Genomic DNA, 102,974 nt, shown 5'->3' on the forward strand with positions numbered 1-102,974 from the left:
CATGCAGGTCGTGGCATGCACATTCTCCTACGCATTGTTCCTGCTGTGCCTTCCTCTTGGTGACGTATTTCCCTGTGTGGTTTTCATTTGTGACTCTAGATCTCCTTTTCCACTGGGGTTTGCTGTGGGAAGCCGGTTTGCTCCAGTTCAGACAGTTGATCCTCCAATGTGATTTTACCCTTGTCTCTGCTGAGGCCTCATACTGGACCAGTGCTTGTGTTAATTTCTTGGTTTGGAGTCGATGTGAACTAAGACCTCACATCCGTGTAAACACAGGCTCAGGGTCTTGCTATCTATGGGAAGATATCAATCATCCAGGCCATTTTCTGCAGGCCAGTGGGTAGAGCTTTTCTCATCTGCAGGTGGTGGCTGAGGCAGTCCTTCTTGACTCCCAGGATGGTTCCAGCCACGCCTCGACCCCGGACATCACACACAGGACCAGCCCTCAAAGCTCCAGAGCTCTGCTCTGAAGTCTGCATTTGGCTCAGAAAGTCCCTTAACCACAAGGCTTCAGTGCCCACTCACTGCTCTGATTTCGAGTTCTCTCTTTCAAGCACCTAAAGATTTCCCTTTCTTGGTTTGAGCTGGAATCTTTGTGTTTGCAGAAATGTGTCTGTGCCTGTGTGCGTATGGGGGAGGGGAGTATCCCATGGGTCAGCTCAACTGGCCAAATTCTCCCTTGTTTTTTTCTTTATATATATATTTCCCCTTCTCACCATTTGGAGAAGGCAGATCACCGGCATCCCTAGGACACAGTTTAAGAGCCACCAGTCTACATACAATTTCTATAGTTCCTTCCAGTTGAGGTGTAATAATAATGAGAAGAAGTAAAGTTTCCCCAGCCATAAGATTCATGACACAAAGCTGAAGTGGCATGATTTCCCTAAAAACAGGAAGTCAAAGCTGCCAAGCTGTGAAGCAAGGGATTTTTAGACCATACTGCATTCTTTCTAAGAGAAATTTTCACCTCCTTTTGGGTAAGTTGCTGACCGGCAACGGTCACTGTTGTGTAGACATGGAACAATTGCTGGGCTGGAAAGGAGTGCTTTCATTAGCCAGCTGTGAGTCATTTGCAAATTATTTCACCACTCAGGGCTTCCATTCTTTATTTGTGGAAAGAGGGGCGTGGAATAGACTAGTCACTAGGCTGTTACTTAACAGCTAAAAACATTCTGAGATACAGCAAATTTTTAATGTGCTCACAAAAGTTTATTGTGCAGGTACTGTGTGTCAGGGACCACTTACTCTGCCGTGGCAATTGTAGTCTAATGGGAAGACAGATGTTGAACAATGATGCATTATATGGAAAGGGAAATATTGTATGGAAAGGGAAATACAGGGTACTAAGTGACCATAGAGCAAGGTATCAAGTTGGACCAGGGGGTCAGGGTGGTCCTCCAAGGCAGAAAAAGATGGAGAGAGTCAGAGACACAGACACAGACAGATACAGAGAGAGAGAGACAGGGCCAGAGAGACAGAGACGAGAAAAGAGAAGCAGAGAGAAAGATACCGAGAGACTAAGAGAGAATGGGGAGAATGATGGAAAAGGAGTCTTGGATGACTACAGATTAAGGAGATAAGTGTGATCTGAGCAGAGGTTAGAGGTAGAGGTGGCCCAGAGAACCAACAGTAATTCACTTTCTAATGCAACAACCTGGTGGGTAAGGCAAACTCTATGCATCTTTATATTCTATTTTGCTGCAAAATGTTTCAGCAAGAAGCTTGCAGAGTTGTATAAAATATATACAATAACAGATTAAAAGAATTATGAAAGAAAAAAAAAAGAAATGCAGAGTAGAGTGCTCATCACAGTGACCCAAATTCTTGCTACAGATGAGTCACAAATTTTACTCAAAACTTCTTAGCAATCAATGTAGAAAGAGTTTATGTTTCCATGTTGAGTGATACAATTCAGAGTTAATAGGATGAATACAGGAAAACTGTTGATAAGAAAGCAGTGTTAGAGGGTAAAATTCTTCTGGAGTCCTTCCGTGTAAACAACTCGGTATGCTCGGTGATTCAATGTTGTCCGCTAAGCTCTTCTTATCTGGCTTAATCCAGAGGGAGGCTTCAAAGCATCAACCCCTCTTCCTTTATTTTCCCCGTGACCTTGGTATCCTGATACATTGCCACTGAACACTGTTTCCCTTCCCCAGAGCCTACAGCACAGTTGGTCATTTCTTTATCTGAATACAGAAACAGATGCTATAAATGGGGTTCGAACTTCATTATTATTGTTACTTTTGAAAAGCATTATTATTAAACTATTAGTTCAATTTGGGTTTTGTTTTAACATTTTGATTCCTTCTTGTTTCATGGTCACTTGGGAATAAAGCCATTTATAAAGTTGTTCCATTAACAAATCCATTTTTGAATAATGCTTTTTGAATGACTGGCTTAAATAAAGATTGTCGTGCCTGGTATATAACTTAAGTGACACTCTTATTGAAACTACTTCTATTTAACAGAAGTAAATCAGTTCTCATTTCTCTTTCTGCACTTGAATCATGCCTGACCTAACAAATTAGTCAGTTTCTTTTTCCTTCAGAATTTGTTTTAATATTTTCTTCATCTCTGGATGAGGCCAAGCATACATGTGAGAATATATATTTTCAATTAATGGCCTTGGTGTCATGTAGACGTGCACTTAGAATTTCCTTAACTTATTAGTGTGCCTTTGTGTATGTTATGTAGCCTCCTTTCCAAGCCCTACATACCTCATATCTTAAATAAACATGATCAAAACCCCTATTTCATCGTACAGTTTGAGAATTTTTTAAAAATTGTGTACATAGAGACTTTCTGTAGTATGTAATACATTGTATATAAATGAGGACAATAAACAATCTTATTTAATAGGGTCATTTCAAGGATTAAAAGAATACTTTTAAAGAGGCATCAAATAGGAAAAAAATAAGTTTCATAGTATCATCCTTTACTATGGGTGTAAGGAGATAGGAGTGTTGCTGACAGGAGCATCTTTGGTAGCCCTTCTAGAGGGAACTTGGCAGCATCTATTAAAATTTAAAAACATACATTGTCTATAAGCAGCAATTCAACTTCTCAGTTTCTACCATAACAAGTGCATATTAGTAGGAACAAACATGCCTATTGCAACACTATTTGTAATAAACTAGCAAAAACCTAGGAACTACCTAAATGTCCATCAGGGAGGAACAGGTACATGAATTTTGGTATATCAAGTCTATGAAACAATTAAAAAGATTGAGGTAGATTTATGTGTATAATGTGGAGAGAGGTCCAAGACATAATGATCGAATGTTTAAAAATCAAGGTATAGAATGATCATTCAATATGATTTCATTTATTTAAATACACACCAGAGCCACATAAAACAGCATTATATGTTTCTGATTGGTAACTATATGGATATTAGTAAGCAGAAAAAGTGTAAACTTACATGCAACATAAACAGTAGTTACCTTTTGGGGAGTACATTAAGGAACTGAAATCGAAGGTTATATTTTAAAAGAACATTCCTTTACCTAAGGTGTTCTTTTTTTGAATAAAGAATCTGTGCACATGTTATAGATTTGACATATAAGTTTTAAAAACTTCTGGGAACCAAGCCTGACATATAATAAGCATCTAATAAGTGTTACTTTCTTCCTTTGGCATAAAAATCTCTAAATCATCTGCCAAGTGAATCTGGATTTATTTATTCATTTACTAAACAAATATTTATTGACACAGAGTTTGTCCCAGTCATATCTTATGCTTTGGGAAAACAGCAGAGAGCAGTTTCAACAAGGATGTTAACGACTTGAGGAGAAGACAGATAACTAAACAAGGAAAAAATAGGGAAGTCTCAGTGGAGCTGATTTATGAGATAGAGGACGTTATGTGAACATATTGCAGTAACTCAACTTCATCTGGAGTCCAGGATCAACAAAGCCTTTACGAAGGAAACTGTGAAGTTGTAGCCCCTCCAGTTCATAAACTGCCAGTAATCCAAGTGGCCAGAGAACAGATCCAATACCAGCATGAACTGAAAGAAAGATTGAAGTATGAGAGCCACAGCCAACGTTGGCGTGACCTAGGAATGGCGGTCACGATTCACCAAGATTTATACACACAACCACTGAAGAAGGAGGACTTCATAAATGTTTGTCCTCTGCTCAAGAACCATCTTGTAAAACAGGATCAAAGACAAGTTAAAATCCACATTCAGTTCTGCTGCAAACTCACTGACTTAGTCGTCCTCCCTCAGATCGTGTCACAGAGTGGGGCCCCTTCTGAGACAACGCATGGAAATGAAAGCAGGGGTGTCAGAATCATGGAGCAGGCTGAGGTCAAATTCCAGACAGACAGCAGAACAGATAGAAGCTCTAGTACATGAAGTGGAAGTAAATTGGGGATGGGGTGAGGACAGAGAGTAAGTCAAATACACTTACAAGGCCGAGAATGAGAACTGGTCTAGGGAACAGATAATGGAGTAGAGCTGCCAGAGGAAGGCGCTCTTCTCCGACCCTGTTCCTCTGACCAGGTCCTCTCCATCGCTGGGTGGTTTCAGTCATGATAATTAGCCACACGGCACTCTACCCACCTTTAGGGCTTCTCACTTATCTTTATCTCTGGTCTTTGCTCACTGTGACATCACAATTTTGGATCTGCTGATTTAGGTCCGTCTTTCTGGCCCTAGGGACCTCATGCCCCCACAGATGTGACCTTGGCTCTTTTCTCACAGGGCTTAAAAGTGCCCTATTGCTTTGCTGGCTCTGAGTAGCCATTGCTGAACCCAGCTCAGCTAGGGTTTTCAGGTTCCTAATCCAGAGTCAGCCTTCCTGGTCAGTATCAGCCTTTGGGTAGGTAGACATCCAAGGCAAAGGGAACAAATAAATTGTCGCAAGTAGTGAATGGATTGGCATGAGCAGTGTTTTGTAAAGAGATCTCTAAAGAATGCTCATGGTCCTGGGGCCATGCCCCAGCTGGCTCTAAGGCATGGTAGCCTGGACACAGCACCCGATGCCATAAAGCTAAGAAATGTCACGAAAAAACATATTTATTTTCTGTTACAAATGACCAAAATTGAAACCCTATCAGCCCACCAGACAAGAAAAGTAAGAAGAAGAAAACAAACCTTTGCTGAGCCTAATTGTGCAGTAGACATGTAGGTTGGGGATCTTGTTTGAAATAGCTTCTTTAATTTATTACTCAGATTCTTACTATTACTACTAATAAATGAGCCACTTATTATTATGCCAATTTACATAGAGCAAAACTTAAGGTTTTTTTTTTTTAACTCAAAGAACTATAAGACACAGAGAGGGTGTCTGCTTCTTTCCTTGAGTTTTTCAATGCATCTTTGATATCCTTGTTTCTCAAACTATATATGATGGGGTTCAGCATGGGAATCACAGCTCCGTAGAACATGGACACCACCTTATCTTGGTCCAGTGAGTAGCCAGCACTAGAGTGAAGGTAGGAGGAGAGCCCAGAGCCATAGAAGAGAATCACTGTGGTCAGATGAGAGGCACAGGTGTTGAAAGCCTTTGTCTGCCCTTGGGTTGAAGGGATCTTCATGACAGCAGCAATGATGTAGCCATAGGAGACGAGGACAACAAGAGCTGATGTGCCCCCCACTGCACACACAACAAGAAAGTTCGCTACCTGGCTGAGGAAGGTACCAGAACAAGACAAGAGCAGCAGAGCTGGCAGGTCACAGAAAAAGTGGTTAATGACTCGTGGCCCACAGAAATGGAGCCGAAATACAGAGCTGGTCTGGATCAATCCAATGAGGAATCCTCCAGCGTATGCAGTAATGGCCATCCCCACACAGACGGTGGGTGTCATGAGGGCTGTGTAGAGCAGAGGGCTGGAGATGGCAGCATACCGGTCATAGGCCATGGCCGCCAGGAGGCAGCACTCAGTGCCTTCCATCCCAATGAAGAAGAAAAATTGAGCAGCAGAGCCCACAAAGGAGATGGTCTTCTGCTCCTTGAAGAAGTCACCCAGCATCCTAGGGGCAATGGATGAAGTATATGAAATATCAACAAAGGACATGTTACCAAGGAAGAAATACATGGGGGAGTGGAGGTGTGACTCCACGCCGATCAGGACAACGAGACCCAGGTTCCAAGCCAGAGTCATGAAGTACATCCCCAGAAACAACACAAAGAGGACAACCTGCAGCGCTGGATGTTCTGAAAATCCCAAGAGGACGAAATTGCTCATCGTGCTGATATTTCTTTCCAGCGCCACGTATCTTCTCTCTGCTGCCTTTAGAGCCTCAAAATGAGATTCCTGGGGCAATGAAAATCCAGGTGAAGAAACCATTTTGTTCTGTCATATGATCATACTCTCAGAACCAGAAGAGGCACTGGAAGGCAAATGCCCTACCTCTAACCAATGCAGAAATCCCCTCTTCATTGGGTCTTTCACAGATATAACTGTCATCCTGCTCTGATTCATTGTTTATGCAAAAGTGACAGGTCGCGGAATAGAATGGCATTTTGCATTATCTGGATCATCAATTTCACTGTCGATGCCGTGACTTTATTGAAAGATGTTATTAATAGTACTTGGATGAAACACCCTCTTTTTTTCCAGTTGCTCCAAGCATTGTGCTTAGATTATTGAGCCACTCAAATTTATACTAGATTTTTTTATAAGAAAATAAATATGTCAAAAGTTGAAATGCCCAGAGAGGCACTTCTGCATTTCTTACCACCATAGTCTGTTCTGACCAGATTTTATGGGGTCAAGGTGTTCTTTCTCTTTAAAACAGTAGAGTGAAGCACATAGAGATGTGAAAAGCTGGCACTCCCTTTAGAGATTAAAGAAAAGGGTAAGAAAAAAATTTCAATACTGTGAAATGCTAATGCTCTACTTGACACAAATATTATCAACTCACTTTGCACCATGTGTTTGATAGGGAAATATGATGTAGAAAGTAATAAAACATTATTATTAAGCTCACAGTATTCAACGTACTGCATGGAACAATCAGGAAACAGATAAATCACAGCACAGTGTGCAAGGTGCTCTAAGAGAAATATTTGTAACAGTGCTCCGTATCCTGGAACTAGCTGCTGGAGTTTTCCAAGAGGAGATGTATTTGAGGAGGAGTCCAACAATGAGTAAGGGGTTACCAGAATGAAAATTTCGTGTGTGAGGAGTTGGCAGGTGGTTGGTCCAAGAGCTTTATATTAAAAATGAGAAAAGCATTTGCAAGAGCACAGGGGAGCATATTGTTTGAGGAAACTTAAAAATGTTATCATGGCAGGAGTACAGGGTAAATAGTTGAGAGACAATAAGTCTCCTTTTGAGAGACAGTGGGAGGGGAACAAATTGTGACAGATGTCCAAAAGCAAAGATGGCAAGGGCATTTGTTGCAATGTTTCATAGATATAATCGCATGTTTTGTATATGTAGTTGCACACTATGTTTATAATTTCACATAGGTGTGTGCATATTCATATTTAATTTGAACCTCCTCTCCACTTTTGGACTTCTGTCCCCTTTGCCCTGCCCTGTCCTTTTGATAGGACTGACCACCTTCTACTGTTGCATATGATTCCTAGGTTTGTCTCCCTCCACAAGAATGTAACCTTAATGAAGACCAGGATTGTTAGTCATTTTTGTTTTGTTCATTCATTGAAGTACCCCAAGCACCTAGACGAGTGCTTGGCACATAGTAGATGCTCAGTTCATATTTATTGAATAAATATCATATTAAGGAGTTTGATCTTTCCCCTATGGGCAAAAGGGAAAATGTGAAAGTTTTTTTTTTTCAATTTCTTTGTAACGGGGAACTAGCTGTCAAACATATGTTTAACAATATAACTGAAAGCAGTGCAGAAGCATTGTAAACGAGGGAGGAGAGTGAAAGGAGGCTGAGAAGGAAGACTGGAAAGTTGCTTCAAGGCCAGGAGGAAAGCTAATAATGATTTGAATCAAAACAGGTAGATTCAGAAACACATGCTCCCCTGAGATGTAACAGCACCATTCATTGTGCGGTGCAGCAGGGAGGAGAAACCACATACGGCCAGACAACTAGTCCCTCCCCTCCATTTCTCACATTAACAGTTATTGTCAGAGGTATGTTTTAGCAAGATTCATCATGATTCTTGTTACTTCAACCTCAAGGTTCTACAATATCTAGTCTATTGCATTTTTATTGGGTGATAAAAGCTAATTGCCCATGATTTTATACGATTACTACATTGATAACCTGGTTATTTTGAACTGAATTATCTAAAGGTAAAGATATAAAAGTAGAGTAGGGGACATACATTAAATTTCCTTATAATAATAACTATATAAATATATATTATTAGTTTGCATGGTCTGAGAGCCACCACCACTTATTTTCACAGTGTTTCTAAGCATGTGTGGCATTTTCCCGTCCATCACGTTATTTGTGGTCACCCAGAGCAGGACCTTGACGTCAGACACAGCTGGCCGCCAGTCCTTACGTTGCTGCTCCCCAGCTGCGTGAGCTTGCTCAAACTGACACATCATTCTCAAATCTCCTCTTTCGATTTCCCTCTTTTGTGAAAGACAGGCAATGCTAGGACTATCTCATAGATTGTAAAGATTAAATGAAGTAACTTACATCAAGTTTTGGAGAGAAAAAGAAATATTTTTTATCACTTGATAATTGAGCAGCACTGTCGGGATCTGAACCCAGGTCTACTTCATCCTTAACCCAGCGTCTGCTCTCCACTGCACCTGTGGCTTAGCCCCAGGTGCACGGACTTGTATGTGGTAATAATGGCTAGCAGGAAGTAATAAAAATTATGTTATTGCCAACATTCATAGCAACATGTGGCTTATCTGATAACTCTTACCAGATTTCATATTTACTTTCATTTGCTGACTTGCTCTTTCTGTATCCTTAACTGTAAAGTCTGGGAGGGTGTTGTAACCTTGATGCCTTGTACTGTGCCTGGTACAGAGTGGATGTTAGATAATATTTGCTGAATGAGCTCAGTTTATACAATTCCAAAAGATATGTATTACAAACAAGAAGCTCATTGCCATTGTGACAGCTCAGGGAGATAGTGACTGAACCATGACTTAAACTCTTGATGCTTTCACTCCAGAGTCTGCTCTTTTCCCTGAATGCTGTGAAAGAATCTGGCCATGGGTCTGGGCAATCCATAGGACCCCAGTGTAGACGTAACTGCGATAGATATGATCCTTTCCCCATCCCGATTGACTGGACAAGATTGGTTATATGGAACTTGATTTCTGAAAATCGTTGTAAAGAGTCCTCTTCTCCTCAACCTGGGAAAGTCCGTTCACATTTTTTTAACAGAATTACACAACATACTGAGATAAAGAGGAATGAAGTTATAATATGGTAATTCCCAGATAAACGATATAATTGAGGTGCAGAGGGTACTTGTACTTCAGATGACTTTGTAGGGTACAATGAAGAAAATCTAGAAAGACTAACATGCTGAGAAAAAAAAATGTGATTTCTCCTTCCATTGATTATTTCTCCCCACCTATTACAGTGCTTAGCACATTATAGGTGCCCAACTAATTTGTCCGCTAGCTGAATAAGGGGTTATAAAATAGTCACTATATAGACACTGAAAACTTTCCCTAATCCCAAGACTACTGGGTCTGCCCTATTTTAAATACTCCACGGATATCCAGAAAGTTCAGCTGATATGCCTAAAATAGTAAAGTATCAAAGGAAGAAACCAGTTAACCTGGTCTTTACTTATTATGGGTAATAAAACTAAAGCCAAAGAGGGAGATTTATTGTCTATATAGTTGGCTGGTACCAGAGGTGAAATTAGGACCAAAAATCTCATTCTCCAGGAGTAGCTCTTTCTGCTTTATGTTTTTCTAAAACCTGGAGTTTCAGTGGGAACTAGAGATAATCCAAGGAAACCAGATGATTTTTAAAATTGTAGGCACACTCACAAATGCACATATTTATGAGCCTAGAAGGGCATAAAAAGCACTAGCCTAAAAGCTAAAAAAAAAAAATGCTGATTGAAGTCCTGTTTCTCAGGTACCTTTCTTTTGTGTGACCTTGGGAAAAAATATTTGTCTTTCTGAGTCTTAATCTTCTCATCTCCTGTCTGGACAAGATAAAAGTTAGCTTAGATCAATGTTTTCTAGTCCACTTTCTTACCTTCTTTCTTTCCTTCCTTATTTCCATTTGTAAATAGCAGACACTTTTTAAAAATGAGATCTTCTGCAGAATTCCAGAATATAAAATAGGTCAAGTCCAGCTGCCCTGATTAAAGTCAGAGCAGTGGGGAAGAAGGCCTCAACATCTTGCTTTCTCCACCCTCCCCATTTTCAAGTGTCTTTCTAATTCTTTCATTCTGTGATTACAGGATTCACCACAAACTATTCCTAAGGAAGGGCAAAGGGCAAACTTACCTACAACCCCTTAAACTCTGGGTTTCAGTCAGATGGCTAAGACCAGATGCTAGTAGCAAGAATGAAATTCATCTCTGCTAGCACCTGGAGCACTGGTGTTGATCAAAGAGATTTAAAACAAATTTTTTTGGATGTAGCTGCTTTAAGTTGGTCACCAAGGGGAAGACTTGGTGGGGCTTTAAGGCAAGGCCCATTCTCCCCTAGGTCTCTCTAGGCTGTGGGGTATGACATGTCCCAGAGAGAACCTATTGGCTGCCTGGCTGCCCTTCTGGGCTTGGAGGGAAAAAGGAAGCCAGCTTTGGCTGGATGGAGTTGATTTCCATTGGCCCTGCTTCCATTATATTCCTCATCCCTGGTCTGGTTCCAGTAAGGAGTCCCTAGAGGTAGTGAAAGCCAAGAGTGGCTTTTGGCTTCAAAATACGTAACTATGTTATCAACAGCAGTTACCTTTGTAAAGAACCAGATATTCTACAGAACCTCTTCAATGTAAAAATATCTTTTGAATGACTCCAAGTATTGGAGCTAGGACTGAATGGGTAAAACCGAGAGGGGAAAAAAGACAGAGACAGAAAGACGGAGATAGATTATAAGAAAACAATAGGACAGTCCAAAGGTACAGTGGATGTTCTGGAAAGGAGAAAGTTCTCCATCACTGGAGGTAAGTAAAGGGAGACAGTATACTTGGCAGTGATGATCTCACTTACATGTGGAATCTAAAGACAAAGAAACTCATAGAAACAGAGAACAGGTTGGTGGCTACCAGAGGCAGCAGGGGAGGTGGGGACAATAGGTGAAGGTGGCCAAAGGGTACAAACTTTCAGTTATAAGATAGACAGGTTCTAGAGAGGTAATGTACAGCATGGTGACTATAGGTAACAGTAGTGTTATCACATATTTAAGTTACTGAGAGAGTAGATCTTAAAAGTTTTCGTCACAAGAAAAAAATGTGTGACTGTGAGGCAATAGATGTTAACTGCATAAACCTATTGTGGCAATCATTTCACAGTATAGACATATGTCAAATCATTATGTTGTATGCCTTAAACAAATACAATGTTATATGTCATTTGTATCTTAATAAAACTGGGAAAAAGTAAAATAAATAGGCTATCCAAAAAAGGGATAGAGAGAGAGAGAGAGGAAAAGAGAGAGAGAGAGTCTGAATTAGCTGACCTTATGAATTCCTTAAAATTTTAAGATTGTAAGATTCTGTGCAATACAGAGAAAGAGGAAAGAAGACAGACAGGTACTACCATTTTTGGTTGTGTGGATGGGGCCTTTTGCATCCTTTAAATATTTTCACAGTAGCTTCCAGAGGAAAGTATTCTTAAATGCATTTTCAGATGAAAAAATGGAATTTTAGGGATGTGCTTGCCAAAAGTCATGCAGAGAGATTGTGGTACAGCTGGAATTTGTACTAAGGTCTTCCAGAATCCAAAGTCCATATTCAGTCCTCCATACCCTACTGTCCCCTGTAAAGAAGTGAAATATGGATGGCAACTGGGAAAAATCACTTGATAGACCTCATTTTTCAAAAAATCTATGGCGCAGAGAGTTGAAAAGAAAAATAACCTCTTGGTGTTTGACCAAGGCCGGATTTCCCTCCTGTAAATGATTTGTTTATGATTTATCAAATATCCAACTTGAAAAGACTTGAAGTCTGTTTGTGTGTCTGTGAAAGGACAGGCAAGAAACAGAAGAAAGCGCGGTATTGTGCAAACCACAGGGCCCTGTGGCTTCCTTCAAGGATTTGTGAAAGATGGCAGCCACACCCTGTTTATGTTGGCAGCTCTTCAGCCCACAACCAGATGAGAAAAATCTGCTGCCTTTCTCCTTCTCCTCTCCCAAACCCCACCCTCTTCTCTTCCACCAGGGCCATAGTCTCCTACTGGGAAGCTAGAAAAACTATGCTCCTTCCCCAAATTTCCAGTTCTTGGCCTTAGGCCTACATTCTTGGGGTCCCTCTAAGCCCTGATATTGGGGAAAGGATTACCCTGGTCAATGTGGTAGTTCGTATGTAATTCCTCTTTTCTAGATTAAAAAACACATGAATAAAAATCAAACAAGGGGACAGGGTATATATAGCTCAGTGGTAGAGTTCATGCTTAGCATGCACAAGGTCCTGGGTTCAATCCCCAGTACTTCCATTAAATAAACAAACAAACAAACAAATAAACAAACCTAATTATCACCCCCTCGAAAAAAGAAAATTTGCCATCTGTATTTAAAAACAAACAAACCTCCACTTTCTTATTCCTCATTGCAGAATGAAGGATATAAGGGTGGGATATACTGGAAGACTGTGATTTTTTTTAAAAATATTCTTGTCTATCTGCTTCCCTTCTCCCCAAGGCAAAATTTCAGAAATTTCTCTTTCTTTGATATTTTCAGAATAAAAACATAAAGACCTTCTGTCGTGACAGCTTCACCCCAGCCCCCTTTGGTCAGGCAGTTTTAACCTAATCGTTCATGATTTTCCACAATCTTCTAACTGGTCTTTCTGCCTTCAGACCCTCTCCAATTCAATTCTTCCTCCTTAACCTTCAGAAATAGCTCCCTAAATCACAGGCCCAATCATGTCATTCCTCACTCAAGAGCATTCACTGGTGGTGTTGTTCATTAATAGCCTGATGGCATCCAAATTTCTTGTCCTGATGTTCAAAGCCCTTGCCACTCAGTGATGCTTGATGAACATGGCACAGAAATCAAAGAGAGAAAAATATGAACAAAAGGCCTTTGGCTGCGGCAAGAAGGAAGGAAGTGATGATCTTCCCAGCACAGCTGCAATGGAAGCTCATCCATCCCAGATGGGTTATCTGGAGTGGGGTTCAGAGGGGATTTGAGCAAAGCCAGGTGCTGAAGAAAGTGAGACATCAGCTTAGCAGTAAAAGAAGAGAAGGAAATGGAAAAGTAGGTACAACTGGTGATGCCAAGTGAAAGAATTCACAAGACTAGAGGAACTGGAGAGGATATGGAGACTGAAGGAAAGGCCATGGAGGGGGATAGTCTGCTGCAGTGGCTCTCGGTCATAGCTGCTCACCAGGTCACAACCAGGCATTAGCAGAGCCAGATTCAAGCCTGTGCCTATAATCACAAGAGACACAGGAATGCTGGATGAGAACAGAGGCAATGGGTCATGGGAGGAACAAGGAACCCAGAATCAGGAAGGGAGAGGCTCACAAGGGGAGGATGTGGCACAGAGGACAAAACTACAGCACTTAATGCTTTTGCTTAAGGCAGGTCTCGTTTGCCTCTGCAAGTAGTTGTTTCAACTCGTTGAAAATAAAAATTTGTTTTTCTGGATGCAGGATAAATGGAGAAGGTGTTCTCTGAACTGTCTTCTCAGCCTTAAGTCTATAAACCAGCATGGGAAAACCTAGCGAACAGTTGCCCAGCTGCAAGTGTCAAGCAGATGTGTCCTTTCACACATGGTGTCTATTGTCTGGTCTTTAAGAGACTCTGATCCCTCAGTCCTGTTTGGAATGATGGGAAGGGCTGAGGTTCTTCTGGGAAGCCACGTTGCTGTGGTCTCCCCTGCTGAGATAGCCCACTCCAAGACTTTCCTGAAGAAGCCTTTCTGGGACATGGAACATGGACAAGAGTGGAGCCACTGGGAATTATGAACCCAATTAAGTGTGTATTGCAATACTGAGTTGTCCCTTAAAATAGACCTTAAAATGGCCCAGAGCTGATGTTATTTGGGACGTGTTCAACCACTCTGAGGTTGCTTGATCTTAGAAGTAGCATTTTGTCAGCGGGCTGAATTTCAAGCAGAAAAGACAGATGTGATTGGGTACAGGCAGTTAGGTTGATGAATGTTCTCCAGGGAGGACTATCCATCTGGGTTCCAGATGGTGGGAAAGGCCTTGTCTATGAGGCCGTGAAAGAGCCAGATGAATAAGGAACATTTTAGTGTATGTGGATATTGATGGTTTGGAGAGGCAAGAGGGGAAGAGAGGAGACAGCAGCTGTAGGTTATCAAGTATGTTTATTTTACTGAATCATGAACTAGTCTTGAAAATCTAAAATTACTCTTGAAATTCTATCAGATGTGGCAGATAAAAAGATAGGGGGGAAAAGCCAATCGTTTCCCTCTGCGTGCACTGCCTCTGTTATATCTTTGATTGAGGTCTCAAAACATCACTCTTCTCAACTTGATCACCAATGTGTTTGGGTGGTCAGCCTAAGAGCAAACATACATGGCTAGGAATGGCAAGAAGGGACCTATTGCCCATCTATTTGTTGCTCCTCCTCAAGTCCAAATTTCAAACTCAGTAATGCCAGAAATATTTCTAGATGGACTTCACCTCACTCTGATTATTTCATTCTGTATGCTCCCCAAGTCAACATATATTTAGCCCTCTGTGTTTAAGGGCAACCAGAAAGATAAATCAGGTTGTTTCAAGGTTGATGTCTTGAAATCCCCTAGCCACACACTGTCTTGACCTCTTTACCTCCACCAGCTTCAAACTCTATGCCGCATCAGTAACACAATGTGGCAACCCCATCTCAGACCTCCCTGGGAATGAAAGACTGCTGATTTTAAAATCTCAAACCCTAAAATTTCCCTTTATCAGAACTTCCTGTTTTTCTACTGTGCAACTTTCAGTGACTCTATTCTTGGTGACTTTTTGTTCCTCAAACTCTCCCAGGTTTATGAGTCCATCACTCTGGCTCTAACATCACCCGCCATGATTTCTTCTTTTTCCAGTATTATTCCCAGACTTGGGTTGCTGATGAGATCAGCTGTTTGAATGAGGTCTACAATCCCACAAAGACATTCGCTGCTGCAGGAAATCCTTCCCGGGCCTCCTGTTGGTTCCCTTTCACAGTGCCCACATCCATCCCAAGATGACCTTCCTTGACACTCTCCGCTGGGTAAGAATTCTCCCTGTTCTAAACTCTCATAGCTCGCACTTGTCATTCCCTCACAGCATCCATCCCTTTCTGACTCAGATCATAGTTATGTGCTTACTTGTGTGATTTCTCTTTGAGGTCTTACTAGGGTTTTAACTTCTGATTTACCTTTGTATTCCAATGTCTGGCATCAAGTAGATGTTCAGTGGCTGTTTCCTGAATTTAATAGGACAGCTTTTTTACAAAGAAGCTTTTTAAGCTTCATCAGAATATCAATTGCAAAGTTCAGAGGTGGGTAGTTTTACAGAGAAGCAAACTAAAGCGTAAATGAGGATATTCATTTCCTATTGTTGCATAATGAATTAACACAAATTTAGCAGCCATAAAGTTCTGTAGGTCAGAAGTCTGAACACAGTGTGGCTGGGTACTCTGCTTACTGTCTTCCTCCTGAACAGGGTAAGAGAAGATATTGGGGTATTTTTTTAGCTCCACCCACCTTTCAAGTGGAATGTCACCTTTTCCTGCATCTTATGAAGTAGGGAGGGAGGATATATTAACGTCTCTTTTGCAGATAAGAAGTAACAGCTCGAAGTTACTTGGAAAGACTTTATTGCTTAGTTCAAGGAAGAATTTTCTTATAAGTGAGGCTTTTCTTATCCTCATCCAAAGGTAAAATGAACTAAGAGGTTGTGAACCCTTGAGGGAAAGAGAAGTATTGAAGATAAGCATTCATATCTCCTACGCACAAAGACAGGTGGATGTATTTAGCCTCTCTCAGACGTGCATACCAAGATATTTGAGCAATTCTAGCTAAAGTGGCAACTATTGAGGGGAAAGAGAATCTTGTTTGGAGCACTGTGAAAGAGGTGCTAACATTCTGTCCCCATGAGGGATGCAGGTACACAGGCATGCCTTGTCCCTCATCTGCTGCTCGTTTGCTAGGTCACCTCTGCAACTGTGAGCTGAGGCTCTGCCTCCCCATCTGTAAGATGAGGGGCTCATAGCCAAGCTGTCGTGAAGACCAAATGTTTGTGGACACAAACTGTGAACAGTTACACAGAGTAAAGTCAGCATCATCATTACCACTAGTCAGATCCATCCACTTGCCCTCCTCATCTTAGGTCTCAGTTACTGTAGAGTCTTGCAATGGATCTCCCTCTGCTGGTTAATGAAAGTCTAACAGGATATCACATTTTGGTGTCTCATTGTAAGATGTGTATCATACTTATATAAGACTTTGTTTCATTTTACTTGCCTCTTCATAGTCATTGGTGAATTTGGTCATTTTTATAACCATACAATACATTCCTGACAATCTACATGTAAGTAAACTATACAAGTCGAGCCATATTTTAAATGCATATTATAGAGAAATGGCTATTGCAAGGAAACCTCTGGTGAATCTCTTCATTTCTACTTCTGACCAAAAAGGCTACCCCCTTCCTCCTCCTTAATTCTTCATTTGGCTCAGTTCTGCCCAAGAACATTGAGTTGTTCAGTATATGTCCCACTGGTGAATGATATATTTGGACCATGCCACAGCACAACGGGTGGGGGACTTGCTAGATCCTGGAAGCACTGATCAATCATTGTTCTTCCAGGGCCTGAGGTCTGAGACGGGGCAGGGCTGTGCAGGGATCAAACAAGGAATGGGGTTTGAACAGTTACTAGGTTGTTTAGTTTGTGTGTCCTCTTCTGCTGGTATAGAGAAGGGCTGTTTCATTTGTGTAGTGACTTTACTCAAGAACAGAGATGAGTCAGTATTCTGCTTGATTTTTAACATTTTCTTAGGACCTTTCATTTACCTGGCTCACTTCCTTTCGCTTTTTTATTACCAAATCTTCAAGGAATACCCACCACAGAAATGGTGCCTTCCCAAGAATGCCACCTTTGGTCTTGTGCACTTTCCATCCTCTTTTTTTAAAAAGCAAAAAAAAAAAGTTTTATTGAGATATGCTTCACGTATTATAAAATTCATCCATTTAAAGTGTGCCATTCAGTGACTTTTAGTTTATTCAGAGTTTTTCAGCCATTACCACAATCTAATTTTAGAATATTTTCATCAAATATTTTCATCCATACTCATTAGCATCTAGTCACTCCCCATTCCTCTCCACCCCCTTTCCTGCCCACATCCCTAGGCAACCACTGATCTACTTCCTGTCTGTATAGATCTGCCTATTCTGCTGATTTCATTAAAATGGAATCATACAATATGTGGTCCTTTGTGACTGCTTCTTTCACCTGGCATGGTGTTTTCAAGGTTCACCCATATTGGAGCACATGTCAGTACTTCACTCCTTTTTACAGCCAAATAATATTCCACTGCATGGATATTCCAAGTCTCTTCTCTTTGATTTTTTTGGGGGATATAATTGATATATAACATTATATTGTGCTAGTTTCAGCAGTACAACATAATGATTCAATATTTGTATATACTGTGAAGTGCTCACCACAAGTCTAGTTAACATGCATCACCACACATGGTTATAGATTTTTCTTCTTGTGATGAGAACTTTCAAGACTTATTCTCTGCAATACTTTCAAATGCACAGTGTGGTATTATCAAATATAGTTACATTATGTCACCATGACTTACTTATTTTATAACTGGAAGAATGTACCTTTTGATTCCCTTCACTCATTTGCCTACTTCCCACTCCTGTCTCTGGCAATCACTGATCTGTTCTCTGTATCTATGGGATTGATTTTAGATTCCACATAAAAGTGGGATCATATGTATCTGTCTTTCTCTGTCTGATTTACTTGCTTAGCACAGTGCCCTCATGTTCCATCCATGTTGTGGCAAGTGGCAAAGCCTCTTCCTTGTTTTTTTAAATGGAGGTACTGTGGATTGAACCCAGGACTTCATGCGTGGTAAGCATGCGCTCACCACTGAGCTACATCCTCCCCCCGGAAGCATCTTCCTTTTGATTCCCCAGTTTTCAGTGCTATGAGTCACCAGGTCTCTGACCTCCTCTCAGTCCCATTTCTCCCTTGAGGAAGGAGTATCTCTTTTGAGGGGAGATTAATCTGTGTTTCACCAAAGCTAGCCCTAACTGCATTATCCTCTTTACTGATAATTCCAATGTCTGAAGATTTTGCAAGTCTATTCACAGGGACTATGTTTCCCCCTGCTGGATCTCAGTTATGGGGGTTGGCTCTGTACAGAGGTTTGTGCTTTAAAAATTTTTTTTTTCACTATAAACTGCTCTTTTTGTTCTTGAACATCATACGTGGGAGTTCTTGCTAATATGCACTGGGGACATAGCCTTCCAGTTCACCGACAGAAGTCCTGAGTCTTGTCCTCTGAGGCTTCACCACCCATTCGGCCGACATAGCAGAAGCTCAGGGTCTCCAGCGTTCGCCAGGACTCTCCAAGTGAAAGCCATGTTTAGTGCTTGCTTACTTTTCACTTCATCTTAGGGTTTAGCTTCTTCCTCCTTTTCATTAAATTAACTGAAATTCTTTTAAAAGATGACTTTATTTCAGATTCAGCATTTCAGTTGCTTCAGTGATGGGGGTCATTCAGGTATAATACATACAACATCACTCTGCCAGACACAGAAATCTTCAGTAAACTTCATTCTCCTGATCTTTAAAGATATTTTCAATTCCCCTTCTTATTTTTGACCTTATCAGTCACACCTAATTTATGTTTGTATTAAGACAATTGTCATTCCTGTCTTTTTCTTTAGGTTTGACATGTCCATATCTTCCTGGCTTTTGCCCATAAGGTCTTCTTTTTGTGTGTGTTTGGAGATTGGTGTAACCTGGTTTTCTTTAGAAAGTTATTTGGGAGAATTATTTGAGCTTGGGTTTAAGATTTTCTCTTAAGAATCTAAAGAGAGGATTTGCATTTGCTTTTGGTTGGTGCTCAAGGGTACTACCAACCTCTGACTGCTTTAAAATTAATTTTCACCTAAGAGACCCTTAACTAAGCAGGTTGTGTGAATTCAGACCACAAACCTCCATTAGGGCGTATGGTTACAAATTTTCAGTTTACTTTTCCGCATACCCAGCATGAAGCCTGAAACAGTTAAGATTTCCTTTTTGTGAAATAGGATTTTTTCCCCTTAATTTCTTCTCACACCAAAGTCAAGTCCACTGGACTCTCATGTATATACATGTCTGGGTCTCCTGTCAAACTCTCAGGCAGCCCCAGTCTTTGTCTCCCTCTCCCTAAGATTCATGTGCTTGTTGAAATACAGGCACAATATTGCCAGAGTTCAGCAGATTTCCCTCAATGTGAAAGTCATCTTCAGAGCTGCCTTTACTCTCAGAATTCCTCATTTTTCTTTATATATATACATATTTTTGATGGAGATACTGAGGATTGAACCCAGGACCTCACATATGCTAAGTTTGCATCCTACCACTGAGCTATACCCACCCACTTTCTTTATAGTTGGATGTTGGAGATTTCTCTTCTTTTCTTGCCTGATCAGAAAGGTATTAAAAAAAATTCTCTAAAAAGTATGTTGTCCAATGTCTTTAGTTATTTTGCAGTGGTGAGTACATCTCTGCTTTTCAGTCTGTGAAAGCAAAATGTAATCTTTCTATTATATTTCAGAATCCAAAGGATCACTTCTTTCCTTTGTATTTTAGCTCTTCCTGGTCAAGGTAGTATCACAGAAACCCCCTGTTCATTCCATTCACCTGTTGATGTTGAGTTCCGAAAACAGAAACCTAGGAAACAAACTCTAGACCAGACTCCCTACAGCAGATTTCCTTGGCAAGGAAGTTATGTCAAAGTCTGAAGTTAGGCTTATCTCCACATCCCCACCTCAATCAACGAATATGCCTGGACACCCAGAGAATTTGAAGTCTGGGACAAAGTGGTCATTGTTCCTCTTGTGATGTTGTGTACGAGAAAGATCACTTACTGACCTTGTATTCAGTCTCATTCTCTCCAGCCTGCAGTCAGAAATTCTGAAAAGATACATAAGAGTCAAATACTGAAAAGTTGAAGGCTATGTTGATATAAATATTAATATATTAACTGCTTTGTGAAGTCATTGCTGGTGTAAGATAGGAGAGTCAACTGTCGAGACACAAAGAAGCCACTGGATTTGCATGGCACTGAGCCAGTCCTGGGTTTAGATGGACTGACTCACTTGCAATCCTGCCAGAGCATCAGATATGTTGAATAATGTTAAACGCATTTTCCTTGCAAAGTCTAGAAAATTCTAGTCAACAGGGTAACTAGCCTACCAGATCTTTAAGTAACTGTGACAATGGGAAAACATCCTCTTCTTACACCTCTTAAGGGCATCTTTGATTTCCTTGTTTCTCAGGCTGTAAATCAAAGGATTCAGCATGGGGATCACCACAGTGTAGAAGACTGATGTCATCTTGTCATAGCTCAGAGAATTATCAATGCTGGGGTGCATATAAACTAAGAGTCCTGATCCAAAGAAAAGGGTCACTGCTGTCAGGTGAGAAGCACAGGTGTTGAAGGCCTTGGACTGGCCTTCAACTGAGCTGATCTTCAAGATGGTGGCAATGATATAACCATAAGATATCATGATGATTAAGAGGGATGCCACACCAAAAACCACTGCTATCACAAACTTTATGACTTGTAGAAAAAAGGTGTCAGAGCAGGAGAGGACTAATAATTGAGGCAGGTCACAGAAGAAGTGGTTGATAACATTTGGTCCACAGAAGTCGAGCTGAAGTAAAGCACACAGTTGGATTAAGGAGCCAAAGATACCAGTTATATAGGCTCCAACCACCGTCTGCACACAGAGGGTGGGGGACATGATGGCTGTGTAGAGCAGAGGGTTACAAATGGCAGCATAGCGATCGTAGGCCATGGCTGCCAGGAGACAGCACTCAGTCAGACCCAGGCTAGAGAAAAAGAAGTATTGCATGGTGCACCCCATAAAGGAGATTGATTTATGCTTCTTGAAGAAGTCCAAGAGCATCCTGGGGGCTACAGTGGAAACATAGCAGATGTCCAGCAAAGACAGGTTACTGAGGAAAAAGTACATAGGTGTGTGCAAATGGGAGTCCATCCTAATAAGGGTGATGAGGCCCACGTTCCAGGACACCGTCATGAGGTAGATCCCTAGGAATACTGAAAAGACAACAGTGGTGAGCTTTGGAAATTCAGAGAATCCCAAGAGAATAAACTTTGTAATTGCTGTGCTGTTCCTTCCCCCAGCCATTGCATTGATGATCCTAGGGTTTGTAGGGAAAGAAGAGAATAAATCTCTAAGTCAATTGTTACCCCAATTTCTGTTAGAATAAATTGCTTTTACCCATGCTGAACACAGAATCAAGAGAGAGATTGAGCCATTTTAGAAGAAATAACTGGTTAACTTTGCCCCTAAACAATGGTTCTCCCTGTCAATTTTCCCACATATAAAAGAGGATAGTTAACACTTTTCATTGTTAACCCATCAACCTCTTACAAAGACAAAAGAAAGTAAAATAACATTTGGAAAGCCCTTCTTAAAAGGTACTTAAGGGGCAGGAGGGTATAGCTCAGTGGTAGAGCATGTGCTTAGCGTGCACGAGGTCCTGAGTTCAATCCCCAGTACCTCCATTCAAAATAAACAAATAAACTTAATCACCTCCACAAAAAAAAAAAAATAGAAAAAGATACTTGGGAAATTTTAGGACATTCTTAATGGGATTTTAACTCCTGCATATAGCTTAGTGACTAACAGCATGGCCTTAGATGCCACCTAGCTATTTTTGAATGTGGCTCTGCTATCTGTAAGCTTTATGAATCTAAAAAGGTTCTCTGTTATCTTTCTACCTACATTACTTCATCTGAAAAACAGAAAAATAATTATAATAGAATCTATCTCATAAGGTTTATTTAAAGTTAAATTAGGTCTGTTAAGTACAGTGCCTGCTGTGCATAAAGTATTATATGAAGTGGAGTGAGCAGGACATATCTTTCTAATATAGTTTTAAAGCATTCATTTGGTTTGTGATAAATTTTTAAAGTGTAGATTTTAAAGGGTTTGTCATGCAGATAACACTCTCTACAGTTTGATTAAATTTGAAATCGGTAACACATGGAGAAATATCACAACTAGAGACAAATTACATATTTCTAAACTATTCAGAAGTCAAATAACAAATTGTAATGAAAATTTTTAAATATTTGTAACTTAAATGTAATGAAAAATGCTATTTATCAAATCCTGTAGATTTTTTAATTGAAGTATAGTTGACATGTAACATTGTATAAGTTTAAGATATAGAATGTGTTGATTTGACACATTTATATATTGCAATATGATCACCATTATAGCTTTAGCCAGCATCTCTATCATATCATATAATTGCCATTTCTTTTTTTTGGTGAAGACATTTAACAAATCTTGTGGATTTAACTAAAGATGTGCTTAGAGAAATATAGGTGTCTTAAATGCATATAAAAGATGAAAAACTGAAAACAAATGGTCTGACCATAATTCTTAGACAGTTAGGAAAGAACAAAAATATTTTAATTAAGTATAAAAAATTTCAAAGTGATACAAGAAAATCAGAAAAATATCAAGTCACCTAGGGGGAAGATAACAGCCCAGCCTCATACTTGATAACAAGATTCAACAGTGGAAGAGAGAAAAGTGATGTTTGCAAAGTTTGGGGACAAAGAAAGTGTGATGCCCCAAATTTGGTGCCCACTCAACTGTCCTTCAAGAATGAAAGCAAATTTATACACATTTAAACATGAGAGAACTCAGAGGGCACCTGTGCCCATTAGCTCTTCTCAAAAAAAATCTATCGGAAGGTGAAGGTAAACAACCCAAAAAAAAGAATGGAGAAAATAATTTGATTGTAAATAACACTTTACTTAAAATCTTAGCCTTGTGTAGATACAGTAAGTAAATAAAAGAGAAAATGCAATAAATAAAATTCTTTTAAGTTTACATCTTCGTTCCTCAACCTACTACAAACCTATGCCCAGATCATAACTGAAAAATTCATGAGTAGTCCTATATGAGATACCCATTTCTACAGTTTGGGGGAGATGGAGAAAATGAAAAGTAGACAAATTAGTGATAGGAGCCCCTGCATTTTGCCTGTTGTCTTGAATCTGTGGAAGTTTCTGAAATTCATCCAACTAGACTCTTCAACATCTTGCCTTCCTATACTGTTGCAATATGGGAGCAGAGGAGGGAATTTCCTACACAGGTTTCTCTCTAGCCTTTCTGCAGCTCAGTCATCACAGCCCGAAAATTATCCCCCTATAGCAGAGCTTCTCAACCATGGCTGTATGTTAGAATGACCTGGTGCATTTTTTAAAGCAATAGTGATCAAACTGATTAAATCAGCCTCTCTGGGGCTGGGGGCCAGACATCAGTATTTGCTAAGACTCAACAAATGATTTCAACGTGTAGTCACAGTTCAGTGTCCATAAGAATTATCTTGAAGGCTTGTTAATACACAGGCTTCTGGGCTCTGTCTCCAAGAATTTCTGACATGGTTGGTCTGAGTGGCGTCTGACAGTTTGCATTTCTGACAACTTCTCGGGTGATTCTGATGGCACTGGTTCCAACAGCACACTTTGAGAACCACTGCTCTAAATAATAAACATGTTTAATGAGCTTTTGTTGCTAGAGTATAAACAATTGTTTTTAAAAAGTACGTAGAATTAAAGGTCACATTGGCCTAGTATCAAGTGTAGCTAAAGCAAGTCACCTCTCACATCAACTATTATAATGTTTAAAATCCTTCTGCAAAGACAGCAGGTCTGCAAAGATGGCAGCTGACAATTTTTAATATTTCATGAAGCTATTAAAACTGTCTTTTTATGTAAAATAACACCATTAAATTGCCTTGGAGTAAAATTACATCAACTCCTCCTGGCTATTCTATTTCAAACTAAGCAAAAGTTTCAACTATCTCTGTTGAATATAAATGAGAAATTAACTACTGAGAAGCAGAGTATGTTTGCTTCCACCATTTACCAACTTGATGATTTTTGACAAATCACTTCGTCTCTGTGTGCCTCCATTTCATCATCTGTAAGAGAAGAATTATCACTTAACAGGGCTTTTGTGAAGACTTATTTAAGTATAGTATATAAAGTATGTAATAGAGTACTGGTCACATAGTAAGCTCTCAAAATGTTATACTAATAATGAATAACAGTAACTATTATATGCTAAAGGTATTTGCTAACTAAAAATCTTTTACAGGGGAAAAATGGGATTATTTGGTAGTGAAAATCTGGGATTCCTGGGCCCAGATTGTGAGCTATCAGAAAACCTCCATGTCTTCCATTCCTCACTCTTTCTACTTGCTAATATCTGAAATTCCATGTTGGATGTTTTCCTTTAGGCTCAAATACCTTGATTTCTGTTAAAGTTCAAATAATTCCATTGGGACAGAGAAGAGGGAACATGGTTATTGTGAGAAAATTAAAAAGTAAAAATAGTCACTGAACCTAGATGTATGAGGTCCCTGAGCTGAGTGCATAGGGTTGCAAGAAGAAAAAGAAAGCCAAATTGTCCCATTCTTATTTTACTCACCCAGATTGTCTCATATATATTCTAACAGGTGTGTCTTGGTAAAATCCAAGAAGCGCTGCTGCCATGGCAGCCTTTTCCTGGACCTGTATCTGAACTCTGGATGTCCAGATGTGTGTAGGGTTCTTTCAGGAGTTAGAGGACACAAACATAATATGAGCATTAAGGATTAACTTCCCCTACACTCTGGGCTTTCAACCATGGATCCTGCTAGCCATCGCTGTACAAGAGGTGCTTCCAACACAAGATTTTCTCTTAAAAGTTTCCTTGGGGTCCAATGTAGGGAGAAAGGAGGCAATTAACAGAAGGCAACTTTTTGGTTAATTATTCTCTAGAGTGATGGATGGTGAAACAGAGAAATGTTCCCAGTTGATTCCATTTCTCCACATTATCATGTGAACCTCACAACCTTATTGAATCAATTTCCAATTTTCCCTTTCAGACTTTTAGAACCATGAGAACTGGGAGGGACTCTCAATGCAGAGTGATCATAGCATTTATTATCAAAACTGGATAATTTTGGTCATGAAAAGGAGTTATTAATAATGAGATCAGGACAACAAGCATAGACCAGGATTGTCCCAGGCAAACCAAGTCGTACGGTGAACCAGGTTGTATGGTCACCCAACATTTGAAGTCTTTATCAGAATAGTCATCCATTGTGGTTTTGGTGATTATGTGGTTTCAGTCTCTGGATGGACTTGCTTGGGTTGAATTCAAATTTAATTACTTACCAGCTCTGTGACCTTGATTCTTTTACTTAATCTCACTGTACTTCAATTACTTAATCAATAAAGTGGAAGAATATGAAAATGAATATATGTGTGCACTTGCATGACTGGAATATTGTGCTGTATACCAGAAATTGACACATTGTAACTGCCTATACTTCAATTTTAAAAAATAATAAAACAGATGTGATAATAAAACCACTACCTAAAAGAGTTGTAATGAACTTAAATAATATCTGTACAGTATTTGGAAGCACTCATCAAATGTTAGAAATTCTACTACTGCTAACATTATAATTGTTGTGATTCTGTTACCAAGTCCAAGCTCATACTCCTCCCAACACGACAAGCCAAGAAATTGAGAGATGAGTAGTTGGGGCAAGGAATAGTGACTTTATTTGGAAAGTCAGCAGACCAAGATGGCGACTAGTGATCCAAAGAACCATCATACCTGAGTTAGAATTCAGGATTCTTTTATAGTAAAAAGGGAGGGGGCATAACTAGCTGCTGCAAAGAGCTTAAGGAATTTCTGTAAACCTCCAAAATGTTATTCCCTGTTCTACAACTTTTTATCTGTATATGAATGAAAAGTGTCATACCTTCAGAGGTCAAGCCTGAGAGGCAGAGCTTTGAGAAGGGGCTATTATGTCTATTTCAGGCTAAAGGCAACATTCCTTTACAAAGGCGCAGAGTGAGTATGACTAAGCACAGGCAAGAGAGCACAATGGTTAGAGCTAAAGGACGTTATTTAATGTGGAGTCATATTTGTTCCTGTCTCTTACAATTTTTCCTTTTTCTTCTGTTCATACTTTTACAAAAACTGAGATCATGGTATATGTACAATTTCCTATTCAGCCTTTGTTATAAAATACTACTTTCATGTTTTTAAAACTTGGTAAATTCTATTTTAATGGTTGTATACTATACTATTAAAATTTTTAATTTAGTTAATGGTTTTCTTGCTATATTGGCTCTTTACCTTATATTTTGTTTTATTTATCTTTTATAATATAAATGCAACCCAGATAGTCCTGATCTCACTAATCTTAACTATAACATCATATTATACTTGCTTTTTATTTAAAAAATTAACCTTATTGTTAAAAATAATCAAATACAGAAAACAACATAAAGATAAACAGCTTAAGGAATTACATGAGAACACCCTTGTAGCTACCACCCATGTGAGAAGACAATGCTCTCACTACCTACCTCAAAAGTCCCCTGCATGCTCCATCCCAATCATACCCCCTTCCTTCCCACCTACAGATAGCCACTATTCTGATTTAGTAATCTCTTGATTTTTCTTTATAATTTTATCACTGAAGTGTACATACCTAAAGGTTAACACGAGTTTGGCCTTTTTTAATGTGCTCTGTGTGTGTGTGTGTGTGTGTGTGTCTGTGGTTCTGTCTCTGTAGCTTGCTCGCTCGCTCCCTCTCTCTCTCTCTCTCTGAAATTTATGTTTTTCCGTTGGAACTTCTCACAGTCTGCAGTTTGCTAATCGACTTCCCATAGTATGATTTAATGTGTTTTTCCATCTTCTGTATTTCATGTAAATTTGCAGTTGGATATAGGGTCTTCATATGACTCAGCTTTGATGGTTTCAGCAAGACTACCCCATAGGTAATATTGCCCATTTGTTTTTAATATCCAGATTTGGAAAGCACGAATATCCATCCTGTGTCGCTTCATACATCCAGTGCTTCACCTGGCTCCCATTTCTAAGTACTTATGGGAAGCCATGAGAAGTGGTCTTACAGATTCATCCTGGTTGTTACATGCCAGCTCAGTGGATTTTTAAAAGCCTTTCTCTGCTTCTATTTTCCTCTCCAGTAAGTAAATTTCACTGGAGTTAATTCTGATTATTTAAATATAACTTCTTGTTTTAAACTTGTGTAACTTTCATGTGAATGATGATTTTTCTCTCTCCTTACACTATCATTGCCCACTACAATGAGATGAGATGGCTCATGTTAGAGAATGTGTACCTACCTGTTCAAATAACAGAACAAGAAAACAGGAAATGAAAAGAGCAGGTGGCTTTTTCTTTCCTAGGTCAAAGACACAGTTAATATTTTGTGTGGAGGAGGGAGTGAGCATGAGGCAAGATACTATCAGTGCCCAAGTGAAATGGGTTAGAGGCCTTGCAGATTGGTTGTAACAACCACAACTGGGTCTATAACAAAAAGCTCCAGAAATGGGTGCAGCCAAGAGGATCTGAAGAAGTGAAATATCTAATAAGGATAACCCTTTGCACTGCTCAGCTTTGTTCATGCCTTATGATCGTACCCAGTTCCAATACTACAATATGGAGGCTCCATTTTTGCAGAAATTAGATGCCCTCATTTCCTCCCAAGAGGAGAGGTACAATCAATAGGGTTACTAAAGCAAGTTCTGTCCTTGCCAAAGCATTTAAATCTGAGGTCCCAGCTGATTAATCTCATCCCTCTATCGCTGATTTCAGATTTCCTTCACTCTTAGCCATTATTTCAGCTGGTCTAGGTTGCTTGTCTAGAGCGTTATCCCACACCTACATCCCTGAAGAGTCTGAGCTCTTCTGGTTGCCTTGCTCTTCATAGTTCTTGGTTGCTATAATTGCCTATTCACTGTTCTCCCAGGCATAGAAGATGCCCCAGTGAATCCCCCGAGTTCCAGGAATACTCCTTCCAGCCCCTGTTGTGAAGCAGAAACCTTAACTCCTCATGATATTCAGGTCAACTATCCCTACCATACAGTAAGTTCTTTCTTTGCCTGCTGGTCTACCAGCATCAGAGGAAAGTCTCAGTTCATTGGACTCCTTCTCTGTCCTCTGACGGAGATGTTTTCCCAACTTCCAACTTGGTAGGGAGGGCCTAAGTTTATGGGGGAAAAAAAGCACAAATCACAAAAGTGTCTCACTGGAAATGACAGTGAAGGGGTGAAATCCTGTTTTCATTCTTTGGTTCAGGAAGTCATTACAGTCAAGCCACTGGGAGAAGGCACCACATATTATGTGCTTGTGTGGTGGACATGCAGCTTCCAGGAAGATAGTGCCTCAACATGTCTTTTTCTCTGACACCTTAATTCAGCTATTAATCCAGATACTTCTACATAATTGCATACAATATAAAATCCATGGATCTCATGGTTATACTCCCATTGGCTCACCTCCTCTGCCACAAACTGGGTCCCTTGAGCCGGGTCAATTTCATATGGGATAAATTAGGTATTCTGTAAGTGTTCAGGTGGTGGTGCTGGCACAGACATTGCAGGCATGGAAGGCATACCTGTGTCAACAGTATGTGTCTCAAGGAAGTGTAAATCACTATCCCCTCCAGGGTGGTAGAGTTCGCTATAATACACCCACTACCACGTGGTTGGCTGTAATACTTGAGTCGTGGTACCCTTCAGAAGGCTCAGGTTTGACTTATCTGCTAGCACATTGAATACTCAGTCAGATCAGTAGTTTGGCCTTGATGAGAAGGAGCTTGAGCATTGCATTCAACCTTTCCATCATGGTCACTTTCTGCCCATGGTGGCCATGAATTGGAGTTTACAAGGAGAGAGGCTGGATGATATCTACGCCATTGTTGTCCATCGAAGTGTTGAGAACTTCCACTGCAATGGATGCTCTCTGGTGGGCATTAACATGTGAGACAAATATCCATGTGTTTGTATACATTTCCATAGGTCCATCCACATACTTCTTTGCTGGATGTTTTTGTCTCCATTCTTTCAGTCTTGCTCCTTCCAGGCTCCTAACCAGCCAGTCAAGCTACCTGGCACTGATTAGGAGTTCATGTATATCCTTAACTCAAATGCCTTCTCCCTCAGTGCAAATTGGACAACCAAGCATGCTTCTTGGAACTCTGACCACGGGGAGGATTTTCCTTTGCTACCATCATTGGCCCACTGTCTTTGGCCCACTGTATTTGTATACTGTATTTGTATCTGCTGTACAATGAAAAGCAACTTTTTAAAGTAGATATGCCAGTGTACACACTCATCAGCAGAAGATGAAGTCTGTATTACTACATGGTCAAGTCAACACTTGATATTGTCCTGCTTCTCAGTTTTTACCTAAATAGTGGGTGTGAAATTGTGTTGCTCTACTACTAATGAGGTTTAACAACTTTTAATATGTTTCAAGATCATTTGTATTTTCTCATGGAATTCCTATTGATTTATTTAGCCCATTTTAAGTAAGACATTTGCCACTTTTTGTTCCTAGGAGTTCATTAACATTCTAGATACTAACCTTGTCAGTCATACTTGTATTAGGATCTTTTCCAGCTGGGACTGGATCTTTGAGGGATTCCTAGAAGTCTCTTAATAATGAATATATTACTCTTCTTGATTTGGAAACATGTGGGCTAACCAACAAGTTATCTGTTTTCCACACACTTAGTGTTCAGTGGTGGAATATGGATAGGATAACGGCAGTAAACACACCTCTTTAGGAAGTAAAAGAAGGGAAGATATATGGCATGCATTGGTCCATAGCAATCCCAGAATCCTACTAGGCATGTCTTAGGAGAAATCCTCACACTGAGAATGTAGACTGTCCCATCATTAAGCATTGTTTCCATTCTGCTCCCATCCATTATTTTTCATGATACTTAGTTCCACCTTCTGCAAAGTCCTTACTTTGATGTTTATCCTCCTTGGTCACATTTGAATAGGAAGTCAAAGAATGTCTCTTCCTTGGGGGTCTTGTCAGTTGTCTCAGTCTGTTTCCTGGCCATTAAAGACTGATGTTCCAAGGATTCTTTTCAGTCTCAAATAAGCAAATTTCTTTTACTCTAGATTAATAGTTGACTTCTTATCTACTTATTCAAGTCAGTTCCACAGACCATAAGCTATATTCACATTCACAATTAGTTTCTAGATCTCTCTCTGTATATATTTTATATATATATCAAATATATATTTCAGATATCTCAGGTCTTTGGGGCTTCTCTGTGAAAGTCACACTCTAACTCCTTAAATTTCTTTAATAGGAACTATTTTGTCAAATTAAAAGATTTTCTGAGCATAACCTTCAATCATTTAGAATTTATAACCATGGGATGTGATGACCACTTCCTTGATTTGGTCCTTGATGCAAGGTTCAGTTTTATTCACCTTTTTTTCCCTCAGAGTTCTTTTCATTTTTATCTTTACAAGTTGGAGATAAAGCTTCTCGTCTAACTCTGCAAGTCCCCAAACTTCTTGTCTCTTTCATTTTTACTTGCAAACTGACTACTTGTTTTGTGAGCTTGTCTCATTTCTGTGGAACCTTGTTAAATGCATCTAACAGCAAACAACTCACGCTAGAAGCATTCTGTTTTCCCATATAATCTCTCTTTCGAGGATATGGTTCCTGCTGACTGTTTTCAGATCCCCAGATGGAAGCCCAGCCGGTACTTGCTGAGAGAACCTCACCCAAAGATCCCCTCATCTGGTCTGCAAGGAACACAACACCCTGAGTGCTAACCCCAAACCTCCACCAACTTTGTGCCAGCTCGTTGTGCATATTCCCAAATGTGGCAAGAGAGTGAGTTTCAGTAAACAGCAAATATGCTCAGAAAATCAGACCAAGGTCTATGGGCAAGGGAAAAACCACAACTTAAGCTATAATTGTTGCCAAATTCTTAAAAACAAAAGAGGTTACTGGCAGCCATCCTGGTAAGCTGTAAGAACCGGATGAAGACGTGCAAGCTTAAGAAATCAGTTGCAAGAGAAAGCAAGAAGTGTGGAGCAGATGTATTCATACAAAGCTGGAGAAAATCTCAGATATAAGCAAGAGCAATGAAAAATGTCTTTCATCCAAAGACAACTAGTAAAGATGTGAGGAGGTTTCTGCTACTTCATACACAAAAATAGCAACTCAAAACTCCAAGTAGCATGAAGAATCAAGGAAACATGTCATCACCAAAAGTTAACAATAATCCTCCAGAAACTGAACATAAAGACACAGAATTTTTCAAGCCATCTGATAAATATATCAAAATAGCTGCTTAGAGGAAACCCAAAGAAATACAAGAAAACACAGAAAGACAATTCAATGAAATCAGGGAACAATACATGAACAAAGGGAAAGATTTAACAAACAGGTAGAAATCATTCAAAAGAACCAAACAGAAATTCTGGAGCTGGAGAATTTAATAAATTAAATGCAAAATGAGATTGGGAGGACCTAAGATAGAATATGCCAAGTGAAAGAATCAGTGAGTTACAGGATAGGAACTTCGAAATAACACAGCCAGAAGACAAAGAAAAGAATGAAAAGAGCAAAGAAAGCCTGCGTGATCTATGGAACACTGTGAAACATACAAATATTAAAATAACTGGAGTTCCAGAAGGAGAAGAGATGGAGAAGGAGGCAGAAAGTCTATTTAAAAATGTAATAGCTGAGAACTTTCCAAATCTGAAAAGAGATATGAACAACCAAGTTCACAAACTGATAGATAACCCTGTTGTCTCAATGCAACATAATCTTTTCCAAAATATATTATAGTGAAACTGTCAAAAATCAAATACAAAGGGAGAATCTTAAAAGCAGAAAAGGGGGAAAAAAGAGTATAACCTACAATGGAATTCCCATTTGGTTTTCTGCAAATGTCTCAGCAAAAATCCTAACAGACCAGGGGAAAGTGGAGTAATATGTTCAAAGTGTTGACAGAAAAAAATTGCCAACCAGAATAATCTGGCCAGCAGTTATCCTTCAGATAGAAGAAAAAAATAAAGACTTTTCCAGACAACCAGGAGCTGAAGGGGTTTATCACCACTAGATCTTCTTTGCCAAATATGGTGAAATTAGCTCATCAAGCCGAAGTGAAACACATTAAATAGTAACATGAAAACATATTCAAATATACAACACAGGGATGAAAGGTAAATACACAGAATTACAGCACTCTAATTCTGCTAAGATGAAGGAAGAAGTAAAATTGTCATTATTTCCAGATGATACAATCTTACATATAAAAAATTCTACATGTAAAAAGCTATTGTAAGAAATCAACAAATTCAGTGAACTTCCAGGATATAAAATCGACATACAGAAATTAGTTGCATTTCCATACTAACGTCTAGCAAGAGTTCTATCTCCTAAGGAAGTTATTATGGCCCCTTAGGAGCAGACTTCTCTTGAAGTCAATGCTTCAGAAAACATAAATGTGCCTGAGTGAGAGGAGCAAATATCCTTTATTCATGTTACAGTTTCCTTGGCATAGGATAAGCCCGCCCATTCCCTCCCAGAGTTCCAACAATTTCCCTTTTCTAAATCTTGTACACGTGTAAACTCACGGAAGATTTGGCAAAGGCTCCAAATATGTCTGCACTTACAGTCCTTAATTAAACACAATTATCCATGCAACTCATTGAAATTGAGACCCCCAAAACATTCATTAAGACCCCAATGAATCTCTAAGGATAAAATGGAAATGTAACAACATCTGGTTTATATCAGTTTGTTCCAGTATAGACAATCTTTCAAATCGATAGTGAATGCTGTTATATATCTTGCTACTCTTTTTCATCAGACCACAATGACCAAAATCTTTACATCTTCCTTCAGAAAACAAAACTGGTCAGAACTGATAATGCTGCCTATCTCACTGTCTATTTCTTCTCTTGGTCCTTGAAGATTCTTGGAAGTAGTCAGCATTAAGCAACACTATAAATTCTTCTCTAAACTATGTATCACCCTATACAACCATAAATCTCTAGGACAGAAAACATGGAACACACACAATAAGAATAAAGGTATACCAGTTTTCCATATTCATTTTCAGTCTCTGCAATATTGAATATTCAGTAACTCTATTATTACAATAAATTGTCACACAAGTCCCCTCACATCAAACTTGAACAGATGGTTAGGATGTCAGAAATGAGTGGAGAGTGTGATCACCTGGCTACATCAAACAAAGGTAACTTTTCCGGATTAAATGGAGGAGAGAAAAAGAGGTTTGAGTCCCACAATGTCAGAAATAGCTATTGGCTGTGACATGGATTTCGAACACTATCTCCCATTGGAAACCCCCACTGGACACTAGATTCAAGAAATTACATCATCAGACCATGAGTAAGTAGTACTGAAGGAACCAGCTATTTCATTCCATTCCTTTTTATGATTCAAATTACCTCCTCCTTCCTTAGACTATAGCTAGTGGAAACTAGGATGTAACCAAAATTTTATTAGATAATTAGCACGGAAAGTGGCCTTACACAAACATTAGCTATCTTCAGAATGGTCTTCCCAGGAGGCACAGTCAGACCAACTGCATAGCTTTGTTTCTGTCCAAAAGGCACACATCCCCTCTCTGGGTTCATTCTCATTCTCATCAGACACACATAGTGGACATCAATGGCCACCATGTCTGGATTTTGCTACATCAGAATACTTGAGAGACAAGGTTTCTACATTCCTGAGGTTTATGTCAGGTATCTCTCCTTCAGAGTCAGAAGCCCAAGACTGAATAAGGCTCAATCAAAGAAGCAAAAAAGAAGCAACAAGGTTCTAAACCTTCATGTTTTACAAATACTTGTGAATATATTAATAAATGATGAGACCACTCCTCATGTAGGATGAAAATAATGAGCCCCTAGAACTTAAAAATATTGTGTTTTTGTGGCATCAAGTTGACTCTTGGTCCATTTTGGCATGTTATCCGTGTTAAATGAAACTTTCTTTGTCCCAAGGCAGTACGAATTTTGTTATAGGTCATTCATATGAATATTATTGTGTGTTAAGGTAATTCTAACAGGACAAATCTGTCAGAAATCTCAGTCTGTGACCTCAGCAACACCCTGTCTTCTTTTGCAACCTCTTCAAGGCATCTTTGATTTCTTTGTTCCTCAGACTGTATATCAAAGGATTTAACATGGGAATCACCACAGTGTAGAAGACCGATGCAAATCTATCAAAGCTGGAGGAACCACCAGAGCTGGAACTCAAATAGACAAACATACCTGAGGTATAGAAGAGGCTGACTGCTGTCAGGTGGGAAGCACAGGTGTTGAAAGCCTTGGACCTGCCTTTTGCTGAAGTGATCTTCATGATGGAGATGACAATGTAGACATAGGATATCATGATAACTAGGACATTTATTATCCCAAAGAGCATCGTTAATATAGCAGTCAGGAGTTGTACAAAGAAAGTGTCAGTGCAGGACAGGACTAACAGCTGGGGCATGTCACAGAAGAAGTGGTTGATGACATTAGGCCCACAGAAGTGGAGCTGAAGCATGGCACACAGTTGGGATATGGAAGCAGAGAGTCCAGCCATGTAGGATCCCAGCACCATCTGAACACAGAGAGTGGGTGACATGACTGATGAATAGAGAAGTGGATTACAAATGGCAGCATATCGGTCATAAGCCATGGCTGTCATGAGACAAGACTCACTCAGTCCCATGGTCGAAAATACAAAGTATTGAACAACACAACCCACAAAGGTGATAATTTTCTGCTCCTGGAAGAAGTCATAGAGCATCTTGGGTGCTGTGGAGGTCACATAGCAGATATCTATGAAGGACAGTTGACTGAGGAAGAAGTACATGGGTGTGTGGAGGTGAGAATCCATCCTTATTAAGATAATAAGGGACAGGTTCCAAATCAGAGTTGTAACATAAATTACCAGGAATACAGCAAAGAGAACTGCTATGATTCTGGGGAAGTCTGAGAACCCCAAGAGGATGAAATGGTTGATCTCTGTAATATTTCTCTCCAAAATCATTGGCTTGGTGCTCCTAAAATCAGAAAAAAGACAAGAGAATGCATTGCTGACTCAGGTGAAATAGTAGCATTACAAATTTTTATTCCACTGAGCACTGGAATAAAAGGAATCCTTCACTGTCCTGGGGGGAAGACCAGCTTTTCATCTTGAATTGTCAAGAAGTATCTTCTCTTTTTTAGATTCCACATATAGGTGATATCATATGGTACTTTCCTTTCTTTTTCTAGCTTACTTCACTTAGAATGATGATTTCCAGGTCCATCTGTGTTGCTACAAATGGCATTGTTTTATTTTTATGGCCATGTAGTATTCCATTGTATAAATATACCACAACTTCCTTATCCAGTCATCTGTCGATGGACATTTAGGTTGTTTCCATGTCTTGATTATTTTAAATACTGCTGCTATGAACATTGGGGTGTGTGTATCTTTTCAAATTAAAATTCCTTCTGGATATATACCCAGGAGTGGGATTGCTGGTAAGTCTACTTTTAATTTTTTGAGGAATCCCCATACTGTTTTCCATAATGGCTGCCCCAAAGCTGAGCTGACTAGGGAAGGACTATCTATGCCAAAGCAAACCTGTAAAGTCTAGAAATAGAGACAACTTACCCAAATGTGCAGATATCAACAAAAGAATCAAGGATCACAAAAAATCAGGTAAATATGACACCACCAAAGGAAACTAATAAAGCCTTAATAACTGACCCCCCAGAAATGGAGTTCTATAAACTGTCTGACAAAAGAATTCAGAATAACTCTCTTAAAGGAGCTTACTGAAATATGAAACCCAAAGATAGACAACAAAATAAAATTAAACAGACAATGCATTAATAAAATGAATAAAATGAGTTCAACAAAGAAAGAGAAACTATCAAAAAAGAAAACAAAAACAAAAATTCTGGAACGGGAGAAGACAATGACTGAACTAAAGAAATCAATAGAGTTTAAGAGCACACTCAACCAAGCAAGAAGAAGGAATCAGTGAACTAGAAAATAGGTCATTTAAAATTATCCAGTCAAATAATCCTCCCAGATTTCAGACAATATTACAGAGCTATGGTAATCAAAACAGTGTAATATTGGCACATAAACAGATATATGAATCAATGGACCTGAATAGAGAGCCCAGAAATACACACACACACACACACACACACACACAAACACACTTATGGTCAATTAATCTTTCATAAAGGAGTCAAGAATGTATACAATGGAGAAAAGACAGTCTGTCCAGCAAGTGATACTGGGAAAGTTGGACAGCCACATGTAAACCAATTAAGTTAGAACACTCCCTCTCACACCATACACAAAAATAAACTTAAAATGTCTTAAAGACTTAAACATAAGACAAGATACTATAAACCTCTTAGAAGAAAACACAAGCAAAACATTCTCTAGCATAAATCTTAGCAATGTTCTCCTAGGGCAGTCTACCCAGGCAATAGAAATAAAAGCAAAAATAAACAAATGGACTTAATTAAACTTACAAGCTTTTGCTCAGCAAACTGAACCATAAACAAAACAAAAAGACAACCTACAGAATGGGAGAAAATATTTGCAAACGGTGTGACGCACAAGGGCTTAATTTCCATTATATATAAACAGCACGTACAACTTAATAACAAAAAAACAAACAACCCAATCCGAAAATGGGCAGAAGACATAAACAAGCAATTATCCAATGAAGACAAACAAGTGGCCAATAGGCACATGAAAAAAAATGTTCAATATTGCTAATTATCAGAGAAATGCAAATCAAAACTACAATGAGGTATCACCTCACAGCAATCAGAATGGCCATCATTCAAAAGTTGACAAATGATAAATGCCAGGGAGGGTGTGGAGAAAAGCGAACCCTCCTATCTAGTTTTTGGTGGGAAAAAAACTTCTTGGTATGGGTCCTGGCAATGATTTTTTTGGCTATCCCACCTAAAACACAAGCAAAAAGTCAAAATCAACAAGTAGATTTGTATCAAATAAAAATTCTTCTTCACAGAAAAAGAAATGATCAAAAAGAAAAAAGAAAAAGTGACCTGTGGAACAGGAGAAAATATCTCAAACCACATATATAAGGAGTTAATACCCAAAATACATAAGTAATTTGTAGAACTCAATAGCAAAAGAAAAAATCCAATTAAAAATAGGCAAAGGGCCAAAACAGACCTTTTTCCAAAGAAGACATCCAAATGGCCAATAGGTACAAGAAAATGTGCTTAATATCGCTAATCCTCAGAAAAATGTAAATCAGAACCTTAACGAGATATCACCTTGCACATGTTAGAATGGCTGCCATCAAAAGGATGAGATAGCAAGTACCAGTGAGGATGTGGAGGGGAACCCTATGAATTGTTGTGGGAACGTAAACTGGTGCAGCCACTGTGCAAAACAGAGTGAAGTTTCCTCAGAACACTAAAAGTAGAACTACATATGACCCAGCAATTTCACTTCTGTGTATGTATCCAAAGGAAATGAAATCACTGTCCAGAAGAGATAGATGCACCTCCATGTTCACTGCAGCATTACTTGCAAGGGCCAAGATATTTGAATGGATAAAGAGATTATGATATATACATATTTCAGGCATAAAAAATACCTTGAGAGCATTGTGCTAAGCGACGTAAGTCAGATAGAGAAAGACAAATACTGTATGATTTCACTATATATTGGGGGAAAAAAGCTCATAAAAATGGAGACCAAATTTGTGGTTCTCAAAGGCAGGGGATGGGGAATGGGAGAATTGGAAGAATATGGTCAAAAGTGTAAACTTCCAGTTATAAGATAAATAAGTTCTAGGACTATAATATGCAACATACTATAGTTAACAATACTGTATTGTACATTTGAAAGCTCTAAGAGAGTACATTTTAAAAGTTCTCATCACAAGGAAAAAATTATATCTGAATAAGGTGATGGATGTTAACTAATTTTAATATGGTAATAATTTTGCAGTATGTACTTATATTAAATCATTATGTTGTACACCTGAAACTTATACAGTTATATGTCAATTATATCTCAGTAAAACTGAAAAAAAAAAGAGTTTTAGTTCTGATACCCTCTCACTCTATGAATTTGTCGCAGTACCTTAAACTCCCTTAGTCTGATTTACTCACAACAAAGTGAGGACAAGAGCCTCTGAATTATGGGGTTAATGGGATATGAGGAAATTCATGCAAATGCTCAGCACACAATCCAGTACCCAGTAATTGTTCAATAGCTGTTAGCCATGATTATCATTGATTGCTCAGGGATATCCTTGAATGACAGCTGCACCCATGAACAGGAATGTCAGGGTGCTAGAGTTTCATGGGTTAATTTGGGGAAATTCCTGAGACATCATCAGCCCTTAGACAGGCAGGCATCATTGCCTTTAGGCAGGTGTAGATTCAGACCTCATTTAGAGGCAAGTCAAACTACCTGGGGCCATGAAGATAAAACCACATAAATTATTTTCAATTTAGTTTGCTTGAGTTTGAGCACACTTGGGTCAGTTGAAAACCAGCATCAAGCTATCATGAGCCTCGATGTCAAGATTCAAAGTAAATACTTTAATGCCTTAATATTACAAAGATATATTTCTATTTTTTTGTTGGTACAGTCAGCATGTCACAACTCATTAGCAGATTTGTAACAGATTCCAACTATATGCTCTGTTCCATAACCCAAACTGTCCTTCCTTGAGATGAAAGAGTAAATCAATGCTAGCAGCCAAGGAAATCTTGGAAAAGATTAATAATTAAAAGGATTTGAACTTTGAGGTATCAAAAATATTATAAACATTGATAATTTATTGTTCTTATTAAAATAGATGTGTCAAAAGAACAAATAGAAATTTAAGAAATCAATTTAAATATTGGTAAGAATTTAATATTTGATAAAAGTATTTAAAGTTGATAGAGAAAGGATAAACTCTGCTATAAATGGTCTGTGAGACCTGGTCCACAGTAAGTAAAAAGCATTAGGGGAATAAATATATAGGCATTTATATAATCTTGGAATGGGAAATATTTCTGAAATACAACACCAAAACAGAAACTATAAGAGAAAAAATATAACAGCTCAAATTTTGGTTATAGCTGAAATTTCACTTACATAAAATAGTTTTGAAATATAAGTCACAAAATATTAAAAAGTGTGATAAAATGTTTAATATAAAAAGCATAAATGAATAAGGGGTGGGTACTCACATATACTGCTGATGAGTGCACAAAGTGGTTCTCTCTTACTGAGGAAATAATTGCGTTACCTAATTCTCTCTCACAAAGACACACAGACACACAGACACACCAAGGGAGCCAATCACAGAAGCTGAAAGTAATGAGTGGTATGACTGATTTTCTTCTTTACTTGCCAATTGTTTTTCAATTTTCTACAACTCCTATCTTTATAAAAATAAGTTATTAAGATATATAAAATCTTTAATCCTCAATAGCAAAGAAAGATGGGGGAGGGAGGAGCAGGAAAATGAGAGAGAGAGTGAAAGAGAGAATGACAGAGGATAGACTCAGGCTTCCCTACTTTTACCTACTGGCTGTGTGGCCCTCAGCCAGTTGCCTCATCTATAAATGGGACTAACAATACTTACTGCCTCATAGGGTTGTTGCAGGGAATGAATGACATAAAGGGCTTAAAACAGTAAGGGATCAAGAAATGTTAGCAATTATCATTCGCATGAATATTCCTCACCATGAAGAAAAAACATAAGGTGGAACTAACACTGAAATACTAAGGAATTCTTCATAAAACTATTTCCTAAATTGGATGGTCACTAAGCCTAGACTAAAGAACATTGTTAATAAATAATTGTACTTACTTCTTTATTGCATTATTTCGTTGTCTCCCACCCAGCAAAGCTGTAAACTCTAGATAACGCCACTTTTTATGCTCCACTACCACCAAGTATATCTGAGCTGATGATACTCACCATATACAGTATATGGACTAGTGGAGATGCTTTCCTATTTAGTAATAAGCATCTCATATACTAATGTTTATAAAACTCAAATATAAATGTATGTTGAATACATCAAGAAATGGTTCTTTCACCCACTTTTGGAAATGAAACAAAAAATCTTGTATTTGTTTCATTTTAATTTATGATTTTATGAACTTTGAAATCTTCCTGCTTACTCTTAGAACACAGTGCTACCGACATATTTCTCAGATATTTTGTCCAAGATGATAAGTAGGGTTCAGTGAAAATATTTTGAAAGTATAAACTCCCACACATAGCATCCCCCTAACACCAACATAAATTAATTAATTCAGTGAAAATCAGTTAAGCTTTTGATCAATGACTTGCAATTAAATTCTTCACTTTCTTAATACATTCTGGTAATAGACTCAGCCACAACTAAAGCATTTTGTGTAGCCCATCATCCCCAGAAAAGAGTGAGCAGTGCTGGGTTGTTCTACTTATTCATGGCAAATTTTATCTAAAAACTTGTAGTGTTAAAATTTGGTAACCTAGAGAAAAAAACAAATATATTCTGAGTATATTCACTCTTTTTGATTAATTTTTTGCATATGTTCACCATTTCTCAAGACATTTTGTAGAAGAAAAGGTGACTGATTAAATATTGGTTGGAGATTTTATTATGGAGATAAAGTAAATCAAAACCTTTTCTGAATCTGACCTACTAAGGACATGATTATTTGGGAAATTGTTCAGAGTACAAAATCAGGTTTAAAAAAAAGTTAGGAATGTTGCTGGATGAAGAACAATGTAAGTAAAAGAAGGTTAAAAGTGACAGGCAGCACTACTTGTACTTGGAGTGGAGCATCTCTGATATCTGTGTCACCCATGCTAGATGTCTCTAGACCCCCAGGGTCTCCATACTGACAGTGGAGAACTATTTGAAGTATTTCAAAAGGCCAACGGAATGGTCCATGTGTACTTTGTCGTATTATTATGAAGTGACCAGCTTGACTTTTGCTACACAGAGATTATGAGTCAAAGCTGTATATTGAAATGGAAATCAAATGATTATTTTTAAAAAGAGAATTCTCAGGAGAAATTAAATTTAAAGGGATGGGTAAAGTTGGGAAACACATGCAAGCATTTTTGATCTTAGGAAATTTCCCTGAAATTCTGTGAATTACAATTTCTGATTCAGCCCTCGATTACCTTGTACAACATATTAGGCTATGCTGGCATTACTTCACTTGATTCTAAATGATGCTATTACCTCTATTTTATGGGTGAAAAAACAGAAAGTAACAGAGTTCAAGATCATATCCTGGAGAAACTTCAGAACTCAGCATCTGTCCTCACCCTAGCATGAGACCTGAAATCTTAGGTTACAGATGACTCTTTTCACTGGAAGCCAGACAACTTGGATAAGGAGAAAGAGCCCTAAGTGGAGGATATGGACGTGACAAGAGGGAAGAGCTTAAGAATGAAAGAGACTGAGGACTATAAGCCTTGCATCGTGAAGGTCCTACTAAAAGAATCACATGGCTTACAGAGATAGGACAGAATCCAGCATTCTCTATAAATCTTGCCTTCTCACCGTGACCCAGATCCCCCTAGAAGACAGAGTTCTTGCCAAAGGTAGAGACTGTGTGTTTCTTTCCCAAAGAAATTTTTCAGCTGGGTCTTACTACGTGCACTCCAAGATGGGACCTTTTGTCCAGGAGCTGTCTGTCCCCTCACAGCCAGAGAGAAGCCCACACTGGGGATCCTTTTAAATGTGTTACTAAGGACAGAGGTGAAAGAAAAAGGAAAATTAGGGAGAGAAAACTCTCCAGGTACTTGTTCTCTGGAGTCACAGTTGTCATGGAGTTTTTATCCCTGCTAATTTCATGCTCCGTTTTGCCATGTCCCTTTTGGATCCATTCCCCACTTCCCCATAGTCCAATCATCATCATATGGTTATAACTTTTAACGAACTTGGAGCCATTAGAGCTGGAAAGGACCTAGGGATTATCTAGTTCAAAACCTTCCATTTCCAGGTGAGGACCTGAAGCCAGTGGAGCTAGCTAAGGGAGTTGCCCAAGAGGACATAGCTAGTTGGTAAAATAGCTTGAAAACAATAAATTAAAAATATGGGTTTCCTGTTTACAAAGCAGTTTCATTTTAGATATATACATACATACATTTTCTCAAATATCTGATCTGAATCAATCATCACACCTATAAGGCAGACGTGACTTTATTTTCTATGCATAAATGAGGAAGTTGAGGCAATGTGAGATACAATAAAACTGATTCATAATAGAGCCAAGAATTATTGTGGTTAAAACCATGGGCATTGGTATCAGCAAATATGGGTTACATTCTGGGTCTTCTACTTGATAGCTATGTGACCTTGAACAAATTAACCTCCCTAAGCCTCAGAATTATCACTTCAAGGTTATCATAAAATGGGACTGACAGTAGTAGCTACTTCATAGAGTAGCTCTTCATAGGGAAAATCAAATTCAATTGCCTATAAATCATTACTTAGAGTGTATAATTCACAACATGCTTTCTATTAATAGTAAGTATAAGCTTGTTCTCTGAATTCGACTTCTTTCCAGTGCATTATCCTGCATTAAAAATATTCATTAAAATATCTACTTAGGTAATTCTCCTAAACTTTTTTGTTGTTTTTTAATTTTTTTAAAAAATAGGGCTCATCTATCCTGTCATTACTAGGGCTATAGAGATGTTTTAGGAAGGTCTCATGCTTAATTTTATCTACTTTAGCTAACCTTACTTCCAGGAAAAATGGAGTGGGTAAATATATTATTCCACTCTTACTAATAGGTTAGTAGTTATGATAAAAAATAATAATTTAATTGTATAATCTGAACAGATTCTTAAGATAGATAGATCCAGAATAGATCATATATGTATAATTGAACATTATTCAGCCTTAAAAAGGAGGAAATTCTGCCATTTGAGACAACATGGATGGAAATTTCAACACTGGGGCATTATACTAAGTGAAATAGTTGATATGATTTCTACCCTATTAAATTTGTTGAGACTTGTCAGATGTCAAGAAACTTGCCCCTTAAGAGTTTTTCTAGGAGTTTTATGGTCTCAGTTCTTACATTCAAGTCTTTAATCTATTTTGAGTTGATTTTTGCATATGGTGTAACATAGTGGTCCAGTTTCATTCCTTTACAGGTGGCTAACTAGCTTTCCCATGACCAATTATTGAACAGACTATCCATTTCCCTATGGATATTCTTGGCTCCTTTCTCATGAGTGAATTGATCATGTACAAGTGGATTTATTTCTGGGCTCACTATTCTGTTCCATTGATCTATGTGTCTATTTTTATGCCAAACTATACTGGTTTGGTTACTATAGTTTTGTAATCGAGTTTGAAGTCAAAAACTGTGACTTTGACTTCTGAAGAGGGCTCTGGCTTGTGTGGACATTCATGGATGACAGAGACTTTGTGGAAGTCCAGATTCTTATGTAGAGATTTCAGCTCTCCACTGGAGTAAAAAATAAATACAAGTTGGTATGCATTGGAGAGGATTAACTAAAACATTGCCAGGACCACTCCCTGCCAAGGCAACACAGCACAGAAATGACCTAGCCAGCAGTGACTCCCACACAGGAAAAAGGAATGTGATGAATGAGTGTTTGGCTACCACAGCTGTGCTGAACATGCTGGTAAAACTCATTTCTCTCCAGCAGTACCAAGGATACTGAGGCAAGACCTTCTTAACTGAAAAGAGGGAGGATATCATGAAAGAAGTAGATAAGAATATCATTAAAGGGATGTAGTTCCTCCTGACTCTATTCAGAACCCCAGGAGGAAGGGCAACCACAAGCTGCTATACAAACTCAATCCAAAGTGTTGGGCTGGACCCTGCAAGCCCACAAGCCCTGTAATTGCCCAGCATCAAGGCTAAAGAAAGATCCTGGTGACAGCAACAGAGATTTCAATGGTTTATTAGGTAGGGGATCTTACATGTTGGAAGCAAGGTCCTAGAGTGATACCCCGTTGTGTATGGCAGACAGCAGGCAGGCACCAATCTTCACAACCAGGGGAGAGGGAGATTGCCAGTTGTAAGGGGAACTGATATGAGGTTGGCTTATCGGTTACCAGGGAAACCAGCAGATGGGCACATCCTTCATAGCCCCTTTGATTAACCAGTAGGGTGGAGCCATTCTGACCTAAAGATTAGAACAATCACTAACTGGGGCTGGGGGTAAGCAGGCAGTTATTGAATGGACTCTGTGATTAAGAGGGAAGGTAAATTATGTGTGTAGGGTGTAGGTGAAAGGGGGCTCATTCAGCAAGGATGCAGAGACTAAGAGAACTGCTGTCTTGAGTGATCTGATCATACACGAGGGTATCTTCACATGACCTGCAGGCAACCACAAACATCCCAAGTCTAAACTCAAACCTCCCCACAACCCACTGTGTGTGGTCTCAAGTGAGAGGTGAGAGTGAGCTCCAGTAAACAGTGAATATGTTAAGAAAATCAGGCCATCTTGTGGGAGAAACCACAAACTTGAGCTATAGCATCACCTTCTGGGAAACAAAAGAGAGATTTTTCAGGAGCCAGTCTCGTGAATTTTAAGAACCAGAGAACACATACATCCTTAAGAATTTAGCCATCAAGGGGAGCAAGAAGTGTGAAGCAGGTGTATCCATACTGAACTGGAGATATAAGCAAGATAAACAAAAAAAAAATTTACCACCTAAAGACAACTAGTAAAGACTTGAGAAGGTGTCTGATACTTAAAATGCAAGAGCAGATCTCAAAACTTCAGTGAACATCAGGAATCAAGAAATCATGTCATCATCAAAAAATTAAAATTATCCTCTAGTAACTAAATTCAAAAACACAGAAATTTGCAACCTAGCTGATAAAAATCAAAATAGAAATAAGTGATATAAAGATAAGAAAAGTGATTTTAAAAATCAATAAAAATAAAAGATGGTTTTTTGATGGGATAACAAATTGACAAAGCTTTAGCAAGACTAAGAAAACAAGAGAGATTAACCCTAACCATAACCCTAAACTTTATTTTACTGTGCCAGTATCACCCTAATATCAAAGACATACAAGAATACTACAAAAAAAGGAAAATTCTAGACCAATATCCCTGATGAATATAGATGCAAAATAATTCAAAAAATATTAGCAAATTGAATTCAACAACACATTAAAGGATTATACACTATAATTAAGTAGCTACTATCCCTGATATGCAAGGATGGCCAACATACACAAAATGATAAATATGATACTCCACATTAATAGAATGAAAGATAAAATTATACGATCATCTCAATAGATGCAGAAAAAGCATTTGACAAAATGCAACATCATTTCATGATTAAAATCCTCAAATTGGGTATAACCTCAACATATATGAAAAGCCTCAGCTACTCTCATACACAACAATGAAAGGTTGCAATCTTTTTCTCTAAGATCAAGAGAAAGAGTACCCACTCTCACCCCTCTTACTCAACAGAGTACTAGAGTCCTAGCTAGAACAATCAGGCAAGATAAAGGAACAAAAGACATTCAAAAAAAAAGAAAGAAAGAAGAAAAATTGCCATTTATGTAGACCAAATATTCTTGTATATAGAAAATCCTGAAGACTCAACCATAAATCAGTTGGAACTAATTTAAAAAGTCAGTGAAGCTGCATGATATAAAGTCAACATACAGAAGCCAGTTATATTTCTATACCCTAACAAAAACAACAACAAAATTTTTTAAGTAAAGAAGAATATCCCATTCAAAATAATGTTTAAAATAATAAAATACTTAGGAATAAATTAAACCAAGGAGGAGAATGATCTTTGCTATAAAAACTAGAACACACTGATGAAAGAAATTAAAGAAGACACAAACAAATGCAAAGATATTCCATGTTCATGAATCAATAATTAATAGTATTCAAATGTCCATACTACACAAAGTCATCTATGTATTTGATGCAATCCCTACCAAATTACTAATGACATTTTTCATAGAACTGGAACAAGTGTTTAAATTTCTATGGAAGCACAAAAGAACCCAAATAGCAAAAGCAATCTTGAGAAAAAAACAGAGCTAGAGGAATGACACTCCCTGACATCAGACTATACCACAAAGCTACAGTAATCAAAAAAGTATGGTACTGGCCCAAAAACAGACACATAGATTAAGGGAACAGGATGGAGAGCCCAGAAATAAACCCACGCACTTATGGTCAATTAATCTATGACAAAGGAGGTAAGAATATACAATGAAGAAAATATAGTCTCTTCAATAAGTAGTGCTGGGAAAGCTGGACAGCTACACATAAAAGAATAAAATTAGAACAATCTCTAACACCATATACAAAAATAAACTCAAAATGGAAGAAAGACCTAAATGTAAGGCCAGGCACTATAAAACTCATAGAGGAAAACATAGGCAGAACCCTCTCTCACATAAATCATGGTAATATTTTTTTGGATCCATCTCCTAGAGTAATGGAAACAAAAACAAAATAAACAAATGGGATGTAATTAAACCTAAAACCTTTACCTTGCAAAGGAAACCATAAACAAAATGAAAAAAAAACTACTGAATGGGAGAAAATATTTGCAAATGATGCAACCAACAAAGCATTAATTTCCAAAATATACAAGCAGCTCGCATAGCTCAACACCAAAAAACATACCACTCAGTAAAAAATGGGTGAAAGATCTAAATAGACAGTTCTCCAAAGAAGACATTCAGATGGCCAACAGGCACATGGAAAGATGCTCAACATTGCTAATTATTAGAGGAATGCAAATCAAAACTACAATGAGGTATCACTTCACACAGTCATAATGGCCATCATTAAAAAGCCTACAAATAATAAATCTGGAGAGCGTGTGGAGATAAAGGAAACTTCCTTCACCATTGGTGGGAATATAAATTGGTGCAACCATTATGGAGAACAGTATGGAGTTTCCTTAAAAAACTAAAAACAGAGTTACTATGTAATCCAGCAATTCCACTTCCAGGCACATATCCAAATAAAAATATAACTGTAAAAGATATATACACATTAATGTTCATAGCAGCACTATTTATAAAGGCCAATATATGAAAGCAACCTAAATGTCCATCTACAGATAAATGGATAAAAAAGATGTGATATGTATATATACAATGGAATATTACTCAGGCATAAAAAAGAATGAAATAATGCCATTTGCAGGAACCTGGATGGATCTAGAGATTATCATATTAAGTGAAATAAATCAGACAGAAAAAGATAAATATCACATGATATCACTTATATGTGAAATCTAAAAAGAAAGATACAAATGAACTTATTTACAAACCAGAAATAGACTCAACAAACATAGAAAAAAAAACTATGGTTACCAAAGGGGAAAGGGGTTGTAGGGGGGAAGGATAAATTAGGAATTAGGGATTAACATATACACAGTACTATATATAAAATAAACAAGGACCTACTGTATAGCACAGAGAACTATATTCAACATCTTGTAATAACCTCTAATGGAAAAGAATCTGAAGAAGAATATATATATAATTGGATCAATTTGCTGTACACCTGAAACTAACACAACATTATAAATAAACTATGCTTCAATTAAAAAAACCAGAGGAACTGAACTAAATAGATATTTTTTCCAAGAAACCATCCAGATGGTCAACAGGTACATGAAAAGGTTTTCTGCATCACAAATCATCAGGGAAATGAAAATCAGAACCAAAATGTGCTATCACCTCATACTTGTTAGAATGGCTATCATCAGGTTAAAAAGAGAAGCACAAATACTGGTGAGGGTGTGGAGTTAAGGCAACACTTTTATTTACACTGTTGGTGGGAATATAAATTGATTCAGCTACTACAGAAAACAGTATGGGGAGTCCTCAAAAAATTAAAAATAGATCAACCATATGATCCAGAAATTCCACTTACAAGTATATATCCAATGTAAGTAAAAACAGGATAACTAAATGATACGCATTTCCATGTTTATTACAGCACTAATCACAAAGCCAAGATATTGAAACAACCTTAGGGCCCATCAGTAGATGAACTGCATGAGGTATACAGATAATAGAATATTATTCAACCTTGTTAGTGAAGGAAATTTTGTCATTTCTGATGATATGGATGGAACTTGAGACCATTATGCTAAGTAAGATAAGCCAGACTGGAAAAGACAGTGTATAATATCACAAAACATGTGAAATCTAAAAAGTCAAACTCATATAAACAGAAATTAGAAGCATGGTTACCAGGGGATGGGGGCCAGGAGAACTGGGGAGATGAATCTAAAGGGCAGAAACTTGTATCTAGAAGATGAGGAAGTTCCGGAGGTCTCATGCACAGGATAGTGATTATAATCAACACCACCGTATTACAAACAACTAGCAGAGGTCTGCCTCCTACTGGAGCTCTCATAGCCCTTTAGAGAGAGATTTGTCACAAATCTTACACATTTTTAAAGAGCAATGCTTGAATAAATGACCTGCCTCTGGATGAGTTTGAGAGGAGACTTACATCTTTATTTATATTGCATGATTTACTTGATATGAGGTAATCCCTCACATACTCTCCCAGAGGTTCAACAATTACCCTTCTTTTAATCTTGTCCATGTGCAAACTCATAGAAAATTTGGCAAGTCTTCAAATACCTCTCCACTGATGGTTGTTAAACAGAGTAATTCATGTGACTGTTGAAACTGACACCCCAAAACATTAAGAATCCAATGAGTTTCCAAAGATAATATGTAAATTAATGATGTTTATTTTATATTGGTTTGTTGAGATATTGGAAATCTGGAAAATCAACAGTCAGTACATATCTTGTTCCTATTTTTAAACGAAACACAAGGACCACACCTTAAGTTCTCCTTCAGACAACAAAAATTTGCCAGAATTAAAACCCTACCTATACCACAGTCTGTTTCCTCTACTGCCCCTTGAGGTTTCCTGGAAAAAAAATCAGCTTTAAAGTAACTCTAACCATTCTACTCCAACCATTATATCAGCCCACACAGCATAAATTTCTAGGACAGAAAATGTTGAACCTAGACAATAGAAAAGAATGTATACAATTTTTTCAGTGCTTACTCTGCAATATTGGAAATTCAGTAACTTTATTATTACCATGAATTCTCACACAATTCTCATTAAACTAAATATGTTCAAATTCTTGAAATAGCAGAAATTATTCAGGATCATTAGCTATGCCAACCAAGGGGATATTTTCTAAATTTAATGGGAGAGAGGTTTGAATCCCATCATATCAAAAATTGCTATTAACTGTAACATAGATTTTGAATATCATCCCCATCAGAAATCCCCACTGAACACCAGATGAAAGAAACTACATCATCAGACTCATAAGTAAATGGCTCTGAAAAGACCACATGCTTCATTCTATTCCTCTTTATATTCAAACCACCTCCTCTTCTCTAGACTACAGCTGGTGGAAACTAGGATGTCACCCAAAACTTATTAGATAATTACCATTGAAAATGACTTACACAAATATAAGCTATCTTATTGGTCTGCATGGGAAGCACGGCCTGGCCAATTGTATAGCTTTTTTTCTGTGCAAAGATACATTCTCTTTTTGTTCATTCTCATTCTTGTTAGAAACACAAAATGAACATCAGTCACCACCATGTCTGGATTAAGCAGCAACACAATATTTGGGACACAAGATTTCCCTGTAAGATATCCCTCCTCTAGAGTCAGAAGCCTAAGATTGAACAGGGATCCATCTCAGAACCAAAAAACAAACAAACAAAAAAAGCAACAATGTTCTAAATCTTGATGTTTCACAAGTACTTGAAAATATATTAATATATGATGAGGATACATCTCATGTAGAATGAAAATAATATAACTCTAGGACTCAGAAACATTGTGTTTGTGTGGCTTGATTCAGCTGTGGGTCCGTCTTGGCATGTTATCTGTGTCGAATTAAGCCTTCATTGTCCAAAGGCATTTTGGATTTTATTATACTCCATTTGCATGAATATTGTTGTGTGTTAAGATGATTCTGAAAGGACAAATCTGTTAGAAATCTCAGAATCTGTTACCTCAACAATACCCTCTCTTCTTTTGCAACCTCTTCAAGGCATCTTTGATTTCTTTGTTCCTCAGACTGTATATCAAAGGATTTAACATGGGAATCACCACAGTGTAGAAGACCGATGCAAATCTATCAAAGCTGGAGGAACCACCAGTGCTAGAACTCAAATAGACAAATATGCTTGAGGTATAGAAGAGGGAAACTGCTATCAGGTGAGAAGCACAGGTGTTGAAAGCCTTGGACCTGCCTTTTGCTGAAGTGATCTTCATGATGGAGATGACAATGTAGACATAGGATATCATGATAACTAGGACATTTATTATCCCAAAGAGCATTGTTAATATAGCAGTTAAGAGCTGTAAAGAGAAAGTGTCAGTGCAGGACAGGACTAACAGCTGGGGCGTGTCACAGAAGAAGTGGTTGATGACATTAGGCCCACAGAAGCGGAGCTGAAGCATGGCACACAATTGGGATATGGAAGCAGAGAGTCCAGCTATATAGGATCCCAGCACCAACTGAACACAGAGAGTGGGTGACATGACTGATGAATAGAGAAGTGGATTACAAACGGCAGTATATCGGTCATAAGCCATGGCTGTCATGAGACAAGACTCACTCAGTCCCATGGTCGAAAATACAAAGTATTGAACAACACAACCCACAAAGGTGATAATTTTCTGCTCCTGGAAGAAGTCGTAGAGCATCTTGGGTGCTGTGGAGGTCACATAGCAGATATCTATGAAGGACAGATTACTGAGGAAGAAGTACATGGGTGTGTGGAGGTGGGAATCTATTCTTATTAAAATGATGAGGGACAGGTTCCAAGTCAGCGTCATAATGTAGATCACCAGGAATACAACAAAGAGTACTACTATGATTCTGGGAAAATCTGAGAATCCCAAGAGGACGAAATAGGTGATCTCTGTAATATTTCCTCCCCTAATCATTGGCTTGGTGCTCCTAAAATCAAAAAAGGAGATAAGAGAATGCATTGCTGACTCAGGTGAAATGGTAGCTTTAAAATTCTCATTAGTGCCATATTTCTCCTTCACTTAATACTGGGAAGGGGAAAATGCTTCACTGTCCTGATGAACAACCCCGGCTTTTGATCTCAAAGTGTCAGTTAGTGCCTTTTCAGTTATTTCATGAGGTATCATGAAAATTAAAAGATATATTTAAAAAGTTGATTGAAAACTTTGATATAAAGCAATAGTAATTCTGAGATTATTGTATCTAAAGGAAAATCATTGATTAAAATAATAGGTTTTTAAGAGACCTCTGATAATTGAATATAGAACTGCAGCTTTATAATAATAAAACATAAGTGATATCATTTCAGAATAAGTGTGATATAGTTATTCTCTCCCAGATGGCCATCTAGATGAATTTTTAAGTTTTCTTCTTTTACCCATAAGAAAAATTACTCTGTTTGTCATAACTTCTCAAATTTTTTTATAAATATATTCAATACAATATCTCCTAAATAGCCTGGAATTTTACCTCATGATTTACAATCCTGATAATGTTTTGGTGGGACACAGAATGTGTGCTTATTTGCAAAAACATGGATGGACATTGGTGGTATTACAACCAGTGAAATAAGTCAGACAAAGACAAATACTCTATAATATCACTCATGTGTGAAATCTAAAAATCAAATAAATAAATATAATTAGAGAACAGATTCACCGATATAGAGAACAAACTAGTGGTTACCAATGTGGAGAATGAAGAAAGGAGGGGCAAGGTAGAGGGAAAGAATTACAAACTACTATGTGTAAAATAAATAGGCTATAAGGATATTTTGTATAGCACAGGGAATATAGCAATATTTTATAATAATTATAAATGGATTATGACCTTTAAAAATCATGAATAACTATGTTGCACACCTGAAAATTATGTAACATTGTACATCAACTATACCTCATTTAAAAAACCCACTAGGTCAATGATAAAGTCAAAGAGGAAATCAGAAAATTCCTCTAGAAAAGTGAAAATGGAAGAACAACATTCCAAAATCAATGGGATGCATCTATGGAAGGGAAGTTAATAGCATTTCAGGCCTTCATTAGGAAACAAGAAAATCTCAAATAAACAACCTAACCCATCTCCTTAAATAATTAGAAAAACAAGAATATATAAAACCTAAAGTTAGCAGAAGGAAGGAAATAATAAAAATCACAGTGGATATAAATAAAGTAGTAATTAAAAAATAGAAAAGATCAGTGAAACCAAGATCTAATTTTTTTGAAAGATAAACAAAATTGGTCAACCAATAGCCAGGCTCATCATGAAGAAAAGAGAGAGCACTCAAATATACAAAATAAGAAGTGACAGAGGAGAAGTAACAGCCAATATCACAGACATACAAAAATGAAAATACTATGAAGTGTTTGAAATATGAAAGTACTATGAAGTTATATGCCAACAAATTGGATAACCAAGAAGAAATGTTTTGAGAAACATACAAACAGCCAACCCTGAATCAATAAGAAATAGGTAATTTGAACAGACTGATCACTAGAAGTAAAATTGAATTTGTAATAAACTTCAAACAAACAAAATTCCAGGGCCACATGGATTCACAGGGGAATTCTGCAAAACATGAAGAAAAGTTAATACCTATCCTTCCGAAACTGTTCAAAATAATTGAAAAGGAAGGAACATTCCCAAATTCACTCTACTAGGCCATTATCAACACGATACCAAAATCATAAAAAGGTACTACAAAAAAAGAAAATTACAGGCCGATATCTTCAATGAATATAGATGCAAAAAAATCTCAATATTAGCAAACCAAACCAACAATATATATAAAGGATCATACACCATGATCAAATTAGATTTATTACAGGGAAACAAAAATGGTCAACATTCAGAAATCAATCAATGTGATAAAACCACATTTTTAAAAGGAAGAATAAAAATTACATGATTATCTCAACAGGTGCAGGAAAAGCATTTGACAAAATACAATATCCATTCATGATTTTAAAAAAAATTTCATCAAACTGGGTATAGGGGGAATGTACTTCAATATAATAAAGGCCACTTATGACAAACCCAAAGCTAACATACACAGACGTGAAAAGGTGAAAGCATTTCCTCTAAATTCAGGAACAAGACGAGGATGCCCACTCTTGCCACTTTCATTTAACATAGTATTGGAAGTCCTTGCACAGTAATAAGACAAGAAAAAAATTTAAAAGGCATCAAAATTACAATGGAAGGGTTAAAACTGTCACTATTTGCAGGTGGCATAATACTTTATACAGAATACCCTGAAATGTCCACCCAAAAACTGTTAGAACTAATAAATGAATTTAGCAAAGTTGCAGGATATAAAATTAATATACAGAAATCTGTTGTTTCTCTATATGTTATTAATGGACTATCAGAGACAGAAAGTGAAAAAAATTCCATTTAAAATCACATTAAAAAGAATAAAATGCATTGGAATAAACATAACCAGGGAGGTGAAAAACTCTGAAAACTATAAAACATTGACTAAGGAAATGGAAGTTACAATGAAACAGAAAGATATTCAATGCTCTTGGACTGGAATAATTAATATTGTTTAAATGGCCATACCACCCAAAGCAATCTACAGATTTAATACATCCTTATCAAAATAGCCACAACATTTTTCACAGAACTAGAATAACCCTTAATTTTATATGCAACCATAAAAGACACCAATTTGCCAAAGCAATCTTGAGAAAAAAGAACAAAGCTGGAGATACTAAACTCTCAGACTTCAGACAATACTACAAAACTACAGTAGTCAAAGCAGTGTGGTACTAGCATGGAAATAGATACATTGGTCACTAGAATAGAATAGAGAGCCCAGAAATAAAAAAACACACATACAACTTGAAAAAATACATTGCTGGAAATATACACAAAATGTTATGATAAATCACAGAGAAAAAAATGTGACAATGAGTGTGTATATGTTCATGTATGACTGAAAAATTGTACTGAACACTGGAATTTGACACAACACTGTAAAATGATTATGAATCAATAAAAATGTAAAAAAGAAAAAAGAAAAAATACATTGCTGAATCACTCTGCTGTGCATCTAAAACTAACACAATATTATAAATGAACTATACTTCAATAATTTAAAAATCCAAACCATTAATTAAAAAAAAGAAAACAAACTATTGGTAACCAAAGGGGAGAGGGAAAGAGGGGACATATTAGGGGTAAAGGATTAAGAGACAATTACTATGTATAAAATAGATAAGCAGCAAGGATATATTATATATCACAGGGAATTACAGCCATTATCTTGTAATAATTCTTGATAAAGTATAATCTGTAAAAATACTGAATCACTATGATGTACACCTGAAACTAATACAACATTGTAAATCAACTACAAAAAAAAAAAAAAGACAAGAGATAGCAAACACTGGTAAGTATGTAGAGAAAAAAGAACCCTTGTGCACTGCTAAGCTGATGTAACTTGATAAAGCCACACTGGAAAGCAGAGTAGAATTTTTTCAAACAATTTAAAAAAGAACTACAAATGATTCAACAATTCCACTTCTTGGCATATACCCAAAGGAAATGAAATCACTGTCCCTAAGAGATACATATGCCCCATGTTCTCTGCAGCATTATTTACAATAGTCAAGACATTGAAACAACCTAATTGTTCATTGACAGATGAATGGATATATATAATGAACAACTCATAAAATAATGAGTATATATTATTCAAGCATAAAAAATAAGAAAATCTTGGCATTTGCAACAACCTAGATAGAGTTTGAGGGCATTATGCAGAGATCAGTCAGACAGAGAAAGATAATTACTGAATGATCTCACTATATGTGGAATCTAAAAAAACCCAAAAAACTCACAGAAACAAAGATCATATTGCGGTTGCCAGAGGCAGAAGGTGAGAGATGGAGAAATTGGGTGAAGGTGGTCAAAAGGCATAAACTTCCAGTTAGAAGATAAAAAAGTTCTGAGAATGTAATGTACAACATGATGGCTTCAGTTAACAATGTTGTATTGCATATTTGAAAGTTGCTAAGACAGTAGATCTAAAAAGTTCTGAGCACAAGGAAGAAAACTGTATCTATGTGAGAGATGATGGTTATTAACTAATCTTACGATGGTAATTATTTCGCCATGCATACATATATCAAATCATTAAGATTATATACCTTAAACATATACAATTTTATACGTCAATTAGATCTCAGTAAAACTGGAAAAACAGAGTTTTCGTTCCGATACACTCTCACTCTATGAACTTATCCCAGTGGCTTAAACACACTAGGTCAGATTTATTCATAACAAAGTGAGGACAAGAGCCCTTGAGCTATAAGGTTAAATGGAGGGTTATGAGGAAATTTATGCAAATTCTCACCACAAATTTAGCAATTGTTCAATAGCAGTTTACTATTACTATCACTAATTGCTTAGAGATAATCATGATTGACAGCTGTACCATGAACAGAAATGCTCAGGGTGCTAGGGTTTCACGGGTTAATCTGGAGAAATTTCTGAGACATCATTGGCCCTCTAGACAGTCAGGCATCATTTCTTCTAGACAGGTGTAGATTCATATCTCACTTAGGGGTACGTCAACCTCCTTGGAGCCATGAAGATACTAACTACATAAATTATTTTCACTTTAGTTAGCTTGCGTTCAAATATAGTTGGGTCAAATGATGAGCATAAAGCTGTGATGAGCCATGATGCTGAGAAAGAGTCAAAGTAACGGTTTCAACCCTTATATACTACAAAGATATATTCCCTATTTTTGATGATGCAGTCAGCATGTTAGAGCTCACTAACAGATTCATAATAGATAATACCTTTTGGCTATGCTGTATAACCAAACTGTCTTCCTTTGAGATAAAAGGGTAAATTAATCATAACAGCCAAGAAAATTTAGAAAATAATAACAATAATTAGGAAGGACTTGAACTTTCAGATATCAGAAAGTATTATAAACATTGATATTTTATTATTCTTGTAGAAAAGAGCATATATCAAGACAGCAAACAGAAATTTTAAATAAATTTAAATATTGGTAAGAATTTAATATATGACAAAGTTAGTTATTTTAACTTCATAGAAAGATCTTACACAAATGTTTTGTGAGACCTGGCTCACTGTAAGTAAAAAGCATGAGGGAAATTAATAGATATGAATTTATATGCTCTTGAGATGAAAAACAAATTTCCAAAATATAAGAATAAACCAAAAACTATAAGCAAAAAATAATTTAAAACTTGCTTATGGCTTAAAACCCACATATATAAAATAATTTTGAAATGCACTGGATGAAATGAGAAATAGTCACAAAATATTAAAAAAGACAATGTGGTAATGTCTTTAATATAAAAAGCATAAGTCAGTAAGGGATGGGCAAATATATATAGTGCTGATGAGTATACAAATGATTCATCCTTTCTGAAGGAAAGTTTTACTTTATATAATCTGTTCCTCTCTCTCTCTCTCTCTCTCACACACACACACACAAAACATGTGTGCCAATTATAAATGCCATAATAATGACTGATATGATTTTGATTTTCATCTTTATACTCATCTGTTGTTTTCCAATTTTCTTCAACTTCTATATCTATAATAAGAGCAAGTTAAGATGTATAAATCTCTAATCCTTAATAACACAGAGAGAGAAAAAGAGAGACAGGAAGAGGAAAAGTGACAGAGAGAATGACAAAGAGAATAACAGAGAATAGACTTTCAGGCTTTCCTGACCTTTACTTACTGGCAGTGTGACTGTTAGCAAGTTATTAACCTCTCTGTGCTTCAGTTGCCTCACTTATCAATGGGGCTAATGACACTTCCCAAGACATGGTTGAGGCATAAGAGTTTAGGAAAACCCTTTCGAAATCTGATCTACTAAGGACATTATCATTTGTAAGGGAATGCAGGGTACAAAATCAGGTTACAAAAAGCCAGGAATGTTGCTGGATGAAAAAGAACAATACAAGTAAAAGGTTAAAAGGGACAATTAGACAAACACTACCTGTGCTTGACTCAGTGCCACCCACCCTAGTGTCTCCAGACCCCCAGGTACTCCAGAGATGATAATGAAGAGCTATTTGAAGTATTTCCAAAGGCCAGAGGAATTGTACTTAAGTATTTTGTCATATCATAATGGAGAAATGAGGCTGGCCTTTGTTTCAGAAATTATTAACCAAAGTTATGTATTAAAATAGAAATCAAATTAATCAAAATAATCAAAATGAATACAGATCCTTAAGGAAACAAATTAAAAGTGTTCTTGGAAGGAATAAAGATAGGAAACAAGATAAACATATTTTGACAATAGTTAATTACCCTGAAATTTATTAAATTATTATTTTTGATTCAACATTCAATTAACTTTTATAATATGTTAGGCATTATATTATCTCATTTGATCTAGATAATCCTTCACCCTCATTTTACAGATGAAAAATCAGAAGGTAACAGATTTCAAGATCATATCCTTAAGAAACTGCAAACTTGAACCCAACTTCTATCCCTCACCCCAGAGTTATATCTGATATATATGTTACAGATTAGTGTTTTCCCTGAAATTCAGAGAATTGGGGTAAGGAGAAAGAGCCAAGGGAGAGCCCTAAGTGGAGGATGCAGACATAAGGGAGAGGAAAGAGTTGAAGAATGGGAGAGGAAAGAGTTGAAGAATGGAAGAGACTGAGCACCATGAATCTTGCTCCCTGAAAGTCTTACTGAAATGATCAGTGACCCTAGAGATAGCAGGGAATCCACTGTTCTTGGTAAATCTTGCCTTCTCACCTTGGCTCAGATCCCCAGAAAGACAAAGTTCTTAACAAAGCTCAAAATTGCTTATTTCTTTTCCAAAGGAATTTTCCAGTTGGGCCCTATTGCTCTCCAATGCGGGAACTTTTGACCATGAAATTGGCTGTGTACTTGCAGCCAGAGATGTCCACACCAGGGGTCCTCTTAGATGTGTTACTAAGGGCAGAGATTATTTAAAAAGACAATTAGAGGGAGAAAACTCTCCAGATACTTGCTCTGTGGAGTTATGGTTGTCACAGAGTTTTTGTTACTGCTAATTTCATGTTCTCTGCCATGTCCCTTCTGATCCAATTCTCACTTCCCCTTGGGCCTAACATGACCTCATGATTGTAGCTTTTCTTTTAATGAACTTGGAGTCATTTGAGCCAGAAGAGATATGGTGATAATCTAGCCTAATACCTTCAACTTCCAGATGAGCACCTGAAGGCAGCGGAACTAAGGGATTTGCCCAAAATGACACAGCTAGCTGTTAAAATAGCTTGATAACAATAAAATAGATATGGACACTTCACTTTTTACAAAGCACTTCCATTTAGATATATACATACATACATTCCCTCAAATATGTGACCTGAATCAATCATCACAGAATCCCTGTGAGGCACACATGGGATCATTTCCTATGCATAAGTGAGGAAATTGAGGTCATCAGGAACACAATAAAACTAATTCATGACAGGGCCATGATTTCCCCTGGTTATGCCACGGGCATTTGTATTACCCAATCTAGGCTGAGTTCCAGCTCTTCTGCTTGATGATTGTGTGACCTCAGACAGATTCACCTATCTAAGCTTTAGTAGTGTCACCTATAAAATGGAGCTGACGGTAGAATCAAATTAGATACTGCTTTAAATTATTCAGAGTGTGTATTACACAGCATGCTTTCCATTAATAGTAGGTGTAATTAATGTGTTCCTAATTGGAGTTCCTTCCAAAATATTACTCTGAACTACTAATATTTCATTTAAAATATCTACTTAAGATGATTCCTACAAACTTTTTTTTATACTCTCTATCTTAAAGCTACCATTAGAATAATTCTCAAAAATAAAGAGAATGTAAAATGTCATTCAAAACATGTTTAATGGTATGTTAGTTGTAATTATGAATAAATACTCATAGGGACAAAGCTATAATGTGCTGATTCAGCGCTCCCATTTCCAGGAACATTATCTCTAGTGCTAAAAAGGGCACAGTTGTTTGAAGTAGGAAATGTTGAGGACATGAGATAGGTAGTAGTGGGGACCTAAGCTGTGAGGATGCACATGGAGAAGTTAGAAAGTAGAGTCTGGAACACATGGGGAAAAGAGATGTAGAGTTTTTGGGTGATCTATCATGTCAAAGCCACAGTGATGATGAAAAAGATGAAAGGAAATGTTAAGCCATTGGTCTACTGAGATAGAACTCAGCAAATTGAAAGCCAGAGGTGAGACAACCTGGGAGATAGACAAATTGGTTCCTAGAGATTTTTTTGGTTCTTGACTGCGTGTCAGTTAATAGTTGTAATATTCTAAGACCTTATATATCCTTATGATAAGCACTATTTTTCTTTTTTCATTTTTCAGTTTTATTTGGTGAAATTGATACAATTTGAATGCATATATACAATATATTTCATGTAAATACAACACACTGCACCTATTTTAAATTTATATATATGTACTGTTCATTGTTTCTAAGAACAGTTTAGAGCTTTAGCTTTTTAAACTTACATAGTTATCAAAGGAATAAAGCCAACCACAAAATAAGAATCAACAGAATGTGGTAATCCAATCATAAAGGACAGTCAAATGTGCTTATGCATATTCAAGAAATCAACCGTCTAAGTTATAAATAATAAGTAGTTCATTTGTGTCCTTTTTTTAAGATTCCACATATATAAGCAATATCATATGCCATTTTTCTTTCTTTTTCTGGCTTACTTCACTTAGAATGATGATCTTCAGGTCCATATATGTTGCTGCAAATGGCATTATTTTATTTTTATGACTGAGTAGTATTCCATTGTATATATACACCACATCTTCTTTATCCAGTCAACTATCAATGGACATTTGGGTTGTTTCCATGTCTTGACTATTGTAAATAGTGCTGCTGTGAATATTGGGTGCATGTGTCTTTTTGAATTATATTTTTCTCTGGGTATACTCCCAGGAGTAGGATTGCTGGATCATGTGGTAAGACTATTTTCAGTTTTTTAAGGAACCTCCATACTGTCCTTCATAGTGGCTGCACCAATTTGCATTCCCACTAACAGTGTAGGAGAGTTACTGTTTCTCCACACCCTCTCCAGCACTTATTATTTGTAGACTTTTTAATGATCACCATTCTGACTAGTATGAGGTGATACCTTGTATAGTTTTGATATGCATTTCTCTAACAATTAGTGGTGTTGAACATCTTTTCATGTGCTTGTTGGCCTTCTATATATCTTCCTTGTAGAGAAGTATATTTAGGTCTTCTGCCCATTTTTGGATTGAGTTGCTTGTTGTTTTGGGGTTTTTTTTGATATTAAGCTGTATGAGCTACTTGCATATTTTGGAAATTAAGTGTTTGTCAGTTGCATCATTTGCAAATATTTTCTCCGATTCTGTAGGTTGTTTTTTCATTTTGTTGATGATATCCTTAGCTGTGCAAGAGTTTTTAAGTTTAATTAGATCTTATTTGTTTATTTTTGCTTTTATTTCCATTACTTCAGGAGCTGGTTCAAAAAATATATTGCTGTAATTTATGTCCACAAGTGTTCTGCCTGTTTTCCTCTAGGAGTTTTGTGGTATCTGGTCTTACAATTAAGTGCTTAATCCATTTTGAGTTTATTTTTGTATGTGGTGTTTAGAGAATGTTCTAATTTCAGTCTTTTACAGGTAGCTGTTCAGTTTTCCCAGCACCACTTATTGAAGGGACTCTCTTTTCTCCATTGTATATTCTTGCCTCGTTGTCATGTATTAATTGACCGTAAGTGCATGGGTTTATTTCTGAACTTTCTATACTGTTCTATTGATCTATGTGTCTGTTTTGTGCCACTACTGTACTGTTTTGATTACTGCAGCTTTGTGTTGTAGTCTGAAGTCAGGAAGCATGATTCTTCCAGCTCTACTCTTTTTCAAGATTGTTTTGGCTATTTGGGGTCTTTTGTGTTTCCATACAAATTTTAACATTTTTTGTTCCAGTTCTGTGAAAAATGTCATTGGTAATTTGATAGAGATTGCATTGAATCTGTATATTGCCTTGGTTAGTATGGTCATTTTAACAATATTGATTCTTCCAATCCAAGAGTACAGTATATCTTTCTATTTGTTTATATCATCTTCAGTTTCTTTCATGAGCATTTTATAGTTTTCAGAGTACAGGCCTTTTGCCTCCTTAAGTAGGTTTATTCCTAGGTATTTTATTCTTTTGATGCCATGGTGAATGTGATTGTTTCCTTAATTTCTTTTTCTGATATTTTGTTGTTGGTGTATAGAAATGCAACTGATTTCTGTTATTAATTTTGTATCCTGCAACTTTACCAAATTCATTGATGAGCCCTAGTAGTTTTCTGGTAGCATGTTTAGGATTTTCTCTGTACAGTTTCATGTCATCTGCAAAGAGGACAGTTTTACTTCTTTGTTTCCAATTTGGATTCTTTTGTTTCTTTTTCTTCTCTGATTGCAGTGGCTAGGACTTCCAAATCTATGTTAAATAAAAGTTGTGAGAGTGAGCATCCTTGTCTTATTCCTTATTTTAGAGGAAAAGTTTTCAGCTTTTCACCATTGAGTATAATTATAGCTGTAGATCTGTCATATATAGCCTTTATTATGTTGAGGTATGTTCCATCTATTCCCACATTCTGGAGAGTTTTTAATCATAAATGGATGTTGAATTTTATCAAAAGTTTTTTGCTGCAAATGACGTTATGTTGTCAGTTTTTATGGCTGAATAGTATTCTGTCGTATAAATATACCACATCTTCTTTATCCAGTCATCTGTTGATGGACATTTAGGCTGTTTCCATGTCTTGGCTATTGTAAATAGTGCTGCTGTGAACATTGGGGTGCAGGTGTCATTTTGAAGTAGTTCCTTCTGGATATATGCCCAGGAGCAGAATTCCTGGGTCATATGGTAAGTCTGTTCCTAGTCTTTTGAGGAATCTCCATACTGTTTTCCACAGTGGCTGCACCAAACTACATTCCCACCAGCAGTGTAGGAGGGTTCCCCTTTCTCCACAGCCTCTCCAGCATTTGTCATTTGTTGATTTTTGAATGATGGCCATTCTGACTGGTGTAAGGTGATATCTCATTGTTGTTTTGATTTGCATTTCTCTGATAATTAGTGATATTGAGCATTTTTTCATGTGCCTATTGATCATTTGTATTTCTTCCTTGGAGAATTGCTTGTTTAGGTCTTCTTCCCATTTTTGGATTGGGTTTTTTTTTTCTTATTAAGTCATATGAGCTTATATATGCTGGAGATCAAGCCTTTGTCAGTCCTTCTCGTGTAGTTTTCATTTCAGCTTTATATTCTTTACCTCTGTTTGGCTGTTCTTTATTTTTATTATCTCTTTGCTAACAACTTCTATCTTCTTGCTCTGTTTGTCAATTTTACTTCTGAGATCTTTTATCATTCTTATGGTCATAACTCTAAAGTATTTCTCAGGTAGATTGCCTATTTCCACATCACTTAGCTCTTCTTTTGGGGTTTTATCTTGTCCCTTTGTCTGGAAGGTACTCCTCTGCCACCTCATTTTGTTTAAATTTCTATTTGTATTTTTTGTGTGTGGCTCGTTAGTTAAGTTTCTCAATCTTGGAGAAGTGGCCCTCTGTAAGAGATGTCCTTTGTGTCCCAACAGTGCACTCCCCTCTCTTCACCCAAAGGCCTATGGCCAGATGGCCCCAGGCTAGATTTTGGCTAGTGTTTGTGGACTTGTTTTGCAGGTTGCAAGAAGGAAGTTTTCTAGCTTCTGGTGTCTGCCCCTCTGGAGGGTGAGAAGGCTGTAGAGGTTTGTGCAGGCTTCCTGGCTGGAGGGCTGGTGCCTGCCCACTGGTAGGTGGAGCTGAGTCCTGACTCTCTGGTGGACAGGGCTGTATCTAGGGCTGTGCCTGGAGGCAGCTATAGAGTCAGTTTTAGGCAGTCTGTCTGCTGACAGATTGGGATATGTCCCCATCTAGTTAGTAGTTTGGCTTGAAGTGTCCCAGTACTGGAGCCTAAGGCTGTTGGGTGGGCCCAAGTCTCAGTGCTAAAATCCAAGCAAGATGTCAGCCTCCCAGAATAGTTCCTTCCGATGAATATCCTAATGTCTACCATCATGTCGATGTCCCAAAGTTGAGCCACAGCCACCCTTCACCTCCCTAGCTGACCCTCAAGACTAGCTGGTAGATCTGGCCCAATTTCCTATGAAATTACTACTTTTGCCCTTGGTCCTAATGAGCATGAGATTTTCTGTGAAACCCTTAAATATTAACTCTCTGTTTCCCCCAGCCCCACAGAGCTCCTGTAATCAAGCCTTCACTGACCTTCAAAGCCCAGCACTCTGGGGGTTCCTCTTCGTGGTGCCAGACCTCTGGGGTTCAGGAGCCTGACATGGAACTCAGAACTCTCACTCCTATGAGATAACATCTGTAATATAATTATTCTCCAGTTTGTGAGTTGCCCACCTGAAGGGTATGTGACCTGATTATATCACAAGTTTGCCCTTCCTACCAGTTTCATCATGATTTCTTCTTTAAATTTTTAGCCATAGAAGATCTCTTCTGGTAGTTTCCAGTCTTTTTTATTGACAGCTGTTCTGCAATTAGTTGTGATCTTGGTGTGTCTGTGACAGGAGGTGAAATCTAGCTCCATCTACTCCACCATCTTGGCTGCCAGTCTCCAAAGCATCTTTATTTAGTTATATACATACATACAGTTTCTTAAATACCTGACTTGACTGAATCATCACAGCAGCAGTGTGCGGCAGACATGCCATTATTTCCTGTGCATAAGGTGATGAAATCAAGGCAATAAGGAATATAATAAAACTATTCATGAAAGAGCCACAACTTATTGTGGTTACAACCTTGGGCATTGGTATTAGCAAATCTGAGTTGAATACCATCTCTTGCACTTGATGATTCTGTGATCTTGAGTAAATTAACTTCTCTAAGCCTCAGTATTATCACCTCTAAAATAAGACTAATAGTATAATTAAATTTGAGGACCCTTATTAAGCTATTATCAGAGTATGTAATCCACACCTTGCCTTCTATTAATACCAGGTAAAGTTTATGTGTTCTAAATTGGAGTTTTTTCCAACATATTATGCTGTATTACCATTTCTTCTTTAAAAATATTTAATTAAGATCATCTTACAAACGTTCTCATAATTTTTTTTTTAAATAGGGTTCTACCCTGCCATTAATATGGCTGTAAAGATGCTTTGGAAACGTCCCATTCTTGGTTGGATCTACTTCAGCTGATCTTACTTCTAGGCAGAAAGAGGTGAGTGGGCAATGAGTTAATTATAGAATTAAACTCTTGCTAATATGTTAGTAGTTATGTATTGCCCTGATAAAAAAACTATAATAACTTAATCCTTTAAGTTGAACAGATTGTTAAGGCAATTTTACAGAACTAAGGCCAAAAGTATAGAATTTGGACACCATGACCAAGCAATGAGGACCTTTTTCTGGTCATAAATCACACTTTGTGGCATTAAAGATGTGTTGCTGCTACACTAGGAAGAACATGGTAGATCTCAATATGCCTAATCATTCTGTCTTTAAAAGAAAAAATTTCTTACCTGACAACTTCATGTGTTAATAGAAAAAAAAATGACATCTATGCAATATAACTATATGAAGTATAAAATGTAGTTTAAATATTAATGTGATATGTGTGAAACTTAACTCCTATGAACTCCTATTTGAAAAAAATACAATCTTTTTAAAATTATTTTTTAATTCTCTTGGTTAGATTCTGAGTCTCCATGGTAAACCCAAGTCTGGTGGTTCTTCTCCTCCCTGCTCAAACCTAAGGTCCTAGATCCCCTGGGAGACTCAGCTCTCTGGGACTCAGGTCCCACCACCCTACACACGTCATGACAGCCTTCATTTCTGAGGTCTTGCCTGTCTCTAGGAAGCTTCCATGAAGTGTCCTCCAGTTGCATCCATGCTCAGTAATTAATGACTTGACTTTTTTCTAGACTCTGAGCATCTCTTCTACTCTTGACCTTAAAATTGTCCTTTCTTTCTACCATTTCTTTCTCCTATCTCTTTTTCACAATTCACTTTACAAAAAGACTGAAGGACTAAGATGGAAGAACAAGCTAATTTGGGAATAAAAGTAGACCAATCTCTGATCCTCTCCACTCCTGTTGTTTCCTGTCGTCTCCTGTCATCTCCTTTCCTTTTCTTTCTTCCTCTTCCCCTCTATTCTCTCTCTCTCTCTTCCCATTTCTCTTTTTCTGTGCATGTGTGTGTGTGTGTGTGTCTCACATACATATGCTCTCTGCTCAAGATTTATAATGTCCATTTTAAAACTATTTTTAATTTTCATATATTTAATTTTATACATTATTTTATTTTGATTGATATGTAAATAAGTGCTTTATTTTAAAAATGAAGAGAGAAAATCAGTGAAGAAAAGGATAGTGTGTGAGGCTTCCTGGGTTCTTGTCATTTCACTACATATAATATCAATCAGAACCTCTATTCGCAACACATAGTGTTTTGTCTAACTGGGTCTAATGATGGAAACAGACTTTTTAAACTGAATTCAATGTAGGTGGCAATGCTTCAGATCACTTGGTGGTGGCAGCTAAACATAATGGCACCAGCAGCCACTATTGAAAACATTGTGGAGATTTATCAAAAAACTAAAAATATAACTACTATATGACTCAGCAATTCTACCTCTGAGAATATATCCCAAAAAATGAAAACACTATTTCAAAAAATGGATGAACCAAAATATTCATAGCAGTATTACTTAAAGTTACCAAGATATGGAAGCAACCTAAGTGTCCATCAACAAATGAGTGGATAAAGAATATGTGATATATAAATGTATATATACATATATATAAACAATAGAATATTACTCAACCCAAAAAAGAATGAAATTTTTGCCATTTGCAACAACATGGATGGACTTGGAGGGTTTTATGGTTAGTGAAATAAGTCATAGAGAAATACAGATATTGTATGTTATCTCTTATATGTGGAATCTAAAAAATAGTTAGTGAATAGAACAAATCAGAAACAGATTCACAGGTGCAGAGAACAAACTAGTGGTTACCAGTGAGGAGAGGAAAGAGGGGAGGGGTAAGGGATTTAGAGAGACAAACTACTAGGTATTAAATAAATAAACTACAAAGATACGTTGCAGAACACAGATATAGCTAAGATTTTACAGTAACTGTAAGCTGAATAACAAGTTTTTAAATTGTGGATCATTATGCCATGCATCTGAAACATATAAAATATTGTACATCAACTATACTTCAATAAAATAAAGAAAGAATAAAATAAAAATTACAAAATAAACAAACTGGCACCAAAAATTAAGGAAGCTAGGTTTTCACTTACCTCTCCACTTAGCTGTTCTTGGGACTCACTAACTGTCACTTACATACTCACACCCCTGTCTTCCTTATAAGGCTAATAATATCAGCCCAAATCTTATTTATACTGAGATAAATGTGTTGCCTTCTTTATCATTGTCTTGAGGGCCTCTTTGATATCCTTGTTCCTCAGACTGTATATAAGAGGGTTTAACATGGGGATAAGGATAACATAGAACACGGAAAGCACCTTGTCCTCCTTCTTGAGGTGGCTAGAGCTGGGAAGCAGGTACACAGAGAGGCCTGTGCCAAAGAAGAGCATCACAGTTGCCAAGTGGGAGGCACAAGTACTGAACGCCTTGGCACTACCTTTGATAGAGGATATTTTCAGGATGGAAACTGCAATGAAACCATAGGATAAGATGATAACAAGCAAAGAACAGAATCCAAAAATAATAGATACTAGAAAAAGCATCATTTGGCTGATGAAGGGATTGGAGCAAGACAAGGAAATAATCTGAGGTACATCACAGAAGAAATGTTGAATGAGATTTGGCCCACAGTAGTAGAGATGAAAGCAGGAGATTGTTACAACTAAGCTACCAAGGAAACCACTCCCAAAAGCCCCAGCAATCATCTTCTGACAGAGGCCAGGAGACATGATGGCTGGGTACTGCAAAGGGCTACCAATAGCAACATATCTGTCACAGGCCATGACAGCCAAGAGGCAGCACTCAGACAGACCCATCCAGCACCCAACAAAATACTGGGTGGCACAGGCAATGAAGGAAATCTTTTTTTCAACTTTCAAGAAATCTGAAAGCATCCTTGGGCTGACAGAAGAAGAATAGCTGATGTCAATAAAAGACAGGAAACTGAAGAAAAAGTACATAGGTGTGTGGAGGTGGGAGTCCATCTTGATTAGGATGATAAGACCCAGGTTCCAGATTAGGGTCACGAGGTAGATCCCTAGGAAGATTGGGAAGAGAATAAGCTGCAGCCTTTTTTCATCTGAGAGTCCCAGGAGAACAAACATAGCCACAGAGGTATGGTTCCTACTGACTTCCATGTACCTGTTTGGTGCAAGCTGGTGAGAAAAAAGTGAGAGAAGGGAATGCTTTTATTCTACAAACAAAAGAAATACTCTTCATTTTTTCATTCACGTGTGACTAAATATATAATATTGAATCATCAATGTCAAGTTAAACTATGCCTTTTGTGTATAATCACCAACCTCAACTGAAAACTTCTCTTGGATAAATATTGTAACTCTCCATTTGGGGAAAGAAGACAGTAAATGCACATCATTAGTACATATCCCGTTAAATACATGATTTTATGTTTTTCCATTCCATATTTTAGAAATGTATGAGAATTTAAAATAGACAAAATTAGGAAATTTTGTCATCTCTCTATATGGTGAAAAGAATGATCCTGGTTAGGCATGACTCTGATATTAACTCAGTATTTGAAGAAGCCCCTGAATCTCACTAGGCCTCATATGTAAAATGATGATGATGGAGTAGGTGTTCTCGAAAATCTCCTTGAGAATTAACATTTAGTTAGTCTGTAATCAGGGATGGTGGGCAATTCTGTAACTAGTTAGTCTGTAATCAGGGATGGCGGGCAATTCTTTAACTACCTTTCTGCTTTCATAAAGCCTTGTGAGATTAAAAAATAATGTAATGGGATGATGGGAAGAGTCACACACCATGAAGCAGCTTGGAAATGTGTCTTAACCAGCTTAATGACTCTACCAAGGCTCCTGAAAAGTTAGATAAGACAAGGTTTAAAAAGCCATTATGCTCCCTTCCTTGCAGGTGCAGATTTTTTTTTCTTTCCTCAAGTTATAGATACTTACAAGTTAAAGTATCTCAGTCATTCTTGATTTTCTTTGAGTCAGTGATACTTTGGAACCTGTTGGAAACTCTGGGCTCTCTACCCTGCAAATTGATACCACTTAAAACCATTGCATATGATTTTGTTAGATTCTCGATTCCCCCCAGAATCTATTCATTTTCTCTTTAAAAAAGTATGGTTTGAACTCATGATAGGGTTAGGATGCTAAGCAATAGGTATGAGTGTTAAGAAACTGAGGCAGTGTTTTTAGAAGCCCTTTTCACGTCTCATTGGAACAAGTCCAGAGTAGGCAAGTACTGAGTCTTCAGGCCAAACAGTAATTAAACAAAATAATATTGTTGCACAGACACTGAATGCTCTCTTCAAGATGCTATAGGTGTTATTCTTTGTAGATGGTCATTAGAACACCTCCCAACACCAACACATTTTTATTCAGATAAACTCAGACTACAAAAAAATATCAGAGGAAGCCTTCAAAGGTAGAAAACAGCCATCAAGTGTAGCCTGGGAACTGTGTTTATGGAAAAAAGTAAAAGTCTTGGAGATTTCCCAAGAGAAAGGCCGTGACATTTATGGAATAAACTATGTCAATGAACTACACATATTTGTCAACATTAGCCTCCAAAATGTCTTCCATTTCCCCAACTACTTCCTAATCCTTCATAGCAAAAATGTGTAAATTGGGAAATCCCCGTAGACACAAAGTTACACCCTGAGAAGAACGGTTAAATGGTTCATTTCCAAAAATCAGATCAGTCACTACTTCATGGTGCACTACTTTGAGAATTCAGAGGAATGAAGTGATTAATTAGAAAAGAAAGTCAAGATGTTTGCCATCAATATGGAAGGGAAAATGGTAGCAAGACAGACTATGCATCTACCATCCCAAATTTAGGAGTGGATGCATCATCCAGAGAGAAAATCAACAAGGAAATGCTGGACCTGAGCCATACACTACACTAAATAGGACGAACAGAAAAATTGAGGAGCATTCCATCCAATAGCATCAGAATACACATTTTTCTCAAGTGCATAAGAACACTTCCAGATAGATCATATGCTAGAACACAGAATAAGTATTATGAAATTTAATATTAAAATCATACCAAGTATCTTTTCCAACCACAATATGGATGAAACTAGAAATGAGCAAGAGGAAAGTGGGGAAATCTACAAGTATATGGAAACTAAACAACACATTCCTGATAAATCAATGGGTCAAATGAGAAATCAAAAAGGAAATCAAAATATCTCTAAACAACTGAAAAGAAAAACATAATACATCAAAGCCAATGGAATGCTACCAAAGCAGTTCTGAGAGGGAAGTTTATATCAATAAATACATATATTAAGAATATAGAAAACTCTCAAATAACAGCCAAAATTTACACCTCAAGGAAATAGAAAAAAAAAACAATGACCTAAGTCCAAAGTTAGCACACACACAAAAAAAGTGGGGGGAGGATAATAAATCTAAGAGGAAATAAATAAAATAGAGACAAGAAAAATAATTTTTAAAAAATCAATAAGTCCCTAAGAACTGATTTTTGAAAAGGTAAACAAAATTGATAAAAACCTTATCTAGACTAGAAAAAAAGACAGAAGACTCATATAAAATCAGAAATGAAGGAGGAAACATTACAAAATCTACTACAGAAATACATAAGTTCATAAGAGACTACTATGAACAATTATATACTGATCAATTGGATAACCTGGAAGAAATGGACAATTTCCTAGAAATATATGACCTAACAATATTGAATCAGGGAAAAAAAAGTCTGAATAGAATAAAGAGTAAGGGATTGAATCAGTAATCAAAAACCTACAAAGACAGAAAACCCCCAAACCAGGTGACTTTTCTGGTGAATTCTGCCAAACAGTTAAAGAAGGTTTAATGTCATTGCTTCTCAAATTCTTCCAAAAAACTGAACATGAGAAAATACTTCCAATCTCATTTTATAAGGAGCATTACCCTGATATTAAAACCAGATAAGAACCCCAGAAGAAAACTATAACCAATATGCCTGAAATATAGAGATGTAAATTTTTTCAACAAAATATTAGCAAATCAAATTCAACAGCACATTAAAGGATCATACACCAGGGTTAAGTGAATATTATTCCTGAGATGCAAGGATGGTTCAACATACAAAAAAAAGAAACAATACCTGTGATACACTACATTAATATAATGAAAGGTAAACATCATATGATAATTTCAACAGATACAGAAAAAACAGTTGACAAAACACTCTTTCATGATTAAAACCCTCAACAAAATGGACATAGAAAGAACACATTGCAATGTAATAAAATCCATATAGAACAAATCCACAGCTAACTCAATGGTGAAAATTTGAAAGTTTTTCCTCTAAGAACAGGAGGAAAATAAGGATGCTAATGCTCACAATTCTTTTCAATAGAGTGCTGAAAGTCTTAGCTAGAGCAACTGGGCAAGATAATAAAGTAAAAAAAAATCCAAATTGGAAATGAAGACGTAAAATTCTCATTGTTTGCAGATGATATGACCTTATATGTAGAAAATTCTAAAGACTTAACCCAAAAGTGTAAGAAGTAATCACTGAATTCAGTAAAGCTGCAGGATATAAAATGAACATTCAGAAATCAATTGCATTTCTATACAATAACAATAAAACAACTTTAAAAAAAACTTTAAAAACTATCCCATTCAAATTAGAATCAAAAATAACAAAATGCTTAAGAAGTATTTTTAAACCAAGGAAGGAAAAGATCCGTACAATGAAAACTACAAGACCCTGATGAAAGAAACTGAAAATGAAACACAAATGACAGATAGCCCAGGTTCACAAATGACAGCTATACCCATGAATAGGAATACCAAGGATTCTACAGTTTTATGGATTAATTTGGGGAATTTCCCGAGATATCATTGACCCTATAGATAGTCAGGCATCATTGTCTCTAGGCAGGTGTAGATTCAGATCTCATTTAGAGGCATGTCAACCCAAAAGGGGCATATATTGAAAGGAAATCAAAATAATTATTATTATATAAAAACAGATCCTCAAGGGAACAAATTAAATTTAAAAATGTCCTTAGGATAAATTAAGATAGGAAACATAGGCAAACATGTTTTTATCATAGTTAATTCCTTTGAAATTCAGTAAATTATTATTTTTGCTTTGACACTCAGTTAACTTTTAAATGTATTAGGCTTTGTAAACATTATCTCAGTTGATACTATATGATCCTTTACCCTCATTTTAGAGGTAAAAAAAATCAGAAACTAACAGAGTTAAAGATAATATCTTTCAAACAAGTTTCAACTGTATAGCACAAGGAACTATATTCAATATACTTTAGTAATCTATAATGAAAAAGAATATGAAAAGAAATATATGTATGTATATGTATGACTGAACCATGATGCTGCACATCAGAAATTGATGCAACATTGCAAACTGACTATATTTCAACTTTTTTAAGATAATATTCTTAAAAAATTCCAGAACTGAGAATCAGTATCTACACCTCACCCCACAGTAATACCAGAAAGTTTAGATTGCAGATTAATCTTTTCCCTGAAGGTTAGAGAATCAGAGTATGGAGAAAGAGAACCCAAGGAAGAGCCCTATGTGGAGGAGAGAGACATAAAGGACAGGGAAGAATTGAAAAATGGGAGAGACTGTGGACCATAAATTTTGCTCCAGGAAGCTCCTACTAAAAGAATCACATGGCTATAGTAATAGCACAGAATCCACTGTTCTCTATAAATCTTGCTCTCACCTTGACCCAGTTCCCCAGAAGGACAGAGTTCCAGACAAAGATTGAAAGTGTATATTTCTTTTCCAAAAGGATTTTCCAGTTGAGCCCTACTGCTCTCCACCATGGGAACTTTTGGCCATGAAATTGACTGTGTACTCACAGCCAAAGAGATGTCCACACTGGAAATCCTCTTAAATGTGTTACTAAAAGCAAAAGTGGAAAAAAAATTAAAAAGATAATTGATGGAAAAACTCTCCAGGTACTTGCTCTCTGGAGTCATGGTTGTCATGGAGCTTTTGTCCCTGCTAATTTCATGCCCCACTTTATCATGTCCCTTCTGATTCAGTTCTCTCTTCCCCTTGGATCTACCACGATCCCATGATTATAGCTTCTCTTTTAACAACTTGGAGTAATTTAAGCTGAAAGGGACATGATGACCATCTAGTCCAATACCTTCCATTTCCAGTGAGGACCTGAAGCCTGTGAAGCTAAGAGATTTACCTAAGATAATATAGCTATTTGGTAAAATAGTCTGATAACAATATACTAGACATGTGGACATGTCCCTGTTTACAAAGAACTTTCATTTTAGGTAAATACATACATACATTTTCTCAACTACCTGATCTAAATCAATTATCACAGCAGGACTGTGAGGCAGACATGGCATTATTTCCTATGCATAAGTGAGGAAATCAAGGCAAGAATGAATCAACAGAAAATCAAGTAACAATCAAGCTAAGAAGAAAGGAAAGAGAATTTTATTCAAGCCAGACTGAGGATTATAACCTGAGAAACAGATTCTCAGAAGCTCTGAGAACTGTTCCATTGATCAGGTATTGGAGATGCAGTTTTATACATTTTTGAGACAAAGAATTTTGTGTGTCATATTGACAGGTTAGCATTAATCACAGAGTTCATCAAAGATTTTTTTTGATCAGTTATGCATGGGCACAACAAGCCTTTGGTCAATGCAACCCCTTCTATAAGATGAAAAAGAAATATTAATGTTAAAATTACAATGCTGGCTTCTGAATAAAGGGACAATTTTTTCTCAAAGATTGATTTCATCTTCCTGCCTTGAGGAGGCTTGGTGAATGTATAATATAGATGCACATTGGGAAAGACCTACCACAAGAGGGATATTTCATTTATTTTTCCTTTATGTCTTTGTTTGGCTGCTTTGCCATAGAAGTATTTATGATTTTTCCTCATCATCTTCCCCCTTTTGATCATAACTCTTTCATTAGAAAGCATTAGGTGATCAATTATTTGGTCCTTCAATGACAAGTTAGTTGCTTTTCTGTCCTGGATTCATCATGTCCCTTGATGCTGGGTCTTGATAGCCCAGTTCTTTCTTTTGTTTTTAGAGGGTTATGCCAGTAGGATGCTTGGCAGGGAATTGAGGTTAATTCAAGGATGTCCAATAGGACTTATGCTAACTGTATCTTATATGTGCATTGTGCATGTCCATTATCGTATATAGAACTATAGATGTAATTGGCAGTTTAAATTCCTCTAAGCATTACTTTCTTTCTTATCAGTAAATAAGCATAGAAATATATCAATGGAGAAAAGTTCCCTAGATTATACATTTGATCAACATCTCAGTTTGTTGTACAATCACTGCATGTATGCTTTCAGCAGTAGACTTACAGCAAGCAGTGATACAATGTCATGAGCAATTTGATAGCTAGGAAAAGGGTAATAAAGCACATTATGAAAATAATAATTGTCTGTAAAACAGAGTAAAAAAAAGTTGCCTAATCCTAAGGGGAACCAACTAAACAGGTCATTTAATGGGTCAGTCTTTCTTACATCTTGTAACCAATTTGTTTTTTGGCAAATTTTTTCTAGGTGTGTCACAACCTCTCCAGAAGTGTTGATGTGAATGCAACAAGTAGTGTCAACAATAGCACAAATGCCTCCTTGTTTGGCCAGTAGAAAATCTATGGCAATTCTGTTATTTAATACTACTTGGGCTAAGGAATTTAGGGACTTCTGTTGTGCTGCAATCCTTTTTGCAGTTTCTTCAGCCATTTCACCAATGGTGGCTGATAGATTTCTAAGCACATCCCTGGTTACATGTATTCCTCCAATAGGAACCAATATTCCTAAAAGATTTTCACCACTAAGTACTTTGGTATCCTCATAGCATAGTTCTCTTGACTCCATAATGGGGAGGAAAAGGAGGTCCATCTGTCTCTCTGTATATAGACAATGGGGTAACATAACTTTCCAATAAGCATAAATCTTCTACTTGCCAGCTATTAAGACATTTATGAGCTCGCCCTTGGGAAGGTGAGTAGGTTCCAAGACACAATCTGGGGGAATACAAGTGATTCCTCCCAGAGTGCTTTTGTTGATAGCTTTGTTAATTGGAAGTCTTGTTAACACAATATTAAACCATGGGTCATTTCTCTTGCAGGCTTTCCAAAAACTACCTGTATGATATTTGATGTGGGGGAATGGCTGGCACAAGTGACTTGTATTTTTCTCTTTTAGACATCTGTTGAGCAAGGGATGGAGCAAAAGGGTCTTAGGGTAAGTTGTGTCCAGTCTCTTAGAATTGAAGACAGTGTCAGACAAAGGATGGACATATATTAATATGCTGGGGAATTTGAACCTGAAAGATCTGAGTATGAACACCTGAAAAGTCAGTGACAGGAATTCCAAGGGGGTTAAATTGGCCTTGTATTGACCAAGGAATTTGATGACCAATGCAACAATCAGTTAAACTGCCCCTAGTACCTATACTTTGTGACAGTTTTGCTAAAAAGTTTTCTTTCCATCCTAAACATTGGGGGAAATGCATAGCTAGAAATAGAATGATAACTTGCAATTCGGATAGAGATACAGATGTTTTCATATGCAGACAGTTTGAGCTAGTAAGATAGGCCTCACAGGCCTGGTCCAGACTCTTAAGTTAGCTGTCTAACACTGCTACCATTTTATTCTCATCCTGGCTTGGTGGGGCCTTTCTTAGTTAGTCAAAGCCAGTGTCAGAAATAGGAGTTGCAGTCCATTCAGGAGAGGAGGCCTTTTTAAAGTGAGAAATGTGAATCCAAAAGATTACTCCTTTAAGTTCTGCAGCACAGGGATTTGCTAACAATACCTGATATGGTCCTTTCCAACGTGGTTGTAAGTCCTTTATTTGATGTCTCTTCTGATAGACAAAATCCCCAGGCTGTAAACTGTGGTCCTTTAAGTCTTCGTCACCCAGGAGCTGGGGAAGGAATTAGTTACTAATTTTTCATTGTCTTTAAGGTTTTTGATGAATCCTTGGCAATAACTTAAAATACCACCTTTAAGAAGTGCTGGTTCATACGTACCTTCATTTAGATGCATAGTTAACCCAGTAATTATTTCAAGAGGAGACAATTGATATTACCAAAGTGACCTAAGGTTGAGGGGTACCAAGGGAAGAGCTCTGGGTCATGGAAGATTAAAAGCCTCCGAAATTTCAGCCAATTGTGTTTTAATTGTGCTATTAATCCTTTCCAGTAATAGTGAAAATTGAGGGTGATAGGCACTGTGAAAATACTGCATTATCAGTCAAATCTTTCTGTTACCAAGTAGAAACTCATTCTGCTCAATGCAGGGCAAGCCATTAAATTGGGAGATGAGGTGTTGGGACAAGGAATAACAACTCTATTTGGAAAGCCGGCCGACTGAGAAGATGGGGGACTGATGTGCTAGAGAACCATTTTCAAGTCAGAATTCAGACTCCATTTATACTACAAAGAGGAAGGAATATGGAATCAGATTAGTTCTTCCCTATTACAAATGGATTTAATAATCTATCCAGCAAAACGGATTCCCCAGTTGCTATGCAACTCAGGAGGAATTCCTCAAACTTGAATTATTCTTTCCAATATTAATTTGCCTACAGTTCAGGCTATTGCTCTTCTGCAAGAAAATTCCTCCACCCAGTTTGAAAACATGCATATCATTGCCAGGATGAATTTGTAGCCTTGAGAGGAAGGCACCTAGATAAATTCCAGTTGCCAGACTTCAAAGAGTCTCTTAGGAGTGGGAAAGTGGCCTTGAGAGCCATGAAGGGGTTTACCAGGATTATATTTAAGACAGACAGAACATCAGTCATAAACCTTATGAGCTACAGTGGGAGAAGGTTTCCAGATATATTGTTTTCCCCATAATATCATTTTCCAGGTGCCCAATGGGTCAGGGAATGTACATGCTGGAACAAGGGTAATTGGGCACTTACAGGCCTTTTATTTGATCCAAAACACATTTATGAGATGGAGTCAGAAAATCCCCGCTTTTTCCCCCAGGCCTGCTCTTCATCCTCTGAAGCTAGTTCTTGAGCCTGCAAAAGAGATTTTTTAATATTTTCATCAGAGTTATGTTTGAGCAGAAGACATTCTCAAAGGTGGGCAGGGGGCAAGATTCAAGGCAATAGTTTTGGTTTCTATTAAGTCAGATTTAGAATGTCCAGGTATTTTAATGATAGCCAGCTGTTTTGTCAATTGATTGGAGTCTAATAGTTTTGAGATTAGCTGTCCATTCTTTATAGGCTGACCAAAAAGAGGTGAGAAATCCTCTGTTTCCACAGCATCTCAAAATCATGAGCCACTCCAAAGGCATAGTGGCTGTCAGTGTAAATATTTGCTATTTGATCCTTGGCTAACTGACAAGCCCTAATGAATGCAATCTATTCTACTTGTTGGGCTGATTTGGTTCTGGTAAATAAGCACTTTTCAGTTATTTCTACCACTGAAGTTACTTCATGCCCAGCTGGATAATGTCCCTGCACATCCTTTAAATAGGATCCATCTGTAAACCAAATTAGATCAGCATTATCAATGGGAACTTCTTGTAAGTCAGTCCTAGGAGTAAGAAAATGGCCAGTGGTAAAGTCATATTGGGTGAAAAGAGTAACAATACTTTGTAAGAGGTCAATCTACGCACAGAATAGTGTTGAGTATGATGAGATTTTCAGAGTGGTTCAACTGAGTGAGGAACATAAACGGTCAGAGAGGAACACACTACAGGTTCCTCAGTGGCTTTTCGTAAGAGAGCTGTCCCCTGAAATAACCCTCATACACAGTGAGAGCCCTTTTGCCAGCAAATCTAACTATTGACTATAATGTCCCATGGGTCAATGCTGGTCACATTGCCTCGGTTTAATATACCAGAGCGTATCCTCTATCTTCATTTTAAAAAAAAAGGAAAAATGGTCATTTATAATTAGGATGGCCTATGCTGGAGCCTGAGCTAATGCAGATTTTAAAGCATTTCAGTCTCTTCTCTTTCTATCATCCATTCAATTAGGTCTAGTTGGTCAGACTTAAAACTGCATAGAGACGTTGGGAAAGAGGGAAAAACTAGTACCCATAGCCTACAACATCCAGTTAGACCTAGAAATCCTCTTAGTTGTTTCTTTGTTTGGGGAAGTGAGAAAGCTGGGGTTCCCTGATTCTTTCAGAGTCAATCAACAATCCTTCCTTAGATACTAAATGACCTAAGTATTTCTCAGTTGGTAAGCAGAACTGTAGTTTGTCTTCGGACACCTTATGCCTCTTAGATGCTAATTGTTGCAACAGATGGATAGTGTCTCCTTGGCAGTCCTGTTCAGTTCTAGAACACAAAAGTAAATCATCCACATATTGAATTAAAGCAGAGCCATTAGGAAAGTGTACATCAGCCAAGTCAGCTTTAAGTATCTGAGAAAAAATAAGTAGGTCTTTCAGCATAGTACTGGGGCATAACCATGCAGGTATGCTGATGGCCTTCTCGTGTACAGGCAAAGCGGTATTGGCTTCTTTTTCTACTGGAATAGTAAAGAATGCATGACACAGGTCTATTACTGAGAGATAACAGGAATAACAGTGTCCCCTGGAATGGGCGAGACCAGAGTGTGAGGATTAGGAACCACATGATGGCGAGGGCTCACGATGTTATTTATAGCTCTTAGGGCTTGAGCAACACTTTAGCCTTTTCCGTTTGGCTTTCTTACAGGTAAAGTCGGAGTAATGCAAGGACTGGTGTGAGGAATCATAAGTCTTTTCTTAAGGAATTCCTAAATAATAGATCTTATTCCACTTAATGCCTCTGGCCTTAGTGGATATCCCAATATTGGATAGCTTGGAATTACCAACAGTTACTCTAATAGGAGCAGCCATTTTAACTTTCCCAATCTCTGAGGAAGAAGGAGACCACAATTCCTTAGGCATTTGTCATAGTAAACCATTAATTTCTTCTTAATGTGTCTGAATTTTCATTTCATAACCACTTATGTTCTAATCTGCCTCTATATCTTCTAAACGTAAAATCATTTCATCTCTAGATGAAAAGGTGACATAAGTGTTATATGACTCCAAAAAAGTCTCATCCAATCGAATGAGTTGGACTACATTTCATCAAAAGGGATATACGTCTCCCTGTGATAGTTCTAAGCGGAAAGGCTATTGACTCTGATTTTGAAACCTGCATGGGAAAATTTGAAATTCCTACCATTTGAATTGATTGTTTACTCTGAGGGAGAGGCAATGAATAAGGATAGGGTTAAGAACAGATAATGTCACCCCACCATGTCTACAAGGGCCTTAGAAGTTTCCCCTCCGATTGTTATTTCAATTTCCCCTAAGGTATTTGTGAGGAAAAGGGGAAATACCGTCTTGAAATCAAAATCCTCAGAGCACCCTTGCCTGCTTTTTTTTTTAATGGAAGTACTGGGAATTGAACCCAGGATCTCATTCATGGTAAGCATGTGCTCTACCCACCCTCAATTCTGTTCTTTTTAAATGTTGCTTTATTCTAAGCCTCACTTGAATTTGTGGCAATCTCACAATGAAAAAGAATATGAAAATAAATTTATGTATATGCATGACTGCGACATGCTGTACACCAGAAATTGACACATTGTAACTGACTATACTTCAATTAAAAAATAAAAGTAACACCGTATTATATGTCAAATACACTTCAATTAAAAATAAAATTTTGGGGGGGAGGCTGTAGCTCAGTGGGAGAGTGCTAGCCTAGCATGTATGAGGTCCTGGGTTCAATCCCCAGTACCTCCATCAAAAAAAAAGTAAATAAATAAACCTAATTACCTTCCCCCTCAAAAAAAAAATTAAAAAAAAAAAAGAAAAAAAAAGAAAAAGAAAATTTTTAAAAAGGACACATACTAAATACCAAAAGGAGAAAAAAAGGATAAGGAAGTAACAGCGAGTTACACCCAGCTGTAATTGTCCAGTAAAACTGAATCAAATGAATAAAGAAGGCTAGCATCTTCATCAAAGATGTTAATTGGCTGAAGCAGGAAAATCTCGTGTATGGTCTTCTGTTGAAAAACTATCAGGGATGGCATCTATGATAAGAAACAATCCCAGAACCTTCAGAGATCTGAAAGCCACAGACACCAAAAATGTTAAACAGAGAAGGAATATTTGCTTTGCCTTCTGGTGGAAAAAAAGAAAAGAGAGAGACTATAAGAAAAAAAAAGTGTCATCCAAACAGATAATGCAGATAATACAGCAAATTATAAATAGTATGTATAACAGGAAATAGAGGGAAAATTGGACTGGGAGGTGTGTGGAAATGCAGGACTTCTCAGAATCCACCTTTTCTTGATTAGGCTCCAGGACAGCTCCCAGCTGCATCTCAACCCCAGACAGAGTCTCATTTCCAGTTGTATTCTAGACTGGGGGTCAAGCTGAAGGGTGAGATGACCCCTGCCAGGTTACTTCTTCAGCTTATAGTTGTTAGAAAATGAACTATGTGTTTCTGTGTGTGTTTGATATAAGCACTTCTTTCCTCGGGTCCATATGGATCAGTCTTGCTCCTTAAGGATTTCTTAAGATGAAAACAACCCAGCCTCCCATTGCATAAGAGGTTTATTAGAATAACATGAATATACCACACAATATCAACAAAACCCTTTACAGACGCCAGCTTTGCTATTTATGTTGAATAAATCTAACCTGGTATCGTGATTCTCCCTCAGGAGAGCTTTGCTCTGAGAGAGATGAAACCTCTGTTCTTCCATGAGGTCTCCCTGGATCCCAGATGCCTGATTTATTTCTAGACTGTGGTCCCACCAAAGTGTGTGGTCTGCATGTCTTCCTACCAGATGGTGTCAGCCATCTAGTCTGGCAACACTGATGGAAGATGCTGGCACATCCCGTTTATAACAGTTCCAAGCCATGACTGCAACAGCCCACTGACTATTTCTTTACTTGCCCCTGGGCAGATCCATAAGCAGCATTGCTCATAGGAGATTTTGGCCAGCATTAGAAAGGGAGTGGGAAGCATGAAGAGTGAGGACAGAATAAAGGCAGCAAAGGTCTGATACAAGCAGTTGGTGTTTCTTCCCCAGTCACTTAAGAGATGTTATGACAAGGAGACACACCAAGAGTTCAGGGAAGGTAGTTGTTGATCAAGCTAATGGGACAACGCTGGGATACGTGGTTTCTCTCTTTCCATGCAAGACAGTCAGACTCTCCCTGCCCAGTTGTAGGTCAGGGAGACTCAAATCAGTTATCTGGACACAGGGAAGTGAAATGGAAATGTTTCCTTAATTGTGTGAATGATCAGAATAGGCAAGTTCTAGGTTTGCCTAGATTTAAGACTAGAAACATGAGACCATTAATCTTTAGAAAAAAGTTTAAAATCTCATCAGAGCTCACTTAATGCATCAGTCACTAATTGGGGAGTGTGTGAATGAGTGTGTGTGTGTGTGTGATCATATATACCCACCCAAAAAATTAGGGGAATGTAGGTGGACAATAATCAGGTTTCTGAAGATGCTAAAAATGAAACCATAAAACAAGTCATAATACATAATTAAAATGTATAAAAGAGGCATTTTAGAGACAAAATATTTCCTGTATCAAAAGAAGGAAAACCTGTCAATTAATCAATCTGTAAATAATATATTGATTAAAAAGAAAAATGGTCACTTAGAAGAGAGGGAAATGAATGCTTGCAGAGAAAACTTAGTAGTGCCCTGGAGCAGGGGCTCAGCCTGTCTGTACCCCGTGTCCGGACATCTCAGGTGCTGACACACATCATCCACTTTGCTTTGATTCCTTTCTTTCCAAATAGACTTTTGATCATAACTTGCCTTTCCATGTGGTTTCTTCAACAGGACGAAGAATTGTGCCACTGGCACAAGTAAAAGCTTGGCGGCTTTGTTCTTCACTGAAAACTAAAAACGGCATTCCGGCTTCTGCAGCTAGCTATGCTGAACTTGGTTAGCTTTTGTCCATCTGGAAAAGATTCTCAGAGGTCGCGAAATGAGCACCATGCCCAGAATTGTGGTAATTTTACCAAAGTGAATTCGTCCCCAGCTAGCTAGCCACCCCCTGGAGACAGCTGTACCCTGTCCTGTTTCAAATGACTATAAATTACCTGATTCTTTTAGTGCCAAAAATATTCTGCTTAATGCATGCCTGTTCATATGCTCCATAATAAATGCGCTTGTTTGGGAAGTTTTATTTAACCTGTGGCTGATTAGAAGCCCCGGATCATTTTTGCTTTATTCGGGCTTTGTACCAATCCCCATCTTAAGCACTAGATTGCAGGATAATTATTGAATGAGCATTACTTTCTCCTGGGTAGCTGAGCAACCTGCAAAAACGCCTTATATCTTCTCAATGAAAAGAGAAAATTTCCATAAGTAGCAAACCTATATGTGGCCAAACAAAAGAGATTCTTATAAAGACCTTATAGTCAGAGTCTTTGCTCATCAAAAAAAAAAATAGATATAATAATAGACCAGTGATAGTCCACATAAATCCAAAGCATGAGGCTTATTTATTCATTCATTCATTCATTTTTCCAACGACTCCTGGCATTAGGGGAATTTAAGATTAGCTACCAAAGGTAAGTTGAAGGATAGGAGTTCAGTGAACTGGAGCACACATGAAGAAAGATGGAAGAAAAATGGCAATAAGGAAAAGGCAATGTGTCCAGGTAGCTGACAGACTTAGGACAATGGTAGCATTTCTACACGTGGCCACTTCTATGAATCTGAGTTATTTCTGTTTCCCTAAGGACTGCTTCCTGAATGCAAAAGAAAGAGCAGGGGTGAGACGTTATAGGCATGCTATTACATCCCAATTTGAGTAGACACTATGAAGTTATTTCCTCTGTCTCTTTTTAACACATTAACCTGGATTTTTCCTGATTTATATAAAACTGTCTAATGATATTGACTAATTGACTGATAAAATGAGCTAGTATTTATTAAATATAAAATATACCAAGCACTAGGCTAAGCCCTTTTTCATGCATACCCTCAATTAATTGTTGCATTAATCATGAGGTAGATAGAAGTATTATTCTCATTTTTACACATGAGAAAAATGGAGCTTGTAAATAACTTACCTAAGGCCACATACTTGCAAAATGGCAGAGATGAGGTTAATAATTACAGGTCTGATGACTTAAGAATACTTAACAAATACTCTTAACCAGTCTTTGCAAACTCACTTTCCAATGTGTCAAAGCTATTACGGAGGTCAACTTTTCTACCAAACTAAGAAAATGTCTTCTATTTCTTTGGCTCAGATGGTGATAAATTATAATATAACCTCATTAGAAGGAAAGGCAACTGTTTTAGAAAAAGTATGCCCCTTTTTAGATTATAATGCTGTATATTCCTGACCTACCTTAAGAATCTCCACCCCGAATGCTGGACTAACATTTTTTTCAATATTTTCCTCCTACAGACACAAACTCTTATTGTCATGCTCCAGGTTAGTCAGTCTTAGTCATGGTGAAGTTTCTGCTAAAAGGAGCATTTATAATCTCAATCTATGCAATGCTATTCATTCTAGAAACTAATAATGGCCAAACTGTTTTCCCATAACCAATTGGAAACTGGTTAAGGGAATATTTGAAAAAAAAAAAAAAGCCTGGTCAGCACAAATTGTTGTGCATGACATGGAAGGCTGAACAAGTGACCCAGCTCACAGCTTCACCGTAACCATTATACCAGGGTCAGAAAAATCAATGCCCACGAGAAAGCAAACAATCCCTTTTCACACCTTTCCTCATGGCATCTTTAATCTCCGTATTCCTCAGACTGTAGACGATGGGATTCACCATCGGGATCACCAGAGCATAGAATATGGATGCCACCTTGTCCTGGTCCAGGGAGTAGCTGGAACTAGGTCGCATGTACACAAAGAGACCCGAACCGTAGAAGAGGGTCACAGCAGTCAGGTGAGAGGCGCAGGTACTGAAGGCCTTGGTCCTACCTTTAGCTGAGCTGATACTCAGCACAGCAGCAACAATGTAACCATAGGAGATGAGGATCACAAGGACAGATGCCACCCCAACAACAGCACCCACGAGGAAGTTCACCACCTGGCTGGTGAAGGTATCAGAGCATGACAGAACCAGGACCGGAGGAAGGTCACAGAAGAAGTGGTTGATCGTGTTGGGCCCACAGAAATCATGCTGATAGACAGAGTAGGTTTCTACCAAAGCACTGAGGAATCCACCTGCATAGGCCCCAGCCACCATCTTCAAACAAAGTGAATGGGATATGAGGGCTGTGTAGAGCAATGGGTTGCAGATTGCAGCATACCGGTCATACGCCATGGCTGCCAAAAGAAAGCATTCTGTCAACCCCATTCCACAGAAGACAAAGTACTGCGTGGCACAGCCAACAAAGGAAATGGTTTTCTGCTCTGTGATGATGTCAGAGAGCATCTTGGGTGTTGTGGAGGACACATAGCAGATATCCAGGAAGGACAGGTTACTGAGGAAGAAGTACATGGGCATGTGCAGGTGAGAGTCCATCCTGATGAGGGCGATGAGGCTCAGGTTCCAGGCTAGTGTCAGGAGATAAATCCCCAGAAATAAAACAAAAAGGAAAATCTTCATTCGAGGATGATCTGAAAATCCCAGGAGGATGAATTTTGTCACACTTGTGTTGTTCCTGCCTTCAGCCATAGACTTGCTTCCTGCACAAGGGGAAGAAGCAATCCTGTGACCAGTTAGACTTTGTTATTAGATGAGTGGGTATTTCCTAGAAGATCATACAGTTAACACCAAGTTTAGCCACCTGCTAGGCAAGGTCTTCTCGGAGGAAGGCAACCTGCGATAATCTCTTGGCACTGTAAAACCGTATGCTATATAATTTGTTGACTGGAAGAGAATTAGTCTGATAGAACAGAGAATGACTAGGAGCCAGTAATCTGAATTTTGTCCACAGCTCCACTCCTAACTCCCTGGGGGCTGTGAAGAAGTCATTTCACTTCATGGGATTCTCATTTCCTGAACTGAAAAATAGGAGGGTTGAATCAGATGAGTCTCAAGGCTCCTTGGACTTGGGTCTTTTATGGCTTTTTAGATGTCCAGACTTGAAAATGTAAGCTCAAGTTAACAATAAAGTTAGGAATGTCTTATCTTTTACATATCTTTGGTATAAGAATACAAAAAAGGGGCTGGTTTTTTTTAAGGAGCTAAATACAACGGGGTATAATATTTTACATATTCCATTTTGAGGGAGAAAATTCAACCCATAATAAAAACAGCCTATTCTTTTAGGTAGTAAAACTAAAGGGGGAAAATATATGTTTTTATTTATATATATATATATATATATATATATATATATATTACACATATGCATACATGCTTAGAATTTTTCTAATTATATAATAAGTTTTTATATAAGTCACTGCATAAAATGCATTAAAAGATTAAAATTTGGACTAACCATGTTCATTATAATTCACAATAGTCAAGATATGGAAACAACTTAATGTCCATTGATGGATGAATGGATAAAGAAAATTTGAAATAGATGGTAGATAGATAGATAGATAAATAATGGAATATTATTCACCATGATAAAGAAGAAAATCTTGTCTTTTGCAACAATATGGATGAACACAAAAGACATTATGCAAAGTGAAATAAGCCAGACACAGAAGAACAAATTCCACATGATCTCACTTGTACGTGGAATCTTAAAAAGTCAAACTTACAAAAGCCGACAGTAGAATGGTGGTTACCAGGAGCTCGGATGAGGTGGGGAAGAGGAGGGGAGATGTTGGTTAAAGGGTGCAAAGTTCCAGTTACTCAGGATAAATAAGTTCTGGAGATCTATTGAACATCATGGTGACAATAGTTAACATTATTGTATACTTGAAAGTTTTCTAAGAAGATAGATCTTAAATCTTCTCAATACACACACACACACAGGTAACTATGTAGAGGTGATAGATAAGTTATTTACCTTGATTGTGATTTTTCACAACATATGCACATATATAAAAAACAACAAATTGTACATCTTAAATATATGCCATTTAATATATGTTAAAGATCTGTCTATAAAGTTGTTCAAATAAATAGTCCTCCTAGCTTTGTGTTTTCTAAACATTTTAAATCTCCCCACAATCAGTCACTGATGGATCAGCCAAAACCAAGAAGAGCCAAGACAACTCTCCACTATGACGTCAATCTATTAATCCCACCAAAGAGGAAATTGGATGAGTTTGGTGTTTCTCATCTTAGCGAAATCTTCCCTACCAGAATGTAAGCTACTCAAAGGCAGGCGGGGTGTTTTATGTGTTCTGTTTATTTATCTATCCTGAGTCCCTAGAAGAGTGTCTGTGATGTTGGCACAGTAAATATTTGTTTATTGAATGAATTTTCTTCACTGCTTATCCACAGAACTTAGCAGAGTGTTTGGCTTACAATGAGTGCTCAATGCTAATTATATACTATGTAATATGTAATAAAATCACAAACACTTATAAGGGTTTATTGAGTACCAGGCACTGTTCTAAGGACTTGATTAATATTAACTCATTTAACCCTCTCTGGAAGTGGGTAGAGGTACTCTGCCCCTTTTACAGATAAAATATGGCAAAGGCTGTACATTTATAATTGTCATTTGTTTGATGAATGATGTGGGAGGAAAGAAGCCAAACTTACTGAATTATTTCATGCAGAAGTGTCCTGAGTTCTGATGCTAGAGGAGAAGAATTATTGGTTGCTTTGCTCCAACAACATCTTTGGAAATTTTAATTCATCTGTGTTTCCCGCTGCTCCATGTCTGGTTTCTGGTTCCATCAAATTTTTTGTATACTTTGGCCTCACAGAAATAGTAATGTCTGCTTCTAGACCCCCTTTATTACCAAGTCTCAAATGGCCTCTGAGAGTTCATTATTGTAATGGGGAGGGGTAGCCATGCTCGCCCTCCATGTGGCTGCCTTGTCGCTCACTCCTGGGTCCAAAGGAAAAGCCCAGCAGTCATTACAGACAAACATTTTTCTGAGCGCTGATTGTTCTCTGGGGTGATGGGGAACAGGGCCAGCAACCCACGCCAGAGTCTTATTTACAGCCCTCTGCCTTATTCTCCGTGAGCCTTCCCAGATCTAGGTCCAGGAAGACTTCCTTTTGTGTGGATGGGCAGCCTTCCACTTTAAGAGACCCTTCGCTGGCAGTAAACCACACACAAACAGGCCAAACTTTGTACTAAAATATGGTGTTTAAAAACATGAATTTCCAACTGAGAGAGTTGGGTTTGAATTCTAGCTCTGTCATTTTGTTCATATAAACATGTACCGAGTTTTTAAATCTCTTACATATCGATTTCCTTACTTGTAAAGCTGGTGTAATAATACTTATCTCAAACAGGTTGTCGTGATCCTGAAATGAGACGTGAATAAGAAAGCCTTAGCATAGAGCCTAGTGAAAAAAACCACTCAATGAACGTTAACTAACAACATCATTCACTGTCTCTAGGGTCATGAACAAGAGCTCTTTCCTTTCTATCTGACTTTTTACTGTGACTCATTTTCATCGTAATGAAAACAGTTCCTTCCTTGACTCTTTAATGTGGTGGGTGCTGTGCCCAGTATTGCCAAGACCTGGATGTGTCTCTACAGATGAGTCAGTAGCATCTCCCCACCCCTGCTGGGCTTCACTCTCTAAAGACCCCTCTCAACTCTGAAAGTCTGAAATTTTGAGACAATGATTTCCTGTTTTTTGAAACTTTTTCTATGGAAATAAAGTTTACACAGAAGGAGTTAATCTGTTTCATGGCGATCAAGTTAGCAATCTTTAGTCTGAAAATAAAAATTAACTGACAGAAATATCTTCTATATGAAGGAACATAATTACTGAGATTCTTGACACACATGGTAATAGGTGAATTCAGAGGAAGAAATTTAGCAATGGAGATGGCTGAAAGAAAAAATAAATGACTCCCAAAATAGACTGCAAAGGAGAGAAGGCAAGAAGTTCTTATCAAGAGAAGCATTCTTCCCTAGGCTTGGGGATAAACTGGTCCAGGAGATCCTCAGTCTGAGAGAATCAAGCCCAACTAATTTTGAATGAGTTTTGATACTGAATTAAGATCTGGGATAACTTAGAAGATAACCCCCTCATTATGCTCTATACATTTTGAGGGGATTAGAGAAGGCTGATAGAATGCTAATAGAAGCCATCTGTCGTGCCAACTCTGATTATAGTGATAATGATTATCTACAAAGTCATACTGAGAAGCTCAAGAATAAAAAGCAAATTATAAATTAGCAATGTCTGCATTGGACAGGAAAATGTAGAGGGAGGACACTCAATGCATCTGTCAACTTATTCTATAAAAATAGTTACCTTATTTAACTCACCTGGATATAACCATAAACGCTTCATAGCATTACTTTCAAATATCAAATTTCAAATATGATTAAATTTAAGAATTTAAAGCCATTCAAGTAAACATCAAAAAGTACAAAAGCAAATAAACTCCATATAAAATTACAAATATTTAAGAGACATTTCTCTGAAATTCAACCCAAAATTTATCTCACTATGATTCTATGCATCTTAAGTTTGTTTGCTGACAACTTCTCCTAAAATTATGATTTTCTTTCATGTTTGTTTAACATTTTAGCATACCTATTTTATTAAGGTTACTTTAATTGCTTCAAGGTAAAGCCTAGAGAAAAATCCAGAGGTATTTGGAATTAAAACACAATCTTGATTCTCAAATTAGAGTTTGAAAATTATCTCAGTTTGTATTCCTTCCAAGGGCGATGAGTAAACACATTAACCTTACACAGATTCAAAGTCTTTTCACCAAGCATTCCAAAATAAAGTATAAGATTAAAGTACATTTAGAGGTTTTAGAGATCCTTTAAATATACATATTTGCAAGAGAAAAGTCCTAAGCTAGAAGTTACAGAAACTAAGTTCCAGTTCCCATCCTACAGTGGTAGATTAGGCTCTTGACCTCTCTGGACATCAGTTTTTCATTCTGAAACAAAAAAAGCTAAAGTAGAAGACCTTAATCACCCAAATAGCATGGTTACAACTCAGATAACTGTATTTTTAAAAAACCATTATTTTCACAGATGCCTACTAGGTTAGACCCCCTCTACGGAATGTTGCTGCCACCTGGTGGAAGTATGCCTAAATTGTAGGGTCAGTTTTAAAAGATGACTGAGGACTGAAATCCACATGAGAACTCAGCTTTTGATCTTCCTCAAACACATTACATGCCCATCACACTCTTAGCACTGTAACAAGAGCTCCTCAAGAACCTGAACTCAATACTATCATGCAGTTCAATTCTGGGAAAGAAAGCAGAGGAGAGAAGGGAAACCAGGGTGATGGGCAACTTACCGACCATATTGTAAATAGTGAATAATACTAATAAATATATTTTGATAAGGATGATGCAATTGAGAACAGGTAAGTTGCAAATTCACATTCACAGTACCACTGTAAACAAATCAGATTTTTTTTACTTCTCAAAAAGAAGCATCATGACATAAGGAAGGAGAGTCTAGAAGAACGGGCATCATAGGTTTAAAAAAATTGGCAATGTTAACTCACGGCATAGGTTTGAATCCTGTCTATTTTCATCTGTGTGGCTTTGTGAACTTCAGCTGATCTCATATAAGCTCTTCTTCACCTGTGAGATGCACCAAAACTGTATCAGTATCGTCTGGTTACGTGAGGATCAGATGATATACAACATCTATGAAAACCATTATATAAGAACTAGTTACATGGGACAGGTTATAATTTTGATTTTTAAATTCCCATTATTCTCAGAAGAAACACTTTCAGCTATAATATTCTTGTACCGATTTATTAGAAATGCATGGTAATCTATATTATTATTGTTCCCAGTTAACTATATATGTTTTAATTAAATATCAGCTAATTATGTTTTGTGTAAAATGCCAACTAATTTGGACATGGTTTTTTTTGTTAGTTTCCATATGATTTATTCTTGTTAACCAGGGTAAGTATATTGAATTAAAGTTTTATTTCAAACTTGCAACATTGGATATAGTTTTTAGACTCATTTTTAGAAAATTTTGGCATAGTGATTTTTTTGTAAACAATCACCTATGTCTTTTTTTATTGTTCTGAGCTTAATATTATTGTGGACACTATTTACGAACCATGTGAACATTATACTTCCGGAAAACACTTGAATTAAAAAATAATTAGACACTCTTTGAAGACAAACTCAAAAGGAATCATTGGGAAATTATGTGTTGGTTTGAAAATAAAATTTAAATGTCCTTAACCATTGATACAATGAAAGTTGAAGCAAAAATTTTAATTAACAACCTGTTGATTGGAATGAAATCCAGCTTGCACATAAAAATATGAACCTGTGCATGACTATTACAATCAATGTCAGATTATTTTTAAAGAAAACTCTGGTCTTCCTTCAGGTATCAATTCCACCCAGGTAGCTTTTAACTCTGTGGTTACTAATGAGCTGAACCAGAACCTTTCCCTTCTAGTAAATGGATGGAATGGGAAAATACATCCACTCCAGATTTGGTTAATCTGGCAAACCAGCTTTCTCATCCTCTAGATGAGTCATCTCGAAGGAAGACTGCCAAAATTCTCAGTCTTTAACTCCAGCAGATGAAGGCTCCTAAATGAAACCAAAACCCTTCTAGGACATTGGGAGCAAATGTTGTTATAAATTTAAGCTCTTTATGTATATCCAGTCCTTTAACCAATCTTTCTAACATCCTTCCAATTCTCAACGCTGAAGCTCCAAGGAATTGCCATGCCTCTTCCCAATCCTCCCTCTTAATTAGCTTGGAAAAACGTGTCTCCAGATTGGGGATGTATCTTATCAAGTTCTAACTGACACCAGAGCCACATTCTTGGTGCTCAACCTCACTACTATAAAGCAACCCTGAGGAAACTCTAATTCAAAAAGATACATTCACCCCAATGTTCATAGCAGCACTGTTTACAATAGCCAAAACATGGAAACAACCTAAATGTCCATCAACAGATGACTGGATAAAGAAGTTCTGACTGGATAAAGAAGATAGATAGATAGATAGATAGATAGATAGATAGATAGATAGATGGAACGGAATACTACTCTGGAATGAAAAAGAATAAAATAACACCATTTGCAGCAACATGGATGGACCTGGAGATTGTCATACTAAACGAAATAAGCCAGAAAGAGAAAGAAAACAGCACATGATGTCATTTGTGTGTGGAATCTTTAAAAAAATGACACAAATGAACTTATTTACAAAACAGAAACAGACTCACAGATATAGAAAACAAACATGGTTACCAAAGTGAGGAGAGGAGATGGAGAGAGGGATAAATTGGCAGTTTGGGATTAACATATACAAACTACTATATAAAATAGATAAACAACAAGGTCTTATGGCATAGCACGGGGAACAACATTCAACATCTTGTTATAGCTTATAATGGAAAAGAATACAAAAAGGAATATATGTAGATATAGATATAGATACAGACATCTGAATCACTATGCTATACAACAGAAACAAACACAACAGTCTAAATTGACTATACTTCAATATAAAAATTTAAAAATTAAAAAAATAAAGCAGCCACTGCCTTGGGGTAGTAAAACCATGAAGATCTTTCATGAACCTCAAGAGATTCCTGTCTCTGAACCTATTTCCTTTCCTTTATGCCCTTTGAGAGACACACACCTTCTTCTCCTTAGTTCCTCCACCCCACCATTTATTAGGCTGAGACTCCCTAAAGAAGGATGATGCTCGAAATTCTTTCTCCCAAAAGGAGGAAATAACTGTAGAATTTAATGATAGTCATCAAAGTAACCAATCAGACAAGGTAAATGACCCTTTGACATCTTTTATTTGTTTCCATCTGGGATAGTAGCACTGATTCTGGAAACACTAATCATTTGTCTCTTTTGAATCAACTGTCATCTTCCTTATGGGCACATCTCCAATGGATGTTGGCAAAATTCACGGTGCACCTCCCATCAAGATTCAGATAGATTCTTCAAAGCCTTTTCTCAGAATTAATCAATACCCTATAAGCAAAAACGTCCTTCAAGGCATGAAGCCCATACTAGAAGATTACAAGGTTCAAGGCCTCATTATCCCTTGCACCAGTCCCTGTAACACTCATTTTACCAGTGAAAAAATTTGACAGTCAAGAGTGGAGGTTTGTCCAGGATCTCTGGGCAATAAACAACATTGCTATCGCTCAACACCCTGCTTTTCCTACTATCATACATTACTAACATCCATTCCCACCAGAAGCAAATTGTTTACTCTAATTAATGTATTCTGAGCATCCTATAGTGCTTCGATTGATGAAGCTAGCCAATAGCTTTTTGCCCTTACTTGGGAAGAAAAACAATTCACCCGTTCAGCAATGTTCTCGGGGTTTTACTGAGAGTCTTTCTCTCTCCTGTATCCTGAAGGCTGATCTAGACGCCATGAAGTTCCCTGGAGGTTCTACTTTGTTACAGTGTGTGGATGATTTGTTTCTGTACTCTCCTTCTCAAGCCTCCTTGCAGGAAGACAGCATCCACTTGCTAACGCTTTCAGCCACAAAGGGACGTAAGATCACCGAAGTTGCAATTTGCCCAAAATTTAGGTCATCTGCTATCTCAGAACAAGGGCTACTCTTAGATCCAGATAGACTTCATGGTGTCCTAAGTTTCCCAGAAGCCAAAACTAAGTGATAATAGCCAGGGCTATTTGGTTATTGCTGAAATTGGATGCCAAGCTTCTGTCTCATGGCCAAACCTAAGTTTAAAGAAACATAGGCAAAACTCTGTACGTTTTAGTAAACAGTGACAACCTCAAGCCAGTTTTATGGGAAGAACAGGACAACGTGATTTTCAAGACCTTAAAGGAAAGTTTGATGAACCCAACTGCCCTTGGGACCCCCAATTATCAAATTCCTTTTTTCCTTTTTTGAATACAGAAAGGAAGGGAATGAACCTTGGGGTACTAACTCAAAAACACAGGAATCACCATTGACCCACAGGGTATCATAGCCAGCACCTGGACCCTGTGCACAGGGATATGACCATTGCCTTAGAGCCATTGTGGCCACTGCCCTCTTGGTTAACGCCGATGAGAAAATCACCATGAGTTTCCCTTACAACTGCTTGACACTGACAGATTGCCTCTCGACTCCTTGTGAGGCTCTACAAGCTCCTCTGGGCACTGCTGACTCCTCGCGGCTCACTGGTGCTCTTATGTTAAAAAGGCATTTCTCTTGGTCCTTCTAAACCTCAGATCCACCTTTTTTAGAACTCATAGACTCTCACCCTTTGAGACAGTCACAAATGGCTCCACCAAAACATGGTTATTATTAACACAAGCAATTAGGCATTTGCTATAGTGGAGTCTCTCTCCTTTTATCAGTTGTGGGCTAAAAGAAGCAGGGGCCAAGTGAATTGGGCATCCTGTGACTAGCTATTCCTTCCCTGCCTGGTTAGGTAACTTTCTTCCCTTAATTGGCCATGGGTCTAGGAGCAATCTTCCACTCTTTACTGTAGCTATTTTTAGAAGATCAAAGTTCAAAAGTCTCAGTTTCAGAAATACGGTGAATCAAACTTTCTATTTTCTCCCTCCATCCACAAACACGTGAATTAATGGCTTCCCTTTGGTTGGGTGTCTGGTCTCAAATTAATTTTTATTTGGATATGGCCTTCCTTGAAATAAAAGTCCTACATCTTTATATTACATCATCATTCTGATCAGAATAAGTTAAGAAAAAGTTTAGGGGGAAAAGCCCTGTGTCTAATGTCTCTCTCCTGGAGGAAGATAGTAGGTTTCTGTGGAAAGAGAATGGATTTATGAATTGAGGGGTATGATTGACCATAACAACACATATATGTGCAACTGAGTTCCAAAATATATGCATATATCATATATTCATATGCAGGGTTTTATGTCACGTTCTGATGGGTTCAAATATGGAACCAATACTTTACAAGCTATAAAATTTTTAGCAATTTATTTAGCTTCTCCAAATTTCAGTTTCCTCCTCTTCAAGGGGAATTTTGAAGGATCTAGTGAGTTAACACACATGAACCACCCAGTACAGTTTGCACATAGCTTAGCACATAGTAGGAGCATAATAAGATTGAGTTTCCAACTCTTTAACATACTTCAAGCCAAAGAGGTTCTATGAAGGACTGGAAAAGAGTAAGTGTAAACACTGTATATACACATCACATGTACAAATATGTATGCAACCTTGTTTTCTTCTACTGAGTTGTATCTCAGCCTACGTGTTCCACTGCTATCCTGAGTTTGTTCACCATGCACAATCAGAAGAGATCTTGATTAGCCTTGCGGGATCAGAGGAACTGGCCATTGGGATAGAGCTTAATAAGCATGGTCTTCAGAGCATTTATATGAATATGTGTTCTCCATACTACCCCAGAGATCAATTAACTACAAATCTGTGAAGTTTAGGTGATACATTCCATTCCCTTTCAAAAAAAAAAAAACAAAAAAGACCCTCAAGGGTAAGTGTAATAAAACATCTCCAAGGAGAAAGAAGAAAATTCTCAAATTCACCCCCAACCCCAGCTTTTAAATATTTCCTAAATCACCCCAAATGCAGATATTAGTTGATACTGGAGGAGCTTCGTAAAGATTATATCTTCTCCCTCCTCTCCCTGGATATCTTTTCCCTCTACTTTTCTACCCACAAACACACATCCTATGTGACAAGTGGATATTTTTATCTTTGGTGAACAAACCAGCCTCAAGCTTGCTCTTCAAACTTGTTAGTACCTTGGGGACTGAAGCATGATTATATGCCTTGCAAAGCAGAACTCAAGACATGCATCAGCTAGATGACAGACAGAACAAGAGGGAAGGGTGAGTTCAGTCATTCGTCTTTTACTTTTTGTTTCACATCCATATTAATGTTATTTTATAGAGCACCCTAGATCTACAAACCTGTGTAGATGACAAAAGAGTTCCCTGGCTTTCAGTTTTTACCCATATGCCTCTCAGTTCTACCTGTCCTTCACCAAATTCAGCCCCAATCTTGGTTCTACCTTACTGCTCCTTTGATGGACTCTTGAACCATGGTGAGATCTTGCAACTAGGAAAAGAATCAAGAAGATGTCAAATTTCTGAAGGAATTGCTGTGCCCTTTAACATGGCCCCAATTACAAGTAAGTGATATGAAAGCAATTTGGAAGGGCTGTAATTGAGGCAGACTGTACATAGCAGATTTTCCAAATACTGCAGAGACCTCTAATGTCTGAAATCCTTCTTTTTTCTGACTGATGGCTTGAATTTTGCCATCTGAATCTTAATTCTTGGATTTAAGTCTTGGCACCTTTTGACTTCATTTGTACATTTCATTTGAATTCATTTGTGAATTTCACTTGAAATCATTTGTATGTTCTGCTGATAGACGTAAAAGAGCAAGACCTTAAAGGCACTGGGCTCTTGCCCAGTGAGAGCATGAGGTACCATGAAATCAGGAAAATCACAGAAAACCACAGTTTGGCTGAGGTTTTCCTTGTCACGATTCCATTTTTCTTGCATCCCCAACAGCAACTGTTAAGCTCAGATGAGGCATATTTGGTTATAAATTTTAACACTTTCTTGAAGCTGTGTCATAAAAGATGACTTGGGTGATAAATCATCTCTACCAGGTCCCATCAATTCCTGAGTGTCTTCCAGGTGCCAGGTGTTTAATTTTACTGTGTCATTGTATCTTCAACACAGCCTTGAAGGCTAGTGTTATTCACAAAGACGCAGCTCCAGTATCTATGAATCCAGTCCCCCCAAACTCTCTTTCTTCAGCTCTGTAAAACAGGGCTGGTGTTGATTACACATATACCATGGGATCATAGGGAGTCCAGATTCAGACCAAACTGAGCCTCCTGGAGTTTTCTGCAAGAATGATGGAGATTCCCTTCCTCTTTTAAGGGAAGAAGCACCTCTTTGTGAGCAGAGTTCAGCCATGTAACCTGCTTCACACAACCCTTACGATACCTTCCAGTTAAAGTTCTGGAATTACATTCAGGGCATCCATATGTGAGAATAAAACCCTGGAGAAGCATTTCCTCTTGTTTCAACTTGCCCAGCTTCACTGTCTGCTCCTGGGGATGGGACGTTTCATTCTTAGATATGAAAATTTTCCCTCCTAGTGGTAACATTCAGAACAGACTTCCAGCTGGCACATCAAACCCCCAGATTATTAAATTCTTCAACTTTACCCCTGGATACTTTTTATAAACCTCTGTGGTCCATCAGTGAACTCTTTATTTCCATAAGATAAGCACATTTAACCTATCACATGATGAGGAAGTGCTTCCCAAAAAAAAGCTGAGTTCCATAAATAATTCTTTAAGGAATATTCATTGCTGATAGCAATCACAGTCCCAATGTATTAAGCAAATACCACATCTCAAACCCATGAACATTTCACACATTACCTTAAGAGATCCTCAAACAACTCTGTTAAGTAGTTGCTGTTATCCGCATTATGAAAATGGAGAAATTGAGACTCAGAACAGCTAAATGAGTTGCCCAACATCCCACCACTGGCAAGTGGCAGAGTCAAGATTAAAACCAGTCTTGTCCTAAAGCCTGTCCAGAATCATAACTACTACCTGATCCCACTCCCCTTTCTGCTTGCCTGAATAGGTGTCCCCATATAACTTGGACCACGCCGCGGACCTCGGGTTCCTACCTTATTAAATAGCTGACCAGCACAGAGTGGGATGAGGGCTCCAGCAGAGCTTTTTTGCTTAGATCACTTTCTCGTGGCTCTACGCCCGCAGCAGATTACTCCAAATTTTGCTACAAGTCCTTTTCTTTTCTTCCAGGGGAAAGAATCTCCTCCTGATTCTAGGAAGTCCCCACACCTTTCACAAACAGGTACGTAACCTCTGAACATAGGATAAAACTTAAAGCCATATTCCTAAGATTGGGATTGTAAGAGACCTCCTAAACCCTGCACAAATGATGGCATGGTTACAGCTAAAACGAGGTTCATGTTGTCTCACTATCCAAATTTGAGGGTTTTAATGCTGAAAAATCTGTAGCAGAAGCTATTAAGAGGGAAGGGATGAGCCCCAATTCCAAGGGCCTCTCTCTGTGCAAGTTCGGAGAAGAAAGTTAAGAAAGTCAAAGAGAACTTGACTGGCAGTGAGTAAATATGGATTGATTTATGAAAAACTGGGGATATTAAATTGAGATAGCGCGTCTAAATTGAGCAAGAAAAATTCAAAACAAACACAGAAAGTGTTACTTTGCAAATCGTCAAGTTACTAACTTGGGATGGTTTCTATCATATATGTAAGTTATAGAGAGTATGTTACCATGATGCAAACACCCACACGTATACACGTATACTTGCACATGAAAGGGGTACACCAAAATGTTAAGAGTCTTCATTTCAGGAGATGGAGCATCATAACTTCCAGTTTCAGGGTTTTTTGGTACATCAAGCAGGAACTGCACATGATTTTTAGGCTTAATATTTCACAGCTGTCTGCTGATCAAATCATTTTACAGTTCTCACATATTGCTTTAAATTCATAAAATAACATTTTCTTTCTGAAAAATAAAGTAAAATTTGTTGGATTTACTCTATTTTAAGAAGTAGATAGAATAGGCTGAAAATATAGCTTAAAAGACACTTAATTTTGTTGATTTCCCAATTTGGGGGTCAAGAACTGAAGAAGGATCAAGATATATTCCAAATGTTTATGAGTCATCCACCAAGAGCCACCAAGCCCTCTGACCACACTCTTCCTAGTGCCTCCTGCAGGGACAGGCCCTCAGCTTCAGAGAGCTACTGACGGCAGAGTTCTCCTCTGAGCTACGTGCACTGAAACTCAGTGTGGACGTGAGAGGTGATGATGGGAATCCTTACAGATGCAGATTGAATGGAATCCAGTCCTTGATCATCAAAGATGCTTCATATACCAAAAATTCTACGAATTTGATTTAGGATAGTTTGTAATTTAGGTTTTAAACAATAGCAACAACAAACACTTGTAGAGTGCTTACTGTGGGCCAGGAATGTCCTAAAGGAGGTTGGGAAGATGATCGATAATTATGTAGGTAGGTAGATAGATAGATAGATAGATAGATAGATAGATAGATAGATAGATAGATAGAGACAGACAGACAGACAGACAGACAGACAGCTAACTGATAGAGGTGATAGATATGATAGCTAGATCCTAAGAACAAAATGCTATTATTATCTCTAATTTCACAGGGAGTCATAGAGAGTTCAAGCGACCTTCCAAAGATCACACATCTATTAAGTGACAAAGCTGGGAACTGAATCCAGGCAGTCCAAATCCAGACTCCACATTCTTAATAAATAAGCTTTGATGGCTCAGACTGAAGACAAATTTGAAACCGCAACCACATTGGTATACTCAGATCTAATATTCGACAATGAAGTCATTTCTATGCAGATCGGGCCTGATCCTATAGATTAAGAATATTCGAAATGCCTGACTGATTATTTCACAACTACCTGACTGAACCCAGTCTCTCTGCTGGTTTCTCCATTCCAATGCGGAAACTTGAAATAAAATTAGACACATAATTATTTCAGGGCATAATGTGACTCACCTGGGACACACAAAACTGTCTGAATAATAACTTTCACTGCAGACTTACCATGTGTCAGTCACCTTATACACTTTGCCTTATTTAATTCTTAAAACTTAAAAAGTGAATAGGTGTTGTCACCCTTTTTAAAGATAAGAAGATTGAAGCCTAGAGATGTTAGATATCTCATCCAAAGTGACACAGCTACTAAAGGGTGGAGACAGGAGTTGACCACAGGGAGTCTGAATCCAAAGTTTAAGCTCAGATCAACCACACTATCCTACGTTTAGAAAGCAAATATTTAAGACATTTACCTTCTGAGAGGAAGAGAGTATCTTTGCATAAAGGTGTAAACATCCATAACACACTGCCCTCCCTCCCACGCATTTAGTAATTATTTCTTGACATCACCTGTACTGCGGGTTATCATTATTATGCCAGGTCTGCATCTTGTCCTTCTGGTGCACGGGAAACATGTCCACCACTAAAAGCTGGAACAGCTCGTCAGTGACCATGTTCATCTTCCTGGGATTTGCAGACCACCCGGAACTCCAGGCCCCCCTCTTTGTGATCTTCCTGGGCATCTATCTCGTGACTTTGACCTGGAATCTGGCCCTCATTTTTCTGATCAGAGGCGACATCCGTCTATACACACCGATGTACTTCTTCCTCAGCAACCTGTCCTTCATCGACATTTGCTACTCTTCCGCCGTGGCTCCCAAGATGCTCACCGACTTCTTCCGGGAACAGAAGACCATATCATTCTTCGGCTGTGCTGCTCAGTTTTTTTTCTTTGTTGGCATGGGTCTAACTGAATGCTTCCTCCTGACTGCTATGGCATACGACCGATACGCAGCCATCTCCAGCCCCCTGCTCTACACTGCGGTCATGTCCCAGGGCCTCTGTACACGCATGGTGGTTGGGGCCTATGTCGGTGGCTTCCTGAGCTCCCTGGTCCAGGCCAGCTCCATCTTTCAGCTCCACTTCTGTGGACCCAATGTCATCAACCATTTCTTCTGTGACCTCCCACCAGTCCTGGCACTTTCTTGCTCTGACACCTTCCTCAGTCAGGTGGTGAGTTTCCTTGTGGTGGTCTCTGTTGGGGGCACATCATTCCTCATCCTCCTCATCTCCTACTGTTACATAGTGGCTGCCGTCTTGAAGATTCACTCAGTGGAAGGCCGAAGGAAAGCCTTCAACACGTGTGCCTCACATCTGATGGTGGTGACTCTCTTGTTTGGAACAGCTCTTTTCATGTACCTAAGACCCAGCTCCAGCTACTCACTTGGCAGAGACAAGGTGGTCTCTGTGTTCTATTCACTGGTGATCCCCATGCTGAACCCGCTCATTTACAGTTTGAGGAACAAAGAGATCAAAGATGCCCTGTGGAAGGTGTTGGAGAAAAAGAAAGTGTTTTCCTAGCTCGTGACTGAAAACGTATTTCTCCAAACTCCTGGAGGCTTCAATGAACCAAGGCATTTACCTCCACCTCTGGCTTAGGTAAGTGATATGTTCTGTGTGCATTTTGAAAATGGAGGCTCCTCCTGCTGGATTCCCTCACCATTCCTCACGGTCATCTGTCTACTGATTCCCACCATGGATAGTCGAAAGCAGGGAGAGATTACTTCAGAAAAAAGCGAAAACAAAAAAAACTTCGCAGAATAACCTATTCTCACAATTGGTATTACAACCACCACCTTTTACTGGGTGCTTAATATGTACCAGGCACAAAAGTTATTTAAGTAAATACTGCGTGCAGTGCTATGATGCACATAGCACTATCCCTATATTCCAAATGAGGAAACAAGGCCCCAGCAAGGAAAACTGACATGCCTGGGGTCATACAGGAAGTAAGGGGCAGAGCTCCCATTCAGACCCAGGTCTTCCTGACTCCAGAGCCCATGCTCTACCCAAATGCTGCTTTCCGTACTCAACAACAAACAGCCCTGAAGTTGTCCAAGTGTAAAGAGCTTATTACTAGCATATGGAAGAATTCAAAAAGATACACTATGTGCAGTTGAGGTAAATTGCACAACCAGATGCCTACTCCATTAAGCACTCCAAGCTGTCCCTGTTGGACTCCCATGATGGCTACTGGATAATGTGTTAAACAAATACTGAAGGACATTACCCTTTGCTGCCATGTCTACCTCACCCCTGGAAGGATCTGGAAAACTTGACACCAACGGTATCACATCAATAGTCTTCTCTTCCCAGTCTCTGTCACCTGAACTGCCTACTTTTTTTATCTCCCTGATTTCAACCATGCCATTCCTTTACTCCAGTTCACATCTCCGAGTGCCTTTTGATCATCACACTCTGAGTTCCTCTTGCTCTCTTCTATTTGAACCTATTACTCCTTGTTTCTTTACCTGAATGGATTATCCCTTGCCGCCTCACATTAAATATTATTTGTCCTTATCTCAGGGAGGAATATCCCAGGCTGCCATTACTCCTTCATGGAGGACACTTACAGTGGAGTTGTCCAGGACAACCATTTCTGCTGATAAATCCCTCTCTCATTCCTTTGTAGCTATGTTCTTTTCCCTCAGTTAGACATCGGATATGGATTTTACTTTACTTCAGTGTTCATATAAATGGATTAACTATTTCCTTCATATCTGGAAGAGCATAAACGATGCACAGTGGAGAAAAGATCTCTGTCTCAGGTCTCTTGGGTTCTTCAGTCTCCTAAATTTATTCCCATTCAAGGTCAAGCAAACTTAAAATGACCCATACAAATAATACCCAATGGGTACCTTTTTGTGAAATTCCTTTACCAATTACCTTTATGAATATTAGAACCTACCTAGTGTATTGGAATTTCTGATAATCAGAATGGATGATGGATGCTATGCTCAGGACACTTCTATCTTTATGTTTCCTCAGCTGTACAACTATAATATGAGGAAGCCTTTGGGATTATTGCAGATGTGAGATCTAATGGAGAGGACAGACTGACCAAGCAGAGCAGGAGACAGAAGGCTAGATTATTCCTTTGAAGTTTTGAATTGACCTGCTTGAAGACCGACACATTCCAATCCAAATAAATAAGTTTGATGAGGTAAAATTAATTTTCTCCTAAAGGAAGTGATTCAATTTATAAAAATTATGGAATGAGTTTACCTTAAAGGAAATCTGTGAATTATTTGATATCAACACATTTTACTTTCTTCTCCTTCTTTAAGTTAAAACACACACACACACACACACACACACACACACCTCTTTGCTCTTCCTTATCTGCCTTATTTGCCAACCCATCTCAGCTTAGATACCAAAGATCCTCCACCTGACCTCGTAAGAGAGCTTCGCATAGAAACAAAATACAGTGGCCTCTGCACAGTTCCATCTAAAGACTCTGAGCTTATGAGTTCACTATCACTGCAGTAACTAATTACCACAAACTAAGTGGCTTAAAACCATATAAATTTAATATCTCACAGTCTCACAGTTCTGAAGATTAGAAGTTTAGTAGGGGTCTCACTGGGCTGAAAGCAAGTTATCAGCCGGGCTGTGTTGCTTTCTGGAGGCTCTAGGATAGAATCCATTTCCTTGTCTTTTCCGGCTTCTAGAGAACACATTCCTGGGTTCACGGCCCCCTTCCTCCATCTTCAAAGCCAGCAATGTCACATCTACTCTCAGCTGAGAAACGTTCTCTACTTTGAAAGACTCTTGTGATTGGATTGGACCCACCCTGACAATCTAGGGTCATCTCCGCATTTCAAGGCTCATGACTCACATCTGAAAAGTCCCTTTTGCCTGAGAGGTAATCTATTTGCAGGTTCTTGGAATTAGGACATAGGCATTTGGGGGGGGGGGGTAACTGTTCAGCCTACTTAGCTCTTTTCACACTGGTTGTCACTTTATTGATTTGAGTCTGTGAGGCCGGCTCTCAAGAACATTCATGAGTTTCCCATTGCCTCCAAGTTAAAGTTTTTAACAGGCACTTCAAAGTCCCTTTTGCTTTTTTTACTATATCTCTCCAACCCTCCACTCCTCACTACGTCTGCCCCAGGACTATGGGATCTGGGCAGCATGCTGTCCCATGACTTTTTTCCCTCAAGCTCTTTGCACAAGAAGTATCCTCTTCCCTCCATCCATACTCTTACCTGATGGCTTCTCATACTTCATGTCTCTGCTCAGACAGCACTTCCTCCATAAAGATCTGCCCACCCCTTCCCCAAGCCCAAACCATCATGATCTACCCAGCTGATGCACTAACATTACTGTTTGTAACTTCTCACTATGTAGCTTACACTAGACTATCACTTCCTTAAGGACTCAGAGTGACTCTTGTTCACTGCTGTTCTTCCAGAACCTAAGACAGTGTCTGGCACGTAGTAGACACATAATAAATATGTTTAACAAATGAACTCTTCACTGTTCGTACTAATTCTGGCTTTTGTTGAGCACAGTGTTTATATATTGCTTTGGGATATGGCTAACAAGGCTTTTTATAGATTTGTTTCAATAATAGAGACTGAAAAATGTTAGACCTCTTTTCCCATCTGCTGTACTCTAAAAATAAATGTAAGGGAGCTTTTAATTAAATGGCTAATCATAACATTCAAAAATACATAAGTACTTTCCATTGCAGATATAATAAACAGTTAGAGATAGATAAAAAGAAAGCAAATACCAGAGTATTCATACAAACAAAACACCCTATACATCAAACCTCAATGGCTTTCCATCTTTCCTAGCTCTAGGCATAATTTATTTAAAACCCATGAAGAATTGTTAATTGCAGTGAAAAGCAGATTACCATATTTCTGGATTTAATGGTCTTGCTTCATCTGACATCAAAGCACCCATTTCCCTAACCTGAGAGATCTAACCCGGTTTGTGCCTGAAGACATGTGTGAGCCCACCCTGAGGTTTCTTCTGCCTCCTTCCCCTCTAATGATTGAGAAAGGAAAAAGAGACCATTGCATCACATGAATCCACTGTTTCCAGAACAAAATACTCTGCGAAGATCAGCTTTCTCTCT

At 37.9% G+C, this 102,974-nt stretch overlaps 7 protein-coding genes and 1 long non-coding RNA gene across 8 annotated transcripts; 2 read left to right on the forward strand and 6 right to left on the reverse strand.

The window, feature by feature from the left end:
• Window positions 1–922: 922 nt before the first annotated feature.
• Window positions 923–63,558, forward strand: LOC140699062 (uncharacterized). Its single transcript, XR_012077084.1, has 3 exons — window positions 923–977; window positions 15,083–15,249; window positions 63,464–63,558. It is a non-coding gene; the product is annotated as an uncharacterized lncRNA (long non-coding RNA).
• LOC102543425 (olfactory receptor 5A1-like) lies at window positions 5,260–6,297 on the reverse strand. Its single transcript, XM_006214949.2, has one exon. It carries the CDS (start codon window positions 6,295–6,297, stop codon window positions 5,260–5,262), a length of 1,038 nt encoding a protein of 345 aa, XP_006215011.2.
• On the reverse strand, window positions 20,442–21,404 carry LOC102543175 (olfactory receptor 5AN6-like). Its single transcript, XM_006214948.3, has one exon. The coding sequence runs from the start codon at window positions 21,402–21,404 to the stop codon at window positions 20,442–20,444; it is 963 nt and encodes a 320-aa protein (XP_006215010.1).
• On the reverse strand, window positions 34,182–35,206 carry LOC102531013 (olfactory receptor 5AN1). The gene has a single exon (XM_006214905.3). It carries the CDS (start codon window positions 35,163–35,165, stop codon window positions 34,227–34,229), a length of 939 nt encoding a protein of 312 aa, XP_006214967.2. The 5' UTR covers window positions 35,166–35,206; the 3' UTR covers window positions 34,182–34,226.
• LOC102530767 (olfactory receptor 5AN1-like) lies at window positions 50,188–51,126 on the reverse strand. Its single transcript, XM_031691095.2, has one exon. It carries the CDS (start codon window positions 51,124–51,126, stop codon window positions 50,188–50,190), a length of 939 nt encoding a protein of 312 aa, XP_031546955.2.
• A 3,084-nt stretch (window positions 63,559–66,642) lies between the features above and the next one.
• Window positions 66,643–67,605, reverse strand: LOC102542914 (olfactory receptor 5AN6-like). Its single transcript, XM_072970728.1, has one exon. It carries the CDS (start codon window positions 67,591–67,593, stop codon window positions 66,643–66,645), a length of 951 nt encoding a protein of 316 aa, XP_072826829.1. The 5' UTR covers window positions 67,594–67,605.
• Window positions 67,606–83,066: 15,461 nt separating this feature from the next.
• On the reverse strand, window positions 83,067–84,078 carry LOC102530501 (olfactory receptor 5A2). Its single transcript, XM_006214903.3, has one exon. It carries the CDS (start codon window positions 84,063–84,065, stop codon window positions 83,115–83,117), a length of 951 nt encoding a protein of 316 aa, XP_006214965.2. The 5' UTR covers window positions 84,066–84,078; the 3' UTR covers window positions 83,067–83,114.
• Window positions 84,079–98,436: 14,358 nt separating this feature from the next.
• LOC102530247 (olfactory receptor 5A1) lies at window positions 98,437–99,476 on the forward strand. Its single transcript, XM_006214902.2, has one exon. It carries the CDS (start codon window positions 98,456–98,458, stop codon window positions 99,401–99,403), a length of 948 nt encoding a protein of 315 aa, XP_006214964.1. The 5' UTR covers window positions 98,437–98,455; the 3' UTR covers window positions 99,404–99,476.
• Window positions 99,477–102,974: the final 3,498 nt, after the last annotated feature.

Source organism: Vicugna pacos, chromosome 10 (assembly GCF_048564905.1).
Source record: "Vicugna pacos chromosome 10, VicPac4, whole genome shotgun sequence".
NCBI classification, from domain to species: Eukaryota; Metazoa; Chordata; class Mammalia; order Artiodactyla; family Camelidae; genus Vicugna; species Vicugna pacos.

Coding starts and splice junctions, on each gene's coding strand:
- LOC102531013 (XM_006214905.3), bottom strand. CDS start 35,165: ATGATTTTGGAGAGAAATATTACAGAGATCAACCATTTCATCCTCTTG.
- LOC102543175 (XM_006214948.3), bottom strand. CDS start 21,404: ATGGCTGGGGGAAGGAACAGCACAGCAATTACAAAGTTTATTCTCTTG.
- LOC102530767 (XM_031691095.2), bottom strand. CDS start 51,126: ATGATTAGGGGAGGAAATATTACAGAGATCACCTATTTCGTCCTCTTG.
- LOC102530247 (XM_006214902.2), top strand. CDS start 98,456: ATGTCCACCACTAAAAGCTGGAACAGCTCGTCAGTGACCATGTTCATC.
- LOC102530501 (XM_006214903.3), bottom strand. CDS start 84,065: ATGGCTGAAGGCAGGAACAACACAAGTGTGACAAAATTCATCCTCCTG.
- LOC102542914 (XM_072970728.1), bottom strand. CDS start 67,593: ATGGAAGTCAGTAGGAACCATACCTCTGTGGCTATGTTTGTTCTCCTG.
- LOC102543425 (XM_006214949.2), bottom strand. CDS start 6,297: ATGGTTTCTTCACCTGGATTTTCATTGCCCCAGGAATCTCATTTTGAG.